This window comes from Canis lupus, chromosome 4, assembly GCF_011100685.1.
Source record: "Canis lupus familiaris isolate Mischka breed German Shepherd chromosome 4, alternate assembly UU_Cfam_GSD_1.0, whole genome shotgun sequence".
Lineage (NCBI taxonomy): Eukaryota > Metazoa > Chordata > Mammalia > Carnivora > Canidae > Canis > Canis lupus.
In genome coordinates, this window is record NC_049225.1 from 66,339,695 (window position 1) to 66,483,873 (window position 144,179).

General features: G+C 37.1%; 1 protein-coding gene, 3 long non-coding RNA genes and 1 pseudogene across 5 annotated transcripts in view; 2 read left to right on the plus strand and 3 right to left on the minus strand.

Annotated features, from left to right (window-relative positions):
* Nucleotides 1-27,407: 27,407 nt before the first annotated feature.
* Nucleotides 27,408-65,862, minus strand: LOC119876199. Of its 2 annotated transcripts, none has more exons than XR_005358494.1 (5): nucleotides 65,701-65,862; nucleotides 59,228-59,317; nucleotides 50,107-50,414; nucleotides 33,267-33,508; nucleotides 27,408-32,152 (listed from the first exon to the last, which is right to left on the minus strand). It is a non-coding gene; the product is annotated as an uncharacterized LOC119876199 (long non-coding RNA). The 2 variants fall into 2 exon arrangements; XR_005358493.1 differs by lacking the exon at nucleotides 65,701-65,862 and adding an exon at nucleotides 60,096-65,637.
* On the plus strand, nucleotides 34,332-35,372 carry LOC100687240 (annotated as a pseudogene).
* Nucleotides 65,863-107,730: 41,868 nt separating the features above from the next.
* Nucleotides 107,731-114,760, minus strand: MRPS30 (mitochondrial ribosomal protein S30). Its single transcript, XM_038535147.1, has 5 exons — nucleotides 114,144-114,760; nucleotides 112,632-112,777; nucleotides 111,612-111,717; nucleotides 110,088-110,264; nucleotides 107,731-108,096 (listed from the first exon to the last, which is right to left on the minus strand). The coding sequence occupies exons 1-5, from the start codon at nucleotides 114,727-114,729 to the stop codon at nucleotides 107,825-107,827; spliced, it is 1,287 nt and encodes a 428-aa protein (XP_038391075.1). The 5' UTR covers nucleotides 114,730-114,760; the 3' UTR covers nucleotides 107,731-107,824.
* Nucleotides 114,761-117,181: 2,421 nt separating this feature from the next.
* LOC119871542 lies at nucleotides 117,182-137,010 on the minus strand. Its single transcript, XR_005358495.1, has 4 exons — nucleotides 136,959-137,010; nucleotides 130,583-130,670; nucleotides 121,420-121,461; nucleotides 117,182-117,236 (listed from the first exon to the last, which is right to left on the minus strand). It is a non-coding gene; the product is annotated as an uncharacterized LOC119871542 (long non-coding RNA).
* Nucleotides 137,011-142,367: 5,357 nt separating this feature from the next.
* LOC111095615 overlaps nucleotides 142,368-144,179 on the plus strand; it is a 6,662-nt gene continuing 4,850 nt past the window's right edge. The window contains exon 1 of the long non-coding RNA XR_005358496.1: nucleotides 142,368-142,526. This is a non-coding gene — a long non-coding RNA (uncharacterized LOC111095615). The remainder of the gene's footprint in view (nucleotides 142,527-144,179) is intronic.

Below are 144,179 nucleotides of genomic sequence, written 5' to 3' on the forward strand. Positions count from 1 at the left end.
AGATATTCTAAGAGAAATACAAATTAATTACTTGTCCTAATCCTTTAAGACTACTATAACAAAAACAGCCTGGGCAGCTCAAACAAAAAACACTTCCTTTTCACAGTTCTGGAGTCTGGGAAATCCAAGATTGAGATTGTAGCAGATTTGCTGTCTGGTGAAGGCCAACTTCCTGATTCACAAGATGACCATCTTCCCACTGTGTCCTCACATACTGGGAGGGGTAAGGAAGCTCTCTGGGGTCTCGTACAAGGGCACTAATCCTCAATTTTCTCCATGTTAATTGGTACTTATTTTTATAGTATTTCTGCAGAGAGTATGTATCAATTTAGATTCTATTCTATAAACAGAAACCCTCCAGTTACTTGAAGTGGGAAGAGCTTTACTACAGAAAATTGGTACCCGTAGAATTGTTTGAAGGGCTGGAGCAAAGGTGGGGAGCGTCTAATTAAGGCCTATACCACAGAAGGCCACAAAAGAGATTGCCAGAGTAACTACTACTTCTGCCACATTCCAGAAGGTTTAGAAACCCAAAGGATGCCAAAGGAAGGTTTAGGTTCAAGAACACAATTCTATACAACATGCAGAGGATCAAGAAACCAAGATGGAGAAGCTAGTGCACCACTACTGTAATGCCTCAACACCAAAGCTGGTGATTAGGCATGGAATTCTGCTACAGAACACAAAAACAAAGCAATTATTTCTCCACCCCACTGATGACAGCAGGAATCAGCCAGCAGTAGAAGGAGAAGGATGATTGTCTCATTTCTGTCTTCTAAATCTCACACAGAGCATTTAATAGGCAGAATATTATTTATACCTAGAACACTAATGACAAGAAAATAAAGTAGTTAGCTTTCTGGGCCATACAACACAAGAAGATTTCCAAGAAAAGGGTAAAAAATAAATATTGGGTGTCAATTAATCATATCCAACACAGGGTTTCATTTTAAATACTTTTTTTTAATTTCCCAAGTTGTTTCTATTTCTCATAAATTTTTGAATGTAAATGAGATATGAAATCTTATTAAGGCATAGTCTTTGCTAATTACATAAAACTTATTCTAACACTCAAAGTTCTTAAATTCTCTATTAACCAGAATCTTGGCATTTCACCACAAAAATAATAACTGATCTGGGCAGCCCAGGTGGCTCAGTGGTTTAGCACCACCTTTGGCTCAGGGTGTGTCCTGGAGACCCGGGATGGAGTCCCCGATCAGGCTCCCTGTATGGAGCCTACTTCTCCCTCTGGCTGTGTCTCTGTCTCTCTCTCTGTGTCTCTCATGAATAAATAAATAAAATCTAATAATAATAATAATAATAATAATAACTGATCCTCATTTTGATGATCCTAAAGCATGGTACTCCTTTTAAATGATGGAACTGTCTGTACACCAATGTGAAAAGTTTATTTCCTTATGTTTTCTGAGGCTTTCCATTTTATAGAAAGGATTTTGATTCAAATGGATTGTTTTATAATACAAAAAGAAATGATGACATTTCCTATATAGAGAGCCCTACATTGGGCTTCCTGCTCAGTGGGGAGTCAGCTTCTCCTTCCCCCCTCACCCCATGCATGAGCTTTTACTCTTTCTCTCAAATAAATAAATAAAATCTTTAAAAAAAGGAAAGAAAACCAAATTTTCCTTTATAAAAATACACCTTAGTAGAAAAATACAGAGATCAATGCCACCTCATCTTATTCCTTTTGCAGGTAGTCCACTCAAACCACATTGGGCCAGGCAGAAAGCTGAGGCACAGACCTGAATTCAACTCCTTTATATTTCCATGTTCTTGGAAAATAGGGCCCAATGGGAAATGCACAAAGACACCCATTCTGATTTATCTTTACTGTAGTTTTATAAGTTTTTGTTTACCAATTCCTTCAACATTTCCAGTCATGAAGTCAAAATCTACAGAGTGAAATTATATTTCCTTGACTTCTTTATTATAGATCCTGAGGTGAACTATTTAGCATCCCCAAGAAGTATTAGGTGATACTATCTCAGGCTCAGTTACCTTCCTCCAACAGTAATTTAAGTTCAAAATAATGGCTAGGGAGTGCCCTTTGTAAGGACATGAGTGATAAAATGTGAATCCTTTTTCAAAAGAGTAATTTTGGAGGTAGAAAAAAAGTGTCAAAAAGTGTGATTTATATTTCAGCATTTTTTTTTCTTAAGATTCTACCTATTTATTTGAGAGTGAGGTAGAAAGAGGATGAGCAAGGAGGAGAGGGAGAAGCAGACTGAGATGGGATTCCCTATTCCCTACTGGGGGCTATATTCCAGGACCCCAGGTTCATGACTTCAGCCGAAGGCAAATGCTTAACCAACTAAGCCACCCAGCTGCTCCATTTCAGCACATTTTATACTTAATTCCATCACATCCTCTACCCTATCCTCAATTATACAAAAAAAAAAAAAAAAAAATGCCTAAAGTATGACCATCAAAGTAAAGACAAAGAGGAATTATATCATAATTTATGGGAAAATCTGTCCAAGCAAACAGACCAAACATTGTTGCAATTAAGCACAAATTTTGATTTTTGAAGTTCATTGCTATTCAAACTGAAAATTAAGTGGCACCTGCACGGTTCAGTTGTTGATCATCTGCCTTCGGCTCAGGTCATGATCTCAGGGTCCTGGGATCAAGTCATTTTGGGCTCCCTGCTCAGCAGGAATTCTCCTTCTCCCTCTGCCTACCCCCACCCCCCACTCATGCTCTCTATCTTTCAAATAAATAAAGAAAACACTTTTTAAAAACTGAAAACTAATGTGGTAGATCATTTAAATCTTTTATTTAAAAAAGCATAAAAATAGGTGAAATTTTTTCTATTAAATTATAATAGACTGTGTTATACATGGTTTTATGAAAGATAAATAGTCCACTGACTATCTTTATAGTGAATGTAGTTAAAAGAGCAAAACATTTATTTCCAAGAGATTAATATTGATGTATTATGCCATAAATGTATAAAGAAATTCTATGGGTATAAAATAAAGTTTAATAAAAAGAGATTATAGACAGCCTTAAAAATAAGTGGAGGTTAATCTTTTCCTCACTCTCCTCTCCAATATTCAGTTAATCATCAACTCTTTATAATTTCATCTTATAAGTTTCCCTCAAATCCAGATAATTTAACCGGGAATGTGCCACGACCCCCAAAACCAGGCTACCATTTCAACCACTCACATGAGTAAAATGAATGTCTAGTACTCAGCTAGTTTTCTCAGGTGGCTCACTAATCAAAATTGTACATTTGACTGGCTGAACATATACGACATGCCTGCACCTTACCTGCAAGGGACATTAGAAATTGGAGCTTTTGAATTCTATCTTGGAGAAATAAAACTCACAATGCAGGATGTGAGAATGCTCCAAAGTTGTCAAGTATCCACTTCCAAGGCTTTGCATTACCTTTCCTTATTGCCAGTTTCATTCAAGCTCTCCTTTCTCATATGTTTTTGATGCAGCCATGAGGGATTTCTTTCATTTCCTCAAATGTTCCCGATTCTATCCTGACTCATGCCTTCATGCACTCACAATGGTGATGGATAATGAAGACAATGAAGATGCTATAACTTGTCTTGAGCACTATACACAGGTACTCCTTTAAGGGCCAAATGGTTATGAATTCACTGGTGCAGACTCCACCGATTTCTTTTTTCTAAGTAGTGTGTTTTACTTGTACTTAGAAAGAAATAACAACTGTTTAAAACTACTTCTTGGGACACCTGGGTGGCTCAGTGGGTTAGCATTTGCCTTTGGCCCAGGGCATGATTCTGGAGTCTCAGGATCGAGTCCCACATCAGGCTTCCTGCATGGAGCCTGCTTCTCCCTCTGCTTATGTCTCTGCCTCTGTGTGTCTGTGTGTCTCTCATGAATAAATAAATAAAATATTTAAAATAAATAAATAAATAAATCTACTTCTTTAGTTATTTCTGAAGAATAGGACCATAACTTTGTTCAAATATTCAAGGTGACTGTCAAGCATTCCGCTTTAGTGACACACTGCTTTCTTTGGCCTTGTATACCTATGTACTCTAAATAACTTCTCTTGATTGAACTGAAGACAATTTGTATTTTTGGTTGTTTTTGTTCACATGAAGAATCTAAAGCACTCTTTATCCAGCTTGCTCAACTGGAATATAACTCAAATGTTAAATATCAACATTTTCAGAAGTTCCGTGACCTTTTAACTCTTTCTGATGTACTTTGGAAATGGTTATTTCCAATATCTTATCCTTGGCTATGCATGGATTCATTCTTTGTTAAAAAATAAAGTTGTGCAGCGCAGCCTCCGGAGCACAGAGCGCCGGGACACAGCCCAGGATCCGGCCTCCCCCGGGACAGGCAGAGGCCGGGAGGGCCCAGGACAGCGAGGACGCTCCTGCCCCAGCTGAGCAGATCAGCGGCCCCGCCCCGGAGCCTCCAGGCCCTGCAGACGGAGTTCCTGCCGGAGCTGAATCCAGGTTTCCAGAGCTGCCCCGCCACTGGGGCTGTTCCTCCTGCGGCCTCACGGAGTAAACAACCCCCACCGAGCCCTGCACCAGGCAGGGGCACAGCAGCTCCCCCAACTGCTAACACCTGAAAATCAGCACAACAGGCCCCTCCCCCAGAACACCAGCTAGACCGACAACTTCCAGGAGAAGCCAAGGGACTTAAAGTACACAGAATCAGAAGATACTCCCCCATGGTTCTTTTTTTGTTTTTTTTTGTTGTTGTTGTTTTGTTTTTAATGCTTTTTGATTTGTTTCCTTCCCCCACCCCTTTTTTTCCTCCTTTCTTTTTCTTTCTCTTTTTCTTTTTTTTTTTTTCTTTTTTTTCTTCCCTTTTTTTTCTCTTTCTCTTTTCTTTCCTTCTTTCTCTCCTCTCTTTTTCTCTTTTTCCCAATACAACTTGCTTTTGGCCACTCTGCACTGAGCAAAATGACTAGAAGGAAAACCTCACCTCAAAAGAAAGAATCAGAAACAGTCCTCTCTCCCACAGAGTTACAAAATCTGGATTACAATTCAATGTCAGAAAGCCAATTCAGAAGCACTATTATACAGCTACTGGTGGCTCTAGAAAAAAGTATAAAGGACTCAAGAGACTTCATGACTGCAGAATTTAGAGCTAATCAGGCAGAAATTAAAAATCAATTGAATGAGATGCAATCCAAACTAGAAGTCCTAATGACGAGGGTTAATGAGGTGGAAGAACGAGTGAGTGACATAGAAGACAAGTTGATAGCAAAGAGGGAAACTGAGGAAAAAAGAGACAAACAATTAAAAGACCATGAAGATAGATTAAGGGAAATAAACAACAGCCTGAGAAAGAAAAACCTACGTTTAATTGGGGTTCCCGAGGGCGCCGAAAGGGACAGAGGGCCAGAATATGTATTTGAACAAATTCTAGCTGAAAACTTTCCTAATCTGGGAAGGGAAACAGGCATTCAGATCCAGGAAATAGAGAGATCCCCCCCTAAAATCAATAAAAACCGTTCAACACCTCGACATTTAATTGTGAAGCTTGCAAATTCCAAAGATAAAGAGAAGATCCTTAAAGCAGCAAGAGACAAGAAATCCCTGACTTTTATGGGGAGGAGTATTAGGGTAACAGCAGACCTCTCCACAGAGACCTGGCAGGCCAGAAAGGGCTGGCAGGATATATTCAGGGTCCTAAATGAGAAGAACATGCAACCAAGAATACTTTATCCAACAAGGCTCTCATTCAAAATGGAAGGAGAGATAAAGAGCTTCCAAGACAGGCAGCAACTAAAAGAATATGTGACCTCCAAACCAGCTCTGCAAGAAATTTTAAGGGGACTCTTAAAATTCCCCTTTAAGAAGAAGTTCAGTGGAACAGTCCACAAAAACAAGGACTGAATAGATATCATGATGACACTAAACTCATATCTCTCAATAGTAACTCTGAATGTGAACGGGCTTAATGACCCCATCAAAAGGCGCAGGGTTTCAGACTGGATAAAAAAGCAGGACCCATCTATTTGCTGTCTACAAGAGACTCATTTTGAAGGACACCTACAGCCTGAAAATAAAAGGTTGGAGAACCATTTACCATTCGAATGGTCCTCAAAAGAAAGCAGGGGTAGCCATCCTTATATCAGATAAACTAAAATTTACCCCAAAGACTGTAGTGAGAGATGGAGAGGGACACTATATCATACTTAAAGGATCTATTCAACAAGAGGACTTAACAATCCTCAATATATATGCCCCGAATGTGGGAGCTGCCAAATATATCAATCAATTATTAACCAAAGTGAAGAAATACTTAGATAATAATACACTTATACTTGGTGACTTCAATCTAGCTCTTTCTATACTCGATAGGTCTTCTAAGCACAACATCTCCAAAGAAACGAGAGCTTTAAATGATACACTGGACCAGATGGATTTCACAGATATCTACAGAACTTTACATCCAAACTCAACTGAATACACATTCTTCTCAAGTGCACATGGAACTTTCTCCAGAATAGACCACATATTGGGTCACAAATCGGGTCTGAACCGATACCAAAAGATTGGGATTGTCCCCTGCATATTCTCAGACCATAATGCCTTGAAATTAGAACTAAATCACAACAAGAAGTTTGGAAGGACCTCAAACACGTGGAGGTTAAGGACCATCCTGCTAAAAGATAAAAGGGTCAACCAGGAAATTAAGGAAGAATTAAAAAGATTCATGGAAACTAATGAGAATGAAGATACAACCGTTCAAAATCTTTGGGATGCAGCAAAAGCAGTCCTAAGGGGGAAATACATCACAATACAAGCATCCATTCAAAAACTGGAAAGAACTCAAATACAAAAGCTAACCTTACACATAAAGGAACTAGAGAAAAAACAGCAAATAGATCCTACACCCAAGAGAAGAAGGGAGTTAATAAAGATTCGAGCAGAACTCAACGAAATCGAGACCAGAAGAACTGTGGAACAGATCAACAGAACCAGGAGTTGGTTCTTTGAAAGAATTAATAAGATAGATAAACCATTAGCCAGCCTTATTAAAAAGAAGAGAGAGAAGACTCAAATTAATAAAATCATGAATGAGAAAGGAGAGATCACTACCAACACCAAGGAAATACAAACGATTTTAAAAACATATTATGAACAGCTATATGCCAATAAATTAGGCAATCTAGAAGAAATGGACGCATTCCTAGAAAGCCACAAACTACCAAAACTGGAACAGGAAGAAATAGAAAACCTGAACAGGCCAATAACCAGGGAGGAAATTGAAGCAGTCATCAAAAACCTCCCAAGACACAAGAGTCCAGGGCCAGATGGCTTCCCAGGGGAATTCTATCAAACGTTTAAAGAAGAAACCATACCTATTCTCCTAAAGCTGTTTGGAAAGATAGAAAGAGATGGAGTACTTCCAAATTCCTTCTATGAGGCCAGCATCACCTTAATTCCAAAACCAGACAAAGACCCCACCAAAAAGGAGAATTACAGACCAATATCCCTGATGAACATGGATGCAAAAATTCTCAACAAGATACTGGCCAATAGGATCCAACAGTACATTAAGAAAATTATTCACCATGACCAAGTAGGATTTATCCCTGGGACACAAGGCTGGTTCAACACCCGTAAAACAATCAATGTGATTCATCATATCAGCAAGAGAAAAACCAAGAACCATATGATCCTCTCATTGGATGCAGAGAAAGCATTTGACAAAATACAGCATCCATTCCTGATCAAAACTCTTCAGAGTGTAGGGATAGAGGGAACATTCCTCGACATCTTAAAAGCCATCTATGAAAAGCCCACAGCAAATATCATTCTCAATGGGGAAGCACTGGGAGCCTTTCCCCTAAGATCAGGAACAAGACAGGGATGTCCACTCTCACCACTGCTGTTCAACATAGTACTGGAAGTCCTAGCCTCAGCAATCAGACAACAAAAAGACATTAAAGGTATTCAAATTGGCAAAGAAGAAGTCAAACTCTCCCTCTTCGCTGATGACATGATACTCTACATAGAAAACCCAAAAGTCTTCACCCCAAGATTGCTAGAACTCATACAGCAATTCGGTAGCGTGGCAGGATACAAAATCAATGCCCAGAAGTCAGTGGCATTTCTATACACTAACAATGAGACTGAAGAAAAAGAAATTAAGGAGTCAATCCCATTTACAATTGCACCCAAAAGCATAAGATACCTAGGAATAAACCTAACCAAAGATGTAAAGGATCTATACCCTCAAAACTATAGAACACTTCTGAAAGAAATTGAGGAAGACACAAAGAGATGGAAAAATATTCCATGCTCATGGATTGGCAGAATTAATATTGTGAAAATGTCAATGTTACCCAGGGCAATATACACGTTTAATGCAATCCCTATCAAAATACCATGGACTTTCTTCAGAGAGTTAGAACAAATTATTTTAAGATTTGTGTGGAATCAGAAAAGACCCCGAATAGCCAGGGGAATTTTAAAAAAGAAAACCATATCTGGGGGCATCACAATGCCAGATTTCAGGTTGTACTACAAAGCTGTGGTCATCAAGACAGTGTGGTACTGGCACAAAAACAGACACATAGATCAGTGGAACAGAATAGAGAATCCAGAAGTGGACCCTGAACTTTATGGGCAACTAATATTCGATAAAGGAGGAAAGACTATCCATTGGAAGAAAGACAGTCTCTTCAATAAATGGTGCTGGGAAAATTGGACATCCACATGCAGAAGAATGAAACTAGACCACTCTCTTTCACCATACAAAGATAAACTCAAAATGGATGAAAGATCTAAATGTGAGACAAGATTCCATCAAAATCCTAGAGAAGAACACAGGCAACACCCTTTTTGAACTCGGCCATAGTAACTTCTTGCAAGATACATCCACGAAGGCAAAAGAAACAAAAGCAAAAATGAACTATTGGGACTTCATCAAGATAAGAAGCTTTTGCACAGCAAAGGATACAGTCAACAAAACTCAAAGACAACCTACAGAATGGGAGAAGATATTTGCAAATGACATATCAGATAAACGGCTAGTTTCCAAGATCTATAAAGAACTTATTAAACTCAACACCAAAGAAACAAACAATCCAATCATGAAATGGGCAAAAGACATGAACAGAAATCTCACAGAGGAAGATATAGACATGGCCAACATGCATATGAGAAAATGCTCTGCATCACTTGCCATCAGGGAAATACAAATCAAAACCACAATGAGATACCACCTCACACCAGTGAGAATGGGGAAAATTAACAAGGCAGGAAACAACAAATGTTGGAGAGAATGCGGAGAAAAAGGAACCCTCATACACTGTTGGTGGGAATGTGAACTGGTGCAGCCACTCTGGAAAATTGTGTGGAGGTTCCTCAAACAGTTAAAAATATACCTGCCCTACGACCCAGCAATTGCACTGTTGGGGATTTACCCCAAAGATACAAATGCAGTGAAACGCTGGGACACCTGCACCCCGATGTTTATAGCAGCAATGGCCACGATAGCCAAACTGTGGAAGGAGCCTCGGTGTCCAACGAAAGATGAATGGATAAAGAAGATGTGGTTTATGTATACAATGGAATATTACTCAGCTATTAGAAATGACAAATGCCCACCATTTGCTTCAACGTGGATGGAACTGGAGGGTATTATGCTGAGTGAAGTAAGTCAGTCAGAGAAGGACAAACATTATATGTTCTCATTCATTTGGGGAATATAAATAATAGTGAAAGGGAATATAAGGGAAGGGAGAAGAAATGTGTGGGAAATATCAGAAAGGGAGACAGAACGTAAAGACTGCTAACTCTGGGAAACGAACTAGGGGTGGTAGAAGGGGAGGAGGGCGGGGGGTGGGAGTGAACGGGTGACGGGCACTGGGGGTTATTCTGTATGTTAGTAAATTAAACACCAATAAAAAATAAATTAAAAAAAAATAAAGTTGTGCATGCCTGAGAAATTTCGAAAACTAGTGTTACTCAACAACTTTGAAACTTTTAAAATTGTTGTCCTATTAAAGGATTATAAGGGCTTGAAACCCATGAAGCCTGCAAAAATAGTTCTAAGAAAATCTGGAGTCACCAACTAACACCATTGCCAAGTAACAGCACAAAGAGAGTAAGACCAATTAAGTACACCACTCCAAAGTGGCCTGGGGTGTGGGAAGAAGGATGGTAGTAGCAAAAATTCCATGAAATTTGGAAACAATTTGCCTGAAGGAAGCCTATTAGCACTAATTGGTTTGAAATGCAAAATATTCTCTAGATTTAATACTTTTGTTGTTTTTTTTTTAACTTCTTACCTGCCTTCTCAATTCTTCAAGTAAATGCATGCCATAGGCTTTGAACTTGATTTTAAAGAGATATAAAATCTTGAGTGAGATGTCATAAAAAATTATACTGAACAAGGTATCTACTAGCAATATGTCTTTATCTGCCATTTTCCAATTCTTTAAGTTGTGGCTATATTTCAAATCAAAGTAGTGTTAAGTCAATGAGGCATAGAGAAATTTCCAATCTTGTCAATTATAATATATTTTAAATATCCAGCTATTAGTATCATATATGTGATTTTATTTATAACCCATGTTAGATAGTTCTGGCACTGGAATTAAGATTTTAGGTGTTTCCATGCCAAATGTAGAAGCCTGACTTAAATTCCATAAACAATCAGTTGCATTCTTAGTTCTGAAACTTTTAAATATGAATTAAAGGAGAAAATATTTTTCAAAACATAACAATCCTCTCTGATGCCTGAGTGGCTCAGTCGGTTAAGCATCTGCCTTTGGCTCAGGTCATGATCTCAGGACCCTGGGATGGAGCCTGAGCCCGAATAGGTGTTTCCTGTTTAGCAGGGAGTCTGCTTCTCCCTCTGCCTCTCCTCTCCCCACCTTGTGCACTCTCTCTCTCTCTCTCTAAAATAAATAAATAAAACCTCAAAAAAAAAAAAAAGTTCTCTAACCATTGTTTGTTAGATTGAGAATTACATACAATAAATTGATCTATTCTAAACTTTTTGACTGCTTAACATTTCTTAAAATTAAAGGACAAGCTAATCACAAGGATCCTAACACCTCCCAGAAATTGCTTCAGCCCATGAAAATATAAAATTAAATCACTTAAAATTGTAATTTAAGAGTCAAGGAAAGAGGCTCAATGACAAGGCATGGGTTTAAAGCTGGCATGCTGTATATTCGGTCTCCTCCCCTTCTACTTTATTTTATGGTTCTGGAGATTAGCTGGGTGACTGCCAATAGTCAAGACTAAACACAATTTTCAGCCAGCCGCTTAGGGTAAAAGACTGGAAATGGAATATGTATAAAGACTGTGAGGGCAGTGGGTTTAGCAAGAGAATTGCTGAGATCATTATGTCTGAAATCTGAATGGTTGAATGTGTGATGCAGGCAATTTCCAAGCATGCTAATTTCACTTCCATTTTAATTTGTTTGGACAGGGTATTCAATATATAAGCAATTAGTTTTCCAACGCATGCCACGATCTAAAAAAGACAGTTAGATAATTTTATCTTTCTTTTACTTTTTTTTTTTCCATTTAGGCAGATTTATTTTTAGCCAATATGGACATTTGTGACATTTCCTGTTATTAACAATATCAATTTCTTTGATGAAGGAAGCTTTTCAAAAATGAATAGCTTATACTTGTTAAGTTCCAATTATTATTCTTTGGAAGAAAAGCTAATAATAAACTATTTGGAAACTATGATGTTGTTCAATAGTATTTTACATCAAGAATATATTCTAACTTTTTTAAAGTTGAAATGTGATAATTTTCTGATTTTTAAAAAATGTGATATATATATAGTTTATATATATTACACAAGAATATCAGATATTTATTCAAACTACTATGTGGAAACCCACAGAACTTTGATATACGAGATACAAAACTAATGTCCATTTGAGAGTTAAAGAAACAGTAGCATGCCTTGATATAGTGATCATTTGCCTATCTCAGGAACTAGATATAATTAGAAGATTTGAAGCAAAAGAGAAGTACAATCCCATTTCCCATACACACAAATAATGAATAAGTTGTTTAGATGGATAGAAGGGGCTCCAAATCTGTGTTTAAAAAGAAATTAAAAAAAAAAAAAAGAAATTATATGGGACACCTGGGTGGCTCAGTGGTTGAGCATCTTCCTCAGGCTCAGATCGTGATCCAGGGATCCTGGGATCAAGCCCCACTTGGGCTCCCCGCAGGGAGCTTGCCTCTCCCCTGTCTATGTCTCTGCCTCTCTTTCTGTGTCTCTCATGAATAAATAAATAAAATCTTTAAAAAAAGATTATTATAAGATTATTATTATTAAAAGATTATTATAAAAAAAAGAAATTATAACCAAGATTAAACTTGACATCTAATCAATAGAGATAACTTAACCAAATAGCTTTGGTAACATTTTTCAAGTCACCTCTAGTAAGATCTTGAATAAGTCATTAGCTTTTTCCACGCGTAGCATTTGTCCCATGTTGAAACTATTCCAGCCAGTGAAGGCACAAGTGGTAAAGACACGCTTTGATTATATCACCAATGACTCCCTATTAAAATAGAATGAATGATCCTCTCTTGGAACAAAGCTCAGAAACCTTTCATTGCTCGCTTTGCCCTTGTATGCATGTGAGTGTTACTTTTCTTCTAATAAGCAGTGGAAAAGTATTGTTTATACAGTCCTTCCTTTCTTGCTATTATCATACGCATCTACTTCAAGTGGTTTGTTCAATGACCTGTATCTTGCACACATGTATGCAGGAAATATAAGTGGATGAACAAACCAGTTTCACTCATATGTGGAATATAAGAAATAGTGAAAGAGACCATAAGGGAAAAGAGGGAAACTGAGTGGGAAAAAAATAGAGAGGGAGACAAACCATGAGAGACTCCTAACTCTGGGAAACAAACAGAGGGTTACAAAGGGGAGGAGAGCAGGGGATGGGATAACTGGGTGACAGGCATTAAGGAGGGCACATGATGGGATGAGCACTGGGTGTTATACTATATGTTGGGAAATTGAATTTAAATGAAATATTTAAAAAAGGATTAACTATAACATCTGATTTAAAAAAAGAAAATACTCTATATAAAATACATAAGAAACACATAAAAGATAGATATTGCCAACAGGCCATAGGCCCAATTTACCTTCATTATACAAATGACAGAAATGAGTCCTCAGAAAATTAAACACAAACACTGAAGTGGTAAAACCGAGAGTATAATTCTGAATTCCCCATTTCCAGACTGTTCAGTTCTCTAAATCTCTGTCTCTCCACTCCATTGTTTTAGTTGCCATGGGACTGAGTCTAACACATTTCTCATTAATCAAAGCTTAAAACTATTTTAGTACATTGTTTTCTTTTCATAATTAATCTGTGTTTTTCATGAGCTATATCTTGTTAGGGAAATATAATTAAACCAAAATCTTCTCCCAACCCAGAAAAGTTATCCACAAAGGTAGAAGAAAGAGAAAACAGTTCTATTATTGAATAAACATTAAACTAAAATGCAAATACACATCGCAAGCATCTGCTCAGAGATCTCACTGCCAAAAAGAAATTTTATCTTTTTATATAAGCAAGCAGATACAACCCATGTAGATGTTCTGAGATAACCAATAACTAGTCCTCAAGTATTGACTTCGTCATTGGTCACACATTCAACCTAAATTCATCTAGTAATGAGGGTGACCATCTGTTAGCTCATTGGCTTTACGCAAAGGAAAAATGAAGTCACCCTATCTTTATAACAAGAGATAGTTTTGCTTTTCAAGAGTGAGGTTGCCACTGAAGTTAGGCTCCCACTTTCCCGCAGACACTGGGAGATGATTGCATTTCAAGGAGCTGGTTCCCAAGTCATTGAGGAAGACATTCTTGGGTCAAAAATCTGGCAAGAGGCTTACTTAGTTAAAAATATATATATATAGGGATGCCTGGGTGGCTCAGCGTTTGAGCATCTATCTGCCTTTGGCTCAGGTCATGATCCCAGGTTCATGGGGTGGAGTCCGACCTCAGGCTCCCTGCATGGAGCTTGCTTCTCCCTCTGCCTGTATCTCTGCCTCTGTGTGTGTGTGTCTCTCATGAATAAGTAAATAAAATCTTTTTAAAAATTACGTACATTTCAAAGAGACATATAAACAACTTACAAGTTATCATCTAAAATATGTGCTCTAAGAAAATGGGTGGGGGTCTCTCCTTATTTTCACCAGGGAAAATTAGGCCTCTTATTTTTAATTTGTATCTGCCCTTACCAAATGTATAGAATGGTGTTACAATTCCAGGTTGAATTGAATTACTGTGATATCTATATTGATTTAGCTCTTTTAAAATATGTATTTTTGCAGATAACTTACGGTTTTATGACTTTTTTGATTTTTGTAACTGGAAAAAATTAATTCTCTCACTAAGAGGTGCATGTGTATTTTTATTTTTGCAACAGAGCTAGAAAAACAAGTATTGAAGTATCTAATTTTTATGTAAATTAAATATAGGGAAGCCAATGTGCTTTTGAAATCATATTCCTATTTCCAAGAAGGAGATATTTTCCTTACAGTCTAAACACTCAGATTCATTTTATAAAGTATTATCAAATTGTTCTCAATCACTAGTTTTAGCTCTTATTTAATTTGCTTGTCTCCATAGCACACTTTAGCATTTTCCAATGACTGTTTCTTTTAAATTATTACTTGATTGAGTGGTCTAGACTTACCTTATTTTCCTTCGATCTATTAGGTTGAATTCTCAATACTTCTTGTTAACGTTCATGTGTGCGTGTGTGTGTGTTTTAGTTTGTTGATCTCTTTCCATTTTAAGATAGGGAGAGGTAAGTGGTTTAGAAAATAAAATCTTCATTATTTTATCCACATTCTAGTCTCTGTTATAAGTTTTTTTTTTAATAAACATTTTTGGGGATGCCTGGGTGACGCAGTGGTTTGGCGCCTGCCTTTGGCCCAGGGCGTGATCCTGGAGACCTGGGATCGAATCCCACATCGGGCTCCCGGTGCATGGAGCCTGCTTCTCCCTCTGCCTGTGTCTCTGCCTCTCTCTCTCTCTCTCTGTGACTATCATAAATAAATACAAATTAAAGAAAAAAAAAACATTTTTGTTAGGTTGTTTTTTGGGTTTTTTTTTTATATATATATATATATATAAACTGAGTGCCATGGCCAATAATTCCTTCCATCTCTGTAAACTCCTGCCACTTGTTCCATTAAGAGCTGGAGTCTATTTCCTTCCTTTTGAATCCAGGCTGATGTTCTGGCTTGCTTTGACCAACAGAATACAGTGGAAGTGATTCTGTGCCAATTCTTTGCCTCAGTATCATAAGAACTGTCAATGTCTCCTTTTCACTCTCTAGGAAGCCAGTGCTATGTAAAGTTTGACAGTCTGAAGAGAAAAGACCTTGTGAATAAGATGTGGTATAGAAAGAGAGGTCACACAAAGAAAAACAACACCCTACATAATTGATCCCAGGAAATGCCATCAAAGGAGAGCAGTCCAGTCATTTTAGATAACACACAACCATTTGAGCCTCCCAAGATGAGATTCTACACATACAATAAAGGTTACTTTTTGGGACACCTGGGTGGCTCAGAAGTTAAACATCTGCCTTTGGGTTGGGGCCTGATCCTAGAGACCCAGGATCAAGCCCCATGTCAGGCTCCGAGCCTGCTTCTCCCTTTTCCTGTTTCTCTGCCTCTCTCTCTCTCTCTCTCTCTCTGTCTGTCTCTCATGAATAAATAAAATCTTTTAAAAATATAAAGAAATAAAAATAAAGGCCACTCTTCAATCCTTTAACTCCAGTGGAGTTATCTTTACTAATACCATGTGAAGCAGAGAAGCCATCCCCACTAAGCCCTGCATGAGTTCCTGGCCCACAGAATCACATTAACTATTATTTATCTGAATAAACTACTTCCAGCAATTACATTTGTCGATTAGATAATTTCCTGTTTATATATTGTACATACCTTATTTCAGAATTCCTAATAAAACTGAGGAAGAGATACTATTATCTTAGTCATCATACAGCTAAGAAAAATGAACATAAAGAGGTGAAATTATTTGCAGAGACACAGTAAGTCAGAGAACAGAGATTCATTTAATCTCAAGCAGTATAACCCAAAGCTGGTGAACTTAACCACTGTGTTCTTTCTAATAAAATTATTTAGTTTTAAATATCTTCCTAAGCACTGAGTTTCTTCTATTATGTAACCATCCTGGCCATATTTGCCAAATAAAGTATTTATTCATTCATTCAACAAACATTTTTGGACCAATTTTGCACAAGGCACCAAGTGATATGAAGCAAAAGAGAATAAATCCCTGCCTTATGAAATTTTTATTCTAGTGAAGATAAGCAGCAAATAAAAAAAGTATATAGTATGCCAGACAGTATTAAGTGCTATGGAGCTAGGTAAAGCAAGATAGTGAAGATAGGAATATAGGGGATAAAGATGAAAACTCAATTATAAGTAGGAAGGTCAGGAAGGTAGGCCTTTTTACTACAGTTATCTTTGAAAAGTGACCAAAAAAAATTAGAGAGTTTTGTAAATCTAGGGGAATAATATCCTGGTCAGAGGAAGCAATATATAGAGAGATGCTAAGCTAGAATCATACTTGGAGGAAAAGAGGGAAGTTCCAAGAGATCAGAACAGAGTAATGAAAACATTAGGAGATATGGTGTGCAGAGTTCTATCATGGCTCCCAGAGTCCCAGCCCCTGGTGTCAACATCTACTACAGTCCCCCCTCCTTGGTATGGGGTGGGACATGTGACTTGCTTCTACCAAAAGAATATAGCACAGGCAATGACAGGCTACTTTCTTGATTTCATTACATTATGTGGCAAAGGCAATGAGATGTCCCTTCCATGATTAGGTGGTATAATATGAGAATCTATCAGAGGAGATCCGAGTGAGAGACTCCTCTTGCTGGCTTTGAAAAACTAAGCTATCATGTTGTGAGAGGACCACATGAAAGGGAACTGTGGACAGCCTCCAGAAGCTGAGAATGGCTCCCAGCCAACAGCCAGTAAGAAAACAGGGTACTCAGTCCTAGAACCACAGGGAGCTGAATTCTGGCACTAATCCAAGGGGATTTGGAAATGGATTTTTTTTTCCCCAAAGAAGGCTCCAGAAGAGAATGTCGCCTGTCTGACACTCCAACTGCAGACTTGTAGGAGCCTGAGCAGGGGACCTAGTTAAGCTGTGCTCAGACTTCTGACCCACAAAAACTGACGTATTACATGTGCAGTTTTCAGCTAATAAGTTTTTAATTTGTTATGTAACAATAGAAAACTAGACATGCCTGGGTGGCTCAGCGGTTGAGCATCTCCCTTTGGCTCAGGTCATAATCCCGAAGTCCCGGGATAGAATCCTGTTATCAGGCTCCCTGTGGGAGCCTACTTCTCCCTCTGCCTGTGTCTCTGCCTCCCTCTCTGTGTGTGTGTGTGTCTCTCGTGAATAAATAAATAAATTTAAAACAAAACAATAGAAAACTAATACAGGAGAAAAGGAGATTCTAGGAAAGAATATGATAGGGTGAGAGCAGCAGCCAGCTCCTTTTAGATTTGTAATCAGAGTAAGATCTCTGTGATGAAATTGTTCTGTACCTTGACTGTGATATCTTAGGAAAATATCTATGAGAATATCAATGCCAAGTGCCCGGTTATGACATCGTGCAAGAATTATGTGGCATGTTACCATTGGGGGGATTGAGTGATGTGTATATGAAACTTCTCATGTTACTTCTTATACCTGCCTGTGAATCTACAGGTTTCTCAAAAGTTTTTAAAATGATAAATGTTTTCAATGGGAAAGGGGGAGAATAAGTGAGAATTTGATGAAGAAGGTTGTCAGAGGGAATATTATCCCAAGTGCAACGAGAAACCATAAAGGCATTTTTTTAGCAAGAGAGTGACCTATTCTGATATTTGTTTTGTGAAAGATCTTAGATTTAATTAGTCTCCTCTCCACTATTATTTTCTCCTGTAATGACCCTGAAGATTATTTTCCTTGATAAAATGTAATAGCTACCTAACAATCAACAATTTTAACTTGTCCTAAATCATTCCATATTTTCCTTATTCTTCCAATTGAAATATAAATCTCAAATTCCCATTTCTGGCTTTACTTCTGACACCATAATATCTTCCATTAATGTTCCTGGAATCCCTTGGGAACCAAGTCAAGACTGGTTCTGACTTCCTGTGTATCAAGAGAGGTAGGTTTGAGATGTTTAGAACATTGTTAAAGAGTCAAATTGAACAAAGCTCATCTCCCATGTCTGTCTCCAGTTTTCACTATCACTGAATATCTTAGTAATGATCCTATCACAGCTCGTAAAAGAAGTATTTTGAGAAGGCAGAAAAATTCTTGGGAGTACAACCTTTGCCCTTCCTTTACAGATGTGTATTTGAAAGTCCCCTTCTATCCTTTCCCTATGAACTTATGCCTCTTAACACACTCAGCTTGACATCTTTAATTTGGGCCATTCCATTCCTTGCATTGGGAGACTGAAAATTATTTTTTTAATCTATGAATTCTACATATGGACCAAAACAAGGCTTAGGAAAAATACTGGAAGCTAAAGGAATTTGATTTTAACATCAGGTAATGCCTCTGTTTAATAGAGAAAGAAAGAGCAGGATACAAGCAAGCAGTGGAGCAGATATATTAACCAGAGCAGTTTTGACTTTATACTCAAAATAGCCCTACCCATTTCCAATTGAAGCCAAACTCAACAGTCAGTAGCAAATTTTGCAAACCTCAGCTCATTATGGATGTTGACCTTCCTGCACTATTCTTACCAATCCATACTACTTTTCTATATTTAGAGTTATTTGTCATCCTTTTGGTTATTTGTCTTCCTTTTTATTTTTTTGCATGTATTTTTTTTACAATCTGAACAGATAATAAAGTTCTCTGCATAGTTATGATATTTTCTTCCATTATGAGTCTTCTTTTCTTCCTCATTAAAATAATTTGAGATTTGCATTGCCAGAGTTATATCATCAGCATTTTTTTGTGACCTTTCTGAGCTTTCTTCTGAGTTTTTCATGTCTGAAATTCTTGAAGTCTTCTTTCTTAAAGTCTAGAGTGCCTGACTAATGAGTAGCTCTCCCAAGGTATTCCAAATTCTAAGATGTCATGGTCAATTTTTCTAAAATCACCTGCCACTGGCACTTTATGAACTAAGTTCTCCATGCTGATCAAAATTAGGGCAAAAATATTAGTTCTTGTAATCACTTTTTTTACCCTGCAGGCCATAGAAAATGTTATTAAGACCAGGCATGAATTTGTTAGTTGTTTTGCTTATGTAGAATAGACTTTTAGAAGATGAACAGATTGTTGAAGTTTCTGGGTCACTTCTATAGTTTCCATCAGAACAGTCTTGTGATTGTGAACATCACTGGCTGATTTCCTCTAACTGGACAGATAGCCATAAGTTTTTGCCACATCCAAATTACATTTGCATTCTTTCTTTTTATCTCACTCAAATACACTACCCAAACTCCATCCATATTAAGGTTTATAGATTTCTCTGCACTGTGTATAATTTCATAGTATAAAGTGATACATACCTTCACTTCTGATTTCGTAATTTTTAAGTTTGAGGCACTAGTTAAATGCATATAACCTAGAATAGTACTAGCACATGGCAGGTCCTCATAAAATATCTGTTAAAGGAATAAGCACATTATAAGAATAATTGTTTTCATCATTAGGAATTCTCTTGCATCTGTCCTGCAGCTTACCACTGCGTTTCATGTTATCAATCAGCACAGATATGCTTCTGTGACTATTTTTGAAGACTGAATTAATGTAGGAGATGGAATGACTAAAGATTCAAAGTCCCAGTAGAGATGCTGCTGGTGTCCAGGCTCAGACTCACTATTTGCACAAAGCTTTTGAAGTAGTTGAAGGAGAAAGGACACGCTCAATAGGTGGTACACAGAAAGGTGGTGCACAGAAACACCATAGCATATGGCAATGGGTAGAATAAAGGGTCATAAGAATGAGAGTCCTTGGGGATCCCTGGGTGGCGCAGTGGTTTGGCGCCTGCCTTTGGCCCAGGGCGCGATCCTGGAGACCCGGGATCGAGTCCCACGTTGGGCTCCTGGTGCATGGAGCCTGCTTCTCCCTCTGCCTATGTCTCTGCCTCTCTTTCTCTCTCTGTGTGACTATCATAAATAAATAAAAATTAAAAAAAAAAGAAGAATGAGAGTCCTTCACCTTTCTGTGTGTTTCACTACAAGGTAGATGGGATGATAATCCTGCCAGATATATAAGAAGGTTGGTGAAGTAGATTTGATACAGAATGAAAAGAATAGGAATTCATTTTTTTTTAAATCATATTGCATTTCAGGTATCAAAAGGACATCTGACCAAAATATTAAAATCTGGAGATTACGAAATGCCTCCTTTAGGTACAGGGTTCTCAAATGATTCAACAATGAATAGTTTCCTTCACTTTAGAGACAGAATTCAGACTCCATTTGATGAATATATTATCATGAATGGCAATAGCAAAGAGTATCTGTGAGTTAATAATGAAAGAAATCTTCTGTAACAGCTTTTAACATTTCTAAAACATTTGACATCTTAAATTTTTTTAAAAGATTTAATGTATTAATCTGAGAGAGAGCACAAGCAGGGGTGGGGCAAAAAGGGAAGGAGAGGGAGAAGCAGACTCCCTGCTCCATCCCAAGAGCTGAAGTCAGATGCTTAACAGACTGAACCACCCAGTTGCCCCAGATGTTTGACAATTTTAGACTTTGGTTTTGCAGAAATGAAAGTATATGTTTCAAAGTGACCCTCAAAATATTTTTTTCTGGTCATGGAAATTAAACATACAGATGATATATTCCTTGCTACAGAAATAAAGTTGTACAAAGATCATAAGTAGTTGAATTAAAACTTTCTAGGGGTAATTTCTATGGATTCTAAGACATCAAAGACTAAGAAATAGGAAGATGCATGTGGACAAAAACTTATTTCTCTACAAAAATCACTCGTCATTCATTAGATACTTTTTCTGAAGTTAATTATTAGATCTAATAAAATTCTGCCATTGTGTTTGTTCCTATATTATCTATAATATCATTTGATACCTTCTATAAAAATTCCTTGTGAAAAGTAAATGCCTGGGGGCACCTGGGTAGCTCAGTAGTTGAGCAACTGCCTTAGGCTCAGGGTGTGATCCTGGAGTCCGGGGGTCAAGTCCCAAACTGGGCTTTTGCAGAGAACCTGCTTCTTCCTCAGCCTGTGTCTCTGCCCCTCTCTGTCTCTCATGAATAAATGAATAAAATCTTATAAAAAAATAAAATTAAATGCCTAGAAAAAATGACTTTTCTTGAGAATATGGTATTTTTTCTAATGAATAATCACATTGTCCTTTTAACCTTAACCACTGCAAACCTCAGAGCTAAATGTATTACTCAAGTTGAGTAAATTTTCAGAATTCTATGGTGTATCTGCATTCCTGATTTTTCATTCTAATTTATATTTTCACAGACACTTCAATGTATTTATTCTTTATACATTTGTTTTTTGTGGAATATTCTATACTATCTCGAATCCATTCTGAAACAAGGTAAAATATAATGAAAAAAAGAAAGAGGGAAGAAAAAGTGAAGCGATAAGCATTACCCAAGCAAATTGTGGATAATTTAAGACAATCAAATAGGTGGCCTACATGGCTATGAGAGAAGGTTCAATATTACTATAATTAAACTACAAAAAAATTCAAATTTCCAACTGTTTATATCACTTTGTTCAAGGTACCCAGGAACTAAAACTACACTTAAAATAAGTAATCAAAAGAAACCACCAGCACTGGTAATAATATATTTTTACAAGTCAGAAAAAAAATATGAATGCACTAATATAAAAGTAATATTCTAGAATGAGTAACTGCATTTTTAACATCAAGGAATAAAACGCATTGAAAGTCTACCACCTTGTTACGTTTCTTTGGAATTCTCTTTTGCAGTTTAGTAACTACTGCATTGGGAGTTTTAAAACTCTATATATTCAAATAAAAAAATTTATTTCAGAAATCAACCCCAAGTTAAGTTTATTCCAAGTCAACTCCAAAAAAAGGCATCTATCACTTCAATAAAAGACAAGTCTATGGAAAGAAAATAAACCTAAATCCAAACATGTCTCCCCAAATCAACCAATTACTGTAAAGGTAGAAAAAAAAAAAAAGATGTAGCCTACACAACAGTAGACATAAAATGATTAATACAGAAATGCCTTTGAAGAGCTACTGCTAGAAAGATGTTTAATGGTGTTACCCAGGACATATAATGGTAATGCACAGGGCAGGAAGGGTTTTTAACATAACATTTCAGGAAGAAAAAGAATCTTCTTTATCAAGAGATAAATATAATTCTTCCGAGTAATTGGCACAACTTAGCAATAGAACAAAACTTCTGTCTTCACCACTGTACTAGAACACCTTTTATGTAGTAAATACAATTGAGACTATACCTGAAGTTCCTTTAGGAAAGCCATTTATTCACTGACTCATTATCCATCCATCTATCCATCTGTTTATGTAATAAGTGTTTACCTAACACATAGCAGGCATTGTACTAGATTTTCCTGGCCATGACCAGGAAAGATAGAATACTTTGTAATTGTTTTCAGAATGCCCAACATAGTCTATATAGTTTAGCATACATAAATATGTACAGTCAATGTAAAAATTTATCACTTTAATGTAATTTTTGATAAAAATAGTATCATATTTAGATTCAATCATTCAACAAATATTTTCAACTTCTCTGCAAAACCCATGTAAAAGATTGTCTCCAACATTACTGCATATAGATACCTAAAATAAGGACATCCTACATGACTATTATAGTAAAGAATGGTTGCCAGAGGGCAGCCCCAGTGGCTCAGCGGTGATCCTGGAGACCTGGGATCGAGTCCCACGTCAGGCTCCCTGCATGGAGCCTGCTTCTTCCTCTGTCTGTGTCTCTGCCTCTCTCTCTCTCTGTCATGAATAAACAAATAAAATCTTTAAAAAAAAATGGTTGCCAGAGTTGGAAAATCAGTAAATAAGTTTGCAGTATCTTACATTATAACTAATCATTCTTGATCTTAACTTCATAAAATATAAAACTGTGACCACCACCATTCTAACTTCACTGTAACTTAACATTACCGATATTTGAATGCTTTCCCTCAGGCACATAAGGAAAAATACACAGCAGACTCCCTCTATTTATTAGACAAAATTAATTTTAAATAAATGATTTGTCACTATTAGTATCATAATTAGTCATAGAGATATATCTATCCAAATTCAAGTCATTGGTTACTTCCTATTTAGTACATCATTTCCCTAAAAAAGCAGAGAACAAAGATGAGAAGCGGACCAACATTTATTATCACGATTCTATCCAGGCACTCTGTTAGATGCTTCACATGTATTATTTTTTTATGGAGTATCCTTGTTGCAGCAAGTGTTATCATGGAGCAGAAAGAAGCATGATTAACCTTTTCAAAATGAAAAAAGATGACTAATAAATGGCACAATTTAAGATGCAGGTATGAAGGAGCCTGTAACTTGTTAGCTTGATTTGTTATTTCTTTCTTCTTAAAAGAAACCTTCTCTGTCTTATAGTAGAATTCTACCTCTTACTATCAAACCATTGTAGCTGAGAGGCAACTATACAGCATAGAAATGGGAAATGGGAAAGGACAGAAAATAATATAAAGCATGAAAAATAACAAAAATTTACAAAGAACTTTTTAGTAGATATTAACCCAGTATATGAGTTTGCTAGGAGTGCTATAGCTGCTATATCACAGACTGGGTAGCTTAAACAACAGAAATCTATTTTCTTATAGTTCTGGAGGTTGGAAATCCAAGATCCAGCTATTGGCAAAATTGGTTTCTTCCAAGGCCTCTCTCCTTGAATTGGTAAGTGGCCATCTTCTCTCTGTATCTCCACATCATTTTCCCTCTGTATGTGTCTGTGTCCAAACTCTCTCTTCTTATAAAGACACTCAGTCATATTGGATCAGAGCGTACCCAAATGATCTCCTTTTACTTAATTACCACTTTGAAGAGTCTGTCTTCAAATGCAGTCACTTTCTGAAGTACAGGGGGCTAGGACTTCAATGTATGAATTGGGTTGGGGGGAAGGGCACAATTCAGTCCATAACATCCAGCAAAACACAAAAAGCCTGAGAATTTTGAAGTATGAATTACTACAATTTCAAGTTACCTCTAGCTTTCTGACTAAAAAACAATGGAGCAAATATATTGAACCAACTTGTCCAAAGCCAATCTACCAAGCAGGTTCTTCGGTCCATAACAAAAGTAAATAACTCTTTGAGAAAGTTGACTCATACTGTGATTAGCTATTGATATTAACATACACGAGGCTATACTTTCATTTTGAGTTTTTTTTTTTTTGCTTTGTTTTTTTTTTTTTTTTTTCTTTTTTGCCAACCTTATTATTCAATAGGGTCATTTCTTGCATTAGGTTAAAAAAGAGAAGAAAAAGTTGATATACCTATTGACATATAGTCATTTTCTTTATGACATTTAAAATTCATTTTTTAATGCCAAAGTTAGTCATTGTACTATCTTAGGCATTTGATTTGACCTCTTTGTAGATAGCGAAACTCATCCTAATTGTATTGAAGGGCTAGGTGAAGAATGTAAGTGACATAAAACACTCAAGGAAATATGCCATGGAGGAGTAAGTGACACACCCTTTATATCTGGAAAAGAATTGACTCATGAGGCATGGTTTGTAGGAACAGAGCAATGAGTTCATCCTTTCTATGAGGTAATTTACTGATTATTTTAAAAATGGATTGCAAGAGTACAACTTTGAATGAGTCTTCCTGTAAGCTTTGAAAGCATAAATTTACTCAAAATTATACTAAATAATGATTTCTTATTTCAAAGTATAATCACTTCTTCCCAAATCATATCAGTGCTGAAAGATTACTTATAACTTGTAACTTTCCAAGATGTATCATTAAAGAAATTAGAGACAATTACATCTATAGTGTGTCAGAACATTAAAATGTAAAATCATCTTCAGATATTCTTAAATACATGAAAAAATTAATAAAATTGAGTTTTAAAAGGCAAATGACTTTCATCTTTCATATTTTTGTAGGCTGTATGTAATTATAAAATAGTTTGTTACTTTGGTAAACATCCATAGTTATGCCTCTCAGAATTAAGTATTCTTACCACCATAATTTTGACTCAATAACATACATTCAGAGATGCTTAAAAGGAGATGTTTCGTGGAACTGGGATGAGTTACATGTATACTTCACTTGAAGGCTTCAAGTCAAACCACTCTTGCCCAAATTTCTCCCTCAGCTCTTCTCATTTCCAATGGGATCCTGTCATCCTTCAAGGGGATATTTTAGACATTTTTTTCTTTTCCAAATTACCTCTTCCTCATGACATTTTAATACCACAGATATATTACAGCTAATTTACTATATGGATATCTGTGGATTATCTGCAAAAGATTTTTTTACCTCCCAAGATCAAATATTTACCCCATTGGAGGTGATCTTGCCTCCATTGGGAATGCATGCTACAGAGTAACAAACAGCACAATATCTGGCATATGGTCCCACAAGAAATACTTAATGTCAAAAACATTAAGAAAATAGTTTCTTAACATGGTGTCCCCAGAAACCTCACAGAATTCTGTGTGGGTTCACCAAAATCCCGTGGAAAAAATTAGTTTATCAAGAATTATTCTGGGGCTTCACTATATTCTCAAATTCTCTTTGAGAAAGAAATTAAGAACTACTGGTTTCAGACCAATATGCAAAGAGACATTTGTAAGCTGGAAATACTTCATTTCTTCAGGACTGGAAGTATTTTAATGCCATTAACTGAGGGGGGCCTGGGTGGCTCCATCAGTTAAGCATCTACCTTGGCTGAGGTCATGATCTCAGGGTGTGGTGTCAAGCACTGCCTTAGGCGCCCTGCTAAGCGGGGAGCCTGCTTCTGCCTCTCTCTCTGCCCCTTTCCCTCTCCCTGCTCATGCTCTCTCTCACATAAATAAACAAAATATTTAAAAAAAAATAAAATAAAATAAAGCCATTAACTGAATTAATGCATTCTATATAATAGTCTCTGTTTTCCTTTGTGGAAATCTCCATATTCAAGTTAGGTCACCAGACTTTACAGAGCACTGACTTTGTGATAATGGCTACACATGTAAACAAAGTGGAACACTGTCCCTAAGCTTTCTTAGAACTAGAGTTTTTGTTAGATAGTTTGCACTGTTAGTCTGTGTTAGCCTCAATGTTGCTGGTGGGATTACTAGAGACCTGTATGTTCCTTTGGTTCTGTGTGGAAAACATTGGATCACAGTTATGAATTTACAAAGGCCTTTGAGGTCTCTGAGTGGAAGAGCTAGCAAATAAGTCTTATAACTCGAGTGCTTCAGGAATGTTTAAATTTTTAGAAATGCAGTAAATAAGACAACTTATATAAAGCTAACATTGAACAAAGAGATTAACTCATATTAGTGTGCTTGCTGGTGAATTCTTTTAAGAAATCCTCCCAATTCCCCAGACCTTTGCCTGAGTTGAAAAGGCTTAGCATAAGCTGGAAATACAAAGGCAGGAAAAGTGCTTTAATAATATTTCTCAATTCAAATTTCCATGAGTCATCGAATAAATAAGCAAATGATCTTGCAGCAATGAAAATGATCTACAACTACACACAATAACATGAGCGGACCTCACAAATATAATAATCAACAAACAAAAAGCCAAAAACAATTTTCATGCTTTATAACTCCGTTTCTATAATTTCAAAACTAAGCAAAACTAACCCCTGGTGATAGAAGTCAGGATAGTAATAGCTGCATTTTGTATGGGGGGCAGTGACCGAGGGGGAAGTGAAAGGGAGTTCTAGGTTATTGAAAATAGTCTCTTTATCTAGGCAATTTGTACAGTAGTATATGCACTGTGTATATGCTTCACTTATGACAAAGGCCCATTACATGTGGATTACCCTTTAAAAATTTTACTTTAAAAAAATAAAAAGTATTCTATTGAAGTTTCCAGATATAGGCACTATATAGTTAATTGGGCCTTTTTGTGTTTTTATATTAATAAAATAATTTGTGTGTAACATGTTTATAAGAAGTATATGTTCTCGGGATCCCTGGGTGGCGCAGCGGTTTGGCGCCTGCCTTTGGCCCAGGGCGCGATCCTGGAGACCCGGGATCGAATCCCACGTCGGGCTCCCGGTGCATGGAGCCTGCTTCTCCCTCTGCCTATGTTTCTGCCTCTCTCTCTCTCTCTCTGACTATCATAAATTTAAAGAAAAAAGAAAATTAAAGATCTTTATAAAAAAAAAAAAAAAAAAAAGAAGTATATGTTCTCTGTAAAGGGTACTGTAAAAGAGAGACCAATAGAGACCACAATTATAAAAACAAAAATATCAAGCACACTGGATCCTTCTCTTACTTGAAAATTACTCCTTTGTTACTGAATTTTATCCAGAATTTTGCGTTTCAAATAGATTTTGCAACTCCTGGAATGGCTCAACAAATCACACTAAAAAAGATGAAAACTTAAAGTCTGGACCAGAACCTAAGCAAATGATTTCACACCTCTAAATTTTAGTTAGTTTATTTGTAAAATGACAATTTACCTGATGTGATTGCCACAAATATCAAATCAGATAATATATATATAAAGTAATTAAGCCAGTACCTGGCACATTCTAGGAACTTCAGAGAGATGGCTATACTGAGCAACGTTGCTAATAGATTTTAATCAAAAGATTTAAAAGCTCCTAATCTTCCTCAATTCTTCATAAAAAGTGCCTATATCTACCTCATTTTGTTCCCAGTGTAAATCACATTTTAATTAGGTTTTACCTCCAAATCATATTCAATACCATAAAAAATGGACTGCTCCTGCCAATCCAGGAAACCCCAAGGAAGTTTACCTCCTTTCTTTCTAGTGTCTTCCTGGGTCATACACTAGTGATGTCACACCGGAGAAAACAGCTCGTGCTCTTCCCAATCATCTAAGTAACTGGGCTCAACTCTATGGTGTGTTTTCCAGTAGGCATGATCACCCAGGTGATTAAATTATTATCTCAATCACCCAGTCTCTCTCTTTCCCTCCCCCTTGATGCCTCCATCCTGGCTCATGAGTTGTTTCTATTTTGTTACATTGCTTTTCTTTTACCACACTGGTCCCTGAGGCTTTTCAGGTCAACTGGAGCAAATTGGTAAATGTTTAACAACTAGCTCTCCAGAGGAGAAGATACCCTGATTTGTAACATTTACTTATTTTTGCATGTAAATACTTTCACTGTAATCTTATTTGAAGCTACCTGCATGAGATCACTGCACACAGAGTTGGGAAGAGATCCACACAATAGCTCTGAAAACCAGTATTAGCCAGCTCTAGCATACTATGTTAACTCAAATCTGGGCTGAAATATTGAATGAAAAAATTTACTTTGCTCTTCCTTTCCCTCATCCCTTCCTGCCTTTCCCCTTTGTTAATTCTCTTATCCTCTTACTCTTTCTTTCTTTTCTTTCTCCTTCGGTGGCTGGATCTTCACCTCCTTTGGAAGTCATCTTGAACTTGCTCAAGCTATGAAAATGCCCTTCCTCATTGCACCCTATGGGGACTGCATACGTCCACAACGTGGCAAAGTATCTCTGTTCCTTAACACTCAGGTCTACCATTGCAGGTCAGATCATTGAGAATACTATGGGTAATTTTCTTATAATAGATTGGTCAATTCACCAACAATTTTAAACTTTTGGTATGGAACTTGTCCTCATTAGAGACTAATGAAATAAATAGAAGCATATAACCTTCAGAAAAAAAAGGTTACATTCTGACAACATATGGTTGGCAAAACTGCCCAGTACACTGTTTCCACAGAGACAAATGCAAGGCTTTTGTTAGGAAAACTCTAGAGGACAAAGTATTTGTTTTGCTTTGTTTTTTGCTTCTCTTTCGCTCTCTCTTGCTTACTCTTTTTACTAGAACAGTGGGCATTGTCAGAAAAATCTCAAATATTTTCCTAGTGTAAAAAACATTTATTCTATTGTTTGATATCTGAAGAGTTATTTTTAAAGTGAGACAAATTCCCTTTGTGAATTATATATCAAAAAGTTAAAATCTAAATGAAATTTCTTTGCAGTACTAACTGAATGAAGGATTTATTTTAACTACGATGGTGAAGACAAATCTGTCTTTGCTTGTCTTCATTTTCTCAAATCTTCGTAAGTATTTGTCTGTAGTCCTTAGATCTGTTGCCAACATAACAAATTAGTCAGGACATTTCTATTTTTAAAATTAGGTCCCACACCAGCCTACATTCACCAGAATTGGTCCTACCTATTTGACATCATTCTCTATAGAAAGAAAACAGCTTTTCTGAGTGGTGCTCCAAGCACACCAGTTTGCCTGTCAGTGTGGTATACATCATACGCCAATTGAAAGGTTTTCAAATTTTAAAAATTTCCTGCTTAGACATAAAATGAACTAAAAGAATGGAGACTAGTCATCTTATATTTATTACCATTGCTCAGGGGGAAAAATCCTGCTATAATAAATCAATGTTAGGCTCCCAAGGGCAATGATTATACCCTAATTATCTATCTGTCTAGTTACTCCTAGGGAGGACCCCAATCAATGTGTAAGGAAGTTGGGTAAAAATTGCAATATTTAATATGTGTAAGGATGTAGACTTTATATATACCAAGTCATTTTCCACTAAAAGCAATTACCTAGGGTCAGTATTGGTAGCTTTGCCTTTTTGCATATTTGCTTGTTGAGAGACTTCATCAATGGATATGAAAGATGCTGAAGTATTTCTTTTTATCTAGGATTCTCTAGTTATAATGAACTAATGGCTATTAATTAAACAAATCCAGGACTAGGGTGGAGCAAGAAAGATACCTAGGGTGTAGAAGTCAAAGAAGCATGTACTTTCAGTTCAGGATCCTGATCGTGGCTCTGTAATTAAGTCACATTAACAGAAAAACTCAAATGATATTGGCTATTACCTCCAACACTTGTCAGTGCAGGCCATCACCACATGTCAAATGTCCCTCAATTACACTGCTGTGACTCCCAGAAGATGCATTACAAGTGGTCAAGAATAAACCTACTGCTGCAGGGACAGTCTCTCAAAATTTCACTGTGCTTTGTTGTAATGTGGGGAAGAAGTTTTGATTGATAGTGTTTTCAGCACTGCTGCTTGTGTTCAAGTTTCACTGAAGTTTAATGAAACCACTCTTACAGTCATCATTCACAGCTCCCTGATATCTTCTGGATTTGGACATGAATTCAGTGCAGCCACTTGGGATGGGAAACAAATATCAGGGACAGATCTTTTGCTCACTAGAATGCTCCACCTTCTGCTACTCCAGAAATGGATTTCATAGTCATTTCTACTCCTGTCTATCATTCGCAATAAGTGCTTTCTCTTTTATCCATACACTCATCCATCCTGCCATTAACCTATTGATTCAACAAATATCTATGGAGAAAATTCTATGAGCCAGGCACAATGCAATTGGGGGTCTCAGTGTTGGACAAGGATTTTACAGCCTTCTTGGGATGCTGTTAGACTTCTACATCCTGTCCCAGTAACCATCCAGACATGTTTGAATCTTTACACTGAATTTGGGATCTCAATTCAGTTTTACAAAAGTTAAATAAAATGGCTATGTAAAAAAAAATCCATTTTTTTATTTCAAAAATCTCCTATCAGCTCAAAATTGGGAGATAGTATATTTACTTAAAGGAAAAGTTTTCCTCAATCTAAGGAAAAAAATATTTAGCAAACAGTGTATTTAGTTGATTAATTCTGCTTTAGATAAAAAGATCATGCCACAGTTTGTTTTTTCTTGGACTACATTTGAACAAATGCCTTGAGACAGACAAAAGGAAGCAACTAAACTCTAAGCAATGGAAGAAAAAGGAAAAGAATTTATATTTGGGAGATCCTGAGGAGAAGGGAAACAATTGGATTACACTGACTCTTAGAAACAAACAAAAGCATCAAATGCAAGTTATTGAAACTTAAGCAGGAAGTGAAATGGCTATTGTTTGTTCTCTGGTATACTGTGTGCTTATTAAATATTATTATATTTGAAATGAAATATAGTGCAAGCCTTAATTTTCACTCCTATTCACATGGTCCTAAGTACCACCTACCTGGTACCATTTGCAGGGAATTTGGCAAACTCATAGAGTAAAAAGTAACTTCCCCAAACCAGCCACTTCTTTTACAACCTGTAGAATTTTTCTTCTTTATTGAAATGGTAAAGTTTATATGATCTGAAATCTCAATTTGAAAAACTCTAATTTTGACCTTATTCTTGAAAAAAAAAGTATCCCCCTTCTAGTCAAGGCTATGCACCCCTTCCCAAAATACCGTAATCTCTCCCAGCCTTTCTCTGAGATTTGTTCTGTTAATTGTCCTTTATGTTTTTATCTTCAGTCTTTATTAGTTCTTTCATACATGCTGATATGAATCCCTCAGGCCACTAACCCAAGAGTTAAATATAAAATATTTACTAATTCTTAATTTTCATTTCAAGTGCACGTTCTGTGTACAAAAAAAAAATGAATTTACTTAATTATGAGGGGGTTGTCTGGTCACTGGCTGATGGCTTTTGCCTACTTGATCAGAACTAAAATGTACAGTTCTTTCTGGTCCTAAACTGTAGTTTCTTCCAAAGTTATTTCACACAACTGTCCCATGTGGTAGCCTCTTTTCATAACTTTTAGGCCCCTTCAGTATCCAACAGCAGCTCTCTCTCTTTTTTCACTTGGCCTTCTGGGTAGGCATGGGGAAATTATTCAATTCCTCCATGGAACTTTGAAGGCACAGGAATTCCAGTAGAGCTGCCCAAGTCATCTTGGTCTTTGATATGCCAAACAACCATCCATCTTCTAACCTCTGATTCTCACAGACCTAGGGGACCCTCAGGGTTGCAGATAGGAAACAGGGCACGAGTTCCATCAGGTCCAGGGCCACGAAATTATCAGAAGAGTTCTATTGTCCACAAACCCCCTATCTGTCAAGCAGCCTACCCAGGGAAGCCAACCGCTCCTCAGACACTCATCTCTTTCACTCTTCTCTTCTCTGACTTGGATCACTTCCTGTGAGAAGAAAAAGAAATGACATTTTCATATCTGAAATTTGCATTTTGAGGCTTTTGAATTTAAAAGTTGAGTATGCTAGATATCTGCTGTCTGGTTCCTATTTCATTAGGGGAATGATTCTCTAAGGGCAAAAAGTCTGAATGAGGTCTATTAGATAATAAAAGAATTATGGCTAAAGATTATCAGTAAATACTTGAAATATTTCAATCTTGATACACAATTTCTATGTCCTTTCCCTCTCTGAAATTTATTATTTATTTATTTATTTATTTATTTATTTATTTAGAGCAAATGTGCTAGCAAGTATGCCTATGTGTAAGCTGGGGGAAGGGCAGAGGAAGAAGGATAGAAAATCTTAAGCAGTCTTCATGCCTAGTGCAGAGCCCAGGGCCCAAGGTGGGACCCAATCCCAAGACTCTGAGATCATGACCTGAGCTGAAATCAAGAGGCTTAACCAACTGAGCCACCCAGGTGCCCCTCTGAAATTTATTTTATTAATATTTCTCCACGACTACTTCAATGTTTTTTTTACAACTTCTCTTCCCTTTATTAGCTGTAAATTTATTATTCTTCATTGCTAAACCTCTCAAGTTGTGATGATTAAATAAGAGAAAGACCAAATGAGAGGATTTGTTTCAGCTGCTAATAACAGAAAACCCCATGTAACAATAGCTTAAATACAGTATTGTATTCCTTTCTCATGTAATAGAATTGAGTTGTAGGCTGTGTAGGGCAAGAATGGTGGCTCCATGTTTATCAGTCTTCTTTTAGCGTCTTCAGTGCCAAGGTCATCTCAAGCTCAAAGATGCAAAGAATCTTGACTCCAAAGCCAACTGGCCACAGGAAAGAGGAAGGGGAAAGGAGGATGACACCAGCTTTCACTACAGCTTATCTAAAGAAACTCCATCATCTTGTCACACAAAACTACCAGCCACAATCTTTTGGTCTCAAGTTCCACAGATCAGAAACCTATCCAAGATGCCTCATTACTTTTGAGGAAGAGGGTCAGTTATCCACACACCCCCCCCCCCTTGGGTGGGAGATGTGACTACACCAAAGAATTTTCCAAACTAGTTCTCATCAAATCCTGCTCAATCTCCAGCAAACTTACCATTTTAGATCCTTGTGTATGACTCATCCAGTAGGTTCACAGACATGTTCTTTGAAATTTCAGCTTGTTAATCTGACTCATAGCACATGGTATCTTGGAGTTCAGTCAAAGCTTCCAACTTAACATCCTGTTATACTAGTATAAAAGGAAAGCCTGAATTTTTTTGTAGCCAGCCATCTTAATAAATTTTCCTTTTAGTTCAAATAGATTTTTAGTTCTGTTTCTTAGGTATTCAATATCACCTGAAAGCAAAACTTTACTTTATTTCTTCCACATAGTATTTTGTTTCATTACCATGTCAAATTATCACAGTGCCCATTAAAATTCTTGCCATGATCTTCATTTTAAAATGTGGAGGTTTTTAACATTTTACCATATATGTTTACTTTTGTTTTTTTTAAATATATTATTTATCTATTCACAAGACACACAGAGAGAGAAACAGAGACATAGGCAGAGGGAGAAGCAGGCTCCCTGCAGAGACCCTGGGATCATGGCCTGAGCAAAAGGCAGACACGCAACCACTGAGCCACCCAGGTATCCCTACCATTCATTTCTGAAAAGTTCTCTTAAGGGTGTTTAAGACCTTTACAGGCACTAATCATGTTCTATCTCCTTTTTTTCCCCATGAAATAAATTACCTTTCCTAATGTTGAGCTATCTTTATATAACTGGAATGTGGAAATTTCCCTTCCCTCCTACAACCACTTGCCCCCTTGCTTGAAAGTATTAACACTATTCACCCCCTCTTGCAACATACCTCATACTGCTCCTTACAAAGATCCCCAAAATTCTCCTCATTTTCAAATTCCTTTCTTAGTTCTCTTTCTCTTTCACCCTATAGGCATTTTGCTTGTCGGTTCGGTTGGTTGATTGGTTGGTTTGTTCAATTTATATGTCTGCATCACTGGGTAGATCCAGCTCTTTGAAACAAAAACTGATACATTTTTGCTATCCTCAGAAATTCTCCAGTGGGTTACAGAAGCTCAGGTGATGGAAGCAGAAGCATTAGCCAGGCAGCCCAGCTTTGAGAAGGCGTTGGGCCCTCAGGGTGCCACCGCCACAATGCCCTAGAGGAAGTTTAGCTCTATCCAGGAGGTGGCAAAGGAGGAGCCCAAGAGGAAATATGCAAGGTTGTGGGCCAAACCTGTTCTTGTGAAACTGGAAATGAAGCCAGAAAAGGCAACAGGACAGGATAAATCTTTAGACAAAAAAGTGCAAACATACAGCAGAGGGGAACAAAGAGAAGACAGGCTGATGTCGCTAACCACAAAACGAAGCAACACTTACTGCAGAAATGGAGAAACTAAAAATGAGGTGAGTCCAGCTTCTGATGCAGCAGGAGAGAAAGTAGTTGTCCCCCTTCTTGTACAATCCCAAGGAATATTTTTATCAACTATTGTGTATATGCAAGTTTTTTAGTAGCTCTAGAAACATTTTTAAGAAGGAGGGAATCCTACCTCAACCCATTTTTATAAGTGTAAATGCTTTTGGTTCTTAAGAGGCGACATCTTTTGCAGGTTGTGGGTTTTCTGGTACAACTAGAAAAGAGCTGGATACTGAATATGGGAGGCTTTGATTGCCTTGGGTGTCAGCTTGACATTCCACAGATGGGGTAGTTTTTCTATCCTATAATATTAGGCATACTAAAATGGCAGTTTGAACTCAATTGTGCATTTAATAGGTCTCATACATTTTAAATTGCTTCTATTTCTGTGTTGTTTTTGGTAAATTGTTTCCTAAAGAAACACACTCCTTGATTTTGGTTCTCCCTGTCGAAATATTGTGCACTCTGTAACCTCTTGGTTGTGGTATTCCAGTTTTCCAAAAACTTTGTTAATGTGCTGTGCAAAATTGAAAATTTGAGTATGTAATGTGTATGATATTAAATTGAGAATTAATGGGGCTTAACAATGTAACAGTGTATCAACCTCTGGATATACTGGTATTTGATAGACTGTTAAGGAAAACTTGCATCCACATTTTAAGCTGGAAGGTCACTGGCATAACTTTTAGAAAATAGTCACAACTACATGATTTTTTAAAGATTTTCTGTACATATATTAAGAATTGTATACAAATTGAAATGTCCGTATTGATCCTCAGAACAACCAATAAAAACTCAATTATGAAAGAAAAGAAAGAAATTATCATAATGCCTGGAATGTAATTGATGTTCAACAAATACCACAATGACTTCTGAACTTGGTGATGTTAAACAAACAATGGAAAATACAGGTCAATATCCATGATGAACATAGATGCAAAAATTCCCAACAAATTATCAGCAAACTCAATTCAACTACATATTAAAAGGATCATCTACAATGATCAAATGGGGCTTATCCCTGAGATACAAGGGTGGTTCAACATTTACAAGTCAGCAAGCATACAATACACCACATTCACATAATAAAGGATAAAAATCATATGATCATCTCCTTAAACGGGAAAGGCATTTTATAAAATTCAGTATCCTTTCATAATAAAAGCTCTCAACAAATTAAGTATAGAAGGAATGTAACTCAACATAATAAGGGCTGTGTATGACAAGCCCACAGTTAATACTATACTCAGTGGTGAAAAACTACAACCTTTTCCTTTAAGATAAGGAACAATACAAGGATACCCACTCTTCAAGAATCAACATAATATTTGAAGCCCTAACCAGAGTAATTAGGCAAAAAAAAAAAAAAAAAAAAAAAGAAATAAATAAAAGTTATCCACATTGGAAGCAAAGAAGCAGAATTAATTCTATGTATATCTGATACATAGATCTATTCCTTGCTTTTTTAGTAAGTATTTATATAGAATTATTTTTACTATGTCTTAGTTTCCAAACTTTCTTTTGTAAGGCATTATCATTTGCCAATAACACACAACTATTTATTTTTAAATCAAATCTGATAGTCTTGGTCTTCTAATAAGATAATTAACTTATTTATTCTGATTACTAATATATTTGTATTTATTCCTACATTTTATTCTAAGGTTTTTAGTTTACTATCCTTTTCTTAGCGTCTTATTTAGCTGGGTCTCCTACTATATACAAAATTGATGTTTGCATTATAGATCTTCATTTTGTTATTGTCATCATTTATTATACACCAAAATCAGATAGATTGTTTCGCTAAGCAAACCATGAGGATGAGTTAATTATACAGTGAAAACAATACTGGCATTCTGAATTCACGAATATGCTAATTTGTTTAGTTCAATTTATGTAAAGAATTTACTATAATCACATCTGGTAAACTTTGATGTTTAAGAAACAATTCTAAACATTTTTATTCAAATAATTGCTCAGCACCATGAGTACATCTGTCAATTACTTGTTAATTGACTGTAATAGGACTACGTAACTATGCCATCTGTCACTAACACTCATTCCAAATACCAGTTGATCCCGTGGTGTTAAATGAAAGTTGACCTGTTCATTGAACAAGTAAATTTTATGTGTTTGATTATGAATAATGCCACTTTGCCCCTTTTGTATGCCCACCACACATCTGGATTTATTTTTGCCATGGCAGTAATTATGTCAATAAACATCAAAATGTATATCATTCAACTACTATAGCCCTCTTCAATCTAAACATATCTTTAAAATAGATCAATTAGGTTTTAGCGCTATCATTTTTTTTACTATATCAATGCAATTCTTTATTATTTATAAATTTTAAAACCAGATTGATAGAAATATTTTTAAAAGCTAATATATGGTACCAACATCATTAATAATCTATTAGGAATAAAATAAAAATATGAAAAATCTTCAATGCCGTTTTGATAAAAGTTCTGAAAACAAAACAACTTAGTATTCATTTAAAGGATGAAATAAACAAAGGAAATGTTCAAAGCTTCCCATGTGGAGATGTTTTTAGTCTTTGTCTAACTCATGGGATTCTATACAAATTATTCTCATTAAAGCTAATGATAATCTTGATTGTAACTTCCCTAGGGTCTCAGTGGGAAATTAAAGGGGGGCATTTCTAGAGTTATCTAAAGATAAAGATAACATCCAAATTATTCTATAGCATGGTTATCCACTATTTACAAGCTATAGTTTACTTGAATGGTTTTAATGCTCCTGTATGTATAACACACAAGTAAATCATCATTCACAACTGGCATTACAAATGTCTTATCAAAAGTTAGGCATCTCATTATAGTGGATACTGTGCTGCGCTGCTCTGAAATCCTCCTCAGGACTTAAACACTCATTTCTTCCATTTCTGGAAATGTTGGTGGTCAACAGCTCTTGGATTATCTCTCTCCAGTAATTAGCCTCAGCCAAAGATGGCCCATGGTCAACCCCCTCCCCAAGGGTGGCCTGCATTCAAAGACTGGTAGTTACAGGAGATGAAATCCTGGCTTTTAGCCTCAAAACATAAAAACTCTGAAGGACCATTTCCAGATGGAGGGCTTTCTCTAGGATTGTCTGAAGCCACAGTTGCAACTGCTTCATATCTCACCTTGTTAATCTGCTCAATATTGCTCCAATAACATTTCCTAGTTATTCCTAAGAGTAATCCCCAATAAGCATCCAGCATGTAAATCTCAGAATCTCAGGGTCTGTCCACTGGAGAACCTGTTCTATGACACTTTATTTCCTTGATTTCCATGATGTTTCAGTAAAAGCAATGTAACATCTCATGTTTTATATGAAAAAAAAAAAAAGCTTCACAGTCAATAGAAGGAGCTAGAAAGAAAGAACTGAAAGACCTGTGTACAATAACCTGGTAAGCTGGGGACATTTTGAAACACATTTTCCATTATAAGCAGGAATTTGTTTTGGAAGTATTCATGAAACTTGTTTTCTCAAAACAGCAGGTGGAATTTCTACCAAAGAAATGTAGTAATACACCAAATAAACTGGAAATGAAGTTGGTGCATTTTGTAGTAGTGTTTAATTAGCTATATCATTTGCATTTACCCTGAATACAAGTGATAATTTGTCAGAGAAATACTTCATCATTAAAAAAAAAAGAAAGGAAGGAAGAAATATCACATGTAGTATATTAATCAAAACATTTAGGGTAGGATAACTCTAACTCAGTTATATGAAAATGCACAAATACATAACAATTTGGGCCTTGGTCAGTGAAGTAGGATGAAGATAAAGAGAGTGAAATCAAATCTAAATCTACTCCATAACAATTTGATCTCCACCAAGGCTGTTGAAATGGTAGATTACTTTGCTGATATGACAGAGAAAAATAGCAGATCTATTAGAAATTCCATTTAAAGACCCCTAGATTCTGGGTCACTTCAACACCTCTCTCCTGCACAATTTGGGAATCTCTAAGGAAGTAGCTAATTTATACCAGCTAAGCATGGTTTCAGTCACAAATTATACAACTATAATTTCTTATATAAATAAGGTTGATCAAGCCCAGTATAAACATAGTTCCAGGTGTTTCAGATTTTAGTTATTGGGAAAACAAAAGCTCCCCATTAATGAATTGGAAACTGACAAATCAGCATTACATGTGTTCAAAATTTGTTTACTCAGATCACACACACACACACACACACACATCATTGCATTTTTGCTTTTCCAACAAGTAGAGAATAAACTCGCTAGCCAGTATCTGTGATGAGTCACCAACAGCTGTATATTATATAACTCTACCTGTGAACCAGAAGACACCAGTTCTAGGAATCCAGTGTCTTATTTACCATGCCTAAGGTTTGGGGGTATATTGATGAACACATTTATGTTGATGAACAAATATTACCTACTGAATTAATATTCTGCAGCTGAAGTTTGTCTTTTTCATCTTTAACAGTAGTGAAGACAAAAACACAGCTTTATAGAAAGCATTTGCCTACGAATTCATTTTATAAAGATAAGCAGTTATATTTTTGTAATAGATATATTCTATCTAGGTGTGTAGTACTATATTAAACCTTGGGTCTACCAAAATTGAAATGATACAAAGGCCTATAACTTATACTTGTCATTGACTTAATTTCTTATGTCAAGTTAGAAGGAGCAATCAGAGGCTTATTCTAGCGTCAACAGACAGCTAAATAAATGTTGCTAGCTACAATGGTAATCAGGCAAGAAATTATGATAGAGATTTATAGGTCCCCAATTACTAAAAAAGAACACAAAACCCAGACCACTGAAAATAAAGCATTAGATTCAAACTTGGTGACCAGATAACTAGTAAGGAGAGCAAATCTTGTGATAACAATCAGATCATATGATCTCATTTATAGCCCTAATTTTTAGACTTTATTTTTTTGGGTGGGGCATTGTCTTTGAATGATCATGATTTGCAAAGAAGTCATTCAAGAGGAATGTGTTTGCATCCCCCACTGTGTGTCAAGCATCACGCTGTTATGTGGAACACTAGGGTGATTAGGACAGAATCTTGCGTTCAAGGAGCTTCCAGTCTAAAGGAAGAAAGATAAGAAATAATGGCAATAATATAAGGGATACCTGGGTGACTCAGTGGTTGAGCATCTGCCTTTTGGCTCAGATTATGACCACAGGATCCTGGGATCAAGTCCTGTGTCAGGCTCTCTGCAGGGAACCTGCTTCTCCCTCTGCCTATGTTGCTGCCTCTCTGTGTCTCTCATGAATAAATAAATAAAACCATAAATAAATAAATAAATAAATAAATAAATAAATAAATAAATAAAGTACTAACATAGGTAGTGATTTCTATAAGAGCACAGAAAGTAGGGGATTAGTTCTGCCAAGGTCAAGGGAATGCATGGATGTGGTTAAGACCTTTGAAAGGGAGAATAAACAGAAAATTTCAAGACAAGATATGGAAAGGAATTCCAGAAAAAGAAGCATGAGGGGCTAAATCACAGAGGCCTGAAGTATACACCGACTTGTAGAATGAACCACAGAACAGTGACAGGAAAGGAGGCTAGAAAAGCCTGTATTAAAGTATAGTAATATCTACTCTCATACATCCCATGCTATCTTTTAATTTTTCATGACCTTCATATTAAAAATATCATTTCAAACAATTAATTAGTAATGACAGCTCCAAGTCAACCTGGTCACTAAATCCTCCCCTCCAAGAAATCGTCAATCAGCTTCACAATTGCTTGATCTCTGAATGTCTCATTAAGATCCATTGTACCACAGAATTCCACTGAGTTGAGAATTAGGAGACATGGGTCCCTCCCATAGTCTAGATAAATCATGTCACTTCACTGAATGTCAGTTTTTTACCCATCAGTAAAATGCTGGTTTGAAGTAAAATTTTGCCTGAAGGTCTCTTGCAGCTCCAAGAGGCCGATTACTATTGAACTGAGTTTCAACCCTAAAAGAAAATCCATTAAAGGGATATTGTTTTTCTAAAAATGAAAAAAAGGCAAGGTAAATGAAAATACAACAGGCAAGGACTCAGAGGTCAAATGGAGAACACACTGAACGTGAGTTGGAAATGCCATACATCTTAAAAAGTTACAATTTCTGTTAAATGGCAAATCCTGCTTTTTTCCGAAGGCTACATGTAGAAAGTTCTTTGAAGGTAATTTGAAGTATATTCTTATTCTTACATTTCCTTTTCATAAAAACAAACAAACAAACAACCAAAAAAACAGAGAAAGAGGGATTAAGGGATAAACTCTCTGGGGGATTTTGATAAACAAGAGTGCTAAAAGTTGGTAACAAGTTCTTATGAAAGGCAACATGGGATGAAAAAAATAGATACACTACCATTGTCTCCTGGCTCCATGACTTCTTAGTTGTATGATCTTGGACAAATATTACACCATCTTTCTACACTGCAGTTCTTTGATATGTAACAATGGGATATCAATGCAGAACCCACTCCATTGAGTTGTAAGTGAGGAATACAAGGGACAGTCTGTGTAATCCATTAGCACCTCCGGCAAAGGGGTGGGTACTTGCTAAATACTAATTCATAATGATCCATAATGATGAATAAATTCTAATTCATAATGATTCATATGCTTCATACAATAAAGCATAAAGACTAACATGCTTTCTATCATGCTGTATTAGGCTTCATCTTAAATCAGTAATTACTGTCTTCTTTAGATGAGGCCTAATTTAGGTTCTTCAAAAATAATTTTAAAATTTGAAACTTAAAAACACTGATAAGTTTAGAGATAGGCTAAAAATATTTTCCTATTGCCCTCCCATTTTTTATTCAAAACATTATACAACTTCTAGTATTTATTACTACATTGATTTTAAACTTCTGCTTGTGAGAGATAAATATATATTGATCTGAATACTTCCTCATCTTTTCTAGCTGCAAACAGGATTTCTCTCACAGTTGAGTGTTTCCTTCAAAGGAGAAATATATTCCAACATCGCTCTAAAAAAAAAAAAAAAAGTTACATACCAGAGTTTAGGCTAATAAGGCTCTATCACAGTGCCATAAAAATGATAGACAAAGACAGAATTACTCATAGGTTTGATATTGTATAAAACTATCTTTTGTGGAGTATTTAATTCATGAGCAATCAATCATGATTTGGAAGAGATTTCTTTTTCTAGTTCCATAAGTGATAACAATTTAGTCACCTCCTAATTACCACAACTGTCATTATAGAGAAACACGGGTATAATCTTAATCTTAAAAAGGTAACTATCCAAAAATATCATATCTTGTATGACAATGTCTTTTAGAGGCACTTGCGTGGGTCAGTTGATTAAGTGTCTACTTTCAGCTCAGGTCATGATCCTGGAGTCCCAGGAATGAGCCCAACTGGGGGGGGGGGGGGCTCCCCACCCAGCAGGGAGTCTGCTTTGCCCTCTGCTCCTCCCCCTGCTCATACTCTCTCTCACTCTTTCTCTCAAGTAAATAAATAAAATCTTTAGAAGGAAAGAAAGGAAGACAAAAGAAAGAAAATGTCTTTTCAGTCATTTTTGAGTAAGCAGGATATGCAAGAGACCATGTAAGGAACACTAAAGTTTAAGAGTCAATCACTTTGCCTGACAGCTTATCATGCAATAGGATATATAAGACCTTTACTAAAGGGAAGGGCAATACAAGACAGTAGGATAGAAAGCCTCTGAGTGGAATTGGTAATAAATGTTATGAGAGAGCAGAGATAGAAGATACCTGTCAGGCTGTATGATCAATACAGTCTTCATCAATGTGATGGGGCTTGAACTTGATCTGAAATGATAGGTAGGATACTGATAGTGCAGAGGACAAGCGGCAAGAAAAACAGGTAGTCATAAAACAGCTTCTGCTATCCAAGAGGAAAACCATAAATTAAAAAAGAGATTTGTATTAAAACCAAGGCAGCTGATTAAATCTTCTGAAGTTCTCAACACAGGGAACTTCTAAAGGAATTCAGAACAGTGCTAAGCACTTATAAAACTCCAACATGCTGATATATGATTGAAACCACACATTTTAGATAGGAATCACAAGACTTAACTTACGATATTCCATCACACACCAAAACATCTTAACAGAGTATTCAGTTGCTTGGGGGGAAAACAGTTTTCTGATTATAGAATGGAGTAAACACATTGGATTATCTAAGGGATACATGCAATATATATGTGTTAACATCTTCCTACAAATTCTGCATAGACCTAAATAAGTAGATAAGTAGGCATTTGGTACTCTGCCAAAAACATGCCTTTCCATTCCAAAAACAAATGAGCATGTTGTTTTGAAACTTTCTCATCCTTTCTTTCCTCTTTAAATATTTCCTAACTGCCACATTTTAGGCAGGTCTTGCTATGGAGTACATTAACTAGAGAATTTTCAAGGGAATGTGATTTCTTTCAGTCAACCTAAAAAAAAAAAAAGCTTACTTTACAAGTAAATATGCACTTCAAAGAAACTCTTTTGAAATCTTCTCTTAAATAACAGAACCTCTTTCTTTTTTACTTTATGTCAGGTTGATATCAAAAGCATAAGATTATTGAATTGTTTTTCCTGTTTGGAGCAACTTAGCTGGCAGTCACTAATATAGTTTCTTTCAAAGACTTATGAGACAAATAAAAAATTTATTTAGGCTAATTTCCTCCTCCAAGGACAATCTAAGAGAGTCTTGCCTGGGGACAATGGGCAGTGCCTACGTAAGACAATGTCCATCTAACTGGAGGGCAAGACAATGAGTGTGCCCATGCCGAAATAATCCATCTGTAACCTGCTGTTTTAATTACTGGGAACTGCAGTACAAATGACACAAATAACAATGTTATAACTTAAGAAGGGGAAAATTATCTTAATTGACCTTGGTAGAATTTCTCTGTCTTAAAATAGATGAAGTACATGAATTTTTGCAGGTAGTATTAACTCTGTTCTGCTTAAAATGTTTTTTTCCGAGAAATTGATAGTAAACAATGGCATGATAAGAAAATTTAAAAACAAGTTATTCAACATATTGATAGTTACTTATAAAAAATATTTTTATTCGTTCTGCTCATTATTTTATTTCATCTTTTGTCAATGTTCCCTTTATCCTATAAAAGATTCCTATATATTTTACCTTTTTGTCTTTAATGCACAATTAAAATTTCCATTTCCTTTTTATTTTTTATTATTTTAAAGATTTTATTTAGTTATTCATGAGGGACACAGACTGAGAAAGAGAAGCAGAGACACAGGCAGAGGGAGAAGCAGGCTCCATGCAGGGAGCCTGACGTGGGACTTGATCCCAGGTCTCCAGGATCAGGCCCTGGGCTGAAGGCAGTGCTAAACCACTGAGCCACCCGAGCTGCCCTCCATTTCCTTTTTAAATGTATGTTGTAAAAGGTTTAATATGTAACATATAACCTGTTTCGGCATTATCTAAGAATAAATGATAAATAATAACATTATATAAGCCAATAAAATTGCGCTAAGTAGCATCACTTAAAATCAGGGATTGGCGAAGTTTTTCCGGACCCAGAAAAAAAATAAATATATTAGATTTTGTAGGCTACACAGTTTCTGCTGCTACCATCCAATTCTGTTGCAGTACAAAAGCGACCACAGATAAATGGGAGTGGCTCTATTCTAATAAAATGTATTGACAAAGTCAGATGACAGGCTTGATTTGGTGGTGCCAGTAGTAGCTTGCTGATCCCAGATGTAGGTAATTAAAAATCATTCTGTAGATCTAAAAATCCCTTAGAAATAAGTCATACAAGATCTAAGGATTCCTTAAAAATAAATCGTGCCATAGGAAAGAAATTCAAATGTAAAGGTTTTCTTCAATAACAATGAAACTCAATGCAGTACTGACTCATTTTCTTACAGCGCTCTTTTATATATTTTTTTCTTGTGAATAGAAAACCCTGACCAAGTATAAGTACTTCAAGATTTTAAAATGTATTCTTAATAAATGTCAGGTTAGGTGTGAAGGAAGAACTAGAGGAGGTGGATACTACACCAACTTCCTTTTTAGTAGAGAAAAAGGTTGCCAACGTTCAACATCAACAACCCCAGTGCAGAGTCAACTAATGAGATTCTTCAAAAAATACTGGTTAACAGGTAGAGTAATACTAAAAAGAACACAAGTCTATTTCAAGGTCCTAGTAGTGAAAGTAACCATCACAGAGCTGTGCTTTGACTCCTCTGTTGCATGTTTAGTCCACGTAATCACCCACTGCTGTACCTCAAGGAACAAAGTGGACAGAATTGGCTTCCTCTGAAAAGAGGTGCCAAGAGATCAAACATGCTCAGTCTGAATCTGTGTTTTCATGGCTTGAAGCATATCCGAAGAAACAGATAACCTTCTTCTGCTTTTCATCTCAAGTGTTAACAAGACTCAAGAGCCTGCTGGAGATAGCCATTACCCTCCCTTCAATGGTGCTTAATTCAGTAATACTTTTAGTAAGGAGAAAGGTATTTCCCTTTGAAGAAAAGAGCTTTAAGTGAGAAGACGAAGATAAAAGCAATTGTCTTAAGTAAATCTAGTACAAATTTGTTCCAAACACCATTTCATGGACAACGTTTGAGGAATGAGAAATCTATTTTTTTAGATTTAAATATGAAACAAAATATAAAACATTCAGGATAATAATAAACTAATATTGCATGAATTATTTATATTAAAACACCTTAATCTGAAGTTAACCTGTCCTCCTTTAGTATGAAAAAAAGACCTAAATAGTCCTGACACTTATAATTATTTCAATAGATATTTCTTCCCCTGAAGCTCTTCCTCCATTCACTGAGCCAACACAAATCTATTCAATGCCAACTATTTCTGGGCACTGTCCTGGGTCCTGCATAGAAACAGAAGGGCCTTGCATTCACAGCTTAGTCGAGAGTCAGAGGTCCAAAGATATAATGGCTGTCAAAGAAATGAGTATTTTTGTTATATTGTAATTTCAAGTGTGCCAATTGTCTTGTTGTATAGACAGACACAAACCAGCACGGAGGAAGGGGATGTAACCTCAGACTGAGGGAACAGCTTGTGCTAAGGCCTGAGGTTTCCCTAAAATGCCAAGTCATGGAAAATGGGAGAAGTTTGGTATGACTGAGCCAGGAAAGAGAAGGCTGGGGTGGTGGATGAAGATTGATCACGAGTGGTCTCCCAGACCCTGCACATGAGTTAGACCATGGACTCAGAGAGCAGTCCAATCAGGAGGAAGAAAATCAGATGGGAGGGAAGGAGACCAGTTAGAAGTTTCCAGTCTGTTTCATTTCCCATACAAATTTAAATGGAGACTCAGACTCCATCCTGCAGAGAACGGGAAACCAAAGCTCAAAATCCAGAATCTTACTTTTTCTTTCTCTAACACACGGATGCTATCAAGATGGAAGACAAGAGCAGCCGTGTTACTGGAACACTGGCAAATGTCTATGAACATAATGGTTGACTTGTGTTAACTCCCTTTGGGCAGTACTGTAAGGGCCATAAAATATAATTAAGTGTATCATTGTATTGGTTTTTTTTTTCCCATTTTTAATAGTTTTGTAATACTCCCTTGTTTCCTGCCTTACAAAAGCACCAAACACACAAACATTTCATTGAATACACCCATATTATTCAGTGTTCCTCTTCCTCCAACTAAGACATGCCTCATTCTCTACTGTCCCTTCTCACTAGTTTAAAAAAAAAAAATTCAATGTGCCAAGCTACTGCAAGAGGAAAGGGGAAACAAACAAAACAACAACAAAAACAATAAAGAAGGAAAGAGAGGGGACAAGAAGTTTGCGAGAAAATATGAGATTTTTATTTTTATAATCCACTCCCATTTTTAATTGTTTTTCAGATCATTGCATGGTTTGTTTGGTTTTTTTTTTAATGTGGTTTGGACACCAGTTAGGGAAACTCTATTTTCATATGGTTAAGTATTAAAACAACTGATAACAAGAATATTTCAACCTTACCTTTTTCCTCACCTCAATATAAAATAATCAAGGCTGTATTTACTGATTTCATTTCATGTATAGCAAGCAAAACTCTTAGCTTATGTTAGCGGTCCAGGCAAATTCCCCCATCCACTTGTGATCATTCCTGATAGGCTGTATCCCCTTCTGGCTCAGGGCTTTTCTTTGCTCCCTTCACATTCCTTCTCTTTCATAAAACATTGCCTTCCTCTCTGCACCTTTCACTATACCTGCCTTTCTGTCCTCCACACCTAGTTCACATGTCTGCTCTTAGGTGAATCTTCTCTGATTCTTTCTTAGTTACCACTTCTGGGGCCTCCTAGCCCTTACTATTAATCATCTTTCAAATGTAGCATTTATAAAGTTGATTATAATTCTTTGCCTTCTTTCTTGCAGTAAATCATAAATTCCTTGAGAACAGTGATCATGTGTGATTGCAATTTTTATGTATGCTATCTTTTAGTAAAACTACAGGCATATAATAGGCTTTCAGTAATATTCAATTAAATAAGTCACATGAAAAAATACAAGGACCTATGAAATTAGACAATTGTTACTCAAATTATGTAGGCAAGTTGTTTTTTTCTAAATTGATGCAAATCTTTTGCTTGGTTTTGCTTTCCAATGATTTTGAATAAGCCAAGGAATTAACATACATTGTCTCTTAACCTTAAAATTTAAAGGCAAAAATCAGAATTTTTACATATTTATAATATATGCATAACATATGCATAAATATATGTCAACAATGTAAATGATAGTGAATTTTTCTTTTATGTAATATTGATAAGAAGTTTTTAATCCTTGCAATTAGCATCAGAAGCTCCCTAACAAACTAAAATGATTAAACAATGAATCAATACTAAATATAAAATTATATATATTTTAACTATTCTGCATTTGAAGGTTTGGTTTTTTTTTTTTCATTAGGTTTTCTTTGCCTGAATTTTATCTAGGAGAAGTGGTAAGCCATAAGGCTACAGAACACTCCTCTGTGGAGAGGCAGCCATTATAGGTCCTTTGAAGACCTCTGGTGGTAAAAAGGCAGCACTGTTCACCTCCCACATCACTATTTATGAAGTTGAATTTCTCCTAATCCACTTTCTTTCTAATGTTTCATTTCTATTTTGCATAGGAAAAGTTCACAAACTAATAAAGCTTCCCAAGATTTGTACTCCTATTCTAATAATTACTTGAATCGTAACCTTTCCAACTATAAACTGAACAAACAAAAACATCAGCAGCAACAACAAAAACCCAAGCAATTAAAGCATAGTGAGGTCACTCTACTAATTGAGACATCTTCAGAATATGGAGATACAACCTTTCAAAAGAGGCAAATTTATTCAATATTGCTCTGGAGTAGCAGTTGGACCAGAAAGAGGGAAAGTTTTCTGGTTCCACATGATAATGCTTACCACCAAACATGGAAGGGAATATTCCCTAGGTTGAATTTTTAAGCTCTAGCTGAATAACCATTTGTCAAGCAAGCTATAGAAGGGAGCTTTACGTGTGATAAAGTGACCTCTGAATTTTCCATCTATAATTCAGCCCACTTTGGCAAACAGAGTCATATCAATAACTTTGCATTTATATGAGCTGTATACTATTACAAACTGTTTTACATGTAAATTTAGGTAAGTTCCCTTCTCAATCTGAGACTCAGTTTTCTCCTATGCAGAGATGTAGGGGTGGTGGTTGATTAAAATTCTGAGCATCATAAGGTGGGTACAATGCCATACTCATTGGCCTTGACATAGACTTGGTTTTGAGTACTAGCTCTGATTCAATTTGTATAGCTATTCAAATTCCCTGAGGTTCACATACATCGTCCTTCTACATTAACACCTGAAGTTATGGTAAACACTCAAAATGATTGCTATAAAGTTATTCTTAGTATACTCCTGAAATTCACCTTCCTGCAATTTTTATCCATCATCATATGTAACTCTGACAAGACAGATGTCTACTCTTCTTTTGTTTCATATCTCTCCGAAACCACTTATGCTTCTCCCAGTTAGCTAAAATTCCTTCCACTCTCCTCATAGGATATTTTTTCAAGTTTTCTTGCTGCTCTCACTCACCTATGAGCTTCCTGCAATAGAGAGCTAATATAAATTTAGAAGAGAGCAAACAGCAAGGTGAGAGGTTGATGGAGTTAGTAAAAGACTGTGAACTTTCTTTAATAGCCTTTAAACTCCATCCACCTTGAATGGTCCAACCAAAGTGAGAAGAAGGAATAAGAATAGATAACCTTTTATAATTTATTTTAGCCTCACATTACAATCACATGAATCTTCCATATAGAGTCCCCACTATTACAGTCTGAATTAGAAGAAACAATTTGGGTCATAAATGCAAAATAGATGTGCAGATTCACCTCACACATTGTCAGTGGCCTGGAAAAATTCTTGTGAAATCATTTTTAGAGAAAACTCAATTTCCCAAGGTTTTACTGATTTCATAGTTTCCAGTAAGTGAAATAAAAATGATCATATTTTTTATCCCTCTGCACACAGAGGATCTCTTTTGTATTCCTTTCTTTTTTTTTTCTTTTGTATTCCAATATTTTACTACAGGCAATATTCAGTTTGGAATTTTTTATTCCACTACTACTTATACATAAAATCTCTATCAAACTAAAAATTAGATGTTAATTTCATATTTCTACGTTTATCATACAGACAATATTATTAGTGGATGGATAATTACAGAACACAAGCTGAAACTAGATTATAAAATGAGATTCTAGAGAAAATGTGACATAGTCAAGAAAAGGCCATTGGTTACTTCAACAAGGAATATTTATACCTTCTGGGCAAGATTCACTCTCAATACAGGGTTTCCCAGAAATAGTTGTCTGGTACCATATTAATAAGGCATATAAAATAAGTCTCCAAAAGGGCTGATTTAAAAACTCAATCAATGTAAACATTAAAAACCTTTATTCTGGGGTAAAACCAAGCTAACCAGCATTATAGCTAGGGCTTTGTCTTGAGCACTCGTTATAAGAAAGACAACAGATATAGAGTATAGCTTGAACTGAAGAGTCAGTATGGGAAAAATAACATTTTTGCACTTTAGCCACCCTATTATTACCTTGAAGATTTTCTGTGAGGGTTAAAAGAGATATCATAAGTAAGATGCCCATCACATCGTAATTATTATTCTTTATTCCTTCCACCACCTCCCCCAGATAGAAAACACCCTGTGGAACTCTACCTTTTTCCTTTGGGTTGTTTCAAAATCTGGACTAGTAACCACCAGATAAGTTTGGTTTTCTCAGACCAGAGAGAGCATACCTGTGCTCCTTCTGGCTTCCTGGGTTAAGCAGGGTTAGGTGTTCTGCTTTCCAGGGCCTTCGGTTTCTTCTTTGACAATTGGCTCTGGCACTTGGGTCCTGTGGTTATTCTTCTGGAGGGCTGGGCATCCAGGAGGGATCTTTATGTATTGCAGGGGCTCCACCATATGGCTTATCAGCTGTTCCTACTTTGAGGCTGCTGGGCTAGCCTTGGTTGTGCAGCTTCCCGGCCCCAAGTGCAACTTACCTCTGAGAGTGGTAAGTGAGCCTTCCAGTACTGGAGAGGTTTCAGCTGAGCTTCTCTGCCCCAGTCTACAGGATCTACTGTTTGCACACAGCCTCCGGGGCAAGGTTTCCCAAGTGTCATTGATTGTTAGGATCTTCTGGGGATCCAAGTAAACATGAAGATTCCCAGGATCATCTCCTAGACCTTTGTCTGCAGTAGGTCAAGGGTAACATCAAGGATCTGATTTGATTAACCATCATCACCAATGAGACTCATGATTAGCAAGTTGAAGAATCATCACTCTAGAAAAATATCTGTCAGAGTAGGGTCTGTGGAACAAATACAGAAATATCAGCCAGGGAGCTTGTTAAAAATCTAAATATCTGGACTCCATCCTGTGCTTATAACTGTAAAAATCACACTAGTCTTGCTAAGATGACACTCAGTACCTAGAAGAGCACCCTTCACCTTACTAGAAGGAGGGAGAAGATCTAGGTAAAAGCCCAGAGATAATGGTGACCAGCAGTGTAATGGTAAGATAGCAGTAGAAATGGTAAGAAGGAAATGGGTTTTGCTATTCCTCTTGAAAATATGCACAAAACACTTGACTTGGGTTTAAACATGTAAAATATGGGGTTTTTCTTCCTTTATATTAACATCATTGTTAGAGGCCATCTTTCTTTCCTTTTTACAATTGTAGGATATGTTTTACAAGTAAAATTTTATTTAACTCTTTGTTTTTCAAAATAAAGTTACACTCAGAATCATAAACAAAAAAATGCTAATAATGAAAAGAAACTGTTGTCATTATAATGTGTAATATATACAAAAATCATTCCTATAAACAAACATTATAAATATTAGGATTTGGGTAAATGCTGTAAAAAATAGACTGCAAACAATAAATCTTAGACTAATGCACATCTCAATTTCTTATTTCTCATTTATGAGAAATAAACATTGTTTACTGTTCATAAAATAGTAAGAGTAGATAAATTTATTTAAATTGAATATATAGCATCATCCAAAAATTGCCATCACCTAACAACTTATATCCCCTCAAAATTGGCATCTGTTATACAATTAGATTGTCTTTCCTGCAAGCAAATGTAACAATTCAGGAATGAATATAGAAATTTTCCTATTATACAGATCACAATGTTCAAAAGCTGTTATTTTAAAACTTAAAGGCCTTGATAAAAAAAAAAAATGTTTGTGTTAAAAGGGCACCTGGGTGGTTCAGTCAGTTAAGTGGCTGACTTTGACTCAGGTCATGATCTCAGGGTCCTGGGATCAAGCCCCAGGTTGGGCTTCCCACTCAGTGGGGAGTGCTTATCCCTCTGCCCTCATCCTGTTCATTCTCTCTCTCTCTCTCTCTAATAAATAAACAAAATATTTTTTAAAAAATGTTTGGGTTAAGATGTTCTACCAAAACAATAAAGCAAAACAAAACACCTGACTAAGCTGCACATATATAAAGATTACTCTTTGGGTTATAGAGATGGATGCACGTATTATAGCTAAATCTTATTTATGGCTTTGGCTGTTAGCTTCATGGTTTGTCTGATTATGCCTAATAAAATGAGTCATGTTGTGTAATGGGTGCTAACACTGCTGAAACACTACAGATTTAAATATATTAGACTAAGATTTAGAAATGTGTATGCTTCATCCACTAGGCCTGCAATTGTGAGATTATGTAGTAGAATGCCACTATGATTACCTTCATTAGTTCCCTTAAATTCAAGTGACCTGCTTGGGAAGCACACTTTTTCCCATTTACTCAAACCTGAGTCTCTATTGAAATAATTAGACATGGGGGTACCTGGCTGGCCCCGTCAGTAGAGCATCTGACTCCTGATCTCAGGATCATGAGTGTTGGCCCCACATTGGGTGTAGAGGTTACTTTTAATAAGTAGACATGGATATTTCTGATTTCCAAATGGAATTAAAATGAATATTTAGCTACTTGAGAAGACACAAAGAAAAGCAAAATTTAAAGAAACGTAAAACTTTTAATATGAAAGGGTTACCTTTATACTGAGTAATGTATAAAGGAAAAAAGGTTGCCTTTTAAATAATCCTTAAATATACATTAATAAAACATAATACATTTTCAAAGATCACACAAAATTGGCAAAATAACTATTATCCCAAATTTCAAGTGAGAAAATGGGAGTTCAGAGAAGTTAGTATCTAGTCATAAGTCACATTCTTAGTGAGGGGCAGGGTTGGAATTGGCACCCAGGTCTCCTGGCTCCAAAATCATAAGATGATTCTTCAGGGAAAAATTTATAGTAGGCTACTACAGACATGTTGTTAAAAATAAAGCCCATAGAATTCTATTATTCAATATTCCACTTGTGTCCTTTAACAATTTAGTGAATTTCAGGGCTTCCAGCAACCTCACAAAAGATTCAAACATCTACAACTTTGTTTCTCTCTTTTCAATATTTAGCTTCATAGTACAGACCAGAGCCATCCAAGAGAACTGTCTAAAATGATAGAAATATTCTATACCTGCACTATCCATGATGGTAGCTAAAAGCCTCATGGAACTATTGAGAAGTGAAAATATGGCTAGTATGACTGAGGAAAATTCAGCAATTTTCATTTTTTAGTTAATTTTAATGGATTTCTACTTAAATTGTCAAATGCAGTTAATGGCCACCATTTTGAATAATGTTGCTATAGACAGTATAGTGTTATAGTTCTGTTTCAAGACCCATTTCTTCTAAGTACAATCATCGGAAATAAAATTTAATAAACAATTTTTAATTACAAGAAATAGTTGAAATCTAAATAAGACAACCATCTCTGTAGCACAAGAATGGAATCAAAACACAACACCATGGCAGAACTACAACCATGCGCCAGCCAAACTTGTAGTCTTTAAGAAAGCAGGTCAGCTGGGAATTCCCAACTCAGGAAGTAAGAGAAACTAAAGAGATCCATGCCCGCTTGGGCCATGAAATAAATTATATCATAAAATAAATTTCTAAGACAGTCAATTGTCCCAAACTGTGACCAAACTCCAAACTCTGTCTGAGCTAAAGCTTAGACTAAATAAGAAAAACAGATGGAAACACAGCCTAGAGGTCAGGACATAGGCCAATTATCAGTGGGCTCAGTAACTGGACTTTCCACGTTGCCAATATCTCTGAGGAACAAGAGCCTTGAGTTACAAATACAAGATCTAGTTCTGGTCTGGAAATCCTGAAGAGTTTGTAAAACTGCCAAATAAGAAGAGATAAAAGCAGAGGAGATAGAAAAACAAAAGGTCCTCTTAATATAAGCCAATAAATAATGAATAGGAAGATAGTTTACAAAAAAAAAAAAACCTGATTTACTACTGATAAAATGAAAACAAAGCAATCTGAAAATAGTTTTTAAATAAATATGTTTAGCATCCTTAAAGAGCACAGGAGAGATAGCATTCATCAAAGTGTAACAAGAATTTATGAAAAAAAAACTTGAAGAAATATTGCAAGAATGGGAGAATTTAGACAACAAATTAGAGATCCTAAGAAACAAATAATTTCACTGAACTTGAAAACTTAAAAATGAGGCAAACCCCAATCCAAAGTATCATGAAGAGAAAATTAATAAATTCAAAGCTGATACAGAAAAATGCAACCAAATGTAGACTAAAAGGATAACAAAATGCAAACTTGAAAAAGCACGTCAACGACAATAACTTGCGAGGCTCCAACATACACATAACAGTCATTCCAGAACAGAAGGAATTAAGTAAAACATAAAATGATGTATATGTTTGTTTGTTTTAATCAGTATACAACAAATAATGGTGTGTGCTCCAATAGATATGCCTTAAAAATGATGTGAGCAATTTGATGGGGAAGATTGAAAAATATTCTTCAAGAATATAATAATCAACAACTACCTTAATAAAAATGGAATGGAATTAGAGGCAAAGATTATTAATAATGAAGGAATTCATGTAATGAAATAATAAAAGAACATGAGAGAAAAATAATTTACATGGAAGTTCATAAATTACAAGAATAATTTACAAGAAATTGATAGAATTCACAAATTTAATTGAAGATTTAAATGTATTTCTTTAATCAGTGATTAGACTAGAAGTCAATTACTAACAAAGAGAATTTAAAGAACACAATTAATAAGCTCAATTACACATACCATGGAGACTCTTATAACCCAAAAATAATCTTTTTCAACCTTGCATGAAATATTTTCAATATTTAGCTGCATTATCAAAAGATGATTTATATTCACTTATAAATTATCAAAACGAGATACCCTAAATTAATCTTTTCTCTGCTCAGCTTATAATAAAACAAAAACTATTCTGCCAAATAACACTGCTCTTTTCTGTGGATACTGATAATTTTAGTTTTCCTCTACTACAAAATACTGACTTTTGAATGTTAACAGAAATTTGCTTCTCTTTGGAAGATGGGGAAGGGGAAAAAATATCTTGCAGGCGGAAAATTCTCATCCCAAACTAGGAACTCTTCTGACAAAATCCTTGGTCTAAAATATCAGTAACATTTCATTTCTATTCTCATTTCTATTCTGAAAAATAAAGAATTTAGGTAAATTCTGATGGTAAGAAATATCCAGCCTCTTCTTGCCATCCACACACTTATCCCAGTTTCCCTAAGGATATTTAAGATTCTTCCCTACTGTCAGCATATTATTGACTAAAATAAAGAAAGTTTATGGCCAAAGTAACCAAGAGTTTTCAGTGCTACTTAAAATTGTATTAGCATCATCAATATCCATCTTCTTTTAGAAATGACTCATTGGGATGAGAGATGCAGAGCCTTGACTGTGATGAGTTGGTACTTGGCTAGTTGGTTGGTTGGTTGGTTGGTATTTTTATCTTTGTATAAAGACAACAACTTATGTTGAGGACATAATCTACTTACATATTAGGCTGGTACTAAAGTACATTTTCAGTACACCGTTCCTGTATTGTACCTTTCACAATCCATTCTTGTATAACCAAAAGATGTATAACTACACTTAGCCTAATCACTGTATGATGTTTTTTTTCCAGTAGCAGATGTAATCACATTTTGAAATTAATTGATGATGTAGCAATATGAAAAAATATATATCTGAAGCTTGCTACCTTCTTCACTTACTGTTTTACTTATTACTCTGATACAGAGGGACACATATTTATCCTAAACTAATTGTGCCTTGCTCATTACATTTATACCAAAATATATGCCAAGTCAGTGTGCACAAATTTTTTCTAATTAGATTTTCATTTTAATCATATTGAGGTCCCAATCAATTCAAAATCTGCTGAAAATCCTAAACAGACACTAGAACCTTATGCCGTTATACCACAAATAGCATAACAAAATTGAGAAATAAATATATCCATAAATGTACTTTTATGGAAGGATTTTCTTCCAGATTTGGACTTGCCTTGTTCTTCACTCCATTTTTCTGTGTGCTGGAGTCTTGTGGCTGCACCTCAGTCCCTGTGGGTTGGCTCTCTCTACTTCTTAAATTCCCTCACTACCTGCCTTGCTAATATGTCAAAATGTATGATCTATCATGTGTGAAATCATAAGACCCTGGCAATGGTCAGTTACTGTTGCCTGAATCACCTCTGGCAGCTAGTGAGGAGGCTGATCTCCTGAGCAGCCTTCAATACCACCCACCCTCCCCTTGTCCTTTCATCAGCTGCCCCTAAAACCTGTCCCGGATTCTTGACCTGTTACGGTTCTTCTGTGCTACTTGCCAGGCCTAGCAACCCACCAGGCCTCTTCATGAATCCCAGTATGGACAAAAGTCTATTCAATCTGCTTTGTCATAGAAAACAGCATGGGAGGAGTTGTTTTGTTTTGTTGGTCTTCTAAGAACAGGTTTTTATTTTCAGAATGCTCTCCTTTTCTCCCAAAACAAAGCGAGTTGTGTTTAATAAAGAAGAGGGAAGAGGAAGAGGAAAAGGAGGAATTGGGGAAGCAGAAATTAAAAGAAAGTTATGGTAAAGGCTGTTTGTCATTGGAGGTGAACTTACAGAATATTCTCTGAAAAAGATGAATTAAAACTTCTAGTTTGCATATTTAGTGAATGATCCTGCCCTCCTTGAGGAGGCAAACGGGAAATGAGATATCATAATTTTTCCCTAGCAATTCAAGGAGCTTGCATTGTTTACTCGTGATTTATTGATGAAAAGATCAATAGCACTTTCTCTGTTTCCAGCTATTATTTCAACTAATAACAGTGTAACCTTGCTTGGATTCAGTGCTCCAGACACAAAAGAAAATGCAATTCATCAGTCTACTTTTCATTGACATTGTGTCCCAGACTGGTCCTTTTGTGGACAGATTGCAGAGTAAGTAAGATACAGAATTGGTTCCCACTATTCTTTTTCCTGGAATTTACTTTATACCTCACATGAAAATATTCAATCTCATGCATTTACCAAAATATAATCACATAATTCAAATTAGGAAAACTACTATTTTCATATAACATTTACCATTTAGTTATAAAACTTTTCAGATAATTTTGAAATTGGTCATTAATAAATATCAATTTTTAAAGTATCAAATCAATTATATCTAGTATTATTTCTCCAAATCATATAGCAATATAAGCTACAATAAGAATATCAATTTCCATTACCTAATCTAGATAACTACACCTAGCTTCATTTGAGAAAAATTTTGTTCTAAAGTTTGTTTATAGGCTCTATTTCCCTAAGGATTGAACTGTCTTGGCTAACACATAGAGTCATAGAGAAATGCAACATGTCTGTGTCAGAAATAGCTAAAGCTGTGCAAAAGCTAATGAAAGATCAGGCATTGTTTAACTGTCCAATCATAGAGGAATTATGGGGTGAATTATGGGGCATCAGCCCAACGAAATATTTTGCAGATCTTTAAAGAATTATGTTTGTGAGAAATTTATAATAATAGAGGAAAAATGTGATGTGTGCTGATTAAAAAAACAGTTAAATATTGTTTATTCACAATTGAAAATTTCTAGGGTAGGTATAGATAAAACCCCAGAAGGAGATTATTGAAAGCTAAAAGACATTGCCTAAAAATGGTAAAATTTAGAGTGTTTTTTTCCTCCTATTTTTCCTTTTTTGTATTTACTTTTTTAAATTTTCTGTTATAAAAAAGTAAAATATGTTTGAAAGATGAGAACCTATACAGCTCTTCTTCCTTTCAGCCAGATCTCTCAAGAGGGCTTTCCTATTTTATAACAATGGCATTCTCTAACATACAAAAAAAGGCAAAACTTGGAAGTCATATGACTTTTTATATAAATCCAACATAGAGTGCTCAGTGGGTAGCATGAAGAGTGTTATTTTGAAATCATGTTGTTTATTTTAAATTATGTTGCTGTTTTTAAAGGGCCAAACCACCAAATGAAAATAAAGAAATGTCCCAGAAAAAAAGCCATTACTAATATTGCTACATGGGAAAATAGCAGATTTTGCTCTGCAAAGACTAGACAAGTGATTTATATGTTTAATGAATTTACACAGGGAACAAGTTATTTATAGAACTATAGTTTAGCTGAATATGCTAAATTTTACTTCTATTAAAATTATTGTAACATAGTTATCATTTTCATTTTTTAAATTTATTATCCCTTTAATAATAATCACTTTTTGAGAAACTACCCTTCAGAATATATCTTATAATCTTCTTCCATGTAAAACATACGACACCTAATATCATGTGAGCTCTTAATTTGATCATATGAGAAATAATACAGTGTAATTACCTGCCATTTTCAATCTAAGTCATTTCCAAATATTCATGACCATAACTTACAATTTAAAAACAACAACAATTTAAAAAGGACTGACAAACCATATATCAGTTCTTAATAGAATATAAGGATAACAAAGAATAGAGTGAATTTTCCAAATAGTTTACACAGCTGGTGGCCCATCCCCAAAGTACTAGACAGATTAAATGCAAATCATTGTTATTTGGTACAACAAAACCGAAGTAGCTCTTTCAAAATAAAGCAAATCTCCCATGAACTGAATGTGAAACATCTTGGCCTCTATCTATGATAGAGATTACCATGAAAAGAGAATGTAATATATAGCACATTCTTGTTCAAGGACCTAGAGTTCATACTTGTTTATGTATATATTTGTTTGATTTATTTAAAGTAATAGACTTAAAACAAGAGGTGTACTGTCAAATACATACTACGTGGCCTAAGACAATTCATGTGTTGATATCCTGGATAATAATTGAAAGCAAAATATGATTTATCATAACCATGTTTGGAAAGACTTCTAATTTGTACCTAATTTAATTTCCCATAATGCGCTGACATCTCATTTTCTAATCAAAGGTTCAATTATCTTCGTCCATGTTCTACAACTTTTGAAGTCAAAAGCAGTCTCAGAAATATATAGATACTTGTTCAGAGAAACACTGATGCACTCTAAGGGAAACAGTTTAGAGTGTACATTGGGGTGGAGGTGGGAGTGAGAGCAACAGGAAGAAAAGTAGGAGAAAAAAATAGATATCTAGATGGATTTAAACTACATGGAAAAATATGCATACACAAATAAAAGACCACAGGAAATATTCCAAAAATCCTTGAAAAATCTCTTAGCATTATCTGGGGGTGAAGTAATCAACTAAATTCTATATGGTTAGCTTGCTTTCTTTGATGGTTAAGAGTTTAAAGTCTAGTGATCTTCATTTTGAACATGAACATTCCTCCTTTAGGGTGTAGAAATTGAAGGAGACTGAGCATTTAGACTTCTGACTACAAGATGCCTTCCAGAAGTGATTTTACTACATGCACATCTTCTCTACATACATTCATTTTCAGATGATTTGCCTCTTACCTTCAAAGAGGAATACAGAAAATAAAATCACTTTTGAAATAGTTTTATTGAACTTGTATGATAACACATATAGAGCTAAATCTAAATATCCTACTAACTGGCTTATATTAGGAATTCCAAAATGTGAATTTTTTGTTCCTCAGGACAAATCAGATGCCTTTAAAATGAGAAATTAAGATGCTGAATAAAGAAAAGTTAGAAGTAGTGAAGTAACAATAAATCCAATGTTATGGTTGGCTATGTAGTAAAATGAAGTTACTCCCACTCCCCTAGAGAGTTGGCAGTCAATTGAAAGATTACCTGAGGTCATTTTTATCACCAGGCAAATTTGGCAAATGCTATATTAAAGGAAATTGGATCCCAAGTCTGAAGCTCAGAGGAGTCTTCTTCCTAAAGGTGAAAGGCAAAAATGAGAGATCTCTTTCACTCCATAGCCCCTAATATTTTACTACACCAAACAGAACCCCATTACTGCCCACCTCCAACTCCTTCCAGTGCCAAAATCATCTAACTAAATTCAGTTAAGGATACCACACAGAATAGTAGTGGTTATTTACATTATAATGAAATGATGCCCTTGTCTGTGGAATTACAATTTGCAATTCTATCTCCATTTTCATTATAGTGACTTTTCTTAGACTAAATGGAAACTGTCTTGCCTCTGAAAATGCAGTTAATAAGCTATACTATTTGAATTTTAGGATGCCTTTGAAAAAGTATGCAGGCAATAGAGAACATATTTAAATTTGATATTGCTTTTAAAAAGCAAAAAAAACAGAAAAATTTTTGCCCTAATGTGCAATTGGACCCTTCAACATGAATCACAACAAAGAAATAATTTCCTCTTTTTCTCAAAGCTAAGTTGCTCTGAAGCCATGCTTCTGAGTCTTAGCTTAAGGCTTTTAAAAGACTTGGAAAAGATGTCATTACATAGATCCATTTTAAATATCATAAGACTTTATGGCTTATTCACTATAGTTACTCACAGGTTCCTAATCAACAGTCTAAAGGCCAATGGAGTTCACTAATCCCCCATGACAATTTTAAACAGATTGCAGATTTCAGTACTCAGTAGAAATTTAATGATATACCTTGAAAAGATCAGGAAGTGTTTCTTTTGGGGTCTCTAATCTGACCAACATAAAGCATAAAGAAACTTCCCACTTACTTTTTTATATTCACTCAGGCAGTGAGGAAAGTATATGGACAACTTCCATCTTCTGGCTTTATCTCAGCTGGACAATCTTACCTCACAGCAATTTCTTTTTAGCCTATCCTGTTCCAGACATGCTGTTCCTTTTTGTTTCTGAATCCTTCTTACCCTTAAGATTCCAACCCCAGTGATATATCCATGGAGAGGACTTCTCTGATAACTATAAAATACCCACTTCTGTTTATTTTCTATCATAGCACACATTTTTCTCCCATAGGACAGAGGATTTGTCTGTCTTGTGTACATCTAAATACCCAGAACATTTAACAGTCCCTGGATCACCGAAGATGCTAATAGAAAGTGAATGAATGGATAAATGAGTGAATTAGTAAATCTATCCTATATCCAGCATTCACCTAGACGTTAGAGATACAAAGTTGAATCAAACATGTTAAACTCGTGGAACTTACTGTACCAAAAGAATGCTAGACAAATTTAAAACCCAATGTTTATGCTTTAGAAAGATCACTGTGGATGGATAAAGTACAAAAAAATTGATCGGAAAAAAAGCCAGACTGGAGGTGGGCTGAATATTTTGGAGACTATTGCAGTAAAATAAACAAAATATTAAGAGGCCCTGAAGCAAGGCAGTGATATAGGGAAAGAAAGAAGGACTGATCCTAAAGACGTTAATGAGAGTGAATTAATTATTTGTAAGATATAAAGAAGTTGGAGTTTTGATTTAGATTATAGTCTTAGGTAGCTACATAAAGATGACATTGACTGAAATAAGGATACGGTAAAAGGCCATGTTGTGAAAACATAAAAAGAGGGAAGATATTATGTGTTAAGATTCTAATATATTGTGTTTTGAGCTCTGCAGTATGTGTGTTTTTTCCACACCATCAAGCAATTAATTCAATTCTCCATGGACACTGACAAAGAGTCCCACAGATTTAACTCCATTCTGACACTGTGGATCTGGAGTTAGCCATCCAATCCCACAGGTTAAGGACTCACGCTCAGAAGGCTGCCCTCCCCCCACCCACTTCAGACATCAATTCCCATGTACAGATTGTCAACTAGTTCTCTGACCAACAGGCTGTACGTTGGAGGTTGCAACTGTTGCCAGGTAAACTGGGGAAGCCTCATCTAACCCATCAAAAAGATATCACTGGAGGCTTTTGGTCTCATCCTCACAAGAAAGAATTCAAGGACATACACAGCATAGCAAGGAAGCAATGCAAGCAAGAAAGTTTATTAAAGGGAGAGTACACTTCCAAGATGTGAGAGCAGGTGAGTTCAAGGGAGAAGTGTACCCCCTGGGGTTTCCATTTCTATCTTTTATTGACAGCTGTTAATAAAGTGGATGCAATATTCATTACTTGAGGAGGGGAGTTTTTGGAAGAAGGATAGTCTCTTCAGGAATGGGGGTTATACATTTTTTTTCATTATTTGGTCAGAGGTTTCCCACCATGGCACTCTTAGAGAGGAGATTTTAGAATGATAATACAGTATAATGAAGGAATAATGTGAACTTTGGTCTACTTTGTCAGCTATCTTGGGCCTGCCAGGTTCAATCCAGTTTCTGGTGGTTTTGTTTTGGAGTGCTGCCAGGACAGGCTCTGACTTTCCCATGTTGGCCATGGTTGCCTCTTTGCTGGCCTCCATGCCTCCTGTTCTACAACCTAACTAACTGCCTACTCTAACACAGCAACCCCCACGTGGTGTTCAATTTGTTAGAGCAGCTCACAGAACTTGGAAAAACATTTACTTACTAGACCACTGGTTTATTATAAAGGATACCGATGAACGGCCAGAAGGAAAAGATAAGTCAAGGATGGAGAAAGGGATGTGGAGCTTCCATTTTCTCAAGTTGTAGCATTTTATCCAAATCTCCACATGCTCAACAGCCTGGAAACTCTCTGAAGCCAGTCCGTTGGGTTTTTATGGAGGCTTTGTTTCTCAAGATTACTGATTAAATCATTTGCCATATGTGATTGAACTTAACCTCCAGGCCCCTCCCCTCCCTGAAAGTACAGGTTTGGGGTGGAGACTGAAAGTTCAAACCCTCTAATCAGATGGAGGTTGGTTCCCCTGGCAACCAGCACCCATCATCTGGTAAGCCAGACTGGTTTCCCAAAGTCACCTCATTAACATAACAAAAGACACGCAAGCATTGCTAACAGCGTTTAGGAAACCCCAAGGGTATATATAAACTCTGTGCCAAGAATGAAGACAGACAAAATACTGTTTCTTTTTGTAAACCTTGATAACACAGCTGTCGGTTGGATATAGAAGTTGAGATATTCAAGAAACATTTAGGTATACGTATCTGAGTATTCAGGACAGAGATATGGGTTAGAAATTTAAATTAAGTATCTTTGGTACATAGAGAGCTAGAACTAGAAACCACAGGAAGAAAAATGTATTGATGCAAAAAGCATCAATAGAACAGGAAGGTCAAGGACAAAATCTAAAACTGTACGTGTAAACTGGCACTCAGAAACACATGCAACCTATGCGTGTGGGAGTAGCTATCTTAGCATTCATGAAAGGAGTAAAAAAATCCCATAGCACCTGGCTAATGCAGTTGCACATAACAGCATAATTATAAAGTAGAACAGTCCCCTTGGGAAAGCCATGCACTGAATGGAGTGTTGGAATAAAGCCAGAAACTATCTTCCTAGTAGAACAGTACCAATATATCATAGCCTTTGGTAACTGTTGGCCTTTAAGAAAGTGAAACAAAACAAACCTGACATTTACCCCAAATGTAAAATATTTTCCTTAGGAAAGTCAGAATTGTCAATATAGTTTGGTGGACTAGAAAAATAGAAAATGAGGTGACACAAGTTTTCATTCCGTGTGCTAATGTGTATCTGATCCTCCTCCTCCCAAAGGAGTCTTCTTACTCTATAACACTGTACAACTGAGCTACAAAATTATAAGGGTAACATGTTTACCATGTATGTGCAAATTTAAAAGCCCCATGATTAAACATTATGGTTTTTAATATCCAATAAAGGCTTAGTTTCACACCCATCACCTTGCTATATTCTAAATCACCACATAAGAGACATGGATAGTCATAATGATGGTTTGAAATGATACCTGGAATAATTTCCTAAATGCAGAATTGTGAGTGAAAGCAAAAAAAATTAAAACTTAATTAAAATTTAAAAGCAGCAGCCTGTTTTACTTTATATAGAACTACTTATTTAATGACATTTTATTTTAGTGAATATAGTTTAGCATAGACTTTTGAACTTCCATACGACTTAGCTTTGCATATTCCCCTTCATTCTTTCATCTGTTCAAATCAAATAACCAAGTCAATTAGTAAACAACTCAGTAGCCCTGGGTTAGGCGGTGGGGTCATAGCAGTGAGCTAGATTGTGTGTCTGCCCATGTATAGCTCATTGTCAAGTTTTATAGCCCAGCTCCTGTGCGATTTCTGTGCTGCTTCACTCCATTATGGTTTACTTTGGCAGATCCTTGCTTTGCTTAGGGCTCTCACCTCTCCTACCTTCTAACAAAAGAGCACTATCCTGACCCAGGATGCTATACCACCTGATCCACCCATCCCTGAGAGTAGGCAAGCTCACAAATCCACTGGCCTCTTCTGGTTCTATAACTAGGTCTGCTTAGCATTTGTGTTTTTCCTCATTACTGTTGGCTCCAGAGCAGGAGAAAGTCTTTTCAGGGGAGGTAACATTTGAGCTGGGACTTGGAAAAAAAGTATAGGGAAAAGAGCACGAAGAAAGGCATAGAGGCCCCAGAATTACATGGATAATTTTTCGACATTACCAATGTCCAGGCTCCCAAAAGGAATGGGATATAATAATGACATCATAAATACATTGAGAATCTGTATTTTGCTAGAATTTATTACAGTGGTAGATAACAATGTCTTCTTTTCTATTGAGCAATATTTGCTTAGAGGCATGCACTGTACTTAATAATCTATTATCCCCATTTAATCCACACGGACTCAGTGAAGTGAGGCCTGTAATTAGCACCATTTTATAGAGGAGGAAACTAACATTTAGAGAACTGGAATTTGAATCTTGCTCTTTCTTACCCCAGAGCACTTGCTTTTACATTAAATTTATTGGGCAAGCCATGACACCTTTTAGCACCCTGGGAATCTAAGTCCTATTTCTCACGTTGCTTCCAGAGGAAAATAGGTTAAAACTCCAAAAAATTAACTTTCAAATGAACTTCTAGAACACAACCTATTAATAACTAAATGGAATTGTCTATATAATTTAAAATTTCCTGTCTCCTCATGCAAGATATTTCCTACAAGTATAGCAAAATTGCTAGATATGTGAAGTCTTAAGGGAGAACATGTGAACTCAATATTTACTAATCCTAACCTTTTTGGAAGATGTAATTAAGCATTGTTTACTTATTGAGCACTGCTTGCTACTTGTTTACTTTTTCTTTTCCAGTAATTCATATTTATCTAAGGCATCTTGTGGTAACAGTAGACTTCTACAAATAAATTTTCCCAAAGAAGGCATTAAATGATAGTTAACACTGCATGGACTTATTGACCATTCACACCCAAGTTTGAGTTCTGAATTCCTGATAACCTTTTCCTTCAAAGCCTTTGCCACTTAACACTTCATTTACAAACTTTTCTCTACTTGATAATGCATGAATGAGTCTCTCCCATCTAAAAACCATACCACCACCACCACCCCACATACAAAAATCACATTTATAATACTTCCATTAATCAGTCAGAGCTCACTCATCTAATAAATATTGAGATCCTCTTATGTGTTAGACATTGTTCGGGTCCAGTGCTCTGTGCAGGATGCAGGATGTAAGTAATACATATGTGCTTCAATAGAATCACAAGTCCTCTTTAAGTTAAGGATTGAGACAATTGTGATTGAGACAATTGTCTCCTAAGGCACAGAACTTACCAGGTTACAGTACACTGCTTAAAATGTAAGGGACTTCACGTTTCTCCTTTTTCCTGTGGGTACTTTACAGTTACTGATTTCAATACACACTCCAAAACAGTAAATGTTGGGAATGTAGAATTAGAAATTGTGAACCCCCAACTACTTCTAAAAACAAATAATATTGCCAGATATTGTCAAAAGAACTGTGAAGCATAAATCTTCACATTTCAAAGGGAAAAATATGCAAATCCAATATTGTCCCTTAATTTATTATCATTATAATATTTTGTCTGACTATAATTTGTATAAGAGCTTTAGTGAAATTTTAACTATAATTCTTTTATGATGGCTGTTTCTCTAGCACTAGGGATAAGTATTAAATTTTGAGACATGTGTATTAATAAAATCAAAGGGATTCTGGTTTTTCCATTCAAAACATTCATAACTTTGTGAAGTTGTCCATCAGATCAAGATTTTTTATTGCAACAATAAAGGGAAAAAAAGAGTAATTGATTTCTATATTGTTAAATAAGAAAGCTTTTAGTATACCAGAAAATTCTGTTGAAAATATGGCAGAAATATGTTTGGAAGGAAAGAAGACCAAGTCACTGAGAAGCATTATGTCCAAACTGAGAAATAGTATGGCTAACAATTGGGAAACTAGAACAAAACTAGTGAAGGTCAAATACTGTCATTACCATTTACTAGCTCTATGACCACAGCACCACCTTAAAATGAGAATTCTTGGGATCCCTGGGTGACGCAGCGGTTTGGAGCCTGCCTTTGGCCCAGGGCGCGATCCTGGAGACCCGGGATCGAATCCCACGTCGGGCTCCCGGTGCATGGAGCCTGCTTCTCCCTCTGCTTATGTCTCTGCCTCTCTCTCTCTCTCTGTGACTATCATAAATAAATAAAAATTTGAAAAAAAAATAAAAAAATAAAAAAAAATAAAATGAGAATTTTTGTTAAGATATCTTGGCCAGTCTCTGGCAAAAACAAGTGCTAAATAGAAACAAATAACTCATCACAAGATAGACTGGCATATTTGACAGCATCCTGAGTCCCTGATACAGTTATCTCATTTAATCTTCTCAACAACACCCAAAGGTAGATTCTATTATTATCTTCATCCTACATATAGCCAGTATTATGTTAAAGGAAGAAAGAGGGAAAAGAGAGACAAAAAGATTAAGCTTCCTTAAAAAAAAAAAAAAAAAAAAAAAGATTTATTTATTTTAGACAAAAGACGGGGAGGAGGCAGGAAGGAGCAGAGGGAGAGGGACAAGCAGACTCCACCTGAGCCCAAAGTGAGCTTCTATTCCAAGACTTTGGGATCATGACCTGAGTTGAAATCAAGAGCCAGATACTTAACCAACTGAGCCACACAGGTGTCCCAAAAGATTAAGCTTCTTAAAATGAAAAGATGATAACATGGAGAACTTATGTTACCTGTATTTAAGAATTCTGGATATTATAAAAATATGTTAACTAATTAGCTAGATATTTAGAAGCAACTCTATTTAATTTCTCAATTATCCAGTGCCTAAAATGAGATATATTTATTATCTGAGAATTTTATTGCTTTTTCCCTTTTCCATCCATTTCATGACACCTAGAGTTATTGCCAGGAAAATAAATCTAAGTCAAACTTTAGGTCAATAGCACATATTTAATGAGTAGCTCATACATGCATGGCACTGTGAGGGTCCCTGTTTGGGAGGGGAGGGATAATTGAACTAAGAAATAATATTGTTAAGGATGTTAGAGAGACTGAGCCAACAAAGTCTGGTGGGGGAAATTAAGGATTCATACCCCATAATTATGAATAATCAAGAGATTTTTAAACAATTATAGTTAAAGCTTAAAAGTAAATGAAAACTTCCATTTAAATAACCATTCCCAGATTAAATACATTTTTTCAATTATGACTTTTGTGAGCATTTTTTTCCCCCACGATTCCTCTGACCTCCTTAAAATTTGCCTGAAATTTTTGTTTCTGAAAATTGCTCCTTAGGCAAATTTCCTGTGCTACATCTCCAAAGACAAATAGAGGTGAAGAATATGTCTCCTGGTAAAATAATAATTTCACCAGCATTGCTAGGTAATCTCTGCTCACGTTGATTGTATTTAACATTGTGGATTGCCTTGGCTCATTCATGCATTTGACCGATTTAGCAATATAATTGTAAAAGAGAATTAGTATATTTGTATAGTGCACACATGATTCTTTTGCTATTCAGATGGACCCCATTTAGTATATTTCCAAAGTTGGAAGCCATTTTTCAGTCCAGGACCAAAAGTTCTCATTTCAGAATTTCCCAAGATACATTGTTCTAAAAACTTATTGAAAATTCTTTATTTTTGTTTTTTGATATTCCATTTAGCAGCAAAATGTGTTTTGTAATTTTAAGTAGCTAGGTATAGGGAGCTTATTAATTATGGTTCCATTTTATTTGTATAAACTGGAAAGTGTTAATTTATTCCTAGAATCCTCCCTCAGTAAGGAAGATATAATGGGCTGCCATAATTTCTTTTTGTAACAGGAGGAAAAATGTTAGTGAGTGAATGTTCACAGCCTCCTTCACTTCCCTACCCTTGCTTGGTGTCTGAGCTCTTTATTATATTGGTCTTTATGTCAGCAGGATTATAGTCAGGTCTAGACATAGTAAAAAACAAAAACAGGAAAACATTACTCATATATAACAGTTAAAATCCATTCTTTGGAGAAAATGATGAATTTGGAAAAGAAGCAGTTTTGAAAAAGAAACACAGAAGACAAAAAGTGGTTTGAATATTCAAGGACAGTTTGGGGGGAGAGAGAGAGAATGAAAGAGGAAGTTTGGGATAAAAGCAAATAAATGAAGAGCATGTGACAGCAACTTTACTGTGATGAGTGACTATTTGCATGTAGCAGGTTTTTAGGATATTTTGCAGGGCTTCATGTGATAATCACTTTTGGCATTTTTCAAGAATACATACAAAAATAATTGAAATTGATTTTCAATTTTTAGATTAAATTCCTCAAGCATGCCATCCCCTGTGGGACATCATCCTGTTGAAATGGACCATGTGGTAGCTCAGCTTTATTCAGGTTACCCACTATGATACATACCATTATTGTTATTGTGTCTTTAGTGGCCTGTCTCTCTTATTAACTATTACCCCAAGAAGACAGGAATTCTGTCTTAATCATTTTTGTAACCCTACCATCTATAGCAATATCTGGTAAGTACTAGGTGTTCAATGAACATTAATTAATCAATAAGAGGCTGGAAGTTTTGTGCCAACTTTAGGCACTAAACATGGAGAAAAAAATGTCTTAAAATAGAAAAGTTCTTCAAGGGGAGCGAGCCTGGGTTGCTCAGTTGGTTAAAGTGTCTGCCTTCTGCTCAGGTCAATATAGTTGCAACTCTGAAGTTTGTAAGTCAAATTTTATTGTAAGATAAATTATATTTTAATTGCCACCATCAAGAATTTTAATTAAGGAAATTCATTCATTCATTAGCCAGATATTTATGGAGCATTACTATGTACCAGGCACTGCTCAATGCACTAGAGATTGAAAAAGGGACAGTTACAATTCATACACTAAAAAGCCTATGAACAATAGATACAATACAATGACAATATAATGGAAATGCACATGGGGTAAATGAAAGAGCCTCAGTTTGTGGAAGAGCCAGGGAAGTCTTCACAGATAAAGACAAATCTGAAGCTATTCCATGAACCAATTCTCTATGCAGGTGAAAACAAACAAAGAAATATAAAGACAAGGAGCTGAGGGCCATCTTGGTGTATTTTGTGAAACACAACTTTTCCAGTATTGTGAACTCTTAGGAAATGAAAAATGAGGGGACTTGAGGCTAGAAGGAAAACCAGAGACATGGATTACAGAGTGACTCTGCAGGCAGGGGGAATTAGAGAACCCATGGAACTGTCCAGGGAAGGAGTGATGAGGATCTGACACAGGTCAGAATTGGTAGGGGAAGAAATGAATGATGAATAGGAAATGCCTTTAGGAATTTGCAAGACTTGGTATCTGATAGTCTGGGGAGAGGAATAAATGTAAAAAAAATGACTCCAAGCTTTCCAAATGTGAGACTGTGTAAACAACAATGCCAAGGCCTGGATTTGAGAATACTGAAAAGGACAGGAAGCTAATGAGTCCAGTTCAGGAGATGTTGAATTTGAGCGTATTTGGGAATCCAGATGGTGATGTCTAGAAATGTGCTCAGGAGCAAACTTATGGCTGAACAAAGAGATTTGAGGGTTTTTTGGGTCCAAATGGCCGTTGAAGATAAGAGAACACCACAGGTGTTTTGAATATCCTAGCAAAGCTGTTACCTCCAATTTGTCTACAGTCTAAATCTAGATTTTCACATATGAAAGTTTGTTGAAAACAGTGGTTCACAGACCTTTGTTTTCTGCTGCAAAACATTCAGGAAATGTGAAGCACTCTTTTTAAATTTAATTTTATTTATTTTAGAGAGAGCATAAGCATAACAGTGAAGGAAGAGGGAGAAGCAGGCTCTCTGCTGAGCAGAACCAATGTGGAACTTGATCCCCGGACCCTGGGATCATGACCCTAAAGGAAGATGCTAAACCAACTGAACCAACCAGGCACCCCAGTGTGAAACACTCTTAAGAGTACTGGAAGCTTAGTACAGCAGGATTTTCCCAAACAAAAGCCCTAGAAGAAATGGTGAAGTATACTCTGAATAGAAATGAAAGACTATGAAGAGTAAGGAAACTAGGAAGCACAAAAACAGAAGAAAAAAATATGTCTGTAAAAATCAGTCAAGGGACTCACAAAATAAAAGAATATAAAGTATGACACTATATACCTAAAACATGGAGAGGAAAGGAGTAAAGAATGGGTTCAAATTTAAGCGACTGTCAACTTAATATAGACTGCTATACAAAGAAGATGTTATACACAAACTGAAGGGTAATTACAAATAAAAAAAACAGTAATAAATACGCAAAAAAGGAGAGAGTGAGATGGGAACCCAAGTATACCACTAAAGAAACCCAACTTATGAGAGAAGAGAGCAAAGAAAGGAGTGAACAGAAAAGAACTATAAAACAACCACAAGACAATACGATTGCAATAAAGACAAACCTATCAACAATAACTTTGATGTAAATGGACTAAATCAAAAGGCACAGGGTGACAGTATGGATTAAAAACAAAATCCATCTATATATACTGCTTACAAGATCCACATGTCAGAACTAAAGACACATGCAGATTGAAAGGGATGGATAAGCATGTATCATGCAAATGGATATAAAACAAAACTGTAAAAAGAGAAAAAAGAAGGACACTATATAATCATTCAGGGAACAATCCAACAAGAAGATATAACAGTTGTAAATATTTATTCACCAAACACAGGAGCACACAAATACTTAAAGCAGTTAATATCAAATATAAAGGAAATAAATGATAGTAAAACAATAATAGTAGGGGACTTTAACACCCTACTTACAACAAGGGATAGATCTTCCCAACAGAAAGTCAACATGGAAACAGTGGCTTTAAATGACACATTGGACAGATATATTCAGAAAACTCCATCATATAATAGCAGAACACACATTCATTTCAAGTGTATATGGAACATTTTCCAGAATAGATTATATTTGAGGACACAAAACAAGTCTAACAAATCCAAAAAGATCAGAGTCATTCCATGCATCTTTTCTGACAACAACTCTATAAAGCTAGAAATCAACCACACACAGACACACACACACACACACACACACACACACAAACTGGAAAGAGCATAAATACATGGAAGTTAAATAATATGCTACTAAACAGTGAATGAGCCAACCAAGAAAACAATGAGTAAATAAAAAATTACATGGAGATATGGGGTACCTGGCTGGCTCAATAGCTTGACATGGGGCTCCATCCCAGGACCCTGGGATCATGACCTAAGCCAAAGGCAGACACTGAGCCACCCAGGGACCCAAGCCTCTTTTTAAAAAGAAAAATGTTTGGAGACAAATGAAAATAAAAACACAATGATGCAAAATCTTTGGGATGCAGCAAAAGTAGTTCAGAGGAGGAAGTTCATAGCAACACAGGCCTATCTCAAGAACAAGAAAAATAGCAAATAAATAATCTTACACCTAAAAGAAATATAAAAAGAAAAAAAAACAAAGCCATTGGAAGAAAGGAAATAATAAAGATTAAAGCAGAAATAAGATAGAAATTAGGGGTGCCTGAGTGGCTCAGTTAGTTAAGCACATGCCTTCAGCTCAGGTATGATCTCAGAGTCCTGGGATCGAGCTCTGCATCAGGCTCCCTGCTCAGGAGGGACTCTGCTTCTCCCTCTCCCTCTGCCCCTCCCCTGGCTTGTGTGCTCTCTCATGCTCTCTCTTTCTCTCTTGCTCTCTCTCTCAAGTAAATAAAAAGTAAATAAAATCTTAAAAAAAAAAAAAAGAAGATAGAAGCTAAAAAAACAATAGAGCATTTCAGTGAAACCAGGAGCTGGTTCTTTAAAAGGATCAAAAAAATTGATAAACCTTAAGGCAGACTCATCAAAAAAAAAAAAAGCAGGACTCAAATAAACAGAAACAGAAATGAAAGAGGAGAAATAACAACTGATACCACAGAAATGCAAAGGATTGTAAGAAAATATAAAAAATTATATGCCAATAAATTGGACATCCTAGGAAAAAAATGGATAAATTACTAGAAACATATTACCTCCTAAAATTGAATTTATAGAAAACCCTAGAGACCCTACCAAAAACTACTAGAATTGATAAATGAATTCAGTAAGGTCATAGGATACAAAATCTATGTACAGAAATTTTTTGCATATCTATACACTAATAATGAAGCAACAGAAGGAGAAATTAAGAAAGCAATTCCATGTACAATTTAACCAAGAAAATAAAATATCTAGGAATAAGCCTACCCAAGGAGGTAAAAGACATACTCTGTAAACTAAAACACATTGATCGGGCAGCCCAGGTGGCTCAGTGGTTTAGTGCCGCCTTCAGCCCAGGGTATGACCCTGGAGACCTGGGATCGAGTCCCACATCGGGCTCCTGGTGAGGAGCCTGCTTCTCCCTCTGCTTGTGTCTCTGCCTCTCTTTCTCTCTGTGTCTCTCATGATTAAATAAATTAAATCTTTATTAAAAATAAAATAAAAACACATTGATGGAAGAAATTGAAGGCGACACAAACAAATGGAAAGATATTCCATGCTCATGGATTGGAAGAACAAATATTGTTTAAATGTCAATACTACCCAAAGCAATCTACAGATCTAATACAATCCTTATCAAAATACCAACAGCATTTTTCACAGAACTAAAACAAATAATCCTAAAGTTTATATGAAACCACAAAAGACCTCAAATAGCCAAAGCAATCTTGAAAAAGAAAAGCAGGGGATCCCTGGGTGGCTCAGCAGTTTAGCGCCTGCCTTTGGCCCAGGGCCCGATCCTGGAGTCCAGGGATCGAGTCCCACCTCGGGCTCCTGGCTTTGGAGCCTACTTCCCCTTCCTCCTGTGTCTCTGCCTCTCTCTCTCTCTCTCTCTCTCTGTGACTATCATAAAATAAATAAATAAATGATAGTCACAGAGAGAGAGAGAGAGAGAGAGAGAGGCAGAGACACAGGCAGAGGGAGAAGCAGGCTCCATGCACTGGGAGCCCAACGTGGGATTCCATCCCGGGTCTCCAGGATCGCGCCCTGGGCCAAAGGCAGGCACTAAACCGCTGTGCCACCCAGGGATCCCTAAATAAATATTAAAAAAAAAGAAAAAAAAGAAAAAGAAAAACAAAACTGGACATATTACAATTCGATTTCAAGTTATATCACAAAGCTATAGTAATCAAAACAGTATGGTACTGGCACAAAAACAGACACATAAATCAATAGAACAAGACAGAAAGTCTAGAAACAAACCCATGATTATGTGGCCAATTAATCTTTGACAAAAAGAGGCAAGAATATACAATGGGAAAAAGATAGTCTCTTCAATAAATGCTGTCAGGAAAACTGAAGCACTACATGCAAAAGAACAAAATTGGATCACTTTCTTACACCATACACATAAATAAACTCAAAATGGGTTGAAGACCTAAATGTGAGACCTGAAGCCACAAAATCCTGGAAGAAAATATAGTCTGTAATTTTTTTGACACCAACTATAGCAATATTTTTCTAAATATGCCCCCTAAGGCAAAGGAAATACAAATAAACTACTGGGACTACATCAAAACAAAAAGCTGCTGCACAGCAAAGGAAGCAATCTAAAAGCAAACTAAAAGATGACCTACTGAATGAGAGAAGACATTTGCAAATGACATATCTGGTAAAAGATTAATATCCAAAATACATAAAGAACTTACACAATCCAATGCCAACCCCCTCCCCAAATAATCCAATTAAAAATAGGCAGAAAACCTGAACAGATATTTCTTCAAAGAAGACACACAAATGGCCAACAGACACATGTAAATATGGTCAATATTACTCATCATCAGGGAAATGCAAGTCAAAATTACAATGAGATATCACCTGACACCTGTCAGAATGTTAAAATCAATAACACAAGAAACAACAGGCATTGGAAAGGATGAGGAGAAAAGGGAACATTTCTGCACTATTGGTGGCAATGAAAACTGGTGCAGCCAATATGGAAGACAGTGTGGAGGTTCCTCAAAAACTTAAAAATAGATCTACCTTATGATCTAGCAATTGTACTACTGAGCGTTTACCCAAAGAATACAAAAACACTAATTTGAAAGGTTATATGCACCCCTATGTTAATTACAGCATTATTTACAACAGTCAAATTATGGAAATGTACATAGTGTGCACTGATAGATGAATGGATAAAGATATAACATGCACACAATGGAATATTATTCAGCCATAAACAATGAAATCTTGCAATTTGTAACAAAATAGATAGATCTAGGGAGTATAACGCTAAGCAAACTAAGCCAGTCAGAGAAAGACAGATATCATACGATTTCACTCATATGCGGAATTTAAGAAACAAAACAAAGGGAAAAAGAGAGAGAGAGAGACAAACCGAAACAGGCTCTTAGCTATGTAGAACAAACTGATGGTTACCAGAGCGGAGATGGGGGGTGAGGGCGAAATAGATGATGGAGATTAAAGAGCACACTTCTAATGATGAGAATTGAGTAATATATAGAATTGTTAAATGACTATATTGTATATCTGAAACTATTATAACATTGCATGCTAACTCTACTGGAATTAAAATTAAAAAACTTAAAAAAATTTAGACATGATTACAAAGTTCATGTAATTTAACTAAAAGCATTTTAAGAATATTATTTCTAAGACTAGAAGAATTTTGTGGCCTTGTTTCTATTATATGAATTCTCATTTTACACACACACACGGCCTTGTTTCTATTATATGAATTCCCATTTTACACACACACACACACACACACACACACACATGCATGCACACATGCACACATGCACACACACGTAGTTTGCATTAACAAAACATTTCCCTCTTTCTTTTTACACTCTAATTCGTATTTTGTATCAAATGCTAGAAGTATCAATTATAGCTCCCTGGCTATAATTTGTTTTAAATTACTTTGCTGGAAGGGTGATTATTTTGGTGTTTTTGTTTTTAAGACATTTGTGCTTAGTGTGTTATGGCAAAAATAATAACACTATCTTATGTTTAATTTTAATTATATTTGCTTCATATAAATAATAATAAGATCTCAGAAATAGGGATCCCTGGGTGGCGCAGCGGTTTGGCGCCTGCCTTTGGCCCAGGGCACGATCCTGGAGACCCGGGATCGAATCCCACATCGGGCTCCCGGTGCTTGGAGCCTGCTTCTCCCTCTGCCTATGTCTCTGCCTCTCTCTCTCTCTCTGTGACTATCATAAATAATAAATAAAAGAAAAAAAATTTTAAAAAAAGATCTCAGAAATAAACAAGGAGGCATTGGACTGATATTCTCAAAATCGATATCTTTCTAAAAATATTTTAATCCTTTACTATTTTTTTAATTAGGAAAAGTAGAGGTGAGCGGGGGGTTGAAAGCTACAGGTAGCAGCCGTGGAAGCTGGAATATTCCGATGCTGGTTATTTTTACTGACCTACAGCAACTCTGCGGCCCAAGCATCACCGGCGAGGGAAACTCAACATGCGCCGAAATCCGAGAGGAGGTTGAGCCCTTGCCCGGCACAGAGGCTCCCTCCTCCTCCTACGGACCTCAACCCCGCCGCCCGCCTCGAGGAGGCTTCCTTAGGGACCCGTCGTGGTTGGATAGAAGCTTATCCCACGCCCTGAGACGGCGGACGTCGTGGCCACGGTCCTTAGGGACACATCACTCCCGGTTTGGGGCTGCCGCGAACCCTCCAGTCGGACAACGCGCCCGCCTTCACATCCAGCATAACCCGGCAAGTGGCTGAGGGTCTGCGCATCTCCTGGCAACTACGCATCCGTTACCATCCGCGGCATCGCGCCCTCCTGAGAGCTCACGCTGACTCAGTCACCCCGGCCCCGAACCACCTGGAGGACCAGGAGATTCCTCCCCAGAAACTGCTCCCGGGTGACCAGGTTCTCCTCAGGAGTCGCAGCCCCGGCCCCTTGCAAACGCGGTGGACGGGACCCCACACCGTCATCCTCCCTACCCCAACTGCGGCTAAATTCCTGGGCCACCAGCCACGGGGACACATCAACAAGCTTAAAGGGCCCCCGCCGACAGCAAACGGGCCTCCCAGATGGTGGGCGCCACCAAGCTCCGCTTGGTTAAGTCTCCTCCTAATACTCCTCCTGAGCCCCCCCCCCATCCAGGCGGAGTCACGTGACTGCCTGAGGGGCTCGGGTACCTCCAGCTACTTCTCGGCTTATACCTCTATGCCAGAATCTTGCTACCAGGGAAAAACGCCAACCCTCTGCACGTCGCCCTATGCCCCGGGAAGGACCTCTTGGACCTCTGAGCTGTCTCAAACCTTTCGATCCCCCTGCACTAAGTACCCCAAATCTGGAAAGGTCTGCTGGACCTATTTGGCCCAAATAGGACTCTCTGATGGGGGAGGGGTCCAGGACCAGGCCTCCCGCAACCACGCCCCCAAGAGAGTACAACACCTGTACAAGCACAACCCGGATATAAAGGGATCCATCTCGACTCCTCACGGGGAGCGCCCTCCACTAAACCTCTCACCCTAACCCTCCTAAATTCCAGTTACAACCTCTGGAAAAATGCTTCTGGAGGACAAGATTGCTGGATCTGCTTTCCTTTTTCTTCCCTCACTAACATCATCGGGATCCCAATTCCTAATCCTGGCCTATACCCAATTTCTCCAATAAAACGGTCCACATTGGATCTATCGGTGCCCCCATACCGATCCTGAACCTCATCTCCTCCACCCCTCATATCACCAGCAACATCTCCACTCTCCCCTACTGCGCCCCCTCGGGAATCTTTCTCTCCTGCCCCACAGGCCTCTTGTTGCTTAACCGCCAATGAATGACTCTTTAAGCTGCGCTCTGATCCTTCTGCCTCTGACCACAAGCATCGATTCCTCTGAACAACTCTCGTCTCAAGTATTCCCTACCCCTACCCCTCGGAGAAAAACGGCTGTTTTCCTCCCCTTCTTAATAGGGGCAGGACTAACAACTGGGGTGGCAACTGGGGGGGCGGGACTGGGAACCTCCATTAACTTCTATTACGAGCTCTCCCAGGCACTCAACGAAGACATGGAATGTATAGCCGACTCCCTCACCGCCCTACAGACTCAAGTCACCAGCTTAGCTGCTGTCACCCTGCGGAACTGACGGGCCCTGGACCTCCTCACCGCCGAGAAAGGGGGAACATGCCTCTACCTGAACAAGGAGTGCTGCTATTTTGTCAACCAGTCAGGCATAGTCACCTCCAAAGTCAAGGAGCTCAGAGATCGGATCCGAGCAAGGTGTCCAGATGACTCTATTTGGGGCTTAACCCCTCAAGCCTGGGTGACCTAGGCTCTCCCCTTGGCAGGGCCCCTCTGTATACTCCTCCTGTTAATCTTAATCGGTCCCTGCCTTATACGTTATGTACAAGAGCACCTGCAAGAAAGCAGAATGTCAGTTAACCAACTCCTCCTACAGCCCTATTCCCGCCTGCCCACCTCCGATGGCCTCTACGACCGTGCCCCACTGCCTGCAGGAAGTAGCCAGAGAAAAGTCAACGCCCCCTGACACCAGTATATAAAAGAGGCCGGAATGATGGGCCGGCAGGGAAGTCAGGGCACTGAAATGGTGGACCTCCCACCAACCGTCTCTAAGATGACAGACTTTCCCGCCACCCTCACAACGGGCCTTCTGGGCACCATCGGGAGACCGACACTCTCCACCCAGGAACTTCCCATTTGGGAAGTGCCAATCACCTACTCCTCGCCCCGTGTGCCCTGAGCACTACGTACCTTACAGATATGAACTCGGACCCATACCTTGGCGATAATCCGACACACTTCCCCCGCCCCATGCTCACTAACCACCACATACCTCGCCTTTTTGGGGCACAAGCCAGGGCCCTACCCCGACCCAATAAAAGAACATCACCAATTCCTTCCCAGTGTGACTTCCCTGACTCACTTCTCCCCCCCCCCCCACCACGCGAGTCGTGGAACCTCGCCCGAGGGTGCTTGCAATAAAGTTCATCTGGGATCCAAAAAAAAAAAAAAAAAAAAGGAAAAGTAAACCCAAATATCAAGAATTATGAACTTATCCTCTGAAAGCCCATTATGTCTGAGCTGTTTCCAAACAGGCCTACCACTTTCACTAAATTTGATCTTCATAGATTTAATTTAAGAACCAATCAAAACATCTCCACATCTTCCTTTACTATGATCCTTTAGCTTCCCACTTTCCCTTCCCCTTTCTTGGCCCCCACATCCAAGCTTGAAGACATTGGAGTATAAGGAAGAGAGGGAGAGTGGGTGGTACACAGAGTTTTCAGTGTCTGGAGAGGCAGAATGGTGACAGAGGTGGGGTACTCAAGAGAACAGTTACCATAGACACCGCAAGTGGCCATAAGAATCAGCGGATGGTGGTGGTGGCCAGAATGGATGAGGGGAAAAGGTGGAGGAGTCAGCTGTAGTGGTTGGAGAAACAGTTGTCTCCTTGAGTAAATAAAGTGATTTATAGAATAAAGAAGTGCATATAAGAAAAGCCAGTTTTCTCACCATTCAGAAAGGATTTACAAAGAAGAGGGGAAGACTAGTGTAGAAAAAAATCTGTGAAAGACTTTGAAATGGATCAAAAATACAATGGATGTTTTTGGAGGAAAATTACCACACTAAATACACTCTTCTGAGAGTACTTGGTTTCTAAGGGGTCTTTGTGCCTTTCATTTCCTTTGAGCTACTTTACAGCTCTATAAGCTGTAGATAACAGATGTCAGTGCAAATTTTCTTGCTTATAAACATGCAAAGGAGTTTTGTCAAATGGAAACAATTGATCTACCCCCTACCCTCACCCAGTCATTACCCATGGAATAAGCCAGTTTTGCATCTACCTTTAAAGTTGTTTAAGCATTCCTTATCTGCCTATATGTATGTGTGGTTCTTTGACTTCTCTTTTTAGCCAGTTGCAATATCTTGTTATTCACTCATTAATTTGAGTTAAATAAAATATTTGGGTAGTGTTCATCTTATATCTGTTTGAGACTTCCAATTTTACTCTTAAAATCTTTTTTTTTTCTTAAAATCTTTTAACACTATTAAACCATCCTGAAGGGTTGAATTAGAATTCAAAGTATTTGCATGTACTCATTGAGTTTGAAAAATATTCACATAGGTTTAGAAATAGTGATGAAAGTAGGTACTTAATGTCTCTCTCTCTCTTGCTCGCATTCTCCACTGAATGGAACCTGGGCTTTCTGGAGACATGGCTGACTCAAGGGAGAAACAGGGAAAGAAGATAAACTTGGGACATTTTTTATACAATAAAATAAAAATATTTTGAAAAGAGTCAGCCTGAAGGCTCTCTTGCAGGTCAAAACTTCTATAATTTGAACATCAAAATAAATAATGAGTATATAGAATTTCAACCTCCTGAATAAAATAAGAACCTATTGTTCTATACTGATATAAACAAATGAACAAACATTTCTTTCTTATTTCTACTAAATAAAAAATAATACAAATGAATAATCAGTTTTGTACAACTGTTTTAGTGCTAACTGATAAAGACAGAAGCTATCAATAAACCCTAAAATTGATATTTGAGGTAGACAGTGTATTAGGGTAGTAGCAGAATAAATTGACACAACGTATGAATCAAATTCAGAGGGAAAATGATGGCTTTACATTGACAAAATTTGGCAAATGACAAATTGACCAGTGATGGAAATTAGCTGAAATTGTGGGTGCTCTGATGTGGTACATGGAGAATGAGAACATTTGTTTGTCCTTGTTTTTTTTTTTTTTTTTTTAATCTTCTTGCCAAGAATGCAGGAATACATTCTTGGATAGAGTTAGGTCATGAGAAAATAGCAATCAGACTCAGGATAAGAGTCACCCCATAAAAGGAAAGGCCTGTACTCTTTAAGACTGTCAAGGGAAGGGGAGACAGGAGAAATGAGGAACTATTTTCAGTTGCAGGAGACTGAGGACACCTAGAAACTAAATGCAGTCTGTTTGTGGATTGGATCCCAACCCAGAAAGGAAAAAGATGTTGATATGATGTTTGGTAAAATTTGAATGGGATTCCTAGATTGTATGATAGGATCATATTACTGTTGATTTGCTCATTTGAAAGCCTGTATAGTGATAATGTAGAAGAGGTTTTATGTCTTAGGACATTATGTCCTGGAATTTAAATATAAACTACATGCCAAAGAAAAGCCTTACATAAATATGAAAAAATAACAAGAAGACCATGTTACCTGGTGAATACTCTATGCATGAACTGATCCGGGTCTAGGAGGAAACAAATTTTCAATTGGCCAATTTAGGATAATTTAATAAAGGAATTCTTCTAAGTGATGCGGGCATTGTGTGGAGAGACCACAAGTAAGGGTGTGCAGTATTCTCAGACAGGGAATAGCAGGATTCCCTGTGGAGAGGTTCATTAGCAATTCAGGTGACATGAAGTGAATCAATAGCTTTTCTCATATTATTTCACTCCAGTGATTTCAGTTATATCCCACATTTCCCTGGTGCTGGTTAACTCCAAAATGTTCACTGCAGCATTCACTCTGAAGCCACAATGACAAATGATAGAACACTCTCTTTAGAACCCAAATCCTTGCTCTCTTTTGGTTGGCCAAGTCACCAGATAGTAAGACATTTTACTTCTTCCCTTTTCCTTGAGGCTGAGTATGCTATCCTTGATTAACCACTCAGTTTAGCCTGCCAAAATCAGACTGGTCTCGCATTGTTTCTGGCACTAAGCAACTTGGTTGACAAAAGATGATTTGAGTGACCACGCAGAAGCTTAAGAGATTCTAACTGTTGGCATCATTAACTTGTAATGCAGAAGCCAACATCTGTTCTGATAATCTGCATACAATTGCTGCTGAACTTTTCTGGCTGGAAGTGCTTAGTGATTGTGCAACCAACTCCGTCCATTGTTATTGCTGCAACAATCAACAGATAATACTACGATTTTTACCTTTGGGTTCGTGGATAATAATTTAAATTATGTCTCTTTTAGGAACATAATTGAATTTGAAGAAACTGGCCAGTGATATCAACACAATTGTTATGTATGGCTGTTGTCCAAACAACCCTCCAAGCAAGGGCTGTCGCTAACACATCAGCCTTCCTTTATTTCTATCATGTATTGCTCCTTATTACTTGTTAGGATTGGCCTCCAATTCTGATAAATGCCGAAATTCAAAAGTGGAGAACATGGCAAAGATACTGTAAATAAAATCAAGTCACCATTTTGCTGTAGTTTTCAACACTTGGTTCCCAACCTCAAGTATTTGAACGAACCTATGCTTCAAAGCAGGACTTTGAAGCTCATTATAATATAAATACTTGTCTTGGTTTAGATGAATCACCAAGGCATTTTGTTTCATTGCACTAATATTGCCTCATTTTTATTTCTGAATGCACATACACATGATGTGTGGTTGGTGGGGGGGTGATGTGTGTAATAGGATTAGGGGTGAGGAAGGGAAGTAAAGAGAAGAGAGAAAAAGAACAATGTTTAGGGATAGACATAGTATAAATAGATATATCCAAATATAACTGAGAATATGGTAGTCATCAAAAAATTAAGAACAAAAAAAATTAAGAACAAGACTATATTCACATCTTAAACTATATTAGTTTCATGTGGCCATTGTAACAAATTATCACAAATTTTGTGCCTTACAACATGGATATTTTTTCTGACAAACTTTGTGCCTTACAACATGGATATTTTTTCTGACAGCATTGGAGGCCAAAAGTCCAAAATCTGTTTCCCTGGGCCCAAATCATTGTGTCAGCAAAGGTTCTTTTTTTCCAACTAATGTAACATTCACAGATTCCAGGAGATGTGCCCCTTGGGGGCTATTTTTCAGCCTACCACACCCACTAACACACTGTTGCATCCACTCCTCTTCCACTATTACCAGTTGGTAAAGCTTGGAAACAGTTTTTTGGACGCAAAGAACTAGATCATCCTGGGAAAAAGACTGAGCCTGAAATGATGAGACAAATCTTTATTAACTATTTGTAGTAAATGAGCCATAACTGGAAATAGTCTTTCCTTTTCACTGCAGTCCAAGAGCCCCTTGAAAGTGGAGTCTGTCTTATTATTTCAGGATCTTCCATGATCAGCTCAGTATTTCCCACACAGTAGTATACAATAAGTGTCTATGCAGTACATAAGCAAATGCATGAATTATGGTCATCTATGATCTCGTAGTGATCATGCTTCCTTCTACATTAACGAGATCAATGATAGAGGTCTCAGTTACCATAAGGTTAACCGGTTGGTTCTTTTGTCCTGGGGCATTGCCCCTCTGATCCTTAGGGCCTGTCTTGGTCCTTTTCCCAGTCCAGTGTCATCTGGCTTTTTCTTTCTGTGTCTTCCTCACTCTTTCAACCATGGCAGCCAGCAACTGGCTCTTTTCCCAGTGCTGTCGCCTCCAGCAATGTAGCTCTTGAGTAGTGACCCAGCATGTGGCAATCCTTCAAGGGTAGACCACGAAAGGCCCTGCAGAGAGACACTGCTGTCGGCCAAGACACACCGTCAAAGCCCATGCTCTGTCATCATCTGTGCCCTGGTTTCTTTCTATTACATCCTTTTTGAAACTGAAGAAAAAGTCTTTTCTTCTATAAAACAGCAAATCACACTGAGTATATTTAGTCATAGAGGTTTTTTTCACTTTCTTTTCCCCCTACAATGAAAGCTTTTGCTCTGCTTTGAATGCTGTATTCAGAGAATTCCTCTGTTTTCTGCCATCATTCCACCCACTGACCATGACCCCCACACTCACCATGACCCCCACACTGGCATCCATACTCAGCCACATCATTCTTTCTCATACCTTATTTTTTATTCCTTTACTCTAAGAACTTCATCTTCAGACTTTGGTTTTTGATTTCTCATCTCTATTCACCCAGAAGAAATGTATTCAGCTATAGGCCTGGGGGAAAGATAACCAAAGTGGAAATCATATCATGTTTGGGTCACACATGTTTGCACAAAAGGAAAGTTTCTCTCAGTCTTCCTTCCCAGAACATCATTGTACTGAAAGTGTTTGTGAATTTATTATAGGATTTGGGGTGCTAGCTGAGCCACTGCAGTCTTTTTACTTAGGTTCTGATTTCAACCCATGAAACTGTTCTAAACAGCTGTTGTTTCTTTCAACAATGGCTGCCAAACTGCATTTTCTTGTAGAAATTACAAGACAGACAAAATAGAAATCACCTAAATCCTCACTCAGAATATACAGGCATCTTGTAGGCAAGAAGAGACTGTCTATTAGATGATCTGCTTTGTTGATAGAAAAAGGACACCAAGGTCAGGATAATTAATGAAAAATATGAAAAACTATTTCATAGGGAGAAGAATGGCAGAGGAATAAGTGAGTAAATGGAGGAGAAGTGAGACCAAAGGAAGCACTAAATAATGAGGGCAACTGATTTGCCCAAGATCACATGACCAATGGTCGTAAAGATGGGGTTGGAATTCCAATCTCCAGAGCCCTAGTCCAGAGTTATTTCCTCTACCCAAGGTTTCTGAGTCAGCCTGTCAAGAGTGAGCTATAAGTACAGGAAATATTGATTCATTTTGTACAGCCAGATGGAGCTGGGATGGGAGGACTCCATAAGCCAGTTGCCATGGCCAAAAATAGCCCTGTTCTATTTACAACCGTGTGCTACGTAAATATAAATTTACTTGTATTGTATGATATAAAAAATGTTTAGAAGCACTGTTGAGTCTCAGCAAGACTTGCAAGGTATTGGGACACCTGGAGGGAAAGTTCTTGACTGAGATGGTAGGTAGGCATCTTCGCGAAAATGCCGTGTCTCATGAACCTGAGAATACACAGGATCTGGGTCAGGCAGGTGTCCTGAAGCCAAGTACCCCCAAGGTTCTGTGGTAGGAATAAGGGCAGGTAGTACTCCTGGAAGACAGTATTATATTGAGAAGACCTACACTAAGGAAGGAGATTACTTGAAATTGCACTAAAAAACAGACTGGACACATGACATCTTTTCACACATCTGTAATTGAGTCTTCTAATGTAGAATAAGTAGGCTGATGTGAAGACCAGGAAGTAAGCTTGTGGGAAGCTCCCATTTTTGGCTTCTCCCTTCTAGCAAGTAACAGAGACCACTTAATGTGACTGATATGAGGGGTTCTTACTCTCGTGCTATTGTAATGTTAGTGATAAGGGCTTCCTGAAACAAGAGAACCTCACCTCAGAAAAGACTCTAAAGGAACACATGGATAACCAGTACCAGCCACAGTTTAATTAGAGCCATTCCATCCACAGCAGCCTGAATGGGGCAAAGAGGGTAAAGTTTCTCATCATTATTTTTCTTTTGTGGGCATCTTTTCTGCTTTCAGCAGCCTTTAATTCACAAGGCCAATGTCAATCTCAAAACAGGAATCCAACTTACATTCAATGCCTCTCTTGAATGTTGGTAGACTTAGAACTGCTTTGACCAATTGATTATAGTCAAATGATGCTATTGGACCTGAAACTAAGTCAAAAAAGGCCACACAACCCCCATTCATTCTTTTAAGGAACTTGCTATGGAGCCCTGAGCCATCACATAAAAAGTCCAAGTACCCTAAAACCTCTGTGCTGTGAGGTGGCCACATAGAGTCCACATGGAGGCCAAGTGCATGTGTTCAGGTCAACCAGCACCAGCTGGGACCCCAGGCAACAGCTAGCATTAATTACCAGGCAAGTAAGTGAAGATGGCTCCAGATGATCCCAACATCTAGGTGTTAAGTCACTCCCAGTGGCTAAGTCTTACCAGGTGAATACCAGACACCCAAATCATTCCTGACATAGGCCTTTGTAACTTCCAAAATATATTATGTAAACTATAGTACTGCTCCATGTGTAAGGCCAATACTGATTCCAACTCCCTGCTGAAGCCAGCCCCAGTACAAATATTTTATTACTTTCTCAATGTCCAATGCCCCTCTGTTACAGATCTTTCACTATTTTCAAATGGTCAAACATTAATACTGAAGATTTGTAATAACTATATTTTATAGGTATTTATTATTAAGTTCTCATTCTGTCAATTATTTAGCATTAAAATCCATTTTCCTAGCAAAGAAATGACCTCTGGCAAATATCTGACTCAAGTGGAATTATCAGAATAACAAGAATCTACTTCCTAATACCCAACTCTGTTCCATGCCTAGGAAATGTTTTGTGACTACAAATATAGGCCAAAGAGGATGCATGCAATAAATGGACTCCATCTCTTGTTACTCATTTTAATGCTTCCATTTTCAGTATTTTCCTAGAGAAAATAATTCCTTTACTAAAAATACAACCCTTTCTCCACAGAATCTATGTGTTTCTATGAAGTATTTGACAACACTGAAGATATTCCATTTTGCTAGTCACAGGTTCATTTATCTAGGTTATCAAAGAAAAATAAGACAGTCTAAGTTCTAATATACTCATTGAACATTTGATTTTCTTTCTTTTCTTTTCTTTCTTTTCTTTTCTTTTTTTTTTTCTTTTTTTTTTTTTTTACTAACTATAGTTAGAAAGAAACAATACATTAATCCAAAAGGTCGGGTAGCCAAACTCTTAGCTTACCTTTTCGTGTGACATGTTCATAAGTACTACTCTATGCTGGCTTGAAAAAACAGGAATAGGTCAATAACTAATTGATTTTACATTGTGAAAATTACCAAAAACTAATATCAGTTGAGTCTCAAGCTTAATTCTATCTAACTAGAAAATTCCTAAATGGAAGTAAATGGTACCATCAAAGAATTTTTCTGGCCACCCTGGCATTTTTTTTTAAAGATCTTATTTATTTATTCATGAGAGACACAGAGAGAAAGAGGCAGAGACATAGGCAGAGGGAGTAGCAGGCTCCATGAAAGGAGCTCGATGTGGGACTCGATTCCAGGACCCTAGGATCACGACCTGAGCTGAAGGCAGACGCTCAACCGCTGAGCCACCCAGGCACCCCGCCACCCTAGTATTAATACCACATCAAACATATATAAACATTTGACCTTGAGCAAATCTCTTAATCTCTCTTGTTTCTATTACTTTAAAACCAGAAAATTGTACTAGATTATCTTGTGGGAATGTGGATTCTCCGGTAAGTTTTTACATTTAGGTCAACTTATTCCTAGGATTGCTCCATGTTTATGCTACCCAGAAGTTTGTCCTGCCTATGTTTGCCTGTTTTGCACACACATACACATATACACAGAGCCTTTGCTATATACAACATGTTATTTATTTAGTTATATTTGTATAAATGTAATATAAACTCTGTTTTTTCTTTTTTTGTACTATGAGTGCCTTACTTATGCTTTGATTGCCTAGGCATCCACTTCAAAGACAGCTGTCTCTAATAAATGCCTTGTCAACTGCACAACTAGATAAAGAACCAGGCTTCTTCCCCCTGGACCTAAGTCTCTTTTGATTTAGAGATCTTTTTTGGCCATTTGTCTTGTTTTTTTTAAGAATTTTATTTATTATTTTTTTAATTTTTATTTATTTATGATAGGCACAGAGAGAGAGAGAGAGAGAGGCAGAGACACAGGCAGAGGGAGAAGCAGGCTCCATGCACCGGGAGCCCGACATGGGACTCGATACCGGATCTCCAGGATCACACCCTGGGCCAAAGGCAGGCGCCAAACCACTGCGCCACCCAAGGATCCCTGCTCTTATGTTTTAAATTTGCCAATAAAGAGTGAGCCTGGAACACCTGGCTGGCTCAGGTGGTAGAGCAAGTGACTCTTGATCTCAGGGTTGAGTTCAAGCCCCATGTCCTGCAGGCAGAGCCTACTTTAAAAAGAGAGAGAGAGAGAAAGTGGGCCCCTGAAACCCTAGGCCCCTACTCTCCACCCCAATAAAAGCAGAACCCCAGGCTCACACTTCCCTCCCCTTCAACCTCTCTGTGCGGTCCCAGGTATGCTGAGTAATTTCCATGACTTGCAGGTAATAAACCTTTTTTCCCCTAAAGTTTCCTGATGGTTATTGCTGAGGGTACCTTGCAATCATAAGAACCACACAACACTGGTTATCCTATCCCTATTTCCAAATAAGATTACATACTGAGATACTAGGAATTAGGACATGTCTTTTTGAGGACACAATTCAACATATACCACTATACAATTTTGATAATTTGCAAGAACGAGTGTTGTGGTGATAAACTTCTTAAAATAGGATTTTCCCAAACCATCAATGGGAACTAGTTCCTACAAGACATTATATGACCAAATGAGTATTTACACATTCATCATTTTAAGTAGTTTTATATAAATATTTGTCATGGGTTGAATGGTATCAATCTGAAATTCATGTCTATCTGGAACATCAGAATATTTCTTATTTGGAAATAGGGTCTTTGCAGGTATAATTAGTTAAAAACCTTGAGAGGAAATCATTCTAGATTAAGTGCTGACCTTAAATCCAATCACTGGCACACTTCTAGGAAACAGAGAGAGCACACACAGACACGAGGAAGGAGGCTGTGTGAAGACAAAGCAAAAATTGGAGTTACATTGACACAAACCAAGTGACGCCAGGAGCCACAAGATACTTGAAGAGACAGGGGAATATTCTTCCCTAGAATCGTCAGAAGGAGCATGACTCTGTCAGAACTATGATTTTAGACTTCTGGCCTCCAGAATTGTGCAAGAATAAATGTATGTCATTTGAAGCCACTGAGCATGTGGTAATTTGTCATGTCAACTCTAGGAAACGAATGCAGTATTCTTTTTATGTAGATTGAGGGAAGTTTAGTTCACCAACCACTTACCAGTGAACAATCAGGTTGTTACCAATTAGAAAATAACAGTTTTTATTTTTTTTGTGTAGGTTTTTCATTTTCATACTTATAAACAATAAATACTGTACATACTTCTTTATGCTGGTATCCAGAACTTTCACTGAGGACAAATTTCTGCACATGGAATTGCTGTTCAAAGGATTTTCAGACTCCTACATTTAGCGAAGGAGGTCTCCACAAAAGCCTCCAGCAATGTAGATTTCTAGAATATTCGAAAGTACCTCTTTTGTCATTCCCATGATATGGATATTCCTATTTTTCATCTTTGCAGAAGGTGAAAATTCTTTAATCATTGTTTTAATGATTATATTATAGTATATTCCTTCTCTTCAAAAATATTTAATATTTTTTATACATTCCTTCACCATTTGTAGTCCTCCCTAGGTGAAGGACCTATTTATACATTTAAGTCATTTTTCTATTCACTTAAAAGTCATATGTGTTGTAAAAATTATTTTCCAATTTTCTTGATTACCTTTAAATTTTGCTTATGAGGTTTTTCTAAATCCTCTGGATAGTTTTGATTTGTTTATGGTATCAGATTTCTTTATCTACCTCAAACTTTTATAAATTATATCACTTTTTCATTCTCGTGTTATTATATATATTTTTTACATTTTAATCAAGGTATTTTATTCTGCCGTGACTTGTGAGTTATATATCAAATTTTACTTTTTAATCTAAGTAGCTGGCCAATGTGACAGTATCATTTGCAGTGATTCTTTTCCCATTATTTTGAAATGATCCTTTATTATATACTATATTCATATATATAATCAGATCTTGTTTTGGACTTTCTTCTATATTCTATAGAATATCTGTTCTCATGTCACTGAAATGTCTTTTTTTAACTTGTAGTTTTATATTATGTTGGGAGAATGGGTCAAAGGGAAGAAATTCAAGAGACAAGAGGAACAGTTGGGAATATTTTGCAATGGTTTATACGATGAAGGCCTAAATTAGGAAAGTAGTCACAGGACAGAAAAAAAAAAAGATAGATTTTGAAAATATTTATGGAGTAAAATCAGCAAGACGTCTTGCTTAATTGGATGAGTGGGAGGTGAATAAAGAAAGGGAAACATCTAAGATGAACATGAAGTTTTCCACTTTGTTTTTGCCTTTTTTTAATATAAGTTGAATAAATGGTAATGTTATTAACTATTAAAATGAGTTTTAGAGAAGAAAGATAAGATTTCATTGTGAATATAATTATCTTGAAGTGCCTATAAGAAAAAATACTCATTAGGCATCAAAGCATATGATTGTGACTTGCTGGGTTAAGTACAGGGCTGGCAATCAGAATTCAACGGTCTTGATTAAGATTTTGATTATTAAGATCATGACAATGGACATAATTTCCCAAGGAAAAGACATAAAGCAGGAGTTCTCAAGCTTCATTGTCCATAATAGTCATTTGGAGATCTAGATAAAAATACAGGCTCTGCTCACAGAGATTCTCATTCACTGGGTCAAGGGTGAGGGCCAGAAATCTTCATTTTCATCAAGTGATCCAGGAGGTGCTGATGGAGGGTTGTGGTTCTTTTTTGAGATATACTTTTATAGAGTAAGTGAAACTATGGGCCAGAATAAAACACCGAAGAGCTAACAACACTTAATATAGTCCAGGAAAAATAGTCTAGGAGGGAGTGTATGAGGAATAATCAAAAAGGCAGAAAGGTGGTCAGAAAGAGGTAGAAAAGAGGAGGAAAAGGAGCACAGACTTTCGGGTACAAGGAGCGAGACCCAGCAGTGGTAAATGAAGCACAGGGGCCGAAGAGTTTAAGGAGAAGGAAGAAAAGTGCTGTTGAGTAAGTGACAGGTGGGGCTAGGTAGGAAGAGTTAGGTAGGGAGCCATGGGATCATGCTCACAGAAATCCCCAAAATGCAGAGGTGTAACCAGAGATAAGGGAACACATCAGATCCCCCTACCCTGGGGTAGGGGTAGATTTTTTTTTTTTTTTAAATAACAGTCACCTGTGAACAACAAAGAATAACCAGACCCAAAGGAAGCCAGTAAAGATGTTATCACCAGTCCCTACTCAAACCAAGACATTACAAGAATGATAAGGCCACAAGCTCCCCAGTCAGCTCTAAATAAAAAACTGTCAGTGAAGGCCCACATTGGCAACCCTGTCAGGACCCCTCTCACTCCGGAGAGCTTTTTCTGTATTTTCAATTAATAAAACTCTATCATTTTACTCTCCTCTCGTGAGAGTCATTCTTCAACTCCATGAGACAAGAACCTCACTCTCCCGCTTCACTGTATTTAAGAAGACTTTCAAGACTTGAAGGGGAATAGGGTTTCATCAGAAGAAAAACCACTGTGGAAATTGTGGTATTTTATTCTCAGCATGATAGAACTCATATTCCATGCAAACCTGATGCAGGCAGGCCAGCTCCAGGGCCCCCCCTCTAGGTCCAGCCAAGAGGGTTCCTGATGGCATTTAGGATGGAAATAAAATGCCAGCCAGTGGGAAGTGAAAGCAGAGTTTATTGAAGATAGAGAGAGAGCAGATACAGACAATACAGAGTGTCCAGAAGACTCAAAAAGAAAAGGAGGGAGGCTCACCTTTGTTCATGGTTGGGGACTTTGTTTGAGGACAGTGGTCTGGTGTATGTATCGTCTCAGGCAACCAGGAACTAGTCAGAGTAAAGATGAGGGCCTGGATGTTATTCCTTGGAGCCAGGAGGTCTTGGTGTGGAGACATCTAGTGAGCGCCAGCAGTTGGAATGCGCATATAATGGCTTGGTCCAGGAGTTCTCTTCTGAGGTAGTTATCACATGTTAGTGAGGTCTGGAGCTGAGGACCAACAAAGTATTCTGGAGAAGTCTTTGGTGCAAAAAGGTGATTTTATTATATAGCACAGTGACCCGTGGGCAGAAAGAGCTGTTGACCCCGGGGTTGTGAGGGGTGGCTGATTATATACCTAGGAGTTGGGCAGGTTAAGGGAGAGGTCCAAAAGGACTTTGATATGCTAAAGAAGACTCTAAGGATCCTGGAGGTCTTGCTATTGACAAGCTAAGGTTGTTTTTCCTTCTAGCAAAGCACTAACGTTGACAGTTGGGAGGTGGGGCCCTTGGGTGGCCCAGTGGTTGAGCGTCCACATTTGCCTCAGGTCATGATCCTGGGGTCCTGGGATCAAGTCTCCCATCGGGCTCCCTGCAAGGAGTCTGCTTCTCCCTCTGCCTATGTCTCTGCCTCTATCTGTGTGTCTCTTCAATTAAAAAAAAAAAAAAAAAAAAGACACTTGAGTTTCCTGGAGGAATGTTATACTATGCCTAACTCAAATATTTGTTGATGGGCTACTGGTTAGAAGAAATTTATCTACATTTCCTTCTGCCTTTGTTTCCCACATTTCTCTGAAGGAGAAGGTGATGTTGTTAGGGCTCCAGAAAACTAAGTTATGTTCTCTGAAAGTTAGGCTTTGAGGAGAATGCTTTTCCTTCATAAATCATTAAGACAGGGAAGGTCAGCAGTTGAGCATCTGCCTTTGGCTCAGGGCATGATCCCGGGGTCCAGGATCGAGTCCCACATCGGGCTCCCTGTGAGGAGCCTGCTTCTCCCTCTGCCTGTGTCTCTGCCGCTCTCTCTCTCTCTCTCTCTCTCTGTATCTCTCAAGAATAAATAAAATCTTTAAAAATCAATCAATCAATCACAAAGATATTGGTAAACTGACGGAGACTTTTGTTTTGTTGGACTGTGATCTCTGTCAGTTAACCATTTGTTTTTCCCTTCCCTTAGTTTTAGGGTGGCCAGAAGAGCCTGAGGAATGCCACACGTATTCCATCTGGTTGGGGCACAGGGTTGAGGGGTGTCAGCTTGTGCTTTGTGCTCCCCACTTCTGCTTTTGGGCCTTCTCATCACTTCCTTAAATGTAACCTATTCTGTAGAAATAATTAACTCCTTGTCCTTTACAAGGAGGACATGTGCTATTTGCATTACAAGGCCTGTGTAAAGTAGGTGTAAAGTAGGGTAGGTGCAGGTCCTAGCAAAGAAGAGAAGCAGGAAAAGGTTTAAAAAGCAGATTATTAGGGACACCTGGGAAGCTCAGTCAGTTAAGGAACTGCCTTTGTCTCAGGTCATGATTTCAGGTTCCTGGGATGGACCTCTGCTCTCTGCTCAGTAGAGAGTCTGCTTCTCCCTCTCCTTCCTGCCCTTCCCCTCATTCCCCCCTCTTCTTGCTCTGCTCCACCCAAAATAAATAAATAAAATCTTAAAAAAAAAAAAGAAAGAAAACAGACTTTCATGGAGTCCTTCAGTTTCCCTGTCTCAGACAATGGGTTGTTTGTTTGGGTTCATATTCTATTTTTTTTTTTTTTTTTTTTTTGCATCTTTAGAAAACACGGTGACCTCTTTGAGATGTGGAACACAGTTTGAAGAAATCTTCGTTTATCAAAAGTGTTTCGGTAGTTTTCAAGTTAGTAGATCAAATGTAGAATAAGAGAGTAAGAGCCATTCAGTTTTCTATTTCAACATGAGTTTGACACAAATGTGTACAAAACCAAGAAGTAGAAGTTTGATTTGAAATTAAGCTACAAGAATAATAATGAAGACTTTTCTTCCATATCAACAATTTAAAACTTATGCCAATCCTACTCTCCACAGACAAAAAAAAATTCATTTTTTTGCTAAGTAACAAATGAATTTTTGCATGTAGAATAATAAAACAGATGCATTCATACAAATAACTAATTCATAAGAATATAGTAAAAAAGGAGAAGAATAAGCAGCAAGATTTTCTTTAATAACTTACTATAAAACAAATCAATAAAAATATTCACCTTACTTCTTTTTGTTTATTGGAGTTCAATTTGCCAACATATAGCATAACACCCAGTGCTCATCCCGCCAAGTGCCTCCCTCAGTGCCCATCACCCAGTCACCCCAACCCCCTGCCCACCTCCCCTTCCACTACCCCTTGTTCATTTCCCAGAGTTATCACCTTACTTCTTGAAAAGTATTTTTACCTTCATTCGATTGAATGTACATACCAAGTACTTAGTATTGCTTGAGATCTGACAGATATTATTATTGATACAAAGAACTCTGCAGTTGAGAAGCAAAAACAGGGACAGTGACATTTCCTCTGAAGAACTGCTTGGAAGAGTAAATAGCATTACTGCATGTGATTAAGTACCATGCACATAGTAGTTACTCAGTGACATTAGTGGCTCTCCTTTTTCATAAGGTAGAGGAAATAAGGGAAGAGCTGGAAAGAATGGAGGAGTTACCCAAATAACCATGAGTTAAAGCTAAGATGAATAGGAAGAAGCTACAAGAAAACAATTTCAATTCAAAGTAACTGAAGTTGTTTAGTAATCCGTAGACCATTCAAACCAGGAAAATGGCAGCCTTGGGAGAGATAATGAGTCTCCATCCTTTAGGCCCCGAGAGGGCTGAGTATTTGATGTGAGTGTTTAGAGGCTACTCAGGCATTGAATAGTGAGTTGAACTTGCTGACCATTAAGTTTCCTTTTATTCTAAAAGTTTGAGTCTAGCCTCTAGATTCTCCCTAGTGCCATAGGGAAGAAAAGTAGGCAAGAGTAATATCACAATGAAGGAACTCCATTGAAAGAATAAGCCAAACCCCACGCAACTCTCAAGCACATAAGCACATTACCACTTTGTCATTTAGAAAGAGGAGGTTTAAAAAAGAAATTTAAAAAAATAATGTTAATGGTAAATTACATCCGCCATGACAGGCTTAGAAAGACTGATTCATCATGCATCATGCTGGGGGGATTTGGCAGACCATCTCATCCAATCCCTTCAACGTATGAGATGCAGAAATGGAATTCAAAAAACAGTGACTGAGGGGCACCTGAGTGGCTCAGCTGGATAAGCATTCTACTCAACTTTGGCTCAGGTCATGATCAGGGTCCCAGGATGGAACAGGGTGTGGGCTCTGTGTGCAGCAGGGAGTCTGTCTCTCTGCCTCTCTCTCTGTCTCTCAACTTCCACCCCGCCGTGCTCCTTCACATGCACACACTCTCTAAAATGAATAAATAAATCTTAAAAGAAAAAAAAAAAAGAGAGAAAAGAAAGAGTGATTGGTCTTGGCTAATGACTTGGCTAGTTAATGACAGAAACAAGACTTCAATCTAGGATCCAACTGCCAAACTGATTTCATTTTATTTATTTGTTTGTTTGTTTGTTTTTGCCAAACTGATTTTAAAACTTCTTTACATTTTCAGGTGACAGAATTAGCCTGAAAGAATTTTTTTGGCATTGTTCTTCAACTGACATTTAAAACTCTAGGTTCCAAAGGTTATAACAAATTACACTCTACCAATATAACTGTATAGATATTTTCACTTCTTTTAAGGCTTTCCAAATACACAGAACCTTTATTTTCCAATTATGAATCACACCCAGGTGGTGAGATATGGAAATCTTGCAAATATGTGGAAAGTCAGAATTTAATCATCTGCGTGCTTGTGAACTATTCCAACATTATATTTACACCCACATTAGCTAATCTTATATAATTATCATGTTGAAGTTTTTATAATAAAAAAATGTGTGATTCTTTTTCCCCTTGTAAATGAATGTGAACGAATATTATGGAAATGTCATGTTTGTGCATTTCTCTTTTAGTGTATATTACCGCTATTACTCAACCACCTTCAAAGTACCCCAAAAACTATTTATATAATACAGAAATTCATAGTAATTGGGAAAGTGATTATGAAATAAGAATCTAAAAACATGTATGATCTCAAAACCATAAAATATAAACAAAAATGCATGGATATAAGACAATAGATCAAAATGCTAACCGCATGAGATTTTCTACTCTGTTTTTCAAATTTTCTGTAATGATCATGCATTTCACAGCAATAATAAAAATATGTTCTACAGATTAAAATGAACTTAAAATGAAAACACAATGAAAATCTGATTTTGAAACTAAATCAAAAGCTCATCTATTCTCTACCTAAAGGGATAAAATTCCTTAATATGTAAAATATGATCTAATACATTCAAATACATTTCTAAATCTTATTGAATGCTTCTGTAGAGGGTTATTGTAAATAAGTATTTACCTATATGAACCCGTGAATAGTTCATGATAAATAATTGAACAATCTTATTAAGTTTTAAATGAATATGAATACTGAATGTGGAATGCTTTAATGTTAATGTAGTACCTGGCATTAAAAAATTTGTTCACCATATGCCTTCCTTTTCCTCCCTAGCTTCCTGTGCATTTATTCAGATTATGAAGAAAGTTTCTGGATCTTATTCAGCATGAATCCAGCTGGATATCATTTTCAAATTAATATGCAACTGATATGAACATTAAATTTATAAATTCTTTAAAAAAATAATTATAATGACTTAGTTTAGAGGTCTTTGTCTGTCAATGGTTATAGGTAACGTGGTTTTCTATATCATTGTTTCCCATCCAATTTTATTAATTGTAATTGGTCTTTCAGACATAGTAATGGTTTATTCTAAAGAAATTTAGAATTTTAGCTCTCAAATATTTGACTCTTTTGCAAGTCTTCAGTAACATTTTTAAAAATAATTTCCAGTTTTCTACTGAAATTTTCAATCTTGTATCTCCTTGAACATAGAAGCCGTATTAATTTTAAAGTCTATCTCACAATCCAAGTATTTGGTGCCACTTTTGGCCTGTTTCTATTATCTACTGTTTTCATTCCTGCTGTCTTTCTCCTCCTGTGATCAGTTATTATATGGAGCTATAACTCCATATAATATGTAGATACAACTTTGAAAAGTTATTTGTAAAAATAATTTGAGGCCTAGGAAGATGTTCTCTTTCTCAGATTTGTATCTTTCAGATTCCTAGGGACATTAGAAATCACAGGTCACATTAAACTACTTTCAAAAGTTCAGATTTTTCTGAACTGTCTGGATGACTCGATTGTAAACTATATTCCATGTGGATGGTTTAATTCTGGCTCACCCTTACTGCTAGGACGTGGTTCTTCAGATCTCACACCAAAGAATTCTTTCAGAGTCTCACATTTAGGGGTCCTATATTCTAACTTTTGTCCTTCTGGCCTCAGAAAGCTATTAAAATGTTAATCCTCCCCTCAGCTTCCTCTTCTTGGTCAACAAATCCCCCTCCCCAAAGCAAAAGTATTCTCAATGCGAGGTTCATCTTTCTGGATTTCCATTTTCTTCCAGATATCAGCCTGAAAATTGCTCACTACCTTGTTAGCTCTCTAATGCCTCAAGAGGGTGTTATATCCAATTAGATGTTACAGCAGAAAGATCGGAATAATCTAGTGCACCAATTCTGGAAGTAGAATTTGAAGTTTTGTGCTTTTTCTTTTCTTTAATGTGTTACCTCACAGCTTTCTAGCCAGTCTGTGTTTGAAGCACCATTTGGGCACCCTCTCTAGACTGGTAAGTGCTCAACTCTAAGAGCATCCTAAATATTCTACAGCAGGGGAGGTCAGTGCTAGAGACAACCCAATTTAGGTTAGAAAAGGAAACTAAACAATCAGTATAGTGTCCGAATATTCCTTGGCTCCCAATTTTGATTCTATGAAAATGGACAAAATTTCTCTCAATTTTGTGATAACTGTCAAAACAAAACAAATCCGGATTCATTTGCCATTCATTTAGCAGAGAGTAATGTTATATATCATCCTCCAACTTGAAGACCAGGTTTTGTTTAATTACCTCAAATGAAATTGAATACCCCTGAATTTATCATTAATATTACATTTGTTGTTTAAAAACTGAGATTTCTGGGGACCCCTGGGTGGCTCAGCGGTTTAGCACCTGCCTTTGGCCCAGGGTGCGATCCTGGGGTCCCAGGATCGAGTCCCGCTTCGGGCTCCCTGTGAGGAGCCTGCTTCTCTTCTGCCTGTGTCTCTGCCTCTCTCTCTCTCTGTGTCTATCGTGAATAAATAAATAAAATCTTAAAAACAAAAACCAAAAACCCCCTGAGATTTCTAAAGTCTGAAATGTAATTTTAAAGGTTGACTTTTGCCACCAGTAACCCAAATTGGTGCAATTTGTACTATTAATAGCAGTCTGGACCTCAGAGGTCATAAACTCCATGCCTTAGGGACAAAACATTTAACATAAATTATGGTCTGAGAATACACAGGGGACGATCCCAATCTTTTGGTATCAGTTCAGGCCTGATTTGTGACCCAGTATGTGGTCTATTCTGGAGAAAGTTCCATGTGCACTTGAGAAGAATGTGTATTCAGTTGCATTTGGGCGTAAAGTTCTGTAGATATCTGTGAAATCCATCTGGTCCAGTGTATCCTTTAAAGCTCTTGTTTCTTTGGAGATGTTGTGCTTAGAAGACCTATCCAGTGTAGAAAATGCTTGATTGAAGTCACCAAGTATAAATGTATTATTATCAGTATGTCTTAACTTTGGTTATTAATTGATATATTTGGCAGCTCCCACATTCGGGGCATATATATTGAGGATTGTTAAGTCCTCTTGTTGGATAGATCCTTTAAGTATGAGATAGTGTCCCTCTTCATCTCTCACTACAGTCTTCGGGATAAATTTTAGTTTATCTGATATAAGGATGGCTACCCCTGCTTTCTTTTGAGGACCATTTGAATGGTAAATGGTTCTCCAACCTTTTATTTTCAGGCTGTAGGTATCCTTATGTCTAAAATGAGTCTCTTGTAGACAGCAAATAGATGGGTCCTGCTTTTTTATCCAGTCTGAAACCCTGTGCCTTTTGATGGGGTCATTAAGCCCATTCACGTTCAGAGTTACTATTGAAAGATATGAGTTTAGTGTCATCATGATCCCCATTCAGTCCCTGTTTTTGTGGATTGTTCCATTGGACTTCTTAAAGAGGAATTTTAAGAGTCCCCTTAAAATTTCTTGCAGAGCTGGTTTGGAGGTCACATATTCTTTCAGTTCCTGCCTGTCTTGGAAGCTCTTTCTCTCTCCTTCTATTCTGAATGAGAGCCTTGCTGGATAAAGTATTCTTGGTTGCATGTTCTTCTCATTTAGGACCCTGAATATATCCTGCCAGCCCTTTCTGGCCTGCCAGGTCTCTGTGGAGAGGTCTGCTGTTAATCTGATATTTCTCCCCATATAAGTTAGGGATCTCTTGTCTCTTGCTGCTTTAAGGATCTTCTCTTTGGAATTTGCAAGCTTCACTATAAATGTCGAGGAGTTGAACGGTTTTTATTGATTTTAGGGGCGGGGATCTCTCTATTTCCTGGATCTGAATGCCTGTTTCCCATCCCAGATTAGGAAAGTTTTCAGCTATAATTTGTTCAAATACATATTCTGGACCTCTGTCCCTTTCGGCGCCCTTGGGGACCCCAATTAAATGTAGATTTTTCTTCCTCAGGCTGTCAATTACTTCCCTTAATCTATCCTCATGATCTTTTAATTGTCTCTTTTTTCCTCAGTTTCCCTCTTTGCCATCAACTTGTCTTCTATGTCACTCACTTGTTCTTCCACCTCGTTAACCCTCGTCGTAAATTAGTGAGGTATGCTCAATGATGCCAGCTAAGTAAAGAGAAAAAATAAGGAGTTGGGGGGACGGTGATACATCTGAGAGCATATGTCCCCTCTAAAGGGACCCAGAGCAGATAACTTTCAGCTCCTGTCTATTGTTAACACACAGGCTGAATGCAGACCCGGAGTCGAATGGGAACCTGCAGCCACCAGATCTTACAATTTTTCAAAAGAATCTGAAACCTGGATGTTTTATAACCCCAGTCTATTTTAGTATTGACAATTAAAACAAAAAACCCATACTGTGTGAGGCAGAGATAAATAGCATAAACAAAGCTCAATTGCTAAACTAAATTATCCCTGATGCCTATTTCAGCTTTAAATCCTGCCAACCGTCTTTATTAGTACTATTAGTGACTGAGAGAGAACACTTCATGACAGACTTCAGGAAATGCAAATAAAGTGCTTATAACATAAATATTGTTAGTTTACAAACAAAAGCAAAGTTTTACATGGACTGAAGACTCCAAGAAATACTTATCAAGTGGCTAAGTACCATGCAAGCTTTCATTTTCCTAAGATTAGGAGAGTTTTTAGTAATTCAAACCTGGAATTAAAATGATAATTAAAAAGTACAGCTAGTTCATTTATAAAGCTGTTTGGAGTACATATTGCTGCATTATGAAATATCTTTACAATATGAGAAAAGCCATAAGGCCATAGCAATAATGAATATGATGATTCTCATTTTGCATATATGTATCACACCTAAAAGATGTTAAATTTGCATCTTTATATCACATGCAATTATCATAAAAACATCCTGAGGGTGTATTGTTTTATTTTGTCTTTATATATATTTTTTTTTAATTTTTTTTATTTATTTATGATAGTCACAGAGAGAGAGAGGCACAGAGACACAGGCAGAGGGAGAAGCAGGCTCCATGCACCAGGAGCCTGATGTGGGATTCGATCCCAGGTCTCCAGGATCGCGCCCTGGGCCAAAGGCAGGCGCCAAACCGCTGCGCCACCCAGGGATCCCTGTCTTTATATTTTGAATTAAAATATTAAAGCATTGGGGTACTGGGGTGGCTCAGGTCATGATCCCAGGGCACTGGGATTGAGCCCCTCCTGGCCCCTGTTCAGTGCGGAGCCTGCTTCTCCCTCTCTCTCTGCTTGTGTTCTCTCTATCTCCCTCTCTCAAATAAGTAAATAAAATCTTTTTAAAAATAAAATAAAATATTAAAGCATCAAGTTTATAATCATTTACATGGTTATCTAATTCAAAAATAAAGATGGTTCGTTTCTTCTGTCTTCAGAATTTTTTCTAAACCAGCTGAAGTACTGGCTTTTAAGTACATATGTCACCAAGTGAGCACTAAGGCAAAAGTTCATTTATTTTGTCCCCAAACTAAAAAGGTAAAAAAAAAAAAAAAAAAAAAAAAAAAAAAACCCTCCCCCAAAAAACTGAGATCCCATTTGCATTTATCAACTTGGAATTCCCATCAATTTAATTCACTTCTAGAGAATATTGAAATTTAAGTCCAATAACAGTCCCTTTACATAATTTTAGAAACAAATCAAATTACTATAACCATAAATGCAGAAAGTCAAAATCATAATCTATACATTAAACTTGGGACATATGTACAATTATACAAGTTTCAAAAGCCAGTTTCAGGAGTCAAATGCAATTTACAATTTTACAAAGTGACATACAGAATTCTGTAGGATGACAACTAACACAAAATGCAATCAAGATCTGAGATAGAATTCAGTATTTTTTACACAGAGGAAAAGAACAAACAAAAATGTGAGAAATGGAGATTAATTTGTACTAAAAAGAACAGCTTACAGAAACATTATTTAAAAAGCTAATTATGGGGATCCCTGAGTGGCTGGGGATCCCTGGGTGGCTCAGCGGTTTGGCGCCTGCCTTTGGCCCAGGGCGCGATCCTGGAGTCCCGGGATTGAGTCCCACGTCGGGCTCCCGGGATGGTGCCTGCTTCTCTCTCCTCCTGTGTCTCTGCCTCTCTCTCTCTCTCTCTCTCTATGTCTATCATAAATAAATAAATAAATAAATAAATAAATAAATAAATAAATAAATAAATAAATAAATAAATAAATCTAATTATGAGAGCACTCTTAAAGTTATCTACTCCTATAAGGTACATTTAATTCAGAGATAAGCTTATTTAGATAGTAACTATTGCCAAATTTAGGCTACAATGCACTTATTATTTCAAGACAGTAACCATGTCTATATATTTGGAATATAATTACTTATACATTCTCATTCTTTGTGGAATTACTTATTCTTCTGTGATTTGGGTATTTTTTTAATTCGCTATTGTTTGTTTTATAGTTTCCACATAAACTTTGGACAACTAAGAAGGCCTTTTTATGACAAATTCAACCTATTCCAATTCAATATTGGCCATTTCAATGTTTTACACTGGCAGACTTTTTTTTTTCTTTTCTCAATATTCTCTAGCAATTTTTCCACATTTATTTTGCTTTAGGTATGTTCTCCTGCCTCTATCCAATCCCATTTTCCTGAGGCACCTGGGTGGCTCAATGGTTGAGCACCTGCCTTCAGCCCAGGGCATGATCCTGGAGACCCGGGATAGAGTCTCACATCGGGCTGCGTGGAGCCTGCTTCTTCCTCTGCCTGTATCTCTGCCTCTCTTTCTGTGTCTCTCATGAATAAATAAATAAAATCTTTACAAAAAAAAAAAAAAAAAACACCATTTTCCTGATTTTTGTAATAGTAAATGAGTAAATTTTAGAAATTATTTTGCCTAACATTTTATCTGAATTAATCTTACCTTATATTTAATTCAAGCATTATCCAAAATGGGCTAGAATCTAATATAAAATGTAAAATGCATCCTAGCTTGTCTATTAAGGTATCTCATGAAAAAATCTAAAGCCTTCATGTCTAGTATCTAAGTTTTCACTGTCCAAAGGCCAACAACATAAAATAAGTTAAAAAAAATAAGCATTTTAACTTGTGTGATAAAACTTATGTGAATCTTGTTATATTATATATATATATATAATATAAACATTTTCTCAATATAAATCAAGAAATGCTTTTTCAAATACAATTTCACAATGAAGTTGTTTATGATGGAGTGGAATTAGACATAGGATGGTTGTTCCATATTACAGTTCACTTAAGAAAGATAACTAATTTCAATTAAAATGAAATTATTTTTTCTGATTATAAAAATAATATGTATTTTCTGGGAATTTAGAAAATTTAAAAATTATGGAAAAAAATCACCAGAAATCCTAATCAGTCATACTTGTTCAGTTACAATGGTAATGCATGCAGTATGAAACAAAATCAAAATCAAATTGTAATTTTGAATATGTTTATAAATATATTTAAATCATGGGACTTGATAAGTTATTTAAGGAAAGACTGTGGATAAAGAAAAGACGGAGCCTGGACAGAACCTGGAGGTATACCAACATTTGAATGAAGATTATAGGAAGGACATCAAAGGGGAGTTTGAAAGAATGGTCAGTGAGAAAGGAGGTAAACCAAGAGTATTTTTCATTGAAGGCAACAGGAGACACTATAACACTACGTGAAGAATGAAGAAGTGGTTAACCATGCCACATCAGTCAGATCAACAGAGTAAAATAAGGTCCTAGAACTGTCTAGTGGATTTTGCTACATGGAGGCTAGTGACTGTCTATGCTAGTAAGTAGTTTTAGAGGAACTCAGATCAGATCGGACCTATATACCTCTTGAGAATCAACTAAAAAAAAATTTTTTTTTTTTTTTAGTTTTTAGATTTTTTTTTAAAACAAGATTCGTTTATTTTAGAGAGACAGAGCCCACGCGAGCAAGGGGGTAAACAGAGGGAGAGAATCTTCACATGGACTCTCCACCGAGTACAGAGCCAGACTCAGGGCTGGATCCCATGACCCTGAGGTCATGGCTTGAGCCAAAACTATGAGTCAGCAGCTCAACCAACTGAGCCACTCAGGTGTTCCTCAACATTCTTGATTTAGTGAGCTAAATTGCCTTTTACTAAATAGATGTATATCAATCAATAGTAGCCCATAAAGCTATTTTAAAAGCTATAAATAATATAATTGGAAAGAAAATATTCATTCACAACTACAAAAAAATCTAGTCATAAGTGAATGTGTGTTGATCTTTAAAGAGAAACCTAAATTTTGCTGAGATATAAAAGGTGCAAATAAGGAGATATACCAAATCTCAAACTAGAAAGACTACCTTGAGTTCATTGGTTTATAGCCCTTCAATAAACTATCAGTGAGTGCCTACTTCTATGATTCTAGCCCTTGGACTGGGTCAGCAAACAAGACACATAAAGGTGAAAGCTGGCAGTTTTATTTGACTTCAGTGGGAATAACACTTCTTTTCATCATTAAACATAAGTTGGGGGGCAGCCCTGGTGGCTCAGCGGTTTAGCACCACCTTCAGCCCAGGGTGTGATCCTGGAGACCCAGGATCGAGTCCCATGTCGGGTTCCCTGCATGGAGCCTTCTTCTCCCTCTGCCTGTGTCTCTGCCTCTTTCTGTGTGTCTCTTATTAATAAACAAATAAAATCTTAAAAAAAAATAAAAAAATAAAAAAACATAAGTTGGATATTAACTAATATAAGGCTCTCATTAAAGTATATTTCTATTAATACTTACCTATTTCTTTTTTTAAAGATTTTATTTATTTATTATTTATTTATTTATTTATTTATTTGAAAGAGAGAGTGGGAGAGAGCAAGCATGAGAGAGGGGAGGATCAGAGGGAGAAGCAAACTTCCCACTAGGCAGAGAGACCAATGCAGGACTCAATTCCAGGACCCCGGAATCATGACCTGAACTGAGCGTAGATGCCTAACTGAGCCACACAGGTGTCCCTGTTCCTTTCTTTTTTAAATACAAGGAAGAATTTTATCAAAAACATTATTTTTCTCCTTTGACCCACCAATGTTCTCTATTAGCTTATTTCCTAACATCATAACTTCCATCCACTACTGAACTTCCATTATTAAATCTACCTTATTAGGATGGATTCTTTTAATAACTGTCGGATTTGGTATGTTAGCATTTTATTTGGAAATTCATCATTTATTTTGAAATGTGTACTTAACATATATTTCTTAGTGATTTTTTAATTGAGAAAATGAACATTTAATAAAACAAATTGAGTAGTGTTCCAAAATTTAGGTTGTTTCCTGGAAATTTGTAAGAATCCATGGGTAAACTGTTGCTCTGGACCCTTGCAGGGAGTTTCTTGGAAACATTTTCAGTTCTTTCCACAGCCAATTTAAGTTTTCTATCTTTACTTGATTTAATTTTATTTTTATTTCTCAGGGGAAAATGTCCAAATTTTTTATAGATGGTATTTTCTTATCCAGAGTCTCCACTATGTATATTACATCACTTTTTCCAATTTTAAGTGTTTTCTTTTCCTTCTGATTTTTTTTAAGATTTTATTTATTCATGAGAGACACAGAGAGAGGCAGAGACATAGGGAGAGGGAGGAGCAGGCTCCCTGTGGGTAGGGGGATCCTGATGTGGGACTCTATCCGAGGACCCCTGGGATCACGACCTGAGCCCAAGGCAGACACTCAACCATGGAGCCACCCAGGTGCCCCTTTTTCTTAATTACCCAGAATACCATCTTTTACTGACAAAAGAGTAGAATACAGAACTAGTTATTATATCTATTTGCCAATTCTGTTTTCTTTTTCATGTCATCATCTCCTACATTTATATTTTTGTTCTAATTTTCCTTACTTTTTTAACTCTGACAAATGCTGATTTTCTTTTTTCTTATTTTACATAAACACAAAGCATTATAAATGTGCCATTAAGTAAACTGGCAAATGGGTCTCAAATCTAAGACTACAGAGCCAAAGATTTGAAGCTCTTTCAGAGTTCTAAGATTAGTGAAAATCTCTTTGAACTTCATGTTTTATCTCTTTAAAAAAATGTGGCTTTTTATATTCTACTCCATGTGTTTTAATAGAAATATCATTTTTTCTTAGGGTATTAAAGCAAAGTTGGTTGACAACTGCAGAGGGAAGATGGATTATATTTAGTCAGTGGTTACATCCTGCAACATGTGCACATATCCCTAAGAGTAAACGTGTTCTGAATAGCTTTGGCTATACCCCACTAGCTTTATGTAATTTATTACATTTTAGTCTAAGGTTTTATTTTTACATTAATAAATGCTTTCTTGGTCAAAGAAATCAATTTGTCAAGCGTAAGAAAGGTACTACTGTCTAATTTATATAAAAATATATCTGACTAAAAATGAAAAGGCAAGGAAGATAGCTTTCATTTTTAGATTGTGATATAGCTCTGAGTGTTTAATTGTATATTGTCCAGGTAAATTAATAGCAACTCTATAGTTCTTTAGAAAAACATTTTTATTTTCAAACAATTGTTTCTGATTAAAAACTGTATTAATAACGTTCAGATCTACTGTGGTATGGATAGATTTCATGATCTATATAATTCTGGCTTTTAAGAATTTTCTGAGACTTTCTATAGTCTAATCAATGATTTTGTATACAAGTTCTATCACATTTTTAAAACTTTTTTCTAAGGTACCAAATTTTATTAACTAAATTTTCCTAATTATTCCTTATTTTTAGTTATTCCAACTTAAGATTTACATTAACATTTCACATACTGATTAACAATTTAAAACATATTAATGACTTTTTAACACTGGAATTTAGTTTTTGCCTTGAATTGCTTAAATTCATTTTTTTTTAAAGATTTTATTTATTTATTCATGAGAGACAGAGAGAGAGAGAGAGAGAGAGAAAGAGAGAGAGAGAGAGAGGGAGAGAGGCAGAGCCAGCAAGAAGTAGGCTCCATGCAGGGAGCCAGATGTGGGACTCTTATCTCCAGGATCACACCTTGGGCCTGGACCCATAGCAGGCGCTAAACTGCTGAGCCACCCAGGGATCCCGGCTTAAATTCATATTGCTAACCCTGCTTTATACTTAATTTTGCCTGATATGACTGTGTACTCATTATATTCATTTTGATTCTCCATTCATTGCTTCCTAATATCATTTGCTAATCAACTGTAGTACATTTTCATAAACTTGTAAGTGACATATGTTCTGACTTTTTTTTTTTTTTATTGTTCTACATGGTCTATTATCTTGGCCGGTCCTAGATTTGTTTTAACTTTTTCCATAGACTCTGGAAGTCTATGACACTGCTACACTGCTTCCTAATGTTCAGGGTTAATGCAGATGTCTGAGACCAGTTAGACTTATTTCTTGGTAAATTTTTGCTTTCCCAACTGCTTTTAGGCCACATCCAACCTGCATAAGTGAAGTTACTGCCTATTTCCCAGGTATGTCCTGTAGCTTTCCACCTTCAGTTTCACCTACTTATCGTCCTTTTCTTTTTGGAAAATACCATCTATCAGGAACCAATTCAAATGCCATTGCTCCAAGACACATTTCCAGGATTCATTAGTCAGAATTAATCTATCTTTTATCTAAATTTATGAACTGCTATCTAGTGTATTATTGAACAATATATACCAGAGTGGTTATAAGTAGGTTCTGGAGTTAGATCACCAGGGCTCAAATTCCAACCCTGCAACATTCTAGTTATATGTATGATCTTCAATAAGGTATTGGTTTTTCTGTGCCCTGTTAACTCATCTGCAAAATGGGAATAGTACCTAGATTCTGGAATGTTTGTGATTAACTGAGGTAATCTATGTAAAACATCTAGACCAGGGTCTAGAATACAGTAAGTGCTATATGAGGTCCTGACATGTTTGTACAGGTATGTATGTATGTGGTATGTGTTCTCCATTTGGAATTAGAAAAATTATTACAAGAGAATGAGAAAATGAAACAGGTGCTACCAGAAGTGTTAAGTATTCAAAGGATGGGATAATTAAACACAATTAAATATAATCAGCTTAGGGAAAGCAATGGCATTTCAACTGAATCCTAAACATTTTAATTACATAGAATTTTAAATCACTTTTGAATGCATTAGTTCATTTAATCCTTAAACTCCATAAGATAATTTTGTTTTATGGGGGCAGAAAATAAAGGATGGTAACTCAAAATGCCCAAGGTGCAAAGAGTTAGGAAGTGAAAGCTAAGATTAAGAGAGGTATCACTGTGCTTGGAGCTCAGTAGAGTTGCTCTCTATACATCTGCATTTTTCCATTAGAGACAAATGGGAACGCAATACATGGATTGAACACACAGGACCAAAGGTAGAAAGCAATATTGCAAGCTCTTGAAACTGCTTAAACAAAAAATGGTGGTGTGAAATTACATGGCTTTCTGGGTAAACTGACAATATGTGCTAAAGATGGAACATAACACAGTACCTTGCAAAGGAAGTCTTTGGCTGAATGGCATCTTTCAGATGCTATTCCTTCAGTTTAGCAATCATTTATGGCAATAATCCCTAGGCTTCCAGTTGAGGAAGCCAATATAACTGTGGCCTCTGTCTTGAAAGAGAGAAAGGGGAGAGGAGGGGAGGGGAGGAGAGGGGAAAGGAAGGTAGGAGGGAAGGAAGAAGGAAGGAAGGAAGGAAGGAAGGAAGGAAGGAAGGAAGGAAGGAAGGGAGGGAGGGAGGGAGGGAGGGAGGGAGGGAGGGAGGGAGGGAGGGAGGGAGGGAGGGAGGGAGGGAGGGAGGGAGGGAGGGAGGGAGGGAGGGAATAAGGTTGGTTATCTGTCATATGACTGCAGTACCTAATGGGGTGTTGTTTTAAATATTCACAACAGGAGGTCATGTAAAATAACGAGCATGATTATACTAAGGTAATTCTTCTCACTATAAATGTTCTGAATGAATCTTAATTCTCAACAAAATTAACAATTTTACTGACAACTGATTTTGAAACATAGCAAACCCAGTTTCCTAATCTTGGTGATAGAGCAAAACACAAAATATGTTAATATTACTTTTTTTAAAGATTGCATTTATTTTATAGAGAGAATGAGCATGAGCAGGGGAGAGTAAGAGGGAGAAGCAGACTCCCTACTGTACAAGGAGCTGACGCAGGACTCAATCCAAGGACCGAGATGATGATCTAAGCAGAAGGCAGACGTTTTACTGTCGGAGCCACCCAGGCACCTTCCCCCCTTATTTTTTTTTAAAGATTTTAAGTAATTTCTACACCCAACATGCGGCTCAAACTTAAAACCCTGAAATTGTGTCACATACTCTACTGAGCGAGCCAATCTGGTGCCCCTGGGTCAAGTATCTCCTAAGTACCATGTGCCATGTGTTAGGTGCTGGCATTACACAAAAATTCTGTGCTTGTTAATGTTACTTCTGAGTGCTAAGAACCTAAGTTTCAAGTTGCATATAATTCATCAGTGTATTATTAGTTATCTGTGAAATTGTAGAAGAGTCTCACTCAACTCCTCCAGGCCTCAGTTTCCTCTACTTGCAAAATATTGTTGATGGAACAGTTTTAAAGCAGTTTGAGTAGGACTTGATGGAACAGTTTTAAAGCAGTTTGAGTAGGACTCTGAAAGTGCATCGTCTTATCAATGAAGAAATTAGAAAGAAATATCTAACACATCTACATATTCTCAAACTTTTGAATTACTGTCCTTATATTAGTTTCAAAACCACATGCAACAACTACCAGGTATTGCAGACAGCTCAACCGATCTGATCAGTCATATAGGAATAAAATTACCTGAAAATCAACATACTCTATCTAAAATTAAGTCTTTCAGTGTGTACTCTGAACAGGATGAGAGGCCTAATCACAGGTTAACATAAGAAATATTTGTCTCAAAATAATGCATTTGACAAGTCTCATCATTAAAATTCCTTTTATTTTTCCTTCAGAGAAAATGAAATATTCCTGAAGTCCTGAATCAATTATTTCTTCTTAGTTTTCCAGCAGCTGTCATTTGTCTTCTTTTGGTCTGTTCAGTAGAAAGTGAACTATCTGAAGTAGGACATCGTCATTAAAACCTTTCACATTATTATCCTCAATTGTTTCATAGAGAGGTTTACTTTGTGTCCCCCAACATATATTTTTACGAGGGTTATTTTGATCAGCTTGTGTAGTCAGTGCCAAAGTATTTAACTGGTAGCAGAAAAAGGAAAAGTACTTTCCATCTGTGATCACGCCCTGAGAGACAAAAGGCCGAGTAACATCTGCTTCACTCCAAAATCCTACAGAAAAAAGTTATATTGAAATTTACATACAGAATACACTTTACCAAAACAAAACATTTGCACATTAGAGGGTATCAAATATTCCCTATAACCTAGATATTTTACCTACCAAATTCCTGAAGATCTCAAAGTTTTCCTCATCTTCTCCAATCTAATCCTATATTCTATTTCTGCATCAAAAATTATTCTCTCCCTTCTAATATCCCCAAACTTACAACACATTCTCAGAAACTTCAGTCTTCAACAGCTTTCTACCTCAAGTCACTTTATTTAAAAAAAAAAAAAAAAAAAAAAAAAAAAAAAAAGGCAGCAAGATCTTTCAGTGCAGATCTCCCCTACATCTGGTACTAACTACCTTCAAATACACTCATTTTTCTGGTACGGTATCATCTAGCACCTAATAACCATTATGGCCATTTACTTCACCAAATCTATAAAAAAAAAAAAAAATACCATCAGAAAAAAAAAAAGGACTTTTTAAGGACTTCAATCACATCCTCAAATTGTTCTTCCTTCACATATTCTGAAATTGGTTTTATGCCTTGGTGTCGTGTCATTGGTTGCAGGATGCTTTTAAATACCTTTACTACTCAAATTTTCTGGCTGCTTCTTCTTCTAGATTGACTGGCTTTAACACTTTTAAATCCCACTGCCAGGCCAAGCAGTTTTTTTTTCCTTCTACATATTTTCTATCAGCCTTAATGAAGACAGTCAATGAATAATATGGTTAGCACCTGTAATTAATTATAGGAAAAAAGCACTTTACGTTAGACATTCTAACTAACGTCTTTGAGAAATATTCCTCCATTTCTGCTTCATTCTTAATCCTATTCTTATTCTCTCCATTTAATTCAACAATTTTGAGTAAAGGATTAATAGAAATTATATACATATATATGAAGAAAAAAAGGTGAGCCTAGAAATAATTAAATCTGTATTAAATTCCTCCTGGGAACTCATATAGGATTAATCTGGTTACACATTACAGTTTATTACTTCAGGTTTTGTAATAAAATCCAAATGCCTCCCAGCAGGCTCTCAAAGTCCTCTTGATATGGCCTCTGGCTTCCTTTATCTCATCCTGCATCACTCTCCTCTTTCCCTTTCTTCATTGTTCTTTAAATACTTCAAGTCCGTTCCTACCTCAGAGACTTTTACTTGTATTCCTTTTGCCTGGAAGTGTCTTTCCTCCAAGTTTATGCTTAGGCAGCTATTCAACAGTCAGGTCTTTGTTCAAATACCACTTTTTAGAGACCTCCCCTCAATTACTCCATTTATTTTTGTTTTTGAAAATATTTTATTTAAATTCAATTTGCCAACATATAGTGTAACATGAATTACTCCAGTTAAATACATTCAGCCCCTTATCTCATTTATACCTATACCTTGTAAGTCATTCTATCCCTTACACAGTATATTTCCTCCACACTACTACCACTAACTAAAAATACTACATGTTTATTATCTTTTACTCTCCTCACTGTAAGTTCAGTGACAGCAGGATCTGCCTGCTTCATTCAACACTACATCTCCAAGGCCAACACTGCTTGGTTCCAAAAAGCATTCACTATTTACTGAATGAATAAACAATCTCTTAATCCACATCCTGCATAAAGCCTTCAAAGATATTATACAGAAGAGTTGTGATTTAATATAAAATTAAATCCACCAAAGCACTTCTCTTTCCAGCATCAGAGAGCTGCTATGATCTCCAGAGTTGACTTAGTTGGCTATAGTCATTCACATGCCTAAGGGCATCAGAAAAAATATTTACACAAAAGCGGTCAAAGTAAAAGATTAAAAAAACTAAACACCACTTGCCAATTGCAAATGTAAAATATTTAATTACAAATTTTAAAACTACTGTATTTTGTCATTGAAAGTTTTCAAAATGTTAAGATTCAACTTACACTTAACCCAGAGAAACCACTAAATTCTTAAAATGTCACAGGTATCTTCCAAGAATAATGCCATAAAATTAGTTTTACCTTGATACATAGCTTGTGCTCCAGTCCACGCAAAGAGGCTTGCAATAGCATTAGCTCTAAAAACAACTTCTATCTGATCAGCACAGTTCCTTTTCAAAAGCCTTTCCCTTTTTAATTTGTCAGGTAATAGATGAAACTGTGTGTGACCATAACAATATGGATCTGCTGTCTTTGAGCCTGAAGAGCAAAAAAAAAAAAAAAAAAAAAAAATTTTCAGATGAAATGTGCATGTGAACATCTGGAGCATACGTCCTTAGTTTTTGCTTCAAACTCATCTTTCTCCTCTACACGTTGTGTGATCAGTATTCAAAATACACAAGTGGCAAAGTTGATTTACTTCATTGGTTATAGAATGAAGTTAAACTTCACGTGAAAGTACAACCTGCTAGCTATCATCAAGCCCACTATGATGACACAGGATAAATCAAAAGAATGTATGTAAATTTATTTAAAATTCCCTGTTCTGGGACGACTGGGTGGCTCATCGATTTACCGCCTCCTTCCAGCCCAGGGCGTGATCCTGGAGTCTCAGGATCGAATCTCACATCAGGCTCACTGCATGGAGCCTGCTTCTCCCTCTGCCTGTGTCTCCACCTCTCTCTCTGTGTCCTCTCATGAATAAATATAATCTTATAAATAAATAAATAAATAAATAAATAAATAAATAAATAAATAAATAAATAAATAAAATGAAATTCCGTTAGTTTTTTCAAATCTTTTATTCATCTTTGGGAGCTACGTTATTTTCCTTGTCTTATTCTCCAAATGATAAAAACATTTCATTAGTCTCCACCTTGTTCCTAACGTTTTTTGGAAAATTATTTTTATACTATATTTCCACGTAAGGAAAATGAGAGCCAATACTTCATGAAATGCTGATATTCTTGACTTTAATAGTAAAATCTTTTCAATCAAAATTTCCCATAATTCACACTCTAAGACCACGATGACACAGAAGGGGCTGATAAAATACATCTGGAAGACTAGTATAAAGCTAGTTTCTTAAAATTTTCAAGTTAACTATAAATTAATAGACAAAAAGACAGCAAAAATATAAGCTACACAAGGACAGACACCAGGCCTTATTAATTTTTATATTCTTAATGGTTCTCACAGTGTGTGGCATAAACAGATTTTATCTATCTATCTATCTATCTATCTATCTATCTATTTTCAAACAGAAGGTTTTAATAAAAAAGCCAATCACTGCCTCAAGTCTGGTCCTTTACTGGTTTACTTTTGAAAAAAGACAAATTACTTTTTCTGCATAATATATCAACAAAACCTAACATGTAAAACTATTTTTTAAAGTTAAATGCTGCTAACTCAGTAGAAACAAAATTTTAAATGGTGAGCTGAAAGAGTATTTTTCCCCAATTTTCGTGCATATTGCAATAACCTGAGATTATGAATTACATTGCTTGTAAACTACCTGAACCTCTTCGTCATCAAGAATTATATGGTACATCTGCACAGGAGCCTCTGTACACAATGATGGCACAATATTTCAAAAGAAAAACTTACCAATAAATACTGTATTTTCAAATTGTCGTTTGAATAATGGAAGTTTGTCTGGCTTACAAGTCATAACAGGGATTTCGATGGGTATAGAATAATCCAGTGGCACAAACTTAAAGAAAAAGAAGAGTCATAAATAAATTCACAACAACAATAGTATAGTGTACATATTTTACTCACATTCTTTATAGATTTAAGAATCTTAAAATAAGATATTTTTCACAAAATGATTTGGTAACACCACCATCTATCGGGCCAAATCCAGCCAGTCACCTGATTATACAAATAGTTTTATTGCAACACAGTCATGCACATTCATTTACAAATGGTATGTAACTGCTTTTACACTATTTAAGAACTAAGATGAACAGCTGCAACACAGACTTATGGTCCCAAAGCCTAAGATATTCACTGCCTGGACCTTTACAGAATAAACGTGAGAGAGAGAGAGAGTGTGTGTGTGCATGTGTATGTACAGACACACAGACATCACTCAAATATACTTATTTTCTCCAGAAGAACCATAAATATAAAAAATGACCAGCTTACAATGATAAAAATGCCTTGATTTATGATTAGTGTAGTGTATTATAAATTACAAACATAAACTACTATCAATTATTTATATATATTTTTAAAGATTCTATTTATTTCAAGAGTGAGTCTGTGAGAGGACGCAATGGGGGGAGGGGCAGAGAGAGAGGGAGAAGCAGACTACTTTGCTGAGTAGGGAGCCCAGGACCAAGGGCAAGATCCCAGGATCAAGGGATCACGGTCTGAGCCAATGGCAGACGCTTAAGCGAATGAGCCACCCAGGTACCCCATGTTTTTATCGTAAGAAAAGATTTGTATGGTCCTCAAAACTGACGCCTTAACCCTGCTTAAAAATGATTGACATTTGAGAACTATACATACCATAATAGGTTAAAAAGTGAAAAAGCGTTTATCCTACGAAGCCCATTACTTAAGTTACCTATGACATTTCCTCACCAGATGTCAGTAGATATACATGCAGTAATTCCTTACCTCTGGCAGTTGTTTGGATATTCGAATCTGGTTGTGTGGTTTATCATTTATTTGGTATCGTAAAGCATCAACTCGACCTTTCCGATGACCCTTAGAAATAATTTCTTCACCTCGCAACCAGTAAAAGTGAACTGGGCGCTTATTATCTGTCAAAAGATAATTCAAAATTTTCTTATTTAATAATTTAGATAAATTTGGTTATTATTTGAATACCAACAATATAGAACTTAAGAATAATTGTTCAAATTAAAAATGATCAAAAATTACATTTGATGGAAGATGGAGTCTGGGTTATATGATGATTTACCTTAAGATGACTGTGACTTAATGCTCAAACATTTATTGTCTAGTTGTGCCATCCATCATACACAAAACACTGTAATGGAAGAGGTGTCTCAGTTAAGAATAAACTGTAAAGGAAATAAGACCAACAGGAATATCGCTCGCCAGAAATAAAAAGTTTTTATAGGAGTCACAATTACTAAATCAATCTTCACAATAACTCTCAAAGGAATGTACAGTTGTCATCACCTCCATTTTTTTTTGTAGAGGGATCGGAGTCTTGACAAAGTCAAGTAAGTTTTCCTAGGCCAACAATCAAGAGTAGTCAACATCCACCAGGCTTCTCTCAAGACCACTTCCTTCCCAACTGAGACAGAAATAACATGCACACTACAAGACTCAGTTGAGCACACACCTACAGTTATCACATTAATTCAACAAATATTTATTAAGACACCTACCAGGCGGTAGATCTAAAATAATCAATACCTTGGAAACACGTATTTTTAAAACTGTCCGTTAATGTTTCATGACCGCACGTAACAGTTAATAGAAGTTGCTGATTGTTTCCTGGGAACCCAAAATGGCTAGGTTTGAATCCTGAACTCCCATCTACCAGCTACAGGTTCTCTGACGAAGTTCATTTTACCTTTCTGTACCTCAGGTTGGTTCTTCCCCCATTTATAAAACAGTGCTACCTCCTCTAAACGGTTACTGTGAGGTTTAAATTGGTTGGCACATACAAGATTTAGAACGGGGCCTGGTACATAGTAAGTACTGGGTAAACGCCAGGTATTTTAATCAGCATCACCTTCAATGTCCACAATCCTACAATAAAGTACTACTACTGTAAATCTCCTCTTGGAAATGAGCAAAAGTAGGCTAAAAGAGGTTCATGAGCTGCCATACAGTCATGTAACCTTTTGGTGGAAGGGCCAAAGCCAACAGCGCCAGGCCTGTCCCTTCTGCGGAGCAACACTGCTCTTCCATTTGGCTGGACCTTCACGAAGCAGAAGGACTGGAGTCGTGGAAGGTTGCACGGCTAGTAAGTAGGGTAGCAGCACAGGCCCCAGAACCCAGGCTCCAGATTCTTGGCGCAGGGACTGCATTAAACCCGGGGGGCGGGGGCGCCCAGCAAGGCGCGAGGACTAGGGGAAAATGAACAATGCATAGAAAGGAAGAGGCGCAGTCCCCACCTCCCCGGGCCGGCGTGGCTGCCGCAAGGCTCACCGAGGGCGGCGGTGGCCAGGACGGGGTTCTGCGCGCTGAGCAGGCCCACGAGGGCGGCCACCAGCTGATCCAGGAAGGGCGAGGCCAGAGCCTCGCGGTCCCCGTAGACCGGCGGGCGCCGCTTGCGCCGCAGGTAGAAGTGCTCCTGCAGGAGGCCGTCACACGCCGCGGCGCGCAGGGCCTCGAGGTCCAGGGCGGGCGCGGGCGCGGGCGCGGGCTCGGCGGGCGGCGGCAGGCCCGACAGGAAGGCGGTCTTGGTGAAGCCCTGGTACCAGCGGTCGGCGTTCAGGGCGAAAGTCTGCGGATAAACCACGTACTTCGTGAACTGCATCTTGGTGAGAATTCGCAGCTTCTCGTCCACCGACTCGGCCGCGTGCACCGACGCCTGCCACCGCTCCACTCGCCGCTGGCGTGCCGCCTTGCTCTTGGCGGTCAGGGAGGCCACAATCGGCGGGTAGCGCGCCACCGGGGCCGCCGTGACATCGGGGGCGGTCACTTCTGGAGCCGAGACGGCGGCCTGGGCCACAGTGTGCAGCGAGGACCCCCGCCCGCGGAGCGCGAGCCTGGAGCACCTGGCCGCCGCCATCTTTGCCCGGGGGTGGGGGTTCGGGCCCGGAAGTTAACCTCAGCCCTCGGCGCGGCGCTCTGGCCGTAAGGACCAATCGGAAGCGGCATTTGAGCCGGGCTTGGGGAGGCCGATTCTCAGTGGGCCTGAGGGGTGTTGCGTCATTCACTTCTTAACCAATCAGATCACTTCTTCGACTTCGTTTCCTGCGCGCCGGGGCGTTTGTAGGCCGACGGCGGAACCTGCGCGCGCAGGTAGGTTTCCCTCGGGCCTAGCGGGGAAAGGGGGAAACTTTCGCGGTGGAGTTGCGGCCGCCCGGGTGGGCCTCTTGTCAGATTTCGCTTGGAACGTTCTGCACCGGGACCTTTAGCCCTTGGTTAAATTTACCGGTTTCATTTGTGTGAGGCGCAGCCCACCTCGTGTGTTGGTTCTTAGGGTTGGAATTTATTGAAAATAGTGTTTTAACATGTTTTATTGATAATACATGCTCCTTTTTTTTTTTTTTTTTTTAAATGATGGAAGCATCGTTTACAGGTGACCACTGCTAATCTTTGGGGAAAGAAATTCCATGTTTCTCTGTGCTAAATGATACATAATTTGTTTAATTTACTTTAATTCCTTTAATTCACAAAAGGGGGAATATACGCTCACTTGGATTTAACGAGGGGGGGGTGCAAAAGAAAATAACAATAAAAATAATCTAAAGAATTGTGTTCGTATTTTGCTCTGTATTAAAACTCACTATTGATCGCACATGAGTCAGTTCCTGCTAATCTGTCAGCAATTTGGGGAAAGGAACTGTTTTACTTTTAATCCTTAGCAATCAATCAATACCTATGCATAGGGGGTAGTCACTAAAAACCTGCTGAAAAAGGTCCCCTAAATAAAAATGTAAGCTCATTTCAGGTCATCTAATTTATTGACTCTATCTTTTATAGCCAAGACCTGGAAAAATACTTATTTGGATTTATTGCAGTAATTTTTGAGGGTATTGAAGACCACACATTTTGTCGCTAAAAGGAAGTTATGCCTTTGCGTTAGAAGTGATGGTGCAATTTAACTATGAAGTTGCAGGTCTGTTAAACTGACATTTAGAAATACATACTTGAAATTCATTACAATAATACCTTCTGTGAGAAGTTGCTAGCAGAATCTCAAATATCCTTTCGACATTAACACAACAAAAGGAGGACATAAAAGAGTTAAGATCCTTAAACCTTATTCAGTATTTGAAAGATGAAAGTGAGGTGCTCAGCATTATCTAAATTGAAGTGACACTTATTTGTGTGAAAAAAATAAATATATCTCATATGCTTTTATACTTATTTTGGTCAGTGAATCAAAATAATTTCAATTTATCCAATATTTGCTGATTATCAACATTATGAACCATGGAGGGAGGCTCTGGGAAAGGAAAGAACATGCGTAGTGAAGGTTGGGGCAGGACCATATAGTATAAACACAAGAGTATACGGGTGAGAAAGAATCAAGCCTGGGCCATGGAAGTAAGTAGGCTTTCTTTTTAGTATGATCCAAAGCTTTTATATTAACACACAAAGAAAGTCATATAGCATGGTAAGAGCAGTATTGGGACTGAAATCCAGTTACCTGCCTCTGTCAGTTTTATTCAATGAACAGTTGTGTTAGGCGGTGAACTAAGTGCTCAGGGTACTGTAAACCAAACAGACGAAAGCTTCACTCTAACAGAAGGAAACATACAGTGCAATATAAAAAATTAAGTAAATGATATGATTTGTTAAAAGTAGGTAAATGCTATGGGAAAAATAGGGCAAGGGAAGTAAGGAGCATCAAAGCAGTCTCCAGAGAGAGGGTTTGCTTGAAATTTAAAGGGTGTGGTCAGCATCACACTCATGGCAAAGATGACACTAAAGGCCTGAAGAAAGTGAGGAAGGGACTGAGGCCATTATCTAGGGAAGGAGGATTCCAGCAGGAAGAACAGCTGGTGCGGAGATGCTGAGATGGGAACCTGCCTGCTGGGCTCAGGAACCAGGAAGGAGGCCAGTGACACTGAAGGAAAAGATAGATGGTGGAGCGTAGAAGGAAATGGGTTAGGAGGAAAAGGAGCCAGAATTTGGAGGTTCCCAGAGGCAATTGCTAGGATTGTTAAGGCTCTTAATAGTCTGAGAGGAATGGGAAAGCATTGGACATTTCTACTCAGAGGAAGGTCCACAGTATGATTTAGGTTTTAAAATAATTACTCCATGTATTAGGCAGTGATGTGCTTAAACAACAGAAATTTATTCCCTCCTAGTTCTAAAGACTGGAAATCTGAGATCAGGGTGACAGCATAGTTTGGCTCTGGTGAGAGCTCTCTTCCTGGCTTGAAGACAGTTGCCTTCAGAATGCCTGGGTGGCTCAGTTGGTTAAGCATCTGCCTTCTGCTCAGGTCACGATCGCACGGTCCTGGGATCGATCCCCACATCAGGCTCCTTGCTCAGTGGGGAGCCTGCTTCTCCCTCTGCTGCTCCCCTTGCTTGTGCTCTCTCTCTCTGACGAATAAATAAAATCTTAAAAAAAAAAATGGAAAAGATAGCTGTCTATAATATCCTCACATGGCAGCAAAAGTCTGAGTTCGCTGGTATCTTTTTCTATAAGGAGAGGCCTATCAGATTAGTGTCCTAAGCTTAGGACTTCATTTAACCTTAATGACTTCCATAAAGGCTCTGTCTCCATATACAGTCACATTGGGGGGTACAGTTTAAACATGAATTTTAGGACATAATTCATTCCAGAATACTATGGCTGATTAGGAAATAAAGATTGTGGAGGGTCAAATTTGGAAGCAGGGAAACCAAGTTAGGAGATAATTTGCCATGTTTCAGGAAAGAGCTGATTGTGGCCAGCAGGGACAATAGCAACAATACTGAGAGTGGTTACAGATTCTCAACTGAATGTAGGTAGGAGAAAGCCTCCAAAATTTGGAGCCTGGAGAGTCAAATAAGAGAAGGCCTGTGAACAAAAGATGCATTTTTCCTTTAATCTCTTATCTTTTTACTGGGGTGGGCATTGGAGAGAGAGAGTTGATTTGGGAAGGAAATAAAATTTGTGAAACCTGAAATTATCTGTATGTGTTTATTTAATTGACATTCTCCTAGAAGAAAATAGATATTAAGATCTTCCCTATTAAGGTTGCCACTGGTCTTAGGTTTAAATTTAAATGTAAAATTATTAGAAAAAATAAAATAAAATAAAATAATTAGAAAAAAATAAGAGAAAAAAACCTGTAGGTGCTGGGACTAGACAAAAGTTCTTGGAGTTGACCAAAAGCATGATCTATAAAATGAAAAGTTAAGAAATGGGGCATCATCAAATTAAAACTTTTGCTTTGCCAAATACCCTATTAATATTAATATGAGCACTGGGTAAGTATGTAAGTGATACTTGTATGTAAGTGATAAACCATTGAATTCTACTCCTGAAACCAATATTGCACTATATGTTAACTACTTAGAATTTAAATAGAAATTTGAAAAAAATAAGTGAATAAAAACACCCTGTTAAAGGATAGAAAAGATAAGCTATAGAGTGAGTGAAAATATATACATATAATAAGCTAGAGTGAGCAAACCATGTATCTGATCAACAACTAGTATCTGGCTCTGTCACTTTCACGTTCCTTATTTAGACCAGATTAATAGTACCCACTTTACAGATTTGTTACAGGGATATATGAGGTGACATACGTAAAATGATGCAAAACAACATTTGTTGAGTACCAAATACTTTATATATGTCAATGGTTTTAATTCCCTCAGCAACATATTTTAAATCAGAACTGATTTTCCTGAGAGGTAAGACATTTGCTCAAGCTCACAAGGGCCAGAACCAGCCTTAAGCCATGATCTCTGACCATGAAGACCATGGTTTTGTACATTAGAATGATACACTGGAAGAGATCCAGGAATTCTTAAAAGGTAGTAATTCAACTTCCTAAGGCTGTATGTACAATTTAGTAATAATAGGAAATTGGGATAATATGAAAGTCACCTATAATACTAAGTATGAAAGAAAATATTTCAAAATATTGACCAGTTCATGATTCTTCCTATCCAAGAAGTAAGCAACACGAGAGAAACTGAAATATTTTCTCTTGGCCTAAAAATCTTATCGGAAATATAGGGATAATAGGACAGCATAGCAATGGTCAAGCGAGTTTTAATTTTGCCAAGCTACTCAACATAGGAGATCACGGTGGAATATTTATAAATAATGTTAACATTATACCAGAGGAAAACCTAAATCAACTCAATTACATAGATTGTGGGGATAAGTGTCAGAAAGTTGACTACCACAGCAAATAATTATATTTCTAATTTTGCTACCATGAAATTTCAACTTTTATTATAATCAGGATAGAGTCCTCCACTGTGGGAGAAATACTCGGGGCTTTATTATCCTGCAAATCTAACAACAAGAAAAATATGGTCAGGTTGGGGATCCCTGGGTGGCTCAGCGGTTTAGCGCCTGCCCTCTGCCCAGGGTGTCATTGATACTGGAGTCCCGGGATTGAGTTCTGCATCAGGCTCCCTACATGGAGCCTACTTCTCCCTCTGCCTATGTCTCTGCCTCTCTCTCTCTGTCTGTGTTTCTCATGAATAAATAAATAAAATATTTTTAAAAAAAAATATGATCAGGCAAAGGATGATTTACTAAACGAAAAATAGAATTGGGATCAATTTTTATAGTACATATCAATAGCATAATGTTGCAGACAATTTCCCACAGAAAGTAAGGTTAGTACGTCAATCGAAAAAAATCACAAAGTTTATCGAATTCCAGAGCAAATTTTTTACCCTAGGCACAGACAAAGATTATAGGAATAAACTGAGGTGCTTTTCTTACTGATATTTCAGATCATGATTATAACATAGCACTAAGCTGTGGGATCCAGGAAATTTAACAAAAATCCCCTACCCCTGGACAAGCAGAGCAGGACTGATTCCATTTTGTGCTACACCTGCCACCTGCTGTATGACCCCCACAAAACCTGCTTATTGCTTAAAGCCCTGCCGCACCCTAGTCAAGCCGCTGGGCACACCCTAATCGGAAATCGGCGCATAACAATGTAACCCTGCTTTGTGCCTGCCAAAACTGCGCACCAATGCTGACCAAAGTAATAGGCCAGCTCAAATGGATAGATACTATAGGGTTAGGTGTAATTCAATTGGCCACCTGCGTGTGGACCGACATGACTGTGCAACTTTCTGTGTATCCCATTGGCCACGGGCCCCTATAAAGCTGCTACACCTCTTAGTCTCGGGGTCCAAGTCCCTGCTCCACTGTGTCGGGTATACTTGGACCCAAGCTCGAGCTTGTAAATAAACCCTCGTGTGTTTGCATCGGTGTCGGCTCCTTGGCGGTTTCTCGGATTCGCAATCTTGGGCACAACAAGCTTTCATGTTATAATGATGTGTTCTTAGAAGGGTGAGTTGAAAAATAATCTGCAAAGTACCTTCCTGAGAACTTGAATAGTCTAAGTATGTATTTATCATTGGTGGTGGTGGCAGTGGTGATGGTGTGGTAGTTGAGCAGTACACAGATAGAGGATAGCTCTTGTCTTGACAAAGTATATATGTTGGCCATATTGATAACTGAAAATTTCAATTTCAAAATAACTAAAATGAGAACACGTGTGATTTTCACTTAAGATAAGTTTGATTAGCGAGTAGATAACACTTCAGATTTATAAGAGACTACTAATTCAAGATTCTCAATCTTCTTGGTTAGCTGCTTCTATTGGTGTTCTATCGATCAAAACTTGCTGCTTTTCAACATGTTTATGTAATTAATAATCAATGTTTACAAAGGTAAATCATAGCCACTGCAGAGGTTCAGTGGCTTTCTTGAAATCAATTTTTCTAAAATAATAAATGCCCAAGGTAAACAATTCAGAATCCAAAGGGTGGGCAGTGAAAATCTCTTCCTTCCTCACTCCCGGTCCTTCCTTTTCCTTCTCCTGAGGCAATTACTGTTAGCAGCCTCCTGCACATTCTTCCAAGAAAGTATATTCCTATATAAGAATATCTACGTATACACACACACACACACGCACTCAAAAGAACATGTGAGATGCTATTTATTCTTGTTACTGATTGCCTATTCAAACCTGCTCCGAAAAGCTACTTCTTTCCTGCATCTTGGGGAAAATGTAAAGCAAGTTCTACTATTTTTTCTAGTTGATCTTAGGCAAGTCCTCCAGTTGCTTTTAGGAACAAAAATATCTTAATCCTGTAATTACATGCTCAGCTCAGTGCAATAAGAAACAGGAAAAAAATGCTGTCAACTTTATTTAAAATTCTATGTTGTCTTCATCCTTATCTCAGTCTGCCTAGGCTGTCTGCTTGCTGTAGAAGGAGGCTAGGGTGGGCTTCCTCTGTTTCCCCACAGAAGCTTCTCCCCCAGCTCACTAGGGTGCCAAGTTGTGAATCAGACACCAGCCCACTATGTTCCCAAATGCCAGAACCACCAGTACTAATCACCAAAGGGTCCCATTAGAGGGTCATTTTCTAGCTAAGCTGGAGATAAGGAAAAATCATCTCTCCTGCCCCCTCAATGATGAGGTCGGTGGGGGAGACTCTCATTATATCTTCTCAGTCCTGTGTTTTGGGTTGAGGGGAGGGAGTCAAAAAATACAAAATCATGTTTCATAAACTTCTTTGCAATTCCTGCGTGGGTAGCCTAGCAACTTACCTAATATGGAATTAGTTGGTACCTCATGTTTTGGGGCTTCAGCTGAAAATAAGACAGAAATAGTTATATATACACACAAATACATACATATGTATATATAATATTATTATTATTATTATTATATACAATATACAAATAGTATAGTATATGTTATAATGTTATGTATGTGTGTATATATGAGAAAATGAGAGAGAAATGGGGTGGAGGGGAAAGAGATACCCTCTTTTTTGAAATCTTTTTGGGTGTATCATCAAGGAATCAAATATTCTCATCATAATTTTTGAGTTTTATTATATTCTAATACAAGCATTGATCACCCACAAGTATGTATGGTCATATTATAAGAATAAACACATTGGATTAATCAAATCACCCATTTCCCCAACTGTTGCCTCATTAAGAAAGTCACTGGGGAAAGTAATCTTTCCAGAACATAAAGGTAATCTTCAAAAAGGGAAACTCTTGACCCCCTACTCTTTTTTTTTTTTTTTTTTTTTTTCCTTCCTGGACTGAAGATGCAGGAAGACATTAACTGTCAGGATAAAAGCCTCATTCTAAGAGTGGATAAAAAGCAGAAAGAGGTGTTTGTGGGACATTAATATCTTCTTTAAGTCATGCACTAGCTCAGATGCTTGCCTCCAGACTTCTTGTTATGGGAGGGCAAAAAATGAGCAATACTGGTTTATTGCTATGCTACAGATAATGTTTATCTGCAATCTGTTTTTTTTTTTTTTTTTTTTTTTTTACTTTTGGCTTCAGAGCAGCAGACCTGATCATTGCCTCCCACAAAGCTCATAAAGCTATAAATATTTTAATATTGATGCTTATATAGAGAGAAAACGTATGATGATTTTTTTTTCTGTTTGAGGAGGATTTGTTTTAAATAAAAAGAATTAATCTCATACATACCATGAACAGTCCTCTAGGGCAATAGATAAAATTGTAACACTTTTTTCCATAGCTTCATGGTATGCATTTGCCATAATTTATTTAGGCCATTTCTTGGATGAACATTCAGGTTAATTCATTTTTTCTAATTTCTTTTTCTTTTTTTTTTTTTTACATTACAAGCAATAGTGTAATAATATATACTTTTTTAAGGGTTTTATTTATTCATGAGAGACAGAGAGAGAGAGAGAGGCAGAGACACAGAGGGAGAAGCAGGCTCCTTGTAGGGAGCCCGACGCGGGACTCGATCCCAGGTCTCCAGGATCACACCCTGGGCTGAAGGCGGCACCAAACCGCTGGGCCACCAGGGCTGCCTGGTAATAAATATTTTTAAGTACTGATGCTTTTATTTTTGTGAGCTGGACTCTGAAAAGTGGAGTTTCTGTGACACAGGTAATAATGCATTTTTATTTTTAGACATCTTACCAACAAGTTATGCTCCTACTATATTGTGCATAAACTGCACGTTTTCTCATATTCTCACCATATTTGCCAAGGTATACAAAATGTCACCATTCTTTAGCATATCCACATATATCTCCCATAATGTAAATTCCACGAGAGCCAAAATCTAGATTTTTTTCACAGCTATTTCCCTAGCGCCAGGAGAATATGTATTTCCGTAGTAAACAAATAGGAAGGGATCTTATCTCTAGGTGTATTCTTTTTAAACACATACATATACCCTAAGAATAATAATTAAATGACCCTTCAACATTCATGTGCCATATAGATTATCTATTATGTTGTCTACAACTAGCTAAGAGAAGATCTAGGCATAGAATGTCTTTACGACATATTTGGTGGTGGTGAGGTAAGCAAGATGGAAACCTTTGGAGACATGAAAAACAGCCCAAGGAAAAAAGGTCTGTCTGGTTGGAGAATACGGCAGGAGCTTCTGATTCTTTCGGTGGCCACATGAATATGCTGCCCTCCTTGGCAGAGATGAGGCTAAAAGGGGAGAAAAGTGGGATGCCTGGGTGGCTCAGTGGTTGAGTGTCCACCGTTGGCTCTGGTTGTGATCCTGGGGCCCTGGGATCGAGTTCCCCTTGGGCTCCCCATAGGGAGCCTGCTTTTCCCTCTGTCTATGTCTCTGCTTCTCTCTGTGTCTCTCATGAATAAATGAATAAATAAATAAATAAATAAATAAATAATAATAAAACCTGGGAAATACAAATAAAAACCACAATGAGATACCACCTCACACCAGTGAGAATGGGGAAAATTAACAAGGCAAGAAACCACAAATGTTGGAGAGGATGTGGAGAAAGGGGAACCCTCTTGCACTGTTGGTGGGAAAGTGACCTGGTGCAGCCACTCTGGAAAACTGTGTGGAGGTTCCTCAAAGAGTTAAAAATAGACCTGCCCTACGACCCAGCAATTGCACTGCTGGGGATTTACCCCAAAGATTCAGATGCAATGAAACGCCGGGACACCTGCACCCCGATGTTTCTAGCAGCAATGTCCACAATAGCCAAACTGTGGAAGGAGCCTCGGTGTCCATCGAAAGATGAATGGATAAAGAAGATGTGGTTTATGTATACAATGGAATATTACTCAGCCATTAGAAACGACAAATACCCACCATTTGCTTCGACGTGGATGGAACTGGAGGGTATTATGCTGAGTGAAATAAGTCAATCGGAGAAGGACAAACATTATATGGTCTCATTCATTTGGGGAATATAAATAATAGTGAAAGGGAATAAAGGGGAAAGGAGAAAAAATGAGTGGGAAATATCAGAAAGGGAGACAGAACATGAAAGACTCCTAACTCTGGGAAACGAACAAGGGGTGGTGGAAAGGGAGGGGGTTGGGGGTGACTGGGTGATGGGCACTGAGGGGGGCATTTGATGGTATGAGCACTGGGTGTTATGCATATGTTGGCAAATTGAACTCCAAAAAAAAAAAATTCTCAAAAAAAAAAAAAAAAAAAAGATGAGGAGAAAAGAGTAAGTGGGGCAAGCTTATGGAGCCAGTAGCACAGTGTCTCACTCACCTCCAGGGCAAACTGCAAGGGGTTCAAAAAACTCAGTAATCAACATAAATAATATTTTAATTAAACATCCTTAAAAATAAAAATTAATATAAAAAAGTCAATGATGAACAAACTAAGAAAATTTTAAATAAAGACAAGATCAACAGAAGTGCTGACATACTCTTAGTCTAATCAGAGAGTCCAGAAGTGAGCCCTCACAGGAATGCATACTGTGATTCCTTAAAACTAAGCCGGTGAGTTTCCCTTCATCCTGTTTTCCATTTGCCTGTTGTTTCTGGTCCTTCCTCCCCAACAAGGACTTCTTAAGAGGACACCAATGAAATTGAATATACTGTTTTTTAGGAGGAGAGGGGCAGAGAGAGAGGGAGAGACAGAATCTTAAGCAGGCCTGGGGACTGGATCTCACAACCCTGAGATCATGACCAGAGCTGAAATCAAGTGTTGGTTGCTCAACCAACTAAGCCACCCAGGTGTCCAATGAATAGATTTTTTTTTTTAATATACAGGGCCAGATTTTAATATGGCTTAGTATTCCTCAAACTGATTGTACCCTAAGCACGAGGCTATATATTTTCCTATTTATTTGTCATTGAAATATGAACACGTCTGCAATATGAACTATCTCAAATCCAAACATATATTTCAAATGTTCTTTCAACTTACACAACACAATGTTCCTTAACTTATGCACATGGCAGTAATCTGTTATATTTAGAACATATGGCTACATTTGATACATCAAATGTCTTTTGCAAGTGAAGTCATCATCTCAGTTTTATGGAAACTTGTCTGCAATATGACAGGGGAAAAACAATGATTCTCCTCTCATTATTCATTAGACTTTTTTCATACTCATATCAATCTAAGTTGGTCTAAACATTAATTTTTCCTAAAATAACTCAAGTAGTTAGAACGGTCTTAACTTATAAATAGTTATCAAAGTGTGTTATTCATAGTGGGAAAGTAAATTGTTACCACCCTTCCGGAGAGTACTTTGGTGATAGAATTCAGCCTCCTAAGATGCCCATTACTTGCAACGTTGAGGAAATAATTCATAATTCAAAGAGAGTGGCTCAATATAATTTCAGAAATTAAAAAAAAATATATATATATATATATACAACTTGTAAGGATGACCATAGGTCAACTGCTGCTCACTCCCAGGAAGAAGTTTAGCTGTGCCCAGATGGGGCCAGAGACTCACCTCTCATTGCACCATTATCGTCCACCCACCCCCACAGCAGATATAAGTCCTTACTCTTTTATCACAGTATTTAAAGATCCCAGAATGGTTCAACTGCATATAGGGTCAGTCCTCCCTCTAGGATTGCTAGTCTGTGAATCCTTCCACCCAGCTTCCTGGTCCTCTGCCAGCAACACTTTTCATCCTCTTCCCAATTAGTAGCACCTTCTACACTTTCTCTCCTGCATTTGCAACACCACTTTGCCTCTTCTTCTCCCTCCTCTATTTTATATAGTCATGCGTGAGAGGGAAAACAGCCCTGAGAAACATGGGTTCTATTTCAGGGTTACAGGAATCCAATCACTGTTTATCCTTCAGTAAAGTCTAAGGTGGAGAAAATGGTCTCAGGGTAAAAGTGAAAAAGGGAAAGGGGGAAAGACATCAAGAATAACTTGCTTGGCGCCTGGCAAATATAATCTTGGTTATTTGTAATGGGAAATTTGTGATTCTAAATAGTAAACATTGTAATAGCAAATATTTGTAATAGCAAAGAACACACACACAATATCTAATAACGGGACTGTTTCGATAAGTTGTAGTACATTTAAAATGAAAAAAATACTATGAAACCATTAAAGTAAAATTTATAAAATAAAATGCTTTTGAAATACAGATTAATTTTTAAAAAATCAAGATTTTTAAAAAGCCTGCAGAAACTGCATGATCTAAAAAGAAACATGCACACATAGAAAAACCCAGGAAAAAAGGGCAGGGCCACCTGGGTAGCTCAGTTGGTTAAGCAGCTGCTTTGGCTCAAATAATGATCCTGTGGGGTCCTGGGATCTAGCCCCATGTAGGGCTCCCTGCAGGGAGGCTGCTTCTTCCTCTTCCTCTGCCTGCTGCCTCTCCCCCTGCTTGTGCTCTCTCACACTCTCACTCTTTGTCAAATAAATAAATAAAGTCTTAAAAAAAAAAAGAAGTGCAGTTAAAGTGTTCCCAAATATTGAAAGCAGGTGATGAAATTATTGGCATTTTTCTTCCCTGTAATTTCTAATTTATCTTTACTGGATTTATCTTTACTCTTTCTTTCTTTTACAAATCAGAACAAGATTTAACTTAGAAGACATTAAGAGAAAAAGTAAGATATTACCAGAATCTGAATAGATGCCTCACATATTATTCCATGAGATGGCCAATTACTTGCTAAATATATCAGATTATATAGTAGAATTCTAATCCAAAGTGGAATTCAGGCCTACGATGTGAGCTGACAAAAATAAAGCAAAACAAAACAACAGAACGGTTGCAGAGGTTTCACAAGAAGACAGCAGGAAGAGGACTAAGATAAAAGGCACAATGTCATATCCAACCTGTCCACTCTACATCAGTGGGAGAGTAAATAGAATCTTAGACTTGCACCCACAAAGTGTCATGAATTAGAAAGTGATGTCCTTGACAGAGGAGCTGCTTCTTTTATAGCTACACCTCTAGACTCCCTGAGCCCAGCAGTCATCAGAACATGAAATCTTTGACGTGAGCTAAAGATTTGGGACCTGAGTTTATCCTTCATGTTGTAATGGCCATATCTTCTGTGTAGAGCCTCGTATGCCACATAAATTTTGCATATGATTTTTGAGGTGCTGGCCAACTATGACAGAACTACAAGCAGAGAAATTATTTCCTTTGGAAAAGTAACTGATGCAGCAAAAAATAAATGTAAGGGGTCAGAATGGAGGGATAGGAACTGTCAAGAGAAAAATGAGCCAACAAAGTTGGCTGAAGTGGTGGTAAAAAAAAGATCTATAGAAGAGATTTTTTTTTAAGATTTTATTTTTTGTTAGAGAAAGACAGGGAGAGCAAGAGCGAGAGTGAGAGCAAGAGTGAGAGAGAGAGAGCACAAGCAGGGTGAGAAGCAGAGGGAGAGGGAGAAGCAGGTTCCCTGCTGAGCAGGGAGCTTGATGTGAGGCTCCATCCCCAGAACTCTGGGATCATGACCTGAGCTAAAGGCATACAATCAACTAAGCCACCCAGGTGCCCCTAGGAGAGAGATTTTGGATTTATAATTAATTGAACTTATAGGTGGGAAATAAGGGAAAATAAGTTTTCTAGAACAACTCTAAGGGAAACAATACAGACAGTAGCATAATTTTCCAAATGTGAAGGAAAGAATGTTTTTCTGGAGGGAGATGAAGAATCCAGTTTGGGATAGCCTCTTACCAACTGTTTGATATAGGATAATGGAACTCAGGACAAAGGACTAGGCTAGAAATACAAATGTTGGAGTCAATAAATAGGTGGTAGGTTGAAACCATGGGTATCGGTGAGATTGCCTTGAGACATTACAGAGAATGAGAAGAAAGTAGTTTAGACCTTAATGAACACCAATATTTTAGAAGTTGACAAATTAGAGAAGCTTCACCAAGGCAAAGGAAGACAAACACCTCCAGGGGTAGGGAGATGGACTGGAAAGAGTAGTTTAGTAGGAATCATACTAGAGAATCCTAAATAGTGTTGAAACCTGAAGAGAACTCAAATAAGAAACAGATTATTCCTATTGATTTGAGAACAAAGAAGCCCCTACAAACATTAGTGAGAATGTAATTGTGGGGTGAACTGAGAACTAGTTTGCTCTTGGGTTGTACAGGTGAGGAAGTGGAGTCCATGAGTCCTTTTCAAAAATTGTAATTTAATTTTGAACACATGTAAGATGATATTAATAATATTTTTCTAAAATTTAAAGAATGAAACAGCCAGGTATCCATCACTCAGTTCAGGAAGTAGAACATTACCAGTAGCTTTGTAGAACTGCCCCCTCCACTGAGACCCCAATCTCATCCCTCCTTCTCCTCACAGAGGTAGCCACTATCTTGAACTTTGTGTTTGCAATTCTTTTGTTTGCCTGCTTAGTTTTATCATGAGTGGATATGCTTAAATATTTACTCTGAATGTCCGCCCTGGACTTGTGCAGTGAACAAGTCCTGTTCAAGGTGGTCCTAGTTATGTATTCTTTAGTTTCAATGTTTAATGTTTTGGAACTTTTTATTTTATTTTTTAAAAGATTTTATTTATTTATTTGACACAGAGAGAGAGCACAACCAGGGGGAGGGGCAGGCATAGAGAGAGGGAGAAGCAGGTTCCCCATGGAACAGGAAGCCCAATGCCGATGCCAGGTTTGATCCCAGAACTCTGGGATTATGACCTGGGCCAAAGACAGATGCTTAACTGACTGAGCCCCCCAGGCACCCTGGAACTTTTTATAAATGGACTCATGCTATGTATTTTCATCTGTGATGAACTTTGCCATTCAACTGTAGGTTTCTGAGATTTATCCATTTTAAATGTGATCATTGTAGTTTGCTTTTATGTTATATAATATTATCTTTTGTGGAGAGACTTCAATAGGGTAATCCTCTTGTTGTTCGACATTTGCATTGTTTCTCATTTTTGGCAATTTCAAATAATCCTCCTTGAATGTACCTGAGCCTGCCCCAACCCCTGATCCTCTGACACTCACACAATACCTATTTTTGTTTGTGGAAAGTTTTCATTTATAACAGCCCCAACATATGCCACTTAGGATCATAAAAGAATATTCTCTAGAGCAGTGATAACATTGCTCTAATGTATGGCTATCAAACTAACAGTATCCTCCTGGGAACTAATGAGAAAGGTATATTTGGAAGCTTCACCTTAGATCCACTATAACAAACTCTGGTGGGTGGTGCCTAGCAATCCATATTTTAGCAAATGCCTTTGTTCACTCTGATGCATGCTAACATTTGAGAACCATTGCTTTAGAGTGGCAATCTGAGTCACGGCTGGAAAAAGAATTTATCCTATATGGAATACAAAGATTTCAATTAGCAGGCTGCTTACAGAGATGCAAGTAGGGTTAGGTGAGCAAACAAGGGATGGTGAAATACTCAGAGACTAGCAACAGGAAGTGGACATGCCCACCTCAAGTTCTGAATGGGCAAAAAAAGAAAGCACATTACCAGAGCCCCGAGAGACCTGTACTTTTAAGGAGGAACCACTTGATGGGACCTGTCATCTTGCGAAATCAGGTACAAAACAGGGAGGACATCAGGAAAAAATACCCTAACTTCTCCCTTCATACTCTTTATCCAAACCAGCTAGAAGCCAGTCCGCAAAGGAGCCCCAGGGCAGGCGATCTTCAGGGCTCAGCTTCCAGTACAGGGAGCATGGCAGAGAAGGGCAGAGAATAGATTTGGAAGCTGGGTGCAGATGGACAATAAGCAGTGCATATATTGTGAAGCCTGAACGAAAAGAAGGACAGAAATGGGAGCTGAGGCTGTCATTAATAGAAGCTGTAATTCAAAAGACAGATTGGGTATCTCCTCAGTATCTCCTCTTTGTATTTCCAATTAGAAGGACTGGAATAGTAGACACTAGTTCCAGATGAGAAAATTTTAGCTTCATTGAACAAATATTGAGAGGCACCTGGGTGGCTCAATGATTGAGCATCTGCCTTTGGCTCAGGTGGTGATCCTGGGGTCCTGGGATTGAGTCCCACATCAAGTTCCCCATGGGGAGCCTGCTTCTCCCTCTGCCTGTGTCTCTGTCTCTCTCTGTATGTCTCTCATGAGTAAATAAATAAAATCTTTTTAAAAAGAATAAATAGTGCATATCATGTACTTCACACTGTATTAGGCACTGGGGATTCAGCTGTGAATAAAACAAAACTCTTGCTCTCATAAAGCTTATGTGCTAGCCCGGAGAGATAGGAAAAAAAAAAAAAACAATAGTTAATGCTTCACATGGTAGATTAACACTCCAGAGAATAATAAAGTAGAAGACAAGAGAACAAAGAATGATGATGGAGTTGCTTTCTTATCTAAGTTGATCAGAAAAAACTTCACTAAGGGAGATTTGAGCAGAGAACTGAAGGGAATGGAAGAGTGAGCCTTGAAGGGATCTGAGGAAAGAGAGTTCCAGGCCAACAAGAGAGCAATTGCAAAGGTTCTTAAGGGAAGAGAGAAGGAAGAAGTGGCAAGAGACAATATCAAACATACCAGGTGTTACTTCCATTGTATTCATAGTTCCAGAAAGAAATCGTCTTGTTTATGATTGGTATCTAAGGTTAAGCCCTAGGCCTTCTTTCTGTAAAGAAATAAAGTTTTTATTAATTGCATGTTTACAGCAATGCAAATTCACCTCATAAGGTCTGGAACATTAAGAAACGGTTAAGAACTTTTTCTTTCTGTAAATCTTTGTTGTTGTTGTTTCTTATTTTTGGAAAGGGTGATATGTTCCATCCAAAGAATCCAAAAATATTTCATAATTTGAGAGTATTTCAAATGCGAAGAGGCTTTAAAAAAACCTTTAGAGTAGTTTTAGATTTATAAAACAGTCACAAAGATATTATAGAATTGTTTTTCATATTCCCCTCAACCAGTTTCTCCAGTTTTTAACATTTACATGACTGTGGTGCATATGTCACAGCTAAGAAATCAGCATTGGTGCATTTCTATTAACCAAACTCCACTCTATTTGGAATCCAATAATCTTTCCATACTGTTCTTTTTCTGTTCCAAGATCCAATCCAAGATATTACAGTACATTTAGTTTTCATTCTCTTTAGCATCCCTTGGTCTATGATAGCTTCCCAGACTTCCCTAGTTTCTCCTGACTGGGACAGTTGGAAGAGTACTGCTCAGTTTATTTGGCAACTACCTCTTAAATGGGTTTGTAAGATATTTTCTTCATGGTTAGATTGGGGTTATGGGTTTCAGAGAGGAACATCACAGAAGTAAAGTGCCATTCTTATCAAATAACATCAAGCATAATGCTATCAACATGACAAATTTTTGTGATGATTTTAAATGAATTCAACAACAACTGAAAATTTGCATAGAGGATAAACACGACAAAAATATCTGGAAGTGCCAGGAGAAATTGAGTATTTTTGCAGTAAAACAATAGGATATATTCCTTAACTTTGCACACACACACACACACACACACACACACAGACACGGATACATTTTTGTATTTATGTATGTTTGCATATATGCGCTTTTTTAGAAGTAAAAACTAACCACAAGATGTCGCTATTAACTAATGTATGAGCAAGAAAGTTGCCTCAAGGAGCAGTTAGGTTTTGCAGGGCCTATGTGGTTAGAAACCATTATTTTTTAAATCTTGGTAATAATTAACCTCCCCAATGTCTCGATTTACAAAACCACTAGAGTGTTTTGAGTTTGGGATGCTACATTTTTTTCTCTGAGTTTCACAAAATATTTTTCCTTGAATTCACACCCAAGTACATTTATTTGGAAATTTAATTTAAAACAATATGGTTTGCTAATGAAGTTGAATGCTCTATTCCTAAATAGAAAACAAATCCACAGAAATCACTCTGAGGTTATATTATCCTTTTGAGCAGTAACAATAGTGTTATTTTCGCTAATGAACATTTCCTCGAGAAAAAATTTAATAGAAGATGAAAGAAGAGCATCATACAAGATGCTTACATAACTAGAATTGGTCTTATCCCCAAACAATAACTTAGAAATAAAATGATTAAATTTGTATCTTTTACTTTTCCACTACATAATTTTTAAAAATGACTCTGAAGGTAAAGTAGAAAGAAGTGTATTTTAACTCCCTGCTTCCAGCACGTCTATATTTAAACTTTCCTGGATATAACAGTTTTGATTTCCATAGCAGATCCCATAACTCTAACTCTCTGATGGTTGTGCTGTTTACTCAGTCTGTTTTCTCTAAAATCCTCTTCCCTCTTTTTCTTCTTTTCCTGACAGTACCTTTCACTTTTTCCATTCCTTGTGAATTTACGGTAGCCTTGTCCATTGTTGAATATAAATAATGACCAGAAAGTTCTTCCTGGTTGAGCTAGCTATCTACTTTTCTGTGGCCTTTACCCATGGGTCCTACTTTTGTCTTTGGGAACCACACAAGGCTAAATCTTTTCCTGCTTCTACATAACAGACTTTCAAATACTTTGTAACACTTATCATTTACTTCTCTAAGCTTCTCTTTCATTTTCCTAAACTCACTTGGACTTTTTGGCCATTTTAATATTAATACTACTTTTAGATCCTCATCATCTGGCTACTCTTCTCTGATCTTATAGACTTGCAGTAGTCTTAAAATATGACTCCCAGAAGTGAAATTTAATATGACAGACATAGCTGGAGGAGCCAAGAATGCATTGGGCCTGTTTGGGGAGCCTAATGACATCACTCACTTTATTACTTTATCAACCCTTTGTAAACCCTCTGCTAATGAAATACTGCCACCTGGGTTCCTAGTGGTCTGCTGAGTGTGTGTAAGCGTGTGTGTGCACATGTGTGTGCACATTTCTGATCCCCATCTACGCCTCTAGCCTTATCTTGAACCTTAATGCTTCTTATGTCTAGGCTATGGCTGACAAAGCAGAAGATGTTTGTCCTCTCAGCTTCATTTCCTCTTTTACTAACACAGGCCATGATATATATATATGTTTGAGATACAATTTTCTCTCTCTCTTTATATATATATATATATATATATATATATATATATATATATATTTATGTGTGTGTATTTAATGAGTACTTATTCATGTGGAGTCTTTCCATGTGACTGTACCATGTGATCTGTACCAATAGTACAGAAAGGGAAATGTCATATTTGCTAGATTTCTTGTAATAACGTAGCCAAAGCAAGTCAGGTGGAACTGGACTTGAAATCCCACATGTTTGAACTGTCATCTAGATTTAAATAAACCTATGAATTAATGAACTCTTTTTTTTATTTATTTTTATTTTTTATTGTTTTAAATGAATTCTTTTAGAATATAATACCTAGGCTTGATGGCCATAAGTAAATAGAAAACAATGGGGGAGTAGGATAAAGAAGTGGCTTAGAATGTAGGAATAAGAAACAGATGGACTGGTTTCAAGCCTTGTGTCTCCCACTTACTAGCTATGATACTCTGGGCAGCCCTCATATTTGGTTTGGTATCTACTCCCAGTGTCAGTGTAAGGGTTAATTGAGGTAAAGTATATAGGCTCTTAGCATAGCACCTGGTCTATAGAGTGCACTCAGTAAAATATAGCTATTATGATTAATAACAAACAGTTCTCAAATACGTTCGTACTTTCTGTATACATAGAATTGACATATATTTAAAGAAACACATTGATGGATTTACAGTAATACCGGAATACCTGGCCCTCTCTGTAATCCAGTTACTGCTTATGAAAAAGCTGTCAAGAATTAGAGAATTGGCTTCCTGTGATGGGTTAGAACTGTCTCACACAGGATTAATTTCTAACTGAAGCTCTATCAGCAATCTAACCAACTGACCTTCCCCCTTTCCTTAGTGTGGCAGTAGTAGCATTTGGCTCTGGTTTGTTTGACCACCAAATTTTAGTCTGCAAAGTGTTCTGAGAGAGCGGGTAGCTAACCTCTTTAGATTCTGGATCTTCTTTTTAACTTGGGGCTCTCCAAAAACTAAGACTTGCTGGAGGAAAATAAAAACTTTTATATAATATATCACACTTTATTCCCTCAGTCTCTTAGAAAATGACTCCATTGAAATCAAAGCCTCTGCATTGGTTCCTTTAAATGAAAACAGTTTAGACAATTTCAAAAGACTTTCACCATTACATCATTTCCATCCCCTGGGTGCATTTAAGTAGCCAGTTCAGCAGGAAATTGGATGATGAATTTCTCAATATCGTATTATAAACTAAAGATTCACTGACTTTCCTCCCATCTCCACTATCCATCGTTATCAATCTCTCTACAGAAAGTCATCATCTGGGCACGAGTCTTATAATACGTTGCCCCAGTGCAATTTGACTCTGGCACAGTGACAATTTCATCTTCACTGATAATCTAGTGATTTGTTCCCACTGATTTCTGTCAAAATGGGATACTAGACTATGTCATAATTATGATATAGATATGCTATTATGAGTTATGTATATTATTGAGTTATGAGGACAGCAGATTGAACCCTATTCACTTATAGGCTCTGTGGTACTACCAAGTTTAAATTAGCAATTTTAGAAACTTTATGAATTCTTTTAGCAATTTACTAAATATGTTCCATATTCACATGTATATTGTCAACTTACTTATACAGATATCCAGACTAGAGTCCCACCTTAGAGATCTACAAGATCTATGGTTTTCCCATGCTTTTCTTTTGATTTTACTCTATTAAAAAGACAATTTAATCATATATAGAGCCAACACCTTTTTTTTTTTTTTTTTTTTTTTTTTGCATTGGTATTTTGCACTGAAAGGTATGTTCTTAAGTCAGGAAATTTCTTTTTTTTTTTTTTTTTTTTTTTTTTTAAGTCAGGAAATTTCAAATTTGGATTCATAGTGCCCTTCTTCTCCTGTCTGTGAGAACAATTTTTCCTTCTGAAAGGAATCTGTAGATTAACTTGAGAAGTAATACTTAAGAATACATTTATAAGCAACAAGCACAATCTCATTAAGTATCTTTAATTTAATTTCAATGTTATTGATTTTATCTGAAGGACACATTATTCTTGATTTTTCTGATGCACAAGACTGAACACAAATTACTGTAAACCTCACTCTCTGGCCTTTTCCCTCAGAGGATAGTTAAGGTCAGCAATGATGTATGTTCCAGGACATTGTGAGGAAGGAGAGTAAAAGGTCCTTGAAAAGCTATCCCCTTCACTTGTCTTCTTATAATTGGAGATGTGGGGGTAATGATCCACCAGCTTGGTTGCTGGCTCTGCGTCTGTGAATCTTCACTGGAGCTCAGCACAATCTGAGCATTGGGACAGATTCTCTGTGGGAGTTGGTGGAAGTTCATCACTCAACCCTGTGGTTAGAGATCATAAATGTTCCAGGAAAACATCACAGAGGACTGGGCCTGTTGGCTAAGTGGCCCCAGATTCTCAACTGGCTCCTTGACATCAGTGAAAGAATATGGGTTCTAAAACATCATGCCTTTGCAATCCAACGGATCACTAAATAATTTATATTAGGATGTTAACTCAGCTTCTAAACTTGGTGAATACCAGGAGTGGTATGCTGACTTACAATTGGAGGACAGATCTAGCTTTTACTTAGCGTTTTGTTCTCTATAAGACAGCTAAACAAAAGAACTACAAACTTTGACATATGAATATAAAAATGGGTACTTATATCACAATCAATTATAAATTGGTGGGAATGTGAAGGGTTTGGATGATTAATTTCCTCATGTGCACATGCCTTTGTAATGTTATAAAATTGACGTGATTTTCCAAAGAAAAGCATATTTTTCTTCCTGCTGAGCAGATCTCTCAGATTTTGCTCATTTATGCACAATGGACATCACTAGGGAATCTGGCTGAAGGACTCTCTGCTACTAATGACTTTGGATCAGGATATTTCCTTGAAATTGATATTGGAACTGGGAATAATCTTCAGTTAATGTCTTGAGTTTAGAAGACTTACTGGATTTGCAATGGCTCATTTTAATTTGCAGTTCTAGATGATTCCCATGGATCATCATCAAAAATTGTGTATTAAAACTCTGTTACTCAACACTATCAACATATAACTATGACATGGATTACAAGCCCTCCAATGAGGTAGAATGGATGGGCTATGGATCTATTTCTACATCAAAACTTAAGCACGGACTGAACTATGGTAATGCCAGCAGCCAGTCAGTGACCTCATCTTCGTTAGTGCCCCCCACTCCCCTAGTGATTACATAGACAAATGTAGTTTTACCCCCTTCCCCCTTCCTGTCCATCTGCCACATATTCACTTTTCACCAGCACTTAATTCTCTATCAAAATATTTTTCCAGGATGAGAAAAGAACCAACTTCCAGGCAAGAGAAAAAAGAGAATGAGTGATTCTAGTTAATGACTTCCAGATAAGAATTTGCTTATTTTCCTAATGGCCTACTGTGTCCTGCTAAGCTATCATGTCACAAACAGAACAGATAACTTTAATGGGAGAACTGCCTAAGGATCTTGGGACATAGCCACAGCACCTCTGTCTACATAAAATATTTTTTTAAATAAATTAATTAATGGGAGCTACAAACAAGTGGAATCTAAGAATAATAGAACTAAGTCTTCAGGCAAAATATTTTTACAACATGTGAAATCAATAAAAGTAAAATCTCTAAAGACTGAATGCATAATCTTTTGCCTATCATGAAAAAACATTTTCTGTCCATAGACGACAGTGTGGAGAAAGATGTGAATGTAGTGAGAACACAGTTGTTCACTTGAAGGCAGGATTGAGAATTCCAATCTAGACTTGTGTCATTCCGACATCTTTCTGCTGTTTTCTGCCATGATTATCTGAGATATCTCCCAGAGTAGCCACTAATATGAAACCCCTTCTAAACAAAATGTGAACACTAAATAAACAGTAATGGTGGTCTTTAGCTTACCACAGTGGTCTGACCACATCAAATATGAAGGAGTAGGTGGTGTCCAGTATGCTGTCAAATAACAGAAAATAATCTGTTGCTGAAAATAATAAGTGGTAGAGGAAGAGATCCCCAAATTGTTTCACCCCCATAATAATAAATGAAATATAGAAAACTATTAATAAAAACATAATAGTAGACCAGGGATATCATTTAAGAAAAACATTTCAATATATTTTATTATAATTAAGTTATAGAGAGAAAAAGTAAAACATTGGTTACCATTTTCAGAACTCCTCTAGCATGGAGAGTACCTCACCTGCCATTAGGAACATACTTATTTTTGCCTGCTTTTATCAATCTGTAAATGATGCCCGGGGTGGAAAGAGAAGTCCTACTTTAAGGAGATATTGGGGTTAATGTTTGCAGAGTGGCTTATTTGCCTAGAAATTTTTTTTAAAAAGTAAACTACAAAGTATTATTATAGCATTTGTGGCATATAAGCCTATAATTAAAGTGACCACATATTTTCCATAAACCCTCCTTTATATTCATTTGGTCCTTTACAAATTTTTTTGCAAGTTCATAATTTGAAGCTAAAACTTTCCATGTTCTACATATTAGTAGCTTGGAATCACTTAAAAATTATTCAGACAAGTTTGAATTTTGGTAATTTGTCTGGGATAATTTGAAAGCCACTGATGTTTCTATGCAAGACAAAAAGAACTCTACATTTTGGATTAGACCTTAAAATCAAGTGTAGCATGCGAGAAACCAAAAGGAGCTTATATACAGTTGGAAAATAACAGTTTAATGATAATAATGTCATTCATAGATTAAAACCATGATCTAAACATGTTCTGTTGGAAATTTTACTTTGGAAATGCATTCTTGATACTTGGATCAGTTCCTCCTCTCTCATTTGACTTACTACCTCATCAACAGGCTGTTTGAATGCTGTACAGAAAACCTAGAATATAATAATTATTTTCATGTTTGGAAAAAGACTATATTTCTAGAATCAGTATAGATTCCAAAATTTTCCATCATATCATACTTCTTTTCATCATTTAGGAAAAATAGTAAGCATATAAACTTTTGAGATGAATTATGTTCTTATAAGCATATGCCATAATAAAATTCAATCACAGATTAATTATATCATTTTCGTTTTTGCTCTTTAACACTTAGCCAATAGATTATATGAAGCAATGGGTGCAGGATGAGGGCAGAGAGGAGGAAGGTGAATAATCCTTTCAGTTTTACTGAAAGTATATACAGTATATACTTCTTTCATATTTGTTTAAAATCCAGTAACCAGAAAGTGCAAGTGGTCAAGCTGTTCAGTCTGTGTTATAAATGAAAGGAAACAAACTGATGAAGATTTGTTTTTTTCAATTCTCAGAGGTTTGGTAAAGTTACTGGCATATTTTGCACACCTAACTTGAGAGTACAGGTCATTCATCATACATTTATTGAGAATATTCTATGTCCCACTGGATCAGGCAAAAGCATACCAAAGACACAAATAGAGAGGTATTTCACAGAATTGAGGGGAGCAGAAAGTAATTCAATTCAGGATACTGAATGGTATCTCGAAAGTACATTTTCAGGGTTTGGGGATACTTGGAGAAGAAAGTTTAACAGCTCTGGACAGTTCTCAAGGCCAGTTTAGAGGATGGTAAGCTACTTCAAACTTTTTCTAGTGAGTCTTCAAATGCTCTGGAATTTAATGAGATCCTTGTTTCTCATAGTGTGGTCCAGGGACTGGCATATTGGCATTTTCTGGAATCTTCTTGGTATACGGAATTTGGGGGCACCAATCTAGACTGACTAAATAAGAATCTGCATTTTAAAGAGATTAATAAGCAATTCATGTGCATATTAAAATTTGAGAATCATCATCCTAGATTCTGTCTCCTTAATAACTTTCTTTTTTTTTTTTTTTGGAAGATTTTATTTATTTATTCATGAGAGACACAGAGATAGAGGCAGAGACATAGGCAGAGGGAGAAGCAGGTTCCTCACAGGGACCCTGATGTGGAACTCCATCCCTGGACCCTGAGATCATGACCTGGGCCAAAGGCAGACACTCAACGACTGAGCCATCCAGGTGTCCCACTTTTCTCCCCTTTTAGTCTGGAAAAAAGAAATGTCGAAGAAATAGAGGGAAATATCAATGCAAGTTCTAAGCCAGTTAGACCTGTATTGGTGAGTGTGTGTGTATACGTGTGTGTCTGTCTGTTTGTCTGACAGTAATATACATATGACAGCATTACTCCTTTACCAGTTAACCCTGACCAAAATAACATTGCATTAAAAAAATCATCCCAAAACTGAAAAAGAGGGAAAATGGAGAGCCAAATATATAACTTAAATCAGAATCATACGAAAAATATGTTAAAAATTCAAATTCTAGGAACAAAATTGGCTTAAAACACTAAATCATTTTTACTCACTTATCTGCACATTGGCTGAAGATTTTCTAAGCTGGGCTTATTTGGATGGTTCTAGTGGTCATTATTGGACTCACCTCATGCTTCTGAAGCCTGAGGGTGCTTCTACCCCACATGATTGATAGCTTCCTCATGAGACCAGAGGCATGCCCTTCTCATTGCACTGGCAAAAATGCTAAACTACAGAGTCAATCATGCTATAGCTCTAGAAACCTATTTATGTCATATATGACCAGAGATAGTCAATCACATTAAAACATCCTTTTTCAAGGGGTGGGAAAGTCTGCCTTTTCTACTACGGAAAAGCACTGAACATTACATGATAAAGAATATGGATTTATAATTCAATTCCTGTGGATGGAGTGAAGAATGAAAAAGTAATCCACTTTAACACAAATCCCCTTTTAAAAATAGGTGACACCACATCATAAAGATCTAGCAATTTGTAACAAGCAGAGATGCAAAATCTGGCCCAGTGGTGGTTAATCTCTCCATACTATGTCCCCATAGTCAAGCCCTTTTTAAATTTTTCTTTTAGAAGAAGTTATTTATAATTGTAAAATTAATCACCAAATTATGTTTCATAATTTATACATTTATAAATTTGATTGAATTCCTTTCATGATCTATAGAGGGGTCAGTAAACAATAGCCTGCAGGCCAAATCTGACCAAACACCTGATTTTGTAAATAAAGTTTTATTGGAACACAGCCATTCTCATTTGCTTACTTATTGTTTATGGATGCCCTTGCAGAGTTGAACAATTGAGATAGAGATCATATTGCCAGCTGAAATATTTACTGAAAAGTTGAAAAAATTTACTCTCTCACCCTTTACAGAAAACTAGATAGATACTTCTGCCTATCATATTAAAGGCATGTACCAACCAACCAATTCCTCTTAGATATCATCAAAGATTATCTTCTTTCAAAAAGAAGAAGGTTTTAATTACTAACAGAGCCAGGGTCTCAATGCACATTTAGCTGACTCTAAAGCCAGTACCCTTCCCAGGATCCCTCACTGTGTCCACAGTATTTGCACTCTTTTTAATGATTCCACCTATTCTGAAATGGGAGGGAAAAAGAGGGACCAATGTATCAATTACACCAGAATCATGTGAAAAAAAATTGTTAAAAATTCAAACTCTTGAAATAAACTCTATGAGTGAAGACTTAGAAATCTTAACAAATGATATGTGATCCTTATTCATTCTAAAAAGAAGGAACAAGAAGTCTAAGTGAAAGAAACAACTTGTGGTGTTGAATTTGAGGACTGTTATAAAAGCTTCACATCATTATGGTAATAAATTGAGAATCAATGAGTTTGGGAGAAATGAAGAGAACTAAAACCTCCATTTGAAATTGTCTAAATTATACCTGGAATACATTCTATTCTAGCCCTTCCCTGGTTTCTCACCTTGGCTCTACTTTTGTTGATTATGATTCTCCTGGGAGTCTCCAATCCATAAGTAATTCAGGTAAATAAAAAACTTGGGAGGACAAGTGTAATGTCTGCATGCTAGATACACAGGTGTCTATTTTATGCATGGAATTTTCTAATAACCCACTTTGCAAAAGTATTTGGAGCAGATTCTAACAACAAAAAAATGACACAACATTAATGGAATAGAAATATATTATCTTAGTGTATATTGTGAATTTTCTTTGATTCAAAATGTTGAATGTGACTTTCTTTTATTCAGAAGTTTCAGTAAAAGACTAAAGCTAGACCAATTGTTATTGGCATTCCATTTCCCAGGTTCAGAAAAATGTCTCGAGTGGGTTCTGGCCTCTAAGCTGCAGGGCTTGCAAAGAGGGATCCGAAGCAATACTACTACTACTGCTTGGGTGATATACAGAGGAACAGCATTGCTTTTCCCATCCAAAAGCCAAAATATGTACTGGAAATCTTTCATAAAGCCTGGAGAGTACCTGCCCAAAGAGATGCCTGCCATCTTGTCTTTCCCAATTTAAGACTTTCTGAGATACAGAGATAAGAAGCCCAACTCAAGCCACTGCTAGAGGAGATTCCAGTGAGAAAATTCTAAGGATAACATCCTAGAAAGCTTAGAGTATGTTATACTATTTTTTTCAGCTGCTTTCCTTCAAGTATGAGGAAAAATTAGAGATACCTGACATGCATCTTTTGAAATTTGAAAATAAGGTCATGTTTCCTCTTCTGGTAGAGAGATTTCTGGGGCCTGGAGGTCTAATGGAATTGGCTATGGCTTCTGGTCTTGAAGGGGCCATGGCAAAATGTATCTGGGAAGAAGATGGAGCAACTTTATTCTTGGTTCTCTGCATTTTTTTAAGAGTACAAGAGAGATTGCAATGGTTCTTGATGCTCCATGCAAAGGTGCATAAAGGTTAGTGGTGGGCTGCTTAAAAGGTCAGAGAGGTCAAGTGATTACGCATCCATACCAGAGAAAGGATTGATGATTCTGTACCTTTGGCTTGTCGAAGGGAGTCAGGGCTGTCCTTTGGAAAGGGAAAGGAGTCTGGGGCAAGAAAAAAAAAAATCTCATATATCACCTAAACATCATATTAATAAAGGATAGTAAGAGAAGATGAGATAATCAATACCCAAGTGAAGCCAGAGACATTTCTTACCTGAAACACCATTGCTTCACCTTGTCCCCAGTAGCAGAGAGTAAGTGCCTAGAAAGGGAAGACGATAAGGTTTCTTTGAGCCAGAACCTGCCATATTATTCCAAGAACTGAGGAGGTAAGCTTTTAGCCTGTGGTGGATCAGGAAAGCAGATGATCCTTGAACTGACATTAAAGTTTTTACAATGAAAATGAACATATCCTGTACCACAACAAACAAAGAAAAATGTCAGCTAGTAACTAGAAATAATTTCTGGGAGAAAATTCTACATGGGTCTCTTGCATTTCTGCTCTTTCTTTCTTTCTTTCTTTCTTTCTTTCTTGCTTGCTTGCTTGCTTGATTTTATTTATTTATTCAAAAGAGACACAGAAAGAGGCAGAGGGAGAAGCAGGCTCCTCGCAGGGAGCTCAGTGTGGGACTTGATCCCTGGACTGGGATCACGCCCTGAGCTGAAGGCAGATGCTCAACCACTGAGTCACCCAGGCATCCCTGCACTGCCTTTTCAAGGAAAGCTCTATAATGAGTGGTAGGTACAGAAGACAGAAACAGTGTCTCCTGAAGCAAAAGGCCAGTATAATAAAACTAATGTCTCAAAAAAACCCAAAAAAACAAAAAACCTTAATGTCTCCTATCAGAGCAGCACTAAGCAAACTTCCTGCCCATAATAAACCATTTGGTTTCTATTAGCTTGGAGTTCCTCTTCTGTAACATAATGTACTATGTGCGCAGGTGCAATATGGTCCTCTTTATGTCAGCCTGTGAGAATCGATACTTAAGCAAATAGCATAAAAATGATAATTCTCTGGAAACTACTATTGTTAAGAGTAACAGTAATCTATCTTTTAGCTCCAAGGAGTCTTGTGCCTTCTACCACTATCAGCGAAACTGGGGCAGGCTAATCGGTCTCATTTTTTATACTTCTTGATAGGGAATACAAAAGAGTGTGTATATCAGGGGATGTGGAAAAAAGGGAAACTTTGAGCACTGTTAGTGGGAGTGCAAACTGGTGCAGCCACTGTGGCAGACAGTATGGAGGTCCCTCAAAAAATTAAAAATAGAATATTATATGATCCACTAATTCCACTTCTGGGTATTTAACTGAAAGAAATGAAAACATTAACTCAAAAAAATGCACCCCATGTTTATCACAGCATTATTTACTATAGCCAAGGCATGGAGACATCCAGAAAGGATTCTTGGCTACTTTTCTTGAATTAGTGATGCACTTATTGAGTCCAGAGACAAATGTAAAATTTTTCTCACCAGACCTAAGTATCTTAATTCCATAATATCCTATTAATAAATCCATCAAAAGTGTTACATTGACTCTTTCCAAGTTGTTACTCAGGGGGAAACGTATATCTATATGTTCTTATTTTGACTTACTTCTTGTTAAGACTTACAATCTTTACATAGTTTCTTTTTTCCTCTGAGAGCAACTGAATTATGAAAAAAAAAAAAGGCTATGAAGTTGATTTCAAGAAAAGTAGCCAAGAATCCTTTCCAGTGGGAGTGGTAACTTCAATTTTCAGATGGTTTTCATATAAATTGTCCCATTTGATTTTCACAAGAACATTAGATAGCATGGCAGGCATTTTTATACACATTTCACTAAATTAATTCTTTCAGAATCTCAACTGGGCCATTGTGGGGATTAGAAATAGAATCAAGAAGGACCTCTCACCCTTTAATTGGTCAATAAATGGTAGCCATCACTGCTATTATTTTACGTGTGTGAAGAGAGAGACCCAGAGTTATTATGGCTTGCCTCAGCCTTTGATGCACAGCCCAAAGTGCCTCACAGAAATTCCCAGTTAATTTTTCCCTTCCAAGAATGGGGATTGATTTAACAATAGAAAAGCAACAATAATAATTGCACTGATGGTATTCCACCTGCAGGACTTCAAGGCATTAGGCTCAACAGTTACTTCTGGACAAAGGGACTGTGCCAAGCCCCTGATCCTGCCCACCCCCCACACTCCCAGTGTTTATCTTTAGAAGAGAAAAAAGGAATCCCTTAGAAAAAGTATTAGTCCTTTTCTCTTTAAAGGTGGGGGAAAACACTTTTTGAAACTACTCCTGCTGTCAAAGTCCAGGCCTTGATTTGTGAAGTCTGGTCTTGGAAAAGCACTAACTCAAAGTAAAATGGATGTACATTTGTAAGCATTGTGTCACCTTA

Bases quoted from the DNA above. Each gene is read 5' to 3' on its own strand.
- MRPS30 (XM_038535147.1), bottom strand. From the start codon at position 114,729: ATGGCGGCGGCCAGGTGCTCCAGGCTCGCGCTCCGCGGGCGGGGGTCC. The intron at 110,265-111,611 runs GTAAGTTTTTCT...TTTGCTCTTCAG, and splicing joins TGAAAATACAGTATTTATTG to GCTCAAAGACAGCAGATCCA. The intron at 108,097-110,087 runs GTAAAACTAATT...TTTTTTCTGTAG, and splicing joins AGCACAAGCTATGTATCAAG to GATTTTGGAGTGAAGCAGAT.